This window comes from Aotus nancymaae, unplaced genomic scaffold, assembly GCF_030222135.1.
Source record: "Aotus nancymaae isolate 86718 unplaced genomic scaffold, 86718_ANA_hifiasm-v0.15.2.pri h1tg000032l_0, whole genome shotgun sequence".
Lineage (NCBI taxonomy): Eukaryota > Metazoa > Chordata > Mammalia > Primates > Aotidae > Aotus > Aotus nancymaae.
In genome coordinates this window covers 10,619,857-10,727,432 of record NW_026988445.1, presented here as the reverse complement: position 1 = coordinate 10,727,432, position 107,576 = coordinate 10,619,857, and the positions used below count along the sequence as shown (strand labels likewise).

Here is a 107,576-nt window from a genome sequence, read left to right as displayed (position 1 = left end):
TCCGTTCAGTCTATTATCACAATATGACATAAATTAGGTGGCTTAAAAACAGAAATTTATTTCTTTCAGTTCCAGAGACTAGAAGTCCAACATAAGGTGTGGCAGATTTGGTGTCTGTTGAGGACCTGCTTTCTGATTCATAGACTAGCACCTCCTGACTGTGCCATGATGAATGGGGCAAGGAAGTTCTCTTCGGCCTCTATTGTAGGAGCATTGATCCCATTCATGAGGGCTCTGCCCCAGTGACCTAATCACCTCCCCAAAAGCTCCACGTCCTGATATTATCACCTTGGGGGTTGGGATTTCAACAAACAAATTTATCAAGTGACACAAACATTCAGACCATAGCACTTTGTGTCATCATTTTCCTAATTGTAGTCATGAGATAATTAAAACTCAGAGAGGTTAAGTGACTTTCCTAAGGTCACACAGCTAATTAGTTTGACAGCCAAGATTCCAGCAGCCTTAATATCTTTTTCCAGCGTATCGATTTGTCAAAACCCTATCTACTTTTTAACGGTTCTGGGAACATTCTTACTGCCCCATTAAGCCTTTGCCAGTCCTTCCATGTGGAATAAAATTTTCCTTTTTCTGTTCACCAGTAGCACTGTGTCTGAACCATTTTTGGAGGTGTTACAACATCATCTTACTTAGGTAGCCTTTCTGTTTACTATATTTTTGTCTCCTTGATGGCAGGCATCATGCCTTCTTCATCTTCACACTCCCACCACTGGCACTGAGCAGAGTGCCTTGTTGTTATAGTACCCAATAAATGTTGATGGGCTTGAACATCTAGGGATTGATTACTTAGGTAGCTTTGCACTGTCAGGATTCATCTCTTTGGGAAATGGCTAATTGGTTACCCTGTGACCCAGTGTTTGACTCTTGGGGTTTTGTAGGCATCTGTATCAATACAGTCAGATACTCCTTTTCAGCGCTACAAACAGATGCTGTTCACAAAGCTCACTGGAGGATCTCACATCTGGAATAAGCTCCCTCAGCTGTGGGGCCACAGCCCAGGGTTTGGCTGCCTTGAAGTGGGAGGTGTAAGGCAAGTAATAGTGTTTAAGTCATTTGTTTTGTGTGGTTTCTGTTCATTGGGATTCACTTGACCAGCCAACGTGGAAGAGGCTGAGATACATTATAATTGTTGTTTATCTCCTCATGTGCAACTACAGAGCACTTTGAAGGGATGTGAAAAAAGTGCGTAGATACTGTTTCGAGGCCATCCAGGACAAGACCACGACTAAAATCAAACATCATGCTTTGGCCCTTGAATTTTTACCTTGGTGCATTCACATGAGAATCCCTTACGTGCACAAACTGGAACATGACATGACCCTGCTGGACTTAAAACCCTGCAGAGGTTTCCTTCCCATCACACTTAGAATAAAACCCAAACTCTTGTTTCCATGGGCATGGGTCTTGCATAATGTGGCCCCAATGTCCAAAATCACATTATGTGGATCCCAGTTTGCCCAAGGTAGCCTTCATTTACCCTCTAGAATAATTAATAATGCATATCTATATGATCACAAGTGTCCTGGCTTAAATGGTAGTAATTTATTATTACTGTTAATAATAAATAGTAATAAGGCACCCAGCTTGCTGCCTCTTAGCTCACCTATACTTGTCTTCTTCATGTCCTTCATTTTACCCCTCCGGGGGCTTTGCAATGCTGTTTCCTCTACCTGAAATGATCTTCCTCTGTCCACTTCTGTAGACAATAATCACAGGACTAACAGATTCCTTACAGTGTGTTCTCTTATCAGGTAACAGTTCTGGTCAAAATCCTTCAAAGGCTTCACATGACCTATGGGACCAAGCACCAGCACTTTAGACGGGCATTCAGCCAGACCAGTCAGCTTACTGCACTCTCTTCATCCCACTTTCTTCCAGCTCCAGTTTATTCTATATTTTTTGAGATGGAGTCTTGCTCTGTCACTCAAGCTGGAGTGCAATGGTACAATCTTGGCTCACTGCAACCTCCATCCCCTGGGTTCAAGTGATTCTCCTGCATCAGCCTCCTGAGCAGCTGGGACTATAGGCCCCCACCACCACATGGGGCTAATTTTTGTATTTTCAGTAGAGACAGGGTTTCACCATGTTGGTCAGGCTGGTCTTGAACTCCTGGCCTCAAATGATCTGCCTCCCAAAGTGCTGAGGTTACAGGCATGAGCCACTGTGCCTGGTCTAGCTCCAGGTAAGCTGTGTGATGCTCCTCCTGTCTCCCCGTGACCAGAGTCACTGTGTATGCTTATGCAGGTTGTGCCCTCTACAGGGACATCCAGATGAGGAAGGCAAGCAGAGCACACCCAGCCTCCACATACCAGGCCATGTGCCCACGGGTGGCATCCTTCCCATGGGGTGCCTTTTTCTCATTCACACAGTGGTACTGCAGGGTCTGGTGGAAGGGCCCTAACTGTGACCACTCCATCTGATAAAGTTTTGCCCCTAATTAACAATGGTTCCTAAAGTTCAGTCCATGGTCCACATGCATCAGAATCCCCTGAGTCACTTACATCAAGAGATCCCTGGACCTTCCTGATGAAAACCTCTGAGGGAGACCAGGAATTTGCATTTTTAGCAAGTCCCCTTGGGTGATTCTGATACAGTTAGACCTGTGGATGCAGTTGTGTTGGCTATCTCTTACCCATTTTTTGTACTACTATTTGGCCTTTTGTGCATTTTAGACTTGCCTCCCTATTGACAGCATAACTCCTGGAGAATAGATATTCCACTATATTGTACATAGCCACTGAGCACCTCACATGAAACAGGGTGTCAAGGAATGCATAAACTACGAGGGGCCCAATTCCTCAACAACAGGAGTTCACGTGCCATGTAGATGTCCATTTGATAAATACTGCTTGAGCACCTACTATGGGCTGTGCTGTGCCAGGGACTGAGGAGACATAGTTCTACCCACATGGTCTCTACCATCTGGGCTACAGACAAATAAATGGGAAATTACAATAGACTATGGCAGTGTAGAAAGGAGAAGGGATGGGTGATGGGAGCCAGGGGAGAAGCAGCTTAGGCTTGGGAGGCCAGAGGTGCTCAGAGGATGCGTCATGGAGGATCCTGGGAGCGAAAGGGTATAAGTCATCATCTGGGCACAAGAAACATGAGCTACAGCCTAGAGGTCAAAGAGAACTTCATTTGATAAGGGAGACTGGAGAGTAGGTTCTAAGGAGGGGAGGGAGATAAGGTTGGAGAGATAAACAGAAGCCGGCTGGTGAAGTGCCTTGTGTGCCATGGTAGGTAGGGTGGACTTGGCCTTGGCATTAAGTGCAAATGTCCCTCCAGCACAGTAGACCTTTCATGTAGGAGCAAGTTTGGAACAAACGTCCTACAGCTTGAAGATCCCTGGCTCATCTGCTCAGGGTTAAAGGAAGAACGTTGCTTTCCCCAGAAGGACTTCCAGACTGGCAATTGCCTCTCCCTGTTGTGTCAGTCATGTTCCTTCCATCCCTCAATGCTGGTGGGGGGTTAGGGGGTGAAATATTAACGTATAGGCCTGGGTAGGAAACAGTCCCCTGCATGGGGTAAGGAAGATATAGTGCAGATTTAAGGGAATTGTTCAGTCTAGGGATTGGAAGAGCTGAGGAATGCAGTCTTGGCACAGGACCAAGAATACCAGGTGCTGAAACAATAGGAAAATTTAGATTAGGCTCTGCATGAGAAGACATACTGAATCAATGTTAAATATTATTGTGATGTAGAAGAGTCCCTTTATTCTTAGGAAATAGTTGCTGAAGTATTTAGGGGAAAATTGTCATGATATCTGCAACTTACACACACACACAAACACACACATATATATACACACATATACACATATATCTATTAATATATCTATACACATGCATACATGTATATGAAAACAAATGTGACAAAATGTTAACAGTTGGTGCCCTGAAATAGAAGACACCTCTATAGATGTTTACTGTGCTATTCTTTTAACTTTTGTGTCGGTTTGACATTTTTGAAAATAAAAAATTGAGGGAAGAAGAGAAAAAAAGACTGTCAAGTATCTGGCACAATTCAGTTCTCAGACCTCAGGTTTCCTGTCCATTTCTTTGAGATGATGGCAGTGCAAGATCTTCAACCCAGTTTACTGACAGCAGGCTCACTTCAGCACTTTGGAGCTTCCAGGGTACATAAGATCTTGAAAATCTGTTTTGAAGTTGCAAAAATACTATTTCTTTCCTTCCTCAGAATCAAAACACGCCTGCTGAAAGACTAAGAAATTGTATTGCATGCTCTGAAGATTCTGTTGCTTTTTGTGTTGGCAAAGGATTTACACAAACAACCTAGTCAGTATTCATTTTTAAAATACCAGACACAAAATACAAAGAATGTATCATTGTTTACATTATACCTTTCTTGGGATTTTGGTTTTAAACTATCAATTGAATTCTCATTTTAGGCACTTATGATGTGCGCTGCCTTAAATAATTCAGGCACAACTGTATCATCTGTTCCCACTATATTCCTCACTCCAGCGATTTATAAAGTGTGTTTTTACGTGATTGCATACAGACTTAAGAAATATAGCAAGGGGTTCCTTGGAGAGAAGAAGAAAATGACTTATAACTAGTGAATGAAATAAATGACATGAGAATAGGTATAATTAGCTATATGCTTCAACAGTGAGCTTCAACAAGTGGCACATGATATGCAATCTTCAGAGAAGCGGTTTTTCAGGAAAACTCAATCTGATCAGAAATCTTTCAATCTACTTATCTTTTACCATCTATTTTTTCTGTGACCGTGTTTGGCAATATTCCTAAAGAAACAGAGCATGACCTCTTTTTCTAATAAGATGTTATGACACAAAATTCACTCCCCATATTTCCACTGGATGTAAACCATTGTACATTTCAGTGCAGTGAAATTTGCCAGTCAGTGCTCTTCAAACATTTTAATCTTTACCTAGAGAAAGAAATATATTTCCGCAGTATTCCACAGTACACACACATCCATAAAATCAAAACAAAAATTTCATAAAACTATTTTACTACCTGCTTTCTGATACTTTCTTTTTTATTCCACTTCATTTTTTAAAATTGCTGTTTGAGACTTACTTAATCAATTTCAGAATGTTTTGGTTCTGACCCTGAGGTTGAGGAACCCTGAAACAGACGACTACCTTTTCAGACGCATCTTTCTGATGGAGAAATAAAACATCAAAATGGAAAAGAATAGGACAATTGTAGGTTCTTCACTCCGCAGAGGTTTGGCCAAAGAGCTAATGTCTGATAATTCGACAAAGTTCTCAGCACTGTGCATTCTGCCTGGCACATGGTAGGCACTTAACAAATGCCACTCAGTGTCTGCAGTAATAGCATTTCCTACTTGATATTCAGAGCACAAATCCTGAGAGTCTGCTTTTCCTCAATATCTTGTTTCTTAGTCTCTCCTCTGCATTGTCAGTGTTGGATACTACCACAGGCAGTAGTTTTGTTCTAGTTCTATTTTTTCTCTTCACACAATCAGAGATCCTAGAACTGAGATTTAAAATGTGAAAAAGGATCTGTTGGCTTATCAGTCAAAAGACAAGTCTTTCTTTACTTTTCAGAAAGAGGAAGGAATATGATCCCCAAGTCCAGTTTAATTCTGCACAGATATGCTGGAAATTAGCCTCTAGCCAGTAACACTAAAATTCACTGCCTTGTCTCCATTCCTTCTGGAGACGTGGAGAATTGCTGCCCAAGAACAGCCTTCACTGGGTGTGGTATTTGGACACTGAAACCTCCTATTTCTGATACCCTGGGAAGACTGTCATGAGATCGCTAAGAAGGCAAAATGGCATCAAAGACTCATGCCCTATTCTCTCCTGATGCCAACACTGCGAGTACTTCAGCAACACAATTAGATGGGAAATTGCTAAACATATTCCAGCAGGAGTCCAGATTGCTTAGTCCTCCTCCACTAGTTTTCCAAGTCTTCACCATCTCTTCCCTACACCACCTAACCCCACCACTGAGGGCCCCAAGGAAAAGAAGAAACTCTGTGGCTAGAGACTCCTGTCCCATTTTGTTGTCACCAATCCCAGTTCCAGGGAACTGGAAACTCTTACTGCTCACCTAAGCCTCCCGAAGTCCTAGCATTAAAGGCACGAGCCACAGCACCCAGTCCCTGTGACAGATTTTGACTAAAAGTCTAGTTTGTCTAATATAAATATAGCTACCCCTGCTCTCTTTTGGTTTCCATTTGCATGGAGTATCTTTTCCATCCCTTCACTGTCAGTCTGTGTGCCCTTGATACTAAAATGAATCTCTTGTAGTCAGCATATTATTGGATCTTGCTTTTTAATCCATTCAGCCTCTTTGTGTCTTTTGATCAGCAAATGTAATCTATTTATATTTAGAGTAATGATTAATAGATAAGCACATACTGTTGCCATTTTGTTAATTGTTTACTGATTGTTTTGGATATGCCAACAAAAGCACAAGCAACAAAGGCAAAAACAAACATGTGAGACTATAACAAACTAAAAAGCTGCTGCACAGCCAGTGAAACAATCAACACAATGAAATCCATGAAATGGGAGAAAATATATGCAAACTATCTATCTGATAAGGGGTTAATATCAAAATGTACAACAAACTCCACAGCAAACAAAACCAAGTAGCCCAATTAAAAAATGGGCAAAAGACCTAACTAGGCATTTTTCCAAAGATGACATACCGATTGCCAACAGAAATATAAAGAGGGGCTCAAAATCACTAACCACCAGAGAATGATAATCAAAATGACATCACAATGAGTTATCACCTCACATCTGTTAGGATGGCTATTACTAAAAAGAAAAAAGATAACAAGTGTTGACAAGAGCATGAAGAAAAGGGAACCTTGTACATTGTTGGTGGAAATATAAATCGGTCCAACTATTATGGAAAACAGTTCCTCAAAAAATTAAAAATATAACTACCATATGATCAAGCAATCCCACTTTCAGGCATATACCCAAATGAAATGAAATCAGTATCTTGAAGAGATAGCTATATCCCCACATTCACTGCAGCATTATTCACAATGGCCAAGATATGGAAACAAACTAAGTGCCCATTGACAGATGAATGAGTAAATAAAATGTGTTATATACAGTGAAAGATTATTCAGCCCAAACAACAAAAAACCCAGATAAAACACACACAAAACAAATAGAACCCCAACCATATTAACAATTATATTATATGTAAATGTTCTATATTCCCCAGTTGAAAGGCAAACATTGTCAGACTCGTTGAAAAGTAAGACCCAGATATATGTTGTCCACAAGAAGCCCACTTTAAATTCAGCCATAAAAAAGAAAAAATCTTGTCATTTGTGACAACATTGAACAACTCAGAGGATATTATGCTAAATGCAATAAGCCAGACATAGAAAGACAAATACCGTACGATCTCACTTGTATGTGGAATCTCAAAAAGTTGAACGACAGAGCAGAAAGTAGAATGGTAGTTGCTAGGAGTTCAGAGTGGAGAAAGTGGGGAGATGATGGTCAAAGGGTACAAACTTTCAGTTTTAAGATGAAAAAGTTCTGGGGATCTAATGTATAGCATAGGTGATAATAGATGGGTTAATTTGATTGTTCATATCACAATGTATATGCATACACCTCATCACATTGTACACCTTGAGTATATACAATATTTGTCAGTTAAATATTTTAAAATAAAAATGAAAAATTATAATTCATTTTAGAACTATATCTCAGTATTTAAATTGGTATCCTCATATATATTTTTATCGTTCCTACTAACTAAAAAATCATGGCCTGGTGTGGTGGCTCACACCTGCAATCCCAGCAGTTTGGGAGGCTGAGGTAGGTGGATCACTTGAAGTCAGAAGTTCAAGACCAGCCTGGCCAACATGGTGTAACCCTGTCTCTACTAAAAATACAAAAAATTTCTGACCGTGGTGGCATGCACCTGTAGTCCCAGCTACTTGGGAGGCTGAGGCACAAGAATCGCTTGAACACAGGAGGAGGAGGAGGTTGCAGTGAGCCGAGATAGCACCACTACACTCTAGCCTGGGCGAAGGAGCGAGACTGTATTTTAAAAAAAGCAGCAATCATATGATTTTTAAAAACCCAAAATAATCAAAGAACAGGGAAATTATTTAGTCTCCTTTTGTTTGTTTCCTCTCACTCCTCTGCCAAAATTTACAATCTGTTATCTATTCTTTCTGCCTCATTCATATTCATACAGTCACATATAAACTATATATAATAAGCTTTTCTTCTCTAATTCATGTGTATTTTACAAAAACGGGATCATATTACACTTACTGTTTTGTGTCTAGATTTTTTAAACTTTTTTTTCACTTCATACATTATGGGATGTCCCTCAGTAGTATACATCCAACTCATTCTTTTCTTTTTTCTTGAGTCTGGTTTTGCCCTGTCACCCAGGCCGGAGTGCCGTGGTGCGATCACGGCTCACTGTAGCCTTGACCTCCTAGGATCAAGCAATCCTCCTATCTCAGCCTCCTGAGCCACCATACCTGGCTAATTTTTAAATTTTTTGTAGGCACACGATCTCCCTATGTTGTCCAGGCTGGTCTCAAACTTCTGGGCTTAAGCAATCCTACTGCCTGGGCCTCCCAAGCCGTAATCCAGCAATCCCTGTGCTGGGATTACAGGAGTGAGCCATCAAGCCCTGCTGCAACTCATTCTTTTCAATGATTAACTTATATTCCATGGCCTAATTGTATCACAGTTTCTTCCACCATCTTCAAAGGCATTTACTCAGTTTCTAAGTTTTTGCCACAACAAACAATGCTGTGGTAAACATCTTTGCATGTCTTTACACATTGGAATTTCACTTACAGCAGACAGATTTCCAGAAGGATTTCTGAGTCAGAGTATGTAAATTGTAAAATTTAAAATATATATCTGGATTGCTTTCCATAAAAGCTGTAACAATTCAAATTTCACTGGCAATATATGCAGAAAATAGTTTTTTTTTCACAGTTTCATCACTAGTAAGTTTTTATTGTCTGCCAATTAGGTAGATAAGTTGAGATATCTCATTGTTGCTTATTTTTTGCATTTCCTCCACATTAGAAAACAATTTTATTGATTTATTGGCCATTTGCATTTGTCTTCTATAAATTGACTTCATATTTATTTGTCTCTATTTCTGTATTCTGTTGATAATCAATTTGTAAGAGCCTTCTGACTGATATGCATATTCATTTTCTTATGTGTGAGTTTTTGTGGCACATACTTCTTATCAATCTTTTTTTCTTGTGATTTTGTATTTATTTTGCCATATAACATTTTGTATTTTATGTTATCAAATATACTTATTTTATATAGTATTGCCTCTAGGCTTCTGTCTTGATTAAAAAGGTCCCTCTCTCCAAACCCTAGCTTACACATATATTTTCTTAAAATTGTTCTATAGTTTCATGCTGCCATGTGTGTACCCATGCAACAATCTTGCATGTTCTTCACATGTACCCCAAAACCTAAAATGCAATGTTCTATAGTTTTTGTTTACATATAGAGTTTAAGTTTTTCTGGAAATTTATGTTTGTACATGGTTTGAAGCCGGGGCCCTAATTTTATTCTCCTCTAGGCCAGTTGTGTTATAACCAATTCAAAATAAAACATTGTTTTCCCATTAACTTGAAATAGCACTTTTGGCGTATAGCCATGAATTGCTTAACAATGGAAATAAGTTCTGAGAAATGCATCATCAGGTGATTTTGCCTTTGTGTAAACATCACAGAGTGCACTTTCATAAGCATAGATGATAGCGCCTACTACACATCTAGGCTATACCGTCCATTGCTCCTAGGCTACAAACCTGTACAACATGTTACTGTACTGCTATTGTAGGCAATCGCAACACTGTGGTATTTGTGTATCTAAACATAGGAAAGCTATGGTAAAAATACAGTATAATCTTATGGGACCACTGTCATATATGCAGTCTATTGTTGACCAGAATGTAGTTATATAGTGCCTATTTATTAAGTTATCATATATATACTGACATCTATTTCTGGAGATTTTCTTCTCTTCTTTTCTTTTTGCCTATTTCTATACCAACAGCATAAGGTAAATACGAAGGCCAAGGAGAAAATGGAAGTCTACTCTTTCTATTGTCCATGTCCTAGGTGTGCAGTAGGCTATACAATTTAGGTTTGTGTAAGTACACTGTGTGATGTTTGCACAATGACAAAATCACCTAATGATGCATTTCTTAGAACATATCCTCATTGTTAAGCAACATCTGACAGTACGCCAAAAGTGCTACTTCAAGTCAACGGGAAAACAATGGTTTATTTTATATTGGTTAGGACACAACCTGGGAGGTGGACGTTGCAGTGAGCCGAGATTGTGCCACTGCACTCCAGCTTAGGTGATAAGAGCAAGACTCTCTCTCCAAAAAACAAAAAAATAAACAAACAAAAAACACAAAACACGCACACACATAACTGGGTGCGGTGGCTCATGCCTGTAATCCCAGCACATTGGGATGCCAAGGCAGGCGAATCAGTTGAGGTCAGGAGTTTGAGACCAGACTGATCAATATGGTGAAACCGCTGTCTCTACTAAAAAAAAAAAAAAAAAAAATTACCCAGGTTTGGTGACGCGAGCCTGTAATCCCAGCTACTCAGGAGGTTGAGGTAGGAGAATCTCCTGAACCGGGGAGGCGGAGGTTGAAGTGAGCCGAGATGGCACCACTGCACTCCAGCCTGAGTGACAGAGCAAGACCCTGAACTAACAAAAAAATGAAGAAAGGAGAAGGAGAAGGAGAAGGGGAAGGGGAAGGGGAAGAAAGGGAGGAGGAGGAGGAGGAAGAGGAGGAAGGAGAGGAGGAGGAGAGGGAGGAGGGGGAGAGGGAGGAGGAGGAAGAGGAGGAGGAGGGGGAGGAGGACACATATACAGCTGGCAAGTTGTCAGTTCCCTGTCAATAAAGAAACCCTTTAACTTCCAGTCTCCTCAGCTATAGGTATGTGCTCTGCCAGCCTCAGGAGTAGGAAGGATCCAGCCTGCTTCTCCAGTTCCCTCCATGCTCCCCACTTAGGGGCCAAGGAAACCAAAGATCCCCCCAAGAACACTTACACAGGCTGTGGCTCCCCTTCCTCTAAGAAAACCCATAATTCACACACTCTAATCTCTGGCCCAGAGCTTTGCTGCAGATCCTTAACATCTGGTAGGATCCAGAGAGGAATAGAGTTCTTTCAAGGCCTTTATGCCCCTGCTGCGGCAGTGCCCCAGGCCTTGTCCATATCCTCCAGAATGCACCTGCCTGCTGCCCTCTCAGATGATCCATTCAGGAGAGCTGGTTGGTAGCTGGAGTGGAGCAGAAGGACGGTATCAGGGACTTACGTTCAGTCTCCTGTCCTCCTGTAAAAACTATTTAAATGCTTGTTTTCTTGGTTACTGTTTAAAGTTACATTATTTTTCAACAATATAATACATGTACTTTTTTTAATAGTAAGAGAACCAAAAAGACATAATTCACTCCTAGCTGTATACCCATATGGCAGCCACAAAGATGTGCAGATGTGCTGCTCGTAACTCTTTTTAAGAGAGATGTGCCTCAGGGAATGTAGCTAACTGACAGCCTTCAGCTGTGAGTGTCTCTAGGATCTGGCTCAGCTGTCTTTTTTTTTTTTTTTTTTTTTAGAAAGGCTTTCACTTTGCACCCCAGGCTGAAGTGCAGTGGTGCAATGTTGGCTCACTGCAACCTCCGCCTCCTGTGTTAAAGCAATTTTCCTGTCTCGGCCTCCCAAGTAGCTGGGACTTCAAGCACTGGCCACTATGCCTGCCACCATGTCCACCACCACAAAAACTGACTATTTATTTATTTTATTTTTTGAGACTGAGTCTTGCTCTGTTGTCCAGGCTGTAGTGTAGTGGTGTGATCTCAGCTCACTGCAATCTCCACCTCCCAGGTCGAAGGGATTCTCCTGCCTCAGCCTCCTGAGTAGCTGTGATTACAGGCACCTGCCACCACGCCTGGCTAATTTTTGTATTTTAAGTAGAGACGGGGTTTCACCATGTTGGTCAGACTAGTCTCGAACTCCTGACATCAGGCGATCCACCCACCTCAGCCTCCCAAAGCGCTAGGATTACAGGCGTGAGTTACCACGCCTGGCCATTTTTTGTGTGTTTTTAGTAGAGACGGGGTTTTGCCATGTTGCCCAGGCTGGTTGTGAACTCCTGACCTCAAGTCATCTGCCCACCTTGGCCTCCCAAAGTGCTGGAATTTTATAGGCGGAGCCATCGCACCTGGTCTGCCTCAGCTTTCAAGCCAAGGCTGTGTGCTTCCTGGGCAGTCCCCAGCCAAAAACTGGTCCAGAGAACTGTCACTTTTCATCAACAAGGGACTCCTCCGTGGGCAGTCTTTGATCTAGAGCTTCTCATTGGGCTAAGACTTTCTTAGAGCTTCACTGCAGGAATATCTAAGTCTCTTCCTACCCAACCTCTTTCCTACCCGCTCTCCTTTCACAGATGAGGCTAGAACCACGGTCTGAAGGTTCTCCCTGCCTCCCTGCTCCCTACGCCCCTTCTCTTTCACATATGTTACCCCCAAGAAATCTCTTGGATTTCTAACTCTGTGTTAGTGGTGACTTCCTAAGACCAACTGACACCATCCAAGAGAAATTCTTACATATGAACATCAAGGAATACGTACAAGAATGGTTTTGGCAATACTGTTCACAACGAAAAAACTGGAAGCCACACAACTTCTCCAACCTTCATAGAAACAAAGAAGTACCACGAGCCATGTATTTACTTAATTACAGACAAAGAATCTTAGAGTTGAAATGGGGCTTTAGTCCAAAGACTTCAAACTGGCAGCCTTTGGGGACAAACCCAGCCTACAGAAATGTTTTGCTTGGCAGGCACAGTGTTATTAAAAAATGTAATGCAAATGGCTCTAACCAGGCTTAGCGTCTCTAGTTTTCCATGGTCTCTCCCACATATTATTGTTACACTGGCCTAATTAACATATTTGTGTTTCAAACTTGGACCATGTAGACATTTGAACTAATACTCTGTTAGTCCTGGAAATTGAGGCCAAGAGGTGAAGTGACCCACCCAAGTTCACATTCTTTAGTCCCTGCATACCTTTCCTGATCTGCATATCATGAAATCCATGCCACTTGTACAGCTATCATTTTTTAAAAGCATATTCAACAGGAGTGATATTCCCTGCAAGGAAGCAAAAATAGGTTCAGGGTTGGTGGCAGGATTCTTGCTCTTTTTATGTGTAAAGTACATGTATACATACCGTCCACATATAAAGTGTATGTACGGTATTAAAATTCCATGGTGGGGGACAATTTAGAAAAGATGCCTGAAAAGATTCCTTAGGAGACAATGATGCATAAAGGTTGGGAAACACTGAACCACACACTCAATGAATGTTTATGAATGTTTTCTTTATGTAGGCATAGCAGACGCAGCATTGCACAAAGCAAAACTGCTCCCTCATCTCAGGTGAGAGAGAGACTGAATTCACATACCTGGGTTTGAATCTTAGATCTGCCACTTCCTGGCTCTATGACACTGGACAAGTTTAATTTTTATATTCCTTGGTTGTGTCATATGTAAAATGGTGGTAGGATACAAGTAGTACTTTTTAAAGATTTGTGTGGATTAAGCAATTGACATAGTTAGCATGATGCCTGGCACATGAAAAAATGATCAATGAACATTAGCTACTAAGTAATATATGAATATATAATTTCAAATTGTTGCAACCATGCTCATTATCAATTGCCTCTCATTTCCATATTCACCCTTTCTTGTCTGCTCTATGAAGATGGATCTGGACCCTTTTAAGTTTTTTCCCTTTTGTAAGTTGGCAGTAATCTTTGTCAGTAAAGGGAGCTAGAGAGACATTGAATAAGGAGGATGTTTTCCTTCCTGGTTCTGACATATCTCCAGGGGCTCCTGCAACATACACGTGGCTTCTCTACCACCTAGCTCCTGCAGCACAGGCAGCACCCAGCTGCACCTGATGTGCCCCCAGCAGCACCCAGCAGACAGGTCCCTGATGTGCCCCCAGCAGCACCCAGCAGACAGGTCCCTGATGTGCCCCCAGCAGCACCCAGCAGACAGTAGTGTCCCCAACATTCCTGCCCCCAGGTGGTTTTGTAACAGAATGCCTCCACTGAGACACCTTTCCATGAACAGCTTTTCCCAGCACCCTAAAGGGCAATTCTCCAGCAATTTCAGAGAGCAAGTTTCCAGCAAGTTCCACCAAGATTAGCCATAGTAATTTCTCTGCCATTCAGTGACCCAGGGCCTTGCCTTCTCCAATAACGTTTGGATCTAAGCCCTGAATTATGAGAGCTCTTTCTTTGTATACTCTACGTCAGTCCTAGGGAAATTAGTGGATGCTCCTTGTATCTGCTATTTTAATATTCTTTACAGTTCTCTGTGCTTCTTACTAGCCAATCCCATGATATAGTAATAATTCTTTATAGTAAACATTCCTTGTTCACATCACCATGTGGTTTCTCTCTTCTGTTTGGACCCAAACTGATGCAGCAGTCCTGAGACTAAAGTTCAAGAACCACTGCTTTAGAACACTAGTTGCATGGGATATGAATAGCCGTTAATTGGTGATCAAAGAAGTTCACGACACTGAGTTAAGCAAAGTGAAACAGGATTTTCTACTGCATGACATCTCAGAGGTAAAAAAGATATTGTAAAAATCTGCAAGGAGGGATTGCGATATGCAGCATTTCCCAATTTTATTTGACTATGGTGGGGTGTGTGTGTGTGTGTGTGTGTGTGTGTGTGTGTGTATGTTTTAATGGAGCATTTTGCGGGACTGGTATTCTAAGGATCACACTATAGGAAATGCTGAGTTAGTAGTTGTATCTACTAATTTGGGAACCAATTATTTGGCTCTTTCTTGGAAGTTGCTCACCTTTCCTTAAATCTACTTTTTTGTCCCTTTATACACTACCTTATTGTTTATTCTCGAATTTATGGCCCCCTAGTCTAAGTTTTTAAATCTTTGTTTCTACAGTGGCAAATGGAAGGCTTTTCTTTTCTTTTTCTTTTTCCCCCTACTTTAGGGCACATTTCCAGATGTTCACCACAGGAATCAGTCTATAGCAGCTTCCAGTGAAATGGAGTGTAATATTTTTGTAGGTTGAGTCCTAGGCAAAGACAAACATTATAACATACTTTTTAAGTGGACTGGGGAGAGCAGTAATGGTCTAACCATTGAAAATGACTTGCTCCATTAGGTTTCATATACAGATTAGTGCAATGCTTTTTCCTTTGGAGTAATATGGGAAATTTTAAGTTTCTCCCTACAGAAATATCAACTCAGAACAATGTTTTTCTTCAGCTGTGTTGGAAACTAAGAAAGACTATGAAAAACTGCCAACTTCACATAGTAATTAAAATCAGTTCACTAAATGTCACTACTGGATAACTTCTGAATTGTTATACCTTCAAAACTATGTGACATAGGAAAAAATAGCTACCGATGACAAAGAATTGACTTACGGTAGTACATTCAGAGCCATGGAGAAATGTCAAAAATTTAATTTGTTCTTTAGATTAGGTAAAAAAAATAGACCCCACCCACCTTTCACCTCTAATCTTGACCTTATCTTTTTAATTAAATTAATTGATGTGCCTTCCCTGTGCATAGGTCCTACGTTAGGTGTAATGGATACTGCAAATGTACAAAACAGAATGGCCTTCCAGAGCCCAAGTGGGAGGGAAAGGGGCAGAAAGCAGATTAGACATAGCCATATATGTATTATCTTCATATTTGCATTTTAAAGTGATAAAGCTGTCCGGAGATGTGAGAAGAGGGCAGGGGAAAGGAGAAATGAAAGGCAAGAAAGGGGGATTGAGAAAATCCTACTTCCATTTAGAAGCCAGGGAGTAGAAATAAACTGCCGAAAACCTGGAGCCTGGTTAACCACTTCCCACCCAAGTTCTCCTACCCTCTTTTCATCCGCAGCCTAGGAACTGTCATCTGGTATTAGAGCTTCTGAGATGAAAGATACGCCACAATATCATGGTGCTTTTAACCTCCTTCCACTTGCTGGGTATAAATGATGTGCCCAAGCTGCTATGATGGCCCTACTGGAAGAGGCTGTCACACCATCACCTAGATCATTTTGCTTACAAACTAAGGAGAGATCTCAGAGGGTACTCAACAATCCTGTTGTTGGAGGCTTTTTTTTTTTTTTTAAATTTTAAGCCCATTTGATAGAGAATTTCATTCCTCGTGGTAGGAGATCATATCAGGGATTCATATAAAACTTACTTACTAGGAATGCTTTTACAGACACAAATATCCAGGTTGCCATTCCAAGCCTCTTGAAATCAAGATCTCCAAGGATGTCTCTGTGATTTGTGAATTTTTAAAAACTCTTGGAGGAGATTTTTTTTTTAGACAAGTTCTTTATTCTCTTGCTCAGGTTGGAATGCTGAAGTGCAGTGGTGCAATCACAGCTCACTGCAGCCTCCACCTCCTGGGCTCAAGTGATCCTCCCACCTCAGCCCACCCCCACCTTCAAGTAGCTGGGACTACAGGCATGCACCACCATGCCCAGCTAATTAAATTTTTTTTTTTTTTTTTTTGGAGAGATGAGGTCTCACTATGTTGCCCAGGCTGGTTGCAAACTCCTGGGCTCAAGCAATCCTCCTGCCTCGTCCTCCCAAAGTGCTGGGATTACAGGCGTGAGCCACCATATTCAGCCAGAGATTCTTATATGCACCTATTATTAGGAACTGCTGCCGCACAGGATCCCAGGCACTCCATCTTACACTAGGACTTAGAAAGATGTACAATTTCTGGAAGAGAGCACCCAACAGGTGTAAGTTCCAGCAATTTGAGGCCATTGTGTTTCCACCCCCAAATTTTATTATGAAATACAGCCAAGTTGGAAGAATACGATAGTGAATACCCTTATATCCATAGAATCTTGATTCTACCATTAATATCTTACTGTCCCTTGAGATCACACCACTGCACTCCAGCCTGGGCAACAGAGCGAGACTGTCTCAAAAAAAAATTTTTTTTACTATACTTGCTTTATGATATATCTATCCATCTATTCATCCTCCTGTCCGTCCATGAATCCATCTTATTTTTGATGCATTTGAAAGTAAATTTCAGACATCAATATATTTCCTTCTAAATACTTCAGCATACAATTAACTGGAGTTTAATACCTCTTTAAAATTTCACTTGGGGTAAAATTTATATTAAACAAAATGCACAAATCTTAAGGACGTATTGTGTAACCCAATGCGTATATCTTTGTAACCTAAACTGCTAACAAGATAGACATTACCATGACCCCAGAGAGTTCCCTCATGCCACTACCCAATCAGTCCCCTCTCCTACTTCCCACAGGAAATCACTGTTTTAATTTTTTTTTATCATAAATTAGTTTTGCCTATCCTAGAACTTCATGTTAATGGAGTCATATAGTATGTACTTTTATTTAAGTCTTCTTTCACTCAGTATACTCAGTATAACATTTTTGAGATTTTGTCTTGTTAGTGTATACATATTCATAGCTGTATTCCATTTTATGAATACACCAGTTTGTTTTCCATTTTTTCTAATTATAACATCATGTACTCTTGAGTAAATAATCATTAGCATCAGACTGTATTTGTGAGAGATACTGCTACCCTATACTGGGATCTACCTTGAAAATATACAACACCCAGTTACTTTCCTCTAGGATTTTAAGTCTTGAGCTATTAATGAGGCCAGCTGTGGTGGCTCACACCCGTTATCCCAGCACTTTGATAGGGTGAGGTGGGGCAGATCACTTGAGTTCAGGAGTTCCAGACCAGCCTGGCCAACATGGTGAAACCCCATCAAGACTAAAATACACAAATTAGCAGGGCATGGTGGCACACACCTACAATCCCAGATACTTGGGAGGCTGAGGCAGAAGAATCACTGGAACCCAGGAAGCGGAGGTTACAGTGAGCTGAGATTGTACCACTGCATTCCAGCCTGGGTGGCAGAGTGAGACTCCACCTCAATAAATAAATAAATAGGGAGTGACTTGTTTTCAAACTCTAGAGACAATTGAAAGACTGAATGAAATAGAATATTTCCAATAGTGCTCTAAGTTTGTTTTTAAAGTAAACGTCTTCCTGCACCATGTGTCCTATTGTAATAATGTCCAATGATTCTAACATTGCTGTAACTATATTTTACTATAATTAACATTTTATATATTTGCCTGTCTAATTAACTGGAGGCTTCTTGATAGCAGAGACTGCCTCCTTGGTATCCCCAGCACACAGCACAGAACATTGCCTGTAGTAAGTATTTAGTAAATGTTTCATGAAGTATTGAATAATGAAAAAAAGCATTCATTCAATGGCTTCTTTACTCAGGCTTCTGCTTCAATGCTTCTCTACATAATTTAGGCAATATTTTTTTATACCCACTTATTTCTAGCTGTGAAATATCAAATGTTGTTTCAGTCACGTGTGCTTTGGTTTCTCAATAGACTAAAAGCTAAAGGCAGGGGCAGGGATGGGGATGTATCTTCTGTATTCCTCAACAGAGAAGTGTGGTGAAGTCAATATCATCTGAATGCTGGTTGTAAAAAAGTTTATGTATAGAATGATAGAACTCTAACTCCCAGAAGGTGCCAAGATCATAGAGTCCCACCTCCTGGTTCTTCAAAAAGACCAGGAACACCGAGAGGACAAAAAAATGTTCTATGTATTTGGGTCTCCAGGACCCAGTACATTGCCTAGCAGTAGTTGGCATTCAATAAATATTTAGCAGAAGAAGAGAAAGAAGGAGGAAAGGGAGGAAAGAGGGGAGAAGAAGCTGGGAACTGAAGCTTAGAGTCGTAAAATGATTTTTCCAAAACTTACATCAGAACCTAAACCTCTTCTTTCCTAGTCCAGCTCTGCTTCTGCTAGATTGTTTGAATTTTTAGCGTTACTAATGCAAAAATGGCATCTATTTTCCTTTTACTGATGGCAATTTAATCATGAACGCAGTTACTTGCTTCACTGCAGCTGTTGCCTCCACATACCTGAAATGCCAGTGCTCCAGCTGTCTTGATTGAGAGGCCTACTTTGCAAGAAAACAAGACAAAATACTTTGCTGCCTTAATTCCAGTGGGAATTTAATTTAATTAGCATCTGATTTACACAATGCACTTCTGACAGCTGTGTTTGTGGAGTCTCTGTGGAAGCAAGAAATTACCATCCATTGAAATCATCATCAAAGCTTATTTATCATCCTGCCACGTCTTTCCAGCCTTCAGCGTTGGGAACTTCTGTGTGTTTACTGCACATTCATGAAGGTTACAGTAAATAATACTCAACTAAGTACACCAGGATTTGTGGAGGGTTTAGTGCAGGCTTGTTCCAGAGCTTTAATAGGATGAATCTGAAAATGAGGCTTTGGAGGTTTGATCAAAGGACAGGTGTCTTTTAATGTTGAGTTTTTAAGAAACATTAAGGATCTCAAATGAGAGAACACTTACCACCTGGACAAAAAGAACACTCAGCAGTGGCATTTGGGGCTTGTGCAGTTACTGTGTGAACAGAGTAACTGTGAACTGTGAACTGGCTCAAGAAGGATGTGAGTGCCTTGGGATGGACTTGCAATGGGGCCTCTCCCACAGGAGATGACTAGGAACCAGACTAGGGCAACCAAGAGATGATGGTAAGGTCTTAACCACGTTCACGTTCCCCAGTGCCTAGCGCATAATAAATAGTTGCTGAATGACTGATTGAATGAATGAGAGCAGATGTGATTGAACTAGCTTCAGTTTTTGTGCCTAGTCAAATCATTCACTATACCCCTGTGTTCAATGAAATTATTATCTGAAGAATGATTAGCATGACTTTATAGATCATCATAATACCAGGAGGGGGCATATTAGATGAGAAAGCTACTAGCCAAGTACAGAGAAGGGAGAGCACACATCTAAAAAAGGGTGCAAGGGAAGGTTTCAAAGAAGAGGTTGACCGGGCACTGTGGCTCACGCTTGTTATCCCAGCACTTCGGGAGGCTGAGGGGTGCAGAACACCTGAGGTCAGGAGTTCAAGACCAGCCTGGCCAACATGATGAAACCTCGTCTCTACTAAAAAATAAAAAAATCAGCCAGGCATGGTAGTGGGCGTCTGTAATCCCAGCTACTCAGGAGGCTGAGGCAGGAGAATTGCTTGAACCCAGGAGATGGAGGTTGCAGTGAGCCAAGATTGCGCCACTGCACTCCAGCCTGGGCAACAGAGTGAGACTCCGTTTCAAAAAAGAAAAAAAAAAGAGTTTGCATTATAGCTGGGTCTTGAATGACACAAATAAAAGATAAGTGGGGGAGGAATCTCAAGGACGGAAAGTTATGTGAAAAGAGATGAAAGAGCATGAAATAACGTATCTTTAAGGAGCAGGGAGCTTGGCTTAGAGAGATAAGAAAGGAAAGTTAGGCCTAGACCATGAATGACTTTGAAGAATTTAAAATTTTGCTCTGTGACAATGTAGAATCTTTGAAAATGTTTGAGGAGTCACCTGACTCGATTCATGGTTTGGAAGAAAAACCTCTGGCATGAAGGTAAAGGATAGATGGGCAGAGAGAAGGACACTTTTCATGTCTTTGCAAGAGAAATTTTCAATGTTTCCACCAGCAAAAGCAACAATCAAAACACAGGTTCATCGGTAATGCCTGGAAACTGGATTAGTGACATAGAAATGAGTTTCAGAGACACCGTAAAGGATGAATTGTCAGGATTTAGCAATGGCTAGATCGATGGCCAAGAGTCAAAGTGGCCTCTAAAGTACTGAAGTTTCCAGCTTGGCTGACAGCAAGAATAGTGATGCCATTAAAAAGAGGAAAAAGTGGCCAGGCGCGGTGGCTCATGCCTGTAATCCCAGCACTTTGGGAGGCCAAGGTGGGCAGATCACAAGGTCAGGAGATCAAGACCATCCTGGCCAACATGGTAGAGACTAGAAATCTTGTCTCTACTAAAACTACAAAAATTAGCTGGGTATGGTGGCCCATGCCTGTAATCCCAGCTACTCAGGAGGCTGAGGCAGGAGAATCGCTTGAATCTGAGAGGTGGAGGTAGCAGTGAGCTGAGATTGTGCCACTGCGCTCTAGCCTGGTAACCGAGCAAGACTCCATCTCAAAAATAAAAAAATAAATAAATAAATAAAGAGGAGAAAGTTTAAAGGAGATGCTGGTAAAATAAAAACTATTTTCAACTCTACACATTCATACAACTGGGACATGTCCACTTTGGACATTTGGCACCATCCCAGCTTTATAGAATAAGAACGTTAGAATTAAAAGGCACTTTATAGATTTTTTAGGTTAATGTTTCTCAAAGTAAGTTCCTCAGACTGCTGCTTCTGGAAATACTCCATGCACAAGTGATTTTCTGACCAAATACATTGGGAAACATTGTATAGTATGTATTTTTGTTTTGTTTTGTTTTGTTTTTTGAGACAGGGCCTCGCTTTGTCACCCAGGCTGGAATGCAGTGGCAGGAACATGGCTCACTGAAGCCTGGACCTCCAGGGCTCAAGCGATCTTCCCACCTCAGCCTCCCAAGTAGCTGGGACTATCTGCCTTTTGGAGCTTAACAAGGCACATTAGTTTATTAATACCCTGGAAAAGCTCTGAGGCAATGATACTTTTTGTTTTGTTTTGCTCAACCAAGTTCCTCCCAAAAATAAAGTTTATCAGATCCTCATTTTTATATAAAACTTACTTGGCTGCTGCAATGGCTCACATCTGTAATCCAAGTACTCTGGGAGGCCAAGGCAGGTGGATCACTTGAGCCCAGGAGTTCAAGACCAGCCTGGGCAACATGGCAAAATCCCAACTCAAAAAAAAAAAAAAAAAATTAGAGGGGCATGGTGCACTTGCAGTTCCAGCTACTTGGGAAGCCAAGGTGGGAGGATGGCTTGAGCCTATGAGCTGGAGGCTGCAGTGAGCCATTTTTGTGCCACTGCACTCCAGCCTGGGTAACAAAGCAAGGCCCTGTCTCAAAAAAACAAAACAAAACAAAAAATGTATTAATATTCAGAAGAACCTACTTCAGGTAAAGCTAATTTAGTTCAAACCCCCTTCATTTCATAGATTAGAAAACCAAGTCCAGGGATAGTAAATTTTTCTAAAGTTGTATAACTTTTTAGTGGCAGAGTCAGGACTAGAATCTAATTTTCATGACTCATTATCCAGCATTCTTCCCACCTCTCTAATTTCCTAATTGCTATGAAGATGATGATAGGTGTCTCTTTCCTAAACTACTATCAGCCAAAGGGTTTAAGACTCCATTTGCCCCATCCTTCCCTCTTCCCTCACTTCTACCCAGGCCAGAAGCTCTCTCAAACCCCTAAGGTTGGTAAAGAGCTTATTATATGGTAAAGAGTATATTATTATTTTTGAGATGGAGTTTTACACTGTCACCCAGGCTGGAGCATAGTGACGCGATCTCGGCTCACTGCAACCTCCATCTCCCAGGTTCAAGCGATTCTCCTAGCCTCAGTCTCCTGAGTAGCTGGGATTACAGGTGCCTTCCACCATGCCTGGCTAATTTTTTTTTGTATTTTTAGTAGAGATGGGTTTCACTATGTTGGCCAGGTTGGTCTCGAACTCCTAACCTTGTGATCTGCCCGCCTTGGCCTCCCAAAGTGCTGGGATTACAGGCGTGAGCCACCGCCTGGCCTATGGTGAAGAGTATATTATTATACATGTTTCCCACACAATGACATGTCTCAGTAGATAGGGACTAGATTGAACCATTTATAACTGTGTATAAACATGGGGTAGAGGGGGTGAATATAACATATTTCATTTTCCATAAAATCACATCTCCTGTGGTAATTAAAGCAGAGAAGGGCATAGGAATAATCTTTAGCACATGTTCTCATTGTCCAGTTTTCTATTTCTAGATATTATTGATAGGGGTTGATGAGACCAAAAGAGATAAGGTAACACTGATGTCCCATTGGAATAGAGCTTTGATTAGTGCTTTCACACATAGGATCTCAATTAATTCTTACCTTTCTTAGGGACATTGGTTTTTTATTATCCTCATTTTGAGGACAAGCCTGATGCTTGGCCTGTGTATGGCTCTAATGACTAGAGCCCCTGGAGTTAAAATCTGGGTTTCTTGGCTCTTGAATGCTCCCTATGCTTTTCTTTTAATCTCCAAGTTCCCTTCTCAGATTCCAGGCATTCACGTTCCGCCTCTGGTGGGAACTGCTGGGCCTGTCTTTTATCCACTCGCTGTCCCACGGCCAGCTGGACGGAAAGGTTTTAGTTCTCAGTTACGCAGTTCTATGTGATTGCAGTTAATTTGTAAAAAGAGTGAACACAGACCCAGGTACCTCCTCGTAAATATTAGGATGTTAAACGTCATTTGAAAGGTTTTTGCGTAAGAATGTAAGAGTGTAAACATGTTTAAATCTGGACTGTGTGAACTAAGATGAAGCAGAGAAGACAGCTGCCCTGCACACTCCATGATGGCAATATATTGGCTACCAGCCCACGTAATAGTTAACTAAATAAGATAGTGGTAACTTCCTGAATGCGTGTTGGATACCAGCTTTATCAGAGTTCTCAAGAGAAACAGAATCAAAGAGATTTATTTCAAGGGATTGGCTTACGTACTTTAAGAGGGCTGCCAAGTCTGAAATCCATAGGGCAGGCCAGCAGGCTGGAAACTCATATAAGACTTGAAGATGTAGGGATTTTTTTGTTTGTTTATTTTTGTTTTTGTTGAGACAGTGTTTTGCTCTATCACCCTGGCTGTAGTGCAGTGGCACCATCATGGCTCACTGCAGCCTCAATCTCCTGGGCTCCAGGGATCCTCCCACCTCAGCCTCCTGAGTAGATGGGACTACTGGTTCATGCCACCACACGAGGCTAATTGCTGACTGTAGAGATGGGGTCTCGCTGTGTTGCCTAGGCTAATCTCGAACTCCTGGACTCAACCAATCCTCCCGCCTTGGCTTCCCAAAGCACTGAGATTACAGTTATGAGCCATCATGCCCAGCTGATGCTACAGTCTTGAGGCAGAATTTCTTTCTCTTCAGAAAACCTTGGTTTTGCTCTTAAAGGCCTTCAACTACCTGGATGGGGCCCCACCCACATTATCTAGCATCATCTCCTTTATTTAAAGTCAACTGATTGCAGATGTTAACTGTGAAATACCTCTACACCTAAATTAATGTTTCATTAAGTTACTGGGTACTGGAGCCTAGCCAAATTGACGTAGGAAACTAGCCGTCATATCAGCCAATGAGGAAAAGTTGATATTTTGATCAGTCCCTTAAAATTGGCATTAAGAATTTTATAAATAAGGTTTCAAGAACTACCTTCTTACAGTTTGAAGAGAAGTAGGCCCTCTCACTATCACCACATTCTTGGGAGCTGTCTTGCTCTTGGGGTCATCTTGCTCTGTCACTGAAACGAATTTTTTCCCCAAGACACCAAAGACCATCATAAAATGCTTATCTTAGGATACATTTTCTACAGAAGTTCATTCAATTCTGAAGATAATTTTGTTTCTGCCACTTTGTCTTGATTTATACAGCCTGAGGGCAGGCTTGAAGATGACAGATAAAGTAAATGTTCCAGGAAAATAATATCTAAGTCCTTTTGAGTAATTTGTTGGGGGCCCTTCATTTACTTTTTCCCAGTAAGAATACAACCCCTCAATTAAATGCAGATTGCTAGAACCATGCTGCTCCTCTCTTGTTCCCAGTTTAAATGAAAACTTACAGAAATCTTCCCTAAAGAGCTTTCACCACTTTTGCCTGAAAAGCTGACCACTGTGTTCCCCGGCTCTTGGCAAGCCTATATAAGGTACCTGAGAATGAAAATGGTTCAAGGTATACTTGGCTTCATTTTGTTGTAGGTAGAGAAAATAATTACATCTTGCAGTTGATGGTGGTGCAATTTGGCAGAGGATGGAAACATTTTAGGGATAATTGAAGGACCACCTCACCAACAAAGATGAAAAAGACCCAAACAATTCTTGGCAGGACTGCCCATTCAGGGAATGACATTTGAATAATGTATGTATGAAGATAAAAGGGTGGTTGCCCGTGTGCATTTGCTAAAGAGCTTCTCTAATCACTTGAGATTCCCTGAATTTCCACTCTGAAGGTTAAGGTTTATATGACTCCATCATTAGAAAGAGAAATAATAAAATTAACTTTCATTTACCCACATTACATACAATGAAGTATGGTCATAATAAATAATTAAAAACATCAAGAACCAGATAATCATTCAAATTTAGTTTATTAATTCAGATACTTTCTGCTACATAATTTGTTTAATCAGGGATATTTTTGGCTTGGCAGCAGTCTAGGGCTTATATGTTATTGGAAGGGTAAGAGAGTTACCCCTTTCCCAATATATCATTGAATCTTGGAAGCTGCCAGATAGAACAGGACAATATCTTTTCTAGACATATTGTTTGGCATTCATAAATTTACAAGTGGCAGAGATGCCTCCTGGGAGGAATAGGACTAGGACTGCAACTCCTTTCAGGTTCAAGGGGAGAAAAATGAGTTAAGATGGACTGAGATGACACTCATCCCATGAAAGGGATGAGTCTTTTCAAGACTAGGTGGCATGAAAAGATAAAAAAGGTTCAAGAGGAAACCTACTGTAAAACAGGGGGTGGTCTGGACCCCTGACAAGTACTGCACCAGTGTCCGGATTGTTGGTAAAGAACATTGGTTCTGATTATAGAGCATGGTCAATGGTGGAAACTCTTCTGATACAGTTGTCTCCACCCAAATCTCATGTTCCATTGTAATCCCCAGTGTTGACAATGGGGCCTGGTGGGAGGTGATTGGATCATTGGGGAGGCTTCTGATGGTTTAGCACCATCCCTTTAGTGTTATTATCATGATAGAGTTCTTACGGGATCTGCTCATTTAAAAGTGTGTAGCACCTTTCGCCTCTCTCTTCCTCCTGCTCTGGCCAGGTGAAGTGCCAGCTTCCCCTTTGCCTTCCACCATGATTGATGCCAAGCAGATGCTGCCATGCTTCCTGTACAGCCTGCAGAATGATGAGCCAATTAAACTTCTTTTCTTTATAAATTACTCAGTCTCAGGTATTTCTTAATAGCAGTGCAAGAATGAACTAATACATCTTCCTACTGAGTCAACTTGACATTGTGATTGCGCTTTGGGGAAAATGGTTGTGGACAGCTGAGTAAAAGAGTTTATTGCTAAAAAGCTGTACTTTCTGGGAGCCTAAACATTTTTGCTTTGGGGTGCTCATGACTAATATTCAGAGAAGTGCTTTCCCTGGGACATTGAAACCCCTTTGGGTGAATCAGCAGGTGGCAAATATCGGAACCGGCAGTGATGGCAAATGGAATAGCCAGATTCAACTTGCAGGTGATGATTGCCTAGTTAGGCCCCAGCACAGTAGAGCAGAAAGTATATCTGATACAGCTCAGTGAGTTCCATCTAGCCTTGAGGGAGTAAGGTAAAATTCCTGTACTTCTTCTGGGTGCATTATAGTTCTTGGATTAGTTTATCCTTAGGAATCCTTAGGAATATTTATGAATAAAAACTACAGTAGTTATCCATTGCACTATAACAAATTACCATGGAATTTAGTAGCTTAAAACAGTAAACATTTATTTCATATTCTCAATGAGTCAGGAATCCAGAAGTGGCTTAGCTGGGAGGTTCTGGCTCAGCGTCTCTCATGAGGTTGCAAGCAAGCTGTTGGCTGGAGCTGCAATCCTCTGCAGGCTGGAGGAAGGCGATCTTCTAAGCACACTCACGTGGTTGTAGGCAGGCCTCAAGTTCCTCTACGGTTGTTCACTGGAGACAAAAGTTCCTTAGCACAAGGAACTCTCCAAGTCTTAATCAGTTCAGGCTGCTGTAACAGAATACTGTAGACTAGGTGGTTTGTAAACAACAGAAATTTATTTCTCACAGCTCTGGAGACTGGAAGTCTGAGATACGGATGTCAGCATCATCAGGTTCTGGTGAGGGCACACTTCTGGGTTGCAGACTGCTGATTTCTCTTTGTATACTCATGCTGAAAGAGAGCTAGTTAGCTCTCTGGTCTTTCTTATGAGGGCAGTAATCTCATCCTGAGGGCTGCACTCTCATGACCTAATTACCTCCCAAAGGCCCCACCTCCAAAATCATCACACTGGGATTAGGGTTTCAACATATGAATTGGGGGGGAACATATTCAGTCTGCTGCACTGGCTGAGTGTCCTCATAACATGGCAGATGCCTTCCTTCAGAGTGAATGATCCAAGAGAAAAGTAGTGAGAAAGATCAAGACAGAAGCCATAGTATCTTTTATAACAATCATCTCTGGGCCGTGCATGGTGGCTTACACCTGTAATCCCAGCACTTGGGAGGCCGAGACAGGCAGATACAAGGTCAGGACTTCAAGACCAGCCTGGCCAATATGGTGATACCCCATCTCTACTAAAAATGCAAAAGTTAGCAGGATGCAGTGGCAGGCGCCTGTAGTCCCAGCTACTAGGACTTCTTTTAGGCTGAGGGAGGAGAATCGCTTGAGCCCAGGAGGTGGCAGTTGCAGCGAGCCAAGATCATGCCACTGAACTCCAGCCTGGTCAACAGAGTGAGACTCCGTCTCAAAAAAAAAAAAATCTCTGGAGTGGCATATCATTACTTCTGCCATATTCTATTGGTATATAAATCACCCTGGTGCAGCGTGAGAAAGAACTACTTAAGGTATGAATAGCAGGTGGTGGAGATCATTGAGGACCATCTAAGGGGCTGGCCATACGAAGACTGAATGTCCTAATAATTTAGCTATTGGGAATTCAAGGACAACAAGAAGAGATTTTTGCCTGTATGGTTGATAGTACCTAAATAAAAACTAAAACAAAACAAAAACTGGCACATAGTAGATGTCCAGCTGATGTTAAATAAATGAATTAATTTTAATATTAAAGGGCATTATTGTTATCCTGCAGGAACAGGATAAGATCTGGGTATTGGTTCCATTTGTCTTCTTTACTATATTTTGCTTAAGATTCGATTGATTTGCATATGGTCACTGACCATAAGAGAATCTTTTCTCTTAGTGGAAAATAAAATTGAGAGTATAATATTTGCTAGAAAAAAATCCACTTCTTCAATTCGAATATCACACTTTGTTTTGCCTAGTTCTTCTTCTTCTTTTTTTTTTTTTTGAGTTTAGGAGCAGAGGTTTATTTTTATTTTATTTTTTAATTTTTTAAGACAGAGTCTTGCTCTGTCACCAGGCTGGAGTGCAGTGGTGTGATCTTGGCTCACTGCAACCTCCACCTCCCAGGTTCAAGCAATTCTCCTGCCTCAGCTTCCTGAGTAGCTGGGACTACAGGCATGTGCCATCATGCCCAGCTAATTTTTGTATTTTTAGTAGAGATGGGATTTCACCATGTTGGCCAGGATGGTCTCGAGCTTCTGAACTCATGATCCACCTCGGCCTCCCAAAGTGCTGGGATTACAGTTGTGAGCCACAGGAGCAGAGGTTTAATAGGCAAAAGAAAGAGAAAGGAGAGCAGCCCTCTTTCTCTCATGAGAGAAAGGGGTGTCTGAAAGGGAAAAGCCCGTCTAGTTCCTCAGAATCATCAATAAGTGGGTATTCAAGAAGTGGACAATTTTTTGGAAAAGTGGAAAAGTCAAAAACAGTCCATTACTAGTGCTATTCTAAGCAAAATAGTAAATTAAGTACAGATTTTTAGTATGATTGGACACCTAAGACTGAAGTAACCAATGCTTAACTGCTAGACTTGGTCACCTCTTCTGCAAAATGATTAAACTTTCAGATTTACTTTACCCTAAAACTCGACTAACAGAATATGTCAGATGAAGAACTAAGACTGACTCTTCAGCGGGGGCAAGCCATTCAGAATCCATGGAACCAGGATTCTCATTCAATATTATACCGGTCAGCGTTCTCCAGTGAAACAGAACCAATAGGATAGATGTATAGAGACATAGGTAGACAGATAATTGGATAGATAGATACAATGAGACTTATTATGAGGAATTGAATGTATTATGATTATGGTGGTTGAGAAGTCCCACAGTCTGCCATTCGCCAACTGGAAAACCAGGAAAGCCAGTGATGTACATCAGTTTGAGTTCAAAGGCCTAAGAACCAGAGAAGCCAATGTAGTAAATCCCATCCATGGGCAGGAGAAGATGAGATGAGATATCCACGCTCAAGCAGTGAGACAGAAAAAAGGAGCAAATTCCGCCTCCTTTCTTGGCCTTTTGTTCTATTCAAGCCCTCAGTGGATTGAATGATGCTCATTCTCATTGGGAAGGCAATCCACCTACTGAACCCAACAATTCAAATGCTAAGGTCATCCAGAAACACCCCCACAGATACACCCAGAAGTAATGTTTAATCTGGGCATCCTGTGGTCCAGTCAAGTTGACACATAGAATTAACCATCATAAATAATCATAAATATTAATAATTGTAATTGATACGATGACTTAAGCACCTAATTAGAGCCACATGCTTTACATACTTTTCCTCAATTTTAACATGGAAGAGTCATGGGGTACCTACCTAGCTCACTTCAGTTTCCTTTTCCTGAGAACCATCCTTACCCAGAAATAGGTCCCATAACTGTGTTGCTACTAAGGGGCTCCATCTCCCTGGCCACAGCTGATTGAATTAGAGGGTGATACTTGACAAAAAGGAGCAAAACAGATTCTATTTCCACTATACTTTGAAATGGTGCCTAAAGACTAGTATATCAGTCACTTGAACAGAAGAGTTATGAAGAGCTATAAAGTGAGCATCTTCCTCAGGTGGAAGAAGGATGAGAGATGGACAGAGTACCCGTTGGGTGCTTGCTTGTCACATTGTTCAGATCCTGTTGAGACTAATCTACCTTTGGGGTCCATTTGATAACTCAGTGCACTTCCCCCAAAATTCTTTTTTTTGTTGCATAAAGCTGGTTCAAATTATACTTGCTTCCTATATCAAACCTGTTTTATAGATGAGAACAGTGAGAAGTTGAGTAACTTGCACAGGGTGGCACAGGGCAGCAGAGCTGAGATTAAATCGATATCATATTGACTCTTGAACTTATTATTTATCTCCTATGCCATTAGAAGAAACTGTTTCCTTTTCTCAGCTATCTTAGGTGGCTCAGACTCCCGTAAAATTAATTATAGCCATGTGACTTGCTTTGGAGAAAGAAACATACACAGAGGTGACATGATTCATTCTTAGTGGAGATATTGATTGCCAGTGCTTAACTCTCCATGCTGTTCCTTTTCCAGCAACCCCAAGAGCACGTCACAGTATGGAGGAAACATAAGATCAAAGAAGTATCCATCACCGAGCTATCACATGGAGAACACCCGTCCGGGAAGCCACCTAAACTGATGGTGGACTTCTCACAAGAAATAAAATTTGTTGTTTTAGGACACCAAGATTTTGGAGGTTTCTTTGTTTAGCATTATCTATCTTATCCTACTATTTTTAACTACCAACATCTTATGCTCCAGGCCTACTTCTGCCTTTGATTTCATATTAAATTAATTCCAACTTCCTTTTCCCTTAGAGCTATAATTTCAGTTATATATGGCTGCATAACAAACCACTCCAAAGCTTAAAACAACAATAAATTATTATTTCTCATAATTCTGTTTAACAATAACCCATGAGGAGCAAGTGAAGTTACCTATATTTTACAAAGGAGACTGGAGCTCAGAAATCTGGACACCTCAAATCACACAACTAGTAAATGGGAGAAGGGAAACTGCAGCTCAAGTCTGATTACTGCAAGGCCTGTGTTTTTTGTTTTTTACCATTAATATATCACAGTTACTCTGGCCAGCATACCCTGCGTTATCTAACAATGATTTCCATGTTCGATCTTTTCAAGTTTTGAAAATTGCTTGACAAATGAATAAGAAAATAATCCATTAAAATATTTTTTCTAGAGCTTAGATTATTTATCGATTATTTTAATTTGGAGGGACATACTTAATTCTTAAAGACCTTGATAATGATCTTATAATAGAGCTATTAGCAATGTTTACTTATTGTAAAACAATCCCCAACTAAGCCAGGATGGTTGTTTGGAAGTACACACCTATGCAAACCCTGAAAGGGGATTTATTTAGATTTTGCAGTGCCCAAATTTTCTTCTGAGGAATAGAGCTTCTTTACTGTACCCTAGTCCCATGACAGAGAATTTCAGCCCAAAACTCCCAGACCCACAGTTCCTTTAAGGCATTTATGCTACTGTGCAAATGTCAGTACTCATGAGACTTGTATCACTGGGGTGGAGTTGAGGTGGGTTGGCTTGCACATAAAAATTATACTGAGAAAGTGTCCAAAATTACACTCATTATTGCTTGTAATTCCTGGATGCTTGAGACTAAGTCACACGGAGATTAGGTTCAGATCTGGTTCAGAAGTGCTACCTGTGGTGCTGTTGCTATGGTAACCAATGGCCAAGGAATAGAGATCCAGGGAAACTATAGTCTTTGCTGCCATCATGAGCTGGGCTCTGCCACCAGACCCTCCCTGGATGACGTGCTTCACTGAGGAATGGCTTCTGCTGTATCCTGTTGTATGGTCCCATACTCTCGGTCCCCAGCCTCCAAATGACACTTTTCATTAGGAACCTCAGCTGCCTGGGCCTTTGATCCATTCCCTTCACTTTTGTTGTCACTTTTCTGATTTGGAGAGAAATAAGGAAATGTTTGACTGTACAAACAAAGACCTCTGAACTCCCCTTATTGTGCAGATGCCCATGTAAGAAGCTTCTACTTTAAGCAATCTCAGGCTTCACACCCAACTACCTTCTTCTACAACACAGCTCATGACATCCTAACTTCGCGGGAGTGAGGCAAATATGAAGAAGTGTCCCGGGGTGAGAAAAACTAGAAAAATAAGTCAGGCTGACTATGGGGGTTTGGTGAAATTGTAGTACATGATTACCAGGTGGAAAAAATAATTTTCTATACTGACCTAAAGTTGGAGCAACCAATATTCCTATCTCATGCCCCTTGTCCCCATCAGAGTGTCACATACCTTGTTTTGGATCCTGTAGTACTCATTTAACACATACTGATATTTGGGTTGAGTAAGACCGAAGAAGACAGCAAACCTTCCACCAAGGAATTCACATGCTAAAAGAAAGAAGGAGCACTTGGGTAAACCGAATTAATAACTAAAGCTTAACATCAGCTGAGGGCAGAGTTGAAACTACTCTGCAAGTGATCTCTTAATATACTCAACTTGAAACCTGATAAAAGATTTCAACTGCCTTGGCCTCTCAAAAATTCTAGGATTCAAAGGAAATTTGTCAAATCTTCTATCTTCATATGGGATTATATATGAACTATTTTTTCCAGATGTATATATCAGGAGAGATTTTCAATCTATTTTAACAACAGGTACAGCATGGGTCCAGAGCAACCAGAACAGGTACTGCTCATTAACCCCATGTGTACCGGCTTACATTTCAGATTAAACCCAAACTCAAACCAGTGTTACCAAGTCCCACATCAGGAATTCTTCCATGCATCCAGACAGACTCGTCAGAAGTCGTTCAAGACCTTCCTTGTCTGCCTTTGGTAGCAAGGTGGCCTGCAGGCTCAGCACTGAGATTGTTAGAGGCAGGGATAAAGGTGTAACATGAATAATGAGTGGTTCCTGAAGATGTCCCCTAGAAATGTTTTCCTTTAAAATTAGAGGATTTCTGACAGCCTTCTCTTATGCCCCAATTATAGGACTTTCTGATTCCTTTGATTCATTCTGCCTCTTGGGATATCGCTCACATAGGGCATCAAAATGATGCTATTTTTAATATGTCTTATCTTTTCAAAAATATGCTATCTCTTTGTTCTGTATATTTGTAGTAGATAAGTTTTTTTAAAAATATTAAAATAAATCTTAGGGAGCTTTCCTGTTTATGACCTACTAGAATTTTAAATTGAAAAAATTAATTACCAGTGTCATCTGGGTTTCAACTCCATTCAAACAAAATCTCTGTGTAGAGAGACCACAGTTCTGACTGCTAGCATCTTTATGCCTCCACTACAACCTTGAAGCTCTGGTCAGGAGCATTTTTTCACTGCAGCTCTGTTTGGAACTTACAAGAAAGCTAGTCTCGCCATGCATCCTAAATCTGCAATCTCAAATCAAAAAGCAACATGCAAATCACTCTTCTCCATACTCTCAATCCCATATTGAGTCTTGCTTCTTTTACATGACCTAATCTTCTCTGATTCCCTCCATCTGAAACATATCCCTTTTTTTGTTTCTGTTTTTGTTTTGTTTGTTTGTTTGTTTGAGACGGAGTCTCGCTCTGTCACCAGGCTGGAGTGCAGTGGCGTGACTTGGGCTCACTGCAACCCCTGCCTCCTGGGTTCAAGCGGTTCTCCTGCCTCAGCTTCCCAAGTAGCTGGGATTACAGGTACATGCCGCCAACCCAGCTAATTTTTATATTTTTAGTAGAGACGGGGTTTCACTGTGTTGGCCAAGATGGTCTCAAACTCTTGACCTCATGATCCGTCTGCCTTGGCCTCCCAAAGTGCTGGGATTACAGGCATGAGCCACCGCACCCGGCCCGAAATGTATCTTTTTAAACCCTTTTGCCTTAACTGAAGTGTAGAGCTTTCTGGAAGACAGCATTTTTTTCTGTTAACATATTGCAGTCAGGATAGGGTTAGTATTCACTGGGATTTTCAATGTAACTTCCGAATCACTAACCCTCTGTGCTTGTGTAAATGAGTTTATTTCTTGAAGTTTCATATCATCTGACTAAATCACCTCATCTTTACTTTTTACTGTAATTAAAGACTCCCTGGTCACTTTCATAGTCCTCAAGCTAGCCTTAGCCAGCCACATTGTCACAGCTCTCTGAAGGTGTCTCCTCCATATGTCAGCATGCCCGAGTCTTCCAGGTCATAGTCCCTGTGCACTCCTACCCTGGCAATTGTGAAAACAACTTATAATTATGAGCATGTTTGCTGATCTACATGATTCACTGAATATTGAGCCCCTTGAAAGCAGACACTGTCATTCATCTTTGTGTCCCAGGGTCCAGCACAGTGCTGAGCATATAGTAGACAGTAAATGTTTTTTAAATGAATGAATGAAGATCACTTTCTAAGAGCTATGAATACATTTTATATTTTCTCAGATTCTTAAAGTAGTTTGCCTTTCTATCGTATTCACAAGATGTGCAAGTTAGAAGGAAATGAGTAATTAGATGTTGTCAACTATGTCTTAAAGAAAATCGGTGAAAGTAAAGTAAGATTTAGTATTTTGTTATAAATATTCACTTAGCCCAGTCATTATGTCTCTAGGAGGGATCAATAAAGTTCATGTTTATAATAAAGCAATTATGATGAGGGAAATAGAAACTTAGAACTGTGTCACACAATATATATATATTTTTGAGATGGAGTCTTGCTCTGTCACCAGGCTGGAGTGCAGTGGCACGATCTTGGCTCACTGCAACTTCCGCTTCCACGGTTCAAGCGATTATTCTGCCTCAGCCTCCTGAGTAGCTGGGACTACAGGTGTGAGACACTACACCCAGCTAATTTTTGTATTTTTAGTAGAGATGGGGTTTCACCATGTTGGCCAGGATGGTCTCGATCTCTTGACCTCGTGATCCGCCTGCCTTGGCCTCCCAAAGTGTTGGGATTACAGGCATGAGCCACCACACCCAGCCAATAATTATGTTTTAAACTTGGAAGTTTTTTCAGATGAAGAGTCAACTAAGGGAGGACTGATTATTGTCCTCCAATATTTGAAACTCTGGGCCTATGTAAGAGGCATCTAGCCTACTTTGGTATGGTTCTAAGAAAGAAAAGTAGGAACTTTAGAAGTAGATAAAATTTGGGCCGAGATAAGAAAGAATTTCCTGATGAGAGTTGGTAAAAGATGAAGGGTCCGCCTCAGGATGTGAGGTTCTGTGCCTTCGGAAATTGAAGCCTAGCCCAGATCTCACTTCTTCAGGATGCGGTGGAGTGACTTACATAATTGGAAGTCCCACAAAACTCTGAGGGCCTATCAATATTTATGTCTATTTAGGACAGAAGAGTTGGTAAAAGATGAAGGGTCTGCCTCAGGATGTGAGGTTCTGTGCCTTCGGAAATTAAAGCCTAGCCCAGATCTCACTTCTTCAGGATGCGGTAGAGTGGCTTACACAATTGGAAGTCCCACAAAACTCTGAGGGCCTATCAATATTTATGTCTATTTAGGACAGAAAAAAAATAACCTTAGCAGTACTTACTAGAAAATGAGGTGCTTGCTATTCGTCCTGCCCAAAATCGTAGGTAGGGCCCCCAGGAAAGTTTAGACTGAAAAAAGGAGAAATCAACATAGAGTCATTAATAAGAAGAATGGTGACTGCAGATTTGTTTTAATGTAGAGATTCCAAAATGCTCTCTATATAGTATGTTCCATTTTCTCTCTCACAGATGAAGAGACTAAGATGATTAAAATTATAAGTTGCCTACACATGGATCTAGAAAGCAAAAGAGGAGACCAAGGACTTAGTTTAAAGCTATTTTTTCTATAAACCTTGTCTGCTCCATCTCTCGTTCATTTACCACCTCCCCCACCATGTTCCCTAATATTGACATACTAAGCTTACAGGGTCAAGTGTTGAATTTATGCTCTGTTCCTCTTGTTCCTCTTTTTCCTCTTCCTCTGTGCTGTATTCTTCCATGATGTCTCCGTCAACAAAACGGATAATCCTTCTAGGAGTAGTCTTTTTGGAAGGTACACTCTTCTCTAGGTCTAACTGCTGAAAACCGTCTATCTCCATAATGAAACAAAACAACTAGAAAATTAAAAACAGGGTAACTTAGGGCAAGTTACCCACAGCTGAGAGTTATCTAGTTGTCTTCAATGGCTAGTAAAGACAGATTTCAGAGGTAATCACACTTGTGACCTCTTCAATTCTTCAAATCCAAGAAAGGACTGTGCTGTTCTCTACCAAAATGGAGGTGATTTGATAAGTAGTGAAAATATGAACTTTCAGTCTTCAAACAAAAGTGTCAACAGGGTTTTCTTACCTTTTGTTAACTTTAAAACCCACAATTGCTAGTAGGAAGGAGTCACTGCCCTGCAGAAGTTTCTCAATTATTTCAATAAATATTGAGAAGCAATGTAGGAAATGGTTAAGAGTATAGACTTCACAGACAGGAGAAAACACGTGCAAAGTATATATTTGGTAAAAGACTTATTTTCAGAGCATGTAAAGAATGATTACAGTTCACTAGGTAAAAGGTAAACAATTCGATTAAAATACGGTCAAAATATTTGAGTAGAGATTTTACCAAAGATTTACAGATGACTAATCTCATTAGTCATTAGGGAAATGTAAATTAAAATCATGAGATATTATAACATACCCATTGTAATGGATAAAAAAATTTTTTTTTTGAAATGGAGTTTAGTTCTTGTTGCCTGGGCTGGAGTGCAATGGTGTGATCTTAGCTCACTGCAACCTCTGCCTCCTGGGTTCAAGTGATTCTCCTGCCTTAGCCTCCTGAGTAGCTGGGATTACAGGCGCCCGCCACTATGCCTGGCTAATTTTTTGTTGTTTTAGTATAGATGGGGTTTCACCATGTTGGCCAGGCTGTTCTCAAGTAATCCACCCACCTCGGCCTCCCAAAGTGTTGGGATTACAGGTATGAGCCACCGTGCCCGGCCTATTTTTCTGTTTTTGTTTTTGTTTGTTTGTTTTTTGAGACGGAGTCTTACTCTGTTGCTCAGGCTGGAGTGCAGTGGTGCAATCTCGGCTAACCACAACCTCCACCTCCTGAGTTCAAGTGATTCTCCTGCCTCAGGCTCTCGAGAGGCTAGGACTACAGGCATGCCCCACCATGCCTGGCTAATTTTTCTATTTTTAGTAGAGATGTGGTTTCACTATGTTGGCCAGGCTGGTCTTGAACTCCTGACCTTGTGATCCGCCCACCTTGGCCTCCCAAAGTGCTAAGATTATAGGCATGACCTACTGCACCTGGTCAAATTTTCATTTTTTATTTTTTGGGACAGAGTCTTGCTCTGTTGCCCAGGTTAGAGTGCAGTGGCGTGATCATGGCTCACTGCAGCCTTGACCTCCCAGACTCAATTGATCTTCCTGCCTCAACCTCCTGAGTATCTGGGACCACAGGCACATGCCACCATGCCTGGCTAATTAAAAAACTACAAAAAAATTAGCCAGGCTTGGTGGCATGTGCCTGCACTCTCAGCTACTTAGGAGGCTGAGGTGGGAGGATCACTTGAACGCAGGAGGTGGAGGTTGCAGTGAGTTGAGATTGTGCCACTGCGCTTCAGCCTGGGTGACAGAGCAAGACTCTGTCTCAAAAGAAAAAAAAAAAGAAAAAAAGATGCAATAAATATATGTTAAAAAATTGGTAAATAGGATGACAAATGTCAGGAAGTATTGATTTTTAAAGACACTACTTTGGTGGGGACAGTATAAAGACAAAACAGAGTATTAAGTATTAGATAATAAAAAAATATGAGTTGACTTCAAGTATTGTTTTGGGATAGGCTGGATAAGATAGGTTGCTAAGTATGCATGTTAACGATTGAAAGGTAACTAGACAAATAACGGAATTAGAATGTGTAGCTTCAAAACTAGTGGAAGGAAATAAAAAAGAAAAACACTCTGATGGAAGGCAAGAAAGAAGCAACAGTAAAGAAAAATCATGATCAAAAGAAACACTGAATAAAATATTAGCAATAATTCCAAGTAAGTCAATAATCATAATAAATGCAAATGGATTGTCAGCTATCCATTAAAACGAAGAGTAGCAGATCGAATTTAAAAAATATTTTATGGGCAATGCAAACATGAATGAATATATATATATATACACACACACACAAATAAATCACCAAATCTCACTGCTACAATGCTGAGCTTAATGCCTTTGTCAAAGGTCAGAGTTGCAAAAGACTTGCCAAAGGTTACATTCGTCATCCACAGCAAGGTGATGTGATATCTGCCCTGCTCCGGGGACCTCTGAATATTACACATGGTTTCCCCCGACTTAGTTATGGTATATCATAGAAAAGCCTCAGTAAGAAGTAGGAATAGGTATTACCATTTAGTTTCCGATGCTAAAGAGCAGCAAAAAAATGCCCATTTTAATTTGGCATGTAAGACCAACAATATGTTAAGCATAATACTATTACACAAATAAATATTATCAGTGCCATAAGAAACAAAACACATTCTACAACAAGCAAGAGAAAATTAAAACATTTTCAAAAAGTAACTTACATAATTCCTCTGTGTTTTTCTTTCATTAGTTAACGTTTGGTGTTGAAAGTATACAAATCTTGATGTTAGGGATTGTTCAATAGATGATAAAGTTAAGAGTATGGCTGAGGCCATACGGAGGCTTGGATATGCTGACGTGGATGTGTTCTCTTGCTGTCTTACAGGGTGGAACATGTTTGAGTTGTGGGAAGGTCTATATTTACACATCCAACATTAGCTCAGCCCAGTGGCTCTCAAAATTATTTTGTTATGAGAATCATCTGGGGGTCTTTTAAATCATTTCAAAGACAGGCCACACCTCAGACCACTTATACTTAAATCACAATCTCTGTGGGTGGAACTCAGGCACTAGTATTTTTTGAAGCTGCCCAGGTCATCCCAGTGTTCAGGTAAGTTTGGGGACCAATGCCCTAAAGAGAGTGGGACAAAAAGAAACTTTGAAACTGAAACAGAAAGAGACTTGTGATTTAGTGATTGGGTTTATTGCAGAAAGCTTAAACATCAGGCTAGCTGCAAGACACCTTGCCTTTTTTTTCCCAAGGGGCTTTCTTGCTTTCTACTTTCTGAACACTTCTTCACCCTGCCCCAAGCTAAAAAGCTTAAATATCAAAAGTTTAAAAATAAGGCGTAATAGTGTCATTATAGTCAATTTACTCCTCTTAAGACTGTCCAAATTCACACATTTCCAGACCTAATGAAACATAAGCACACCCTCATCCCCTGTACACCTGGCTCACCTCCTGTATTATCTTACAGACTGATGATATCTGTTGGCTCTCTGAAGAAAATACCAGTCTCTGTTCTTGATTATGGTGTTGTACATTAACAGACATACACATCTTTAAGTTCAGAGGGCTCTCTGAGAGGCTGGAGGGGAGTGGAGAAAGCGTGAACCAGCGCAAGAGCGAGCACTAGCTAGCTCACAGTTGGTTTACTGAATGTTTTTCTGCCACCTAATGGGCATTTTAGAATATGCTATGCAAACTTCATGTTTATAATCAGCGCATGTCTCACAGAGGGGTCTTGATAGTGAACAGGTTGGAATCAACTTATTTATAAAAACCTTGGGAGCACTGCCAGCTTCACACGTAGATGTGGATATTTTGTAAGTGATATTTTAGCTTCAGTTTCTTTTTTTCTTTTTTTTAGACACGATCTTGCTTTTGCCCAGGATGGGGTGCAGTGGTGTGATCTCTGTTGACTTCAACCTCGACCTCCCATAGGCGCGTGCCACTACACCGAGCTTTTTTTTTTTTTTGTAGTTTTTGTAGAGGTGGGGTCTCCCTATTTTTGTCCAGGCTGTTCTTGAACTTCTGGGGTCAAGCAATCCTCCTGCTTCAGCCTCCCAAAGCGCTGGGACTACAGGCATGAGCCACCATGCCCGGCTCAGTTTCTTAACCACAAATATAAAAGATAGCACCCAAGTATATATAATGTAATTAACAGAACATATAATCTCTCTGACCTTTCGAATACTGTATTAGCCCAGGGCTCAGTGATTGGACCTCTTCTCTTTTCTATCTGCTTTCTTGATGACCTCCTTTGGCCCTATGGCTTTAAATACTATGCACACACAGGTGATTGCAACATTTATATTGTCCAGGTCAGACTTTTTCCCTGAATCTCACAGATCAACTACCTGCTTGACATTCTTCTTAGTTGTCTAATAGACATCTCAATCCTAATTTGTCTGTATCTTTGCTCATGCTTTCAGTGCAACTGTCACTCCACCCCCGCAACACACACATACTCACATTTACCTCTACTCTTCTGGCAGCCTTCTCATCTCAATAAATGGCAACTCTATTCTTCCAGTTGCTCAGGTCAACAACATTAAAGTCATTCTTGGTTCTTCTTTAATCACTCCTCACATCAAATCTGCCAGGAAATTCTCTTGGATATTTCTGGAATCATACTTTCATTACTCCACTGCCACCACCCTGGTCTATCATCTCTCACTGTTGCCATCGTCTCTCACCTAGATCATTGCAGCGGCCTCCTAATAGGCCCCCTCCAGTCTACACTCAAAAAGGAGCCAGAATTGTTAAATCCTAAGTCAGATCATGTTATTTCTCTGCTTAAAACTCGCCAGTGGGTTCTCGTCTCACCTAGAATAAAAGCCAAAGTCCTCACAATGGCCTACAAGGCTGCATATTTAACCCCTGTGAGCTTTATGATGCCATCTTGTACTACTCTCCCCCGACTGACATCACTCTAACTACACTGGCCTTCTTACTGCAATTCCTTGACCACACAGGTCCTCCCTCTCTCTCTGCAGAGAGCTCTGTGCTGGCTGCTCTATTAGTCTTTCTTTTCAGACTGTTGATTGCTCATTTCCAGTCTTTAACTCAAATGGAGACTATGCTGAGCTCCTCTTTCAAGGCAACCTCCCATTGCCTTCACCACTGCCCTTTGCATCTTACCTCCTGTTTCATTTTTTCTCCTTAGCACTTACCAACATTGAACACTCCATATTCCACGTGTCTCTGTCTTCCCTTTCCTTCCTGTCCCACCCCTTGGCAGAGTGGGAGGGTTTTTACCTCTATGTTCACTGCTGTGTCTTCTGCCCATACAATGCATTACACATAGCTGGAACTTAGTATTTGTTTAACAAATGAATCATACATTTAATGTTAATGGGTGGGAGGAGGTATATAACAGATTGGAAAAAAAACAGACTTGAATTATCTTTATTTCCTGCTTTAGAAATGACTATCCTTCATTTAATATTTTTCTGATTACATCTATATGCTAATCATTTCATTTTGATTAACTACTTCACTGAAGAGAGTTAAAGCATTGAAATCTGTACCAAGGAAATAACACATTAGTTCTTATCTTGGCATTTAACTTCAATAAGTAAATATACTATTTTAAGTATATAACACTTAAAATTTTCTAGAATTCTTTCCATTTTCATTTATCTAGAAATGTTTTCAAATGGACTATGTTAAAATTCAGCTAAGAACTGATGTTGGGTCATTACACAGGAGCTAATTAGCGTTGCTTGCCCGGAGCTGCTGGTTCCCCTTCCAGCTTCCACCTTTCCTTCTTCCTGAGGAGGGTGAAAGGTCAAACCCCTGGTGAGAGCAGAGAGACCCAAGGCCCCACTGTGCACCTCAGAGGCAGAGCTTCATAGCATGGTATTCACTGACATTTCTCTAGGCCCCTTCACCTGAGGGAACTGGCCTGCTCCAATCAGTGACCTGCCGTGTGTGTCAGAAGAGAAGGGAAGAGCGAGGAAAAATGTGAAATAACAAATTGCTGCTCCTTGAGAATTAAAGAGCATCATCACCTGGCAGGACTGCACTACCTTTATTTGCAGTATTAAACCATATACATGCACCCAACTGCCTGCATGTCTGTCCATGCCTGTTGGTGTTTCCCAACCTTTTTTACATCATGGAAGATGACAGAGAAAATTTTTTGTTTGGAATTCTGGAGGTGACCAGCCTGGGAGCTCCAGCCACCTTAAGTCCTGCCCAGCTAGCCACCCAGATGGCTTCAATCAATAGCTTGAGACAAACTACTTGAGAAGCTCTGCATTAGAGAAGCAAATTCAAGTTTGACATTTTCTGAGTGACTGTATAAGCTTCTACTGACTTCAAGCAAATCATAGGCATTAGATACATTAAATGCTGAAGTGAGAGCTCTGGCTTTTTGGGTAAGCACAATCAAATATAGTTTTCTGTTTTATAATTTGTCAACTTCTCTTCCAGATTAACTATTTTGATCCCTTTATTACTAAAACATTCTTAAATAAAAATTTAAACTTTAAGCAAATTGTTCAAATGTCAAACAAAAAAAATCTTTAGATACAAAGTTATGGTAACCCAAAGTGACATTCCAAGTTTATTTTACACAGAAAAATGCAGTATTTTCTAAAGCATGATTACTCTAATTCTAAAAGAATTCTGAATATGGTTTGATTTCTGCATGCATTTATACAACATTAAAAGTGTCACCTCAAGTTTGTAAGGTATAGTTTTCTACAGATTATTGTACAGCGATAATAAGTCTCTAGCTTAGCATACCATAGTACAAGTACTGCATCATGTTGGGTATTACTAAGCACGAGACATAAACAGGCCAATCAAAATCCTTTGAGATTAAGAAGTGATAGGTACTAATAAACATAAGTAGACACTGAACAAGTCAAGGGGCACTGAAGATTTAATGAGTCCATGAAGCATAAAATAATTGATGCAAATGTATCTGTCATCTTATTTTTTTTTGTGACAGTGCCTCATTCTGTCGCCCAGGCTAAAGTGCAGTGGCATGATTGTGGTTCACCGCACATGCTACCACACCCACCTAATTTTTTAATTTTTGCACACACAGGGTTTCCCCATGTTTTCTAGGCTAGTTTCAACTCTAGGGCTCTAGCAATCCTCCCACCTCAGCCTCCTGAAGTGCTGGGATTATAGGCATGAGCCACCATGCCTGGTTATCTGTCATTTTAAAACATTACCATGAAGAATGATTTTGCACTGTCTTAACTGTTACTGGCTTAGTAAGTACAAAAATATTTATCAAAAAAGAGATCTCAATGAAATTGTAAGTAAAATTACTTTTATTTTCATAAATAGATAACCCATTATACACTTTGAGTAGAAGTAACATGTTAGTTGTCATTGCCCAGTATGAAATGCATGTAATAGTAAACACAAATAGTTACATCTCTCTATAACCTTCATGTAATTTCTATTCATTTGATAATTTCCAACAACATTTCAAAAAACATTATATATAACGGGATACTTTAGTCAACAAAATATTTATCTGCTCATGTCAAAGATGCCTACTGATTTAAAGTAATACCAGTACTGCTTCATTTTACAGAAGCACTGAACATACTACATTTTCCATTTCATATATGATAGTATCATCCCCAAAAATGTCAATGTGAAAATTTAGTAAGTAGATTAAGAAGCACAAGTATCTAAGAGAAGTAGGTCCCACAAGCCAGAGAGTAAAGAGCTGGCATCAAGTACTGTTTAATGTTTTGTCAGTAAGTGGCACACAACAAACAGACAAGTGATTCTGTAAAAAAGACAACAGAAAATGCAGTGAGATTTAACAAAGTATTTTTTCCATAGATATTAAAACAAAATTAAATGTCTGTTTAGTTATTACTCCACTTATTCCGGAAACTGCAGTTTCAAATATTAATATTATACTGCAAGCAGTATTTAGTATTTCATATGTTAAGAAAAAACCTCATTGAATTTATCTACCTTTTTTTTAAGGAATGTAAACTATGATATATGACTTAAGTAATCACTTATTTGAATGCAATATTGATTCAGATAGGCATAATCTACTCATTTTTCATAACGAAATGTATATTCCTATTTCAACACTTAATGCAGATTTTACTTATTTCTCACAGGGCTGCTGTGGATTCAATGGCTTATCTACGTAAGTGTCCAGCACAGTATCTGGCACACAGTAAGCTTTTAGTGTATGCTACTTATATTATTTATATTAAGTGAATCAATCTGTCACTTATAATAGAAAAATTATCTAATGCCCCAAGAGAATAATCAAAAGTTAAGCCTACAGATGTATGACTTCTGTTTAAGTATTATGCATCCACTATTTCCCAAATTTGCATACACACTAAACTAATTGTTTCAACTGTTTACAATCTATTTTTCAGATCATATTGTATCTAGATCTGTTCTCTATGTTTTTGTTATGGCCTTTGGCCTAAAGAAATATAATTCTGACAGAACATAATCAGAAAACCACATAAAAACAAATGTACACTGAAATCAGGTAACCAAGGCATTTTACTATAACTTCTTTAATAAAGAAGTAGAGAGTTACCAGTGTAATTCAGGACAACCTATCTCATTTTATTTTCTTTACATCATGCAATATTTGACTTCAAAAAACATTTTCCATTCTGTCTTCTCTTATATATAAACATTAAGAGCTATTACAAAGTTCTGTCCTCTAAGTAAAAAACCCACTAGAAAAGATATTTGTAAAAATCAGTGCAGGGTTACTGACACTGAATGAAGCACAGGGCTACTGGAATAGGGATAAGTTCTTAAAAGTCCCAACATACCTATAAACACTGATTTTTGAGTAAATTATTGATACTAATATATGTAAAGGACTTGGTATGATGGTTTTCTGATGTTCAACTGTAAGTGACAATTTTTCCACCCACAAGAAAAGATAAATGACTGAGAACACAAGTCTGTGCTCTGATTAACACAATGGAAAAGTGGAAAAACTATCTCTGTTAAAAACTGATTCCTGTCATTCTTCTGATATCAAGCAAGAGGAAGGAAAATAAATTTTTTGTGTGTAAACAGAAAAACATACCTGAGGCTGGGGCGGTGGCTCACACCTGTAATCCCAGCACTTTCGAAAGCGGGTGGATCAGCTGAGGTCAGAATACTGAAATTAGGCCAAATCTTTAAGACCAGCCTGGCCAACATGGTGAAACCCGTCTCTACTAAAAATACAAAAATTAGCTGGGCATGGTGGCGTGTATCTGTAATCCCAGCTACTCAGGAGGCTGAGGCAGGAGAATCACTTGAATCCAGGAGGTGGAAGTTGCAGTGAGCCAAGATCATGCCACTGTACTCCAGCCTAGGCAACAGAGGGAGACTCTGTCTCAAAAAAAACAAAAAAAAAAGGAAAGAAAAGAAAAAAGAAAAAACATACCTGAAACCATAATTTGGGCTTATATTGACCTGAAACTTATTACTATCCAGAGTTTAACAAAAAGACGCAACCCCCAAATATACCCTTTAGAGGCACAATAAAATCTTCCAAATGTCCTGATTAAAAAGGAGAATCTGAAAACAAAGCAAGAAACACCTCCTGTATTAAAAATCAAGAACAAGTAAGATGAAGGCAGATACCCTCTGAATGCAATAGTTATTCTACAAGCTTCAGAGAAATCATTTTGAGAAATAAGAGCTGCAATTCTGTGGTTTATCTTATCTACGGCTAGAGAAATTCTAAGTGCAAATTGTATTTTAGGAGATGTAGCACCCAGTGTCCTTTTGAGGTTTGATATCTGGTTCTTTCACGGGTTTCACTTCTTCTTCTGGTTTGGGTTTAGTCTAGGGAGAAAAAAAAGAAAACACAGTTTAAGTATATAAATGAAGATTGAGAAAACAAACACTAAATCTTTTCCACTTCAGACTTTTAAAAGATGCTATATTAAATTATATGACACAGATACTGACAAAGTTATTCCAGAAACTACAGACCAATTCATTTTAAGATATAATCGGAAAGCAACATTTCAGTAAAGATCAAAACCTAGTTTGATAGGCAAAAATCAAGCTAATGGTACTCCTACTGCATATTCTTTTCTAAGTGATCTATCTATACATGTAGAACCCTAAAGATTAGACATGACTTATGACAGTAATAGGCTATCTCTTAGGGCATTATTTCATAGTTGATCAGAATATAAAGACAGTTATTTTAAGGAACAAATTTTAATATGGGAAGGAAATTATATAAACAAAACCCAATTTCAAGGAAGGAGCAACGGCTATAAAATAATATTCATTCATCCGTCACAGATCCCTAGTCTTTTGGTAGTTAGACCTCAAAATTTCCACTTAATTTATCATTTGATTTAGAACACCAAGATGTACTTAGATAGCAATAAATAAAAGTATTCTTATTTTATCCCTGGATTCATAGAATACTGTAATTAGGCCAAATCCTCAAACGCTCTGCAATTTGCTAAAACAAAAATAGAGTATTGCTATAGCAATATAAACATGGATGATCTTTTCTCCCACACTCTTTTAAAGGCGGCACTGACAAGTTGTAAAGAGGCAAGATAATGTGTTGAAAAGAATGTCATTATTCAGAAGACATAAGGCCTAGAGGTCTTATCTCTGAGAGTGTTCTACCACAGATTATACTAAGCACTATAACTATCTAACTTAGCATTTAGACAAAGATATCTATCTATTTAAATAAAGAAAAATATCAAAATGCTAACTCTGAATTTTCTTTTAAACTTTTGGTAATGAAAGCAAAAAACAAAGCAAAACAAAAACCAATCTCATACACTGTCATCCTTGGGTCTTTTGGTGAGATCAAATGCAGCCAATGTTTCTGGTGTCCACTGAGCACTTGTAGGAGGAAATTCGAAAGGTACAGGCTCTACGAGACCATAATTTGCTTTGAGTTCCAGCTGTGGGGCTTCTGTTGGAATTTTTTGAAAGTAACTGCAAAAAGTAATTTAAATAGCAATTCATTCATTTGTTCATTATTTGAGAGCCTACTATGTTGGAGGTCCTGTTTGGGACAATGACATTTTAATCATGAATAAGAGGTTTTTCTGCCTCATATAGATAAGTAAGTGACAAAATCAAGAAACTTTGTCAATTACAATGCAATGTATTAGAGCTATCATGGATGTAGAGTGCTATAAGAATGCAGACAAGGCGAATTAACCCAGAATTAAGTTCAGTGACTCTTTCCAAAGGAAATGATTAAAGGTGAACTAGGCATGTTTAAGGAATTGAAAAGCTCAGTATGTATAGATGAAGAATACAAAGGGGAGAATGTAAGAAGATAAAAGCAGGAATAAGATTGAGTCTATCCACCTTCACAGATAGTAATCTACAGTTTGAAAAACACTGATTTAATAATGGAAAACCTCTTGAAAAACAAAACAAGAAAAACTGAGAGCTGAAACCAGAGTGAGATAAATATGCAAAGGAGGCTGAGAAGATACATTAAAACATGGAGAAACAATGGCAGGGATAGTTAAGAGAAAATCAGGACACTATGTGAGTGTCCTAATGAAATGAACTCTACATTAATAACTAATGTTTTGGCCGGGCGCAGTGGCTCAAGCCTGTAATCCCAGCACTTTGGGAGGCCGAGGCGGGTGGATCACAAGTTCAAGAGATCGAGACCATCCTGGTCAACATGGTGAAACCCCGTCTCTATTAATACAAAAAATTAGCTGGACAAGGTGGCACGTGCCTGTAATCCCAGCTACTCAGGAGGCTGAGGCAGGAGAATTGCCTGAACCCCGGAGGCAGAGGTTGCAGTGAGCCGAGATCGCGCCATTGCACTCCAGCCTGGGTAATGAGCGAAACTCCGTCTCAAAAAAAAAAATAAATAAATAACTAATGTTTTAATTTTAAAGTCTGCTTTTATATATTATCATCCGAAGTAGAATAAAAGGCCCTACACAATTGAACTTTATCACTAATGTAAAGAGAAAACTAATGTGAAATGTAAATACTATATATATTTGAGACAGTGTCTCATTCTTGCCCAGGGTGGAGTGCAGTGGCTCAGTCACGGCTCACTGCAGCCTTGACATCCCAGGCTCAAATGATTCTCCCACCTCACCCTTCTGAGTAGCTTGGACTACAGGCGTGTGCCACGGCCAGCTAATTTCTTTGTATTTTTTGTATAGACAGGTTTTGCCATGTTGCCCAGGCTGGTCTCAAACTCCTGGGCTCAAGGGACTCGCCTGCCTTGGCCTCCCAGAGTGCTGGGATTACAGTTGTGAGCCACCACACCTAGCCCATAAGTGCTATTTAACATAAAACTTTTGAGACTAGAGACTAACAGAAATGATATTACTAAAATGTTAGTATTTTAATATAATTATAAATCAATATAATATTATTACTAAAATAATATTAAGCTGTACTCACATAAATCCATTTTCTCTCTGACATTTTTCTAGGGTGTTCTTCACAAGGTTTCCAAGCTTCCTAAAGAACAGATGTCCTGAAGGTTTGACTGTTGGTCCAGGTCCTTTGGTTTCTCCATATTCTTTACACAGTGCTTCTGCCTTTGCATATACTACATGTGAAAGACATATAAAGTCTTTGATTATAATTAACACTGCCTATTTATACCTACAAGGCTTTAAGTTGGAGGTAGTAAGACATTTACTGCTCTTAATATAATAGCAATACCAATAATAATTCTGTAAGTAGAAGGTGAGTATTTTCTACAGGTTCTAGGTTTTTGAAACATTTTTTTCTTTTCTCATCCATTCCCATTTCCCTTTCATAAACACAGCCAAAATCTCTTTAAGCACATATTCCCTTTTATGATAAAGTCATTTGTTTTTTAAAAGAGAGTTAGTATTTTGGCAGGAATACTTACATTTTTCTGCTTCTTGAAGAGACCTGATTGCTTCACCGCATTTATCACTAGCCAATAAAGTCTGACCATGATAACAGTAAGCCTGATGAAATAAACACATTTTTATTCATTCTTTCCCTTCAAGATGCTTTCCCCTATTATTGTTCTTGTGTTGATCAGATAAATTAATAACTTTATACAATGAAGTATCAATGCAATCCCTTACATTTCTTTACTTGATTAAGCTCTTCCCCAACCTTTGTTCATAGAAAAAATGGAAATATATCAGGTCTTGAGCCAAAATAGCCTTCTAACCATATACTGAGCAAAACTCATTTGCTGAAATCTGTATTTAAAATTTAGGAAATAGTAGATAAAGGAGGAAATCATTGTGCTAATGCAGAGGAAGAGGAGATATAAGAAATATATCTACTTAGACCTGAAAAAGGTTTTTGATGATCTCTCATATGATATTCTAATTAATAAAACAATTAAGTTTGGTAGGTATAATAGACTGATACTTAACTTCCAAAATGATGTTCATTGATGATTCTTCACCAAGCTAGGTGATATACTGTGTGGTATGCCTTAATATTAGAATTAATAAATATGTTTCTCAATGCACAGGATGAAACAATTTAAAGAATCTCATTAAGCATGCTAAAAGTGGGTTTTGAATCAAACAATAATTCTATTGCTATAAACCACTTCTACAATGCTACATCATCTCTTTCCACCCACTTTAGTCCACAATGGTTGCACTGACTCTCAGTAAACATTTACTGAGAGTTAGCTGTCCATTATTTGTAAAATGCTAATGAAGACTCTGGTGAGATGAGAGACCTGGCACTCCAAGGGCTGGACAGACAATCATTTACATTGTTTTTTAGCATTATGAATACTTACATAAGCTGTGTAGAAACACATCTTCAAGTGAAGATATTTTCGCCATTTAGCAGAATATGCAGGCTCCAAACTGGATAAAGTATGATCTAAAGTTACATTTTAAAAAGCAAAATATAATTTCACCCTGATTCACTAGAAGACTTTTAGTTCACGTGTTGTGATGCTAAAAGCAGAAAGAATGTCATTTGAGTCTAAGACTCAAGAAATTAACTTTTTTTTAAAAAACACCATTACTTGAAGTGATTTTCCCAAATCTATACTTTAAGTTACACAAGACTGGTTAAATACTATGGCAGCTCTTTGATTTGATGGTTAATACAACTTTAAGTTAAAGATAATGGTAAAAATAGATTGTGACCAAGAACTTCAAAGTGAATACTGTTTATACTGCTATATTATCTAATTTTAAAAACATATAATATAGCAAAGCAAACAGTGGTTTAGTCACTCAAGTCAGAAATAGAATACTCTCCTCTCCTCTCCATATCCTTCTACCAAACATCTCTCCTTTTTACCTCTCCTCTCCATATCCTCTATCAAACATCTCTCAAATCTATTTTTTCCTCTCTATTTGCTACTTTGCTGTATTTGTCAAAGCTTTCATCATTTCCTTCATAAACTATAAGAATTTCTTAAATGCCAAGTTAAGTTAGCTAGCCTATTACTCCTTTATGTAGCAAGCCCATCTCTAATACTGCAACTATAGGGACCTGTCTTAAATTCAAATCCTATCAAGTCAGCCTTCTAATCTTTTAACAGGTCCCAAATATCTACAGAATGAAAGGTCAAAGGCTTACAAACCAATGTTTGATTCCAAGCATGCATACTTTATCAGCCTTTTCTCCTGCTACTCATCCTGTGTTTCAGGTAAGAGCAACTGTCTGAAGTTTCCAGAATGCACTAAGTTATTTCTTATCTTTGTACTTACTAAAGAATTCTACACCCAACTCGAAAGCTTCCTAGGGAACATAAGACTTTTATTTATACTTCACAGTAAGACTAAAGCATCTTCTTCTAGAGTCCTTTTCTAGGACACCCAGCTTGCTAAGATTTCCAATTCACTGCTGTGATATCTTACTTCAGGATATAATAATGGGGTTACATGTTTGTCTCCTTCCCTAAACTGCAAATCCTTTCTACTTGCCTCTCCTTTGCAACAAAAATAGTAACCATCCCATAAAAAAAAAAAAAAATTTGCGTATTTCCTAAATAAGTGAATGAAGAGTTAACAGGTTTATCACAGTAGTATGTTCTAGTCCCAATCTCCCACTTTCTAGCAGTTACATTATGGGTTAGTCATGTTAACTCTCTGGATTTCAGATTTTTGTCTAAATAAGAAGAGTAACTATAAGGTTGTTATAAAGACCAAAAGAAAATTTTAAGCCAAACACTGTATAATTTTATTAGACATCACTGGTTTTCTCTTCCATTAGAAGTTATGCAGCATATTAAATATGAACAGTTCTATTTTAAATTCGGTAAATAATATATATTACTCCAGTTTGGCAAATAATGATAGAATCTGAGAAATCTTTTGTTTCGTCCCCATTAATTAAAGATCAAATAAATCTGAAAATCTGAAGACTAAAAATGTAACAACAGAATTAGCAGCTTACCAGCTTTTTGATAGAAATTGGCTGTTTCATATGCCAGCGCAGCAATTAGTCCAGGAGCATGTTTTAGTTCAATTGCTCGAGCAATTGTTACTGTAACCAAACATAATAAAGAGAATCTATAATTAAATTCACTCCATTCATCCTCAATTCAATTATAATAGCAAAAGACAGTCTGACAATCTCTCTGGGATTTTAATACAGTTTCTTAAATGTTTTAACATGCAGTTATAGAAAATGCAAACATTAACAAACAGAAAACACTGAGCCTGTTGGTTCTGACACCACTTCTTTAAATAAATCATCAGTGAATCACTATTACAAAACAGCATGATGTAACAGGAAATTCTTTTTTTTCTTTTGAGACAGGGTCTTGCTGTCACCCAGGTTGGAGTGCAGTGGCGTGATCATGGCTTACTGAAGCCTCAAACTCCCGGGCTGAAGTGATCCTTCTGCCTCCATTTCCTGAGTGACTGGGACTACAGGTGCATGCCATGACACCTGGCTAATTTTTTAAATAATTTTTTGTAGAGATGGAGGTCTTGCTATACTAACCAGACTGGTCTCAAACTCCTGGGCTCAAGCAATTCTCCTGCCTCGGCCTCCCAAAGTGCTGAGATTTGAGATTACAGGCATGAGCCACCATCCCAGCCGTTTTCAGAGGAACACTAGAGTTTGAAATAAAGAAAAACGAAAGCCTACAAAGTTTCTGTATTGTTTCACGTTGGTAACATTATTACTTGCCATTGAAAGGTGAAGACTTTAGGTAAGCCAAAGGATAAAAGAGAAAAAAGAATGAGCACACTAGAGAAAGATGAATTAAAGAATTAATGTTGTACTGTCAGAAATGATGTGAAATCAAAATCCTCTTAAAAAGAGCCATTAAACTATAAGACCTTTTCCTGCTAACTAAGAATGAATGCAAATGCTAATGGTAAACTTATTCCTCATTCTAAAATTTCTCAAAATCTAAAAACCTGATTCCGGATAATTCTGATTTTTATTTAAATTGATTGATTAATTAATTATTTTGAGACACGGTCTCACACTATTGCCCAGGGTGAAGTGCAGTGGTGTGGTCTTGCAGCTTTGACCTCCCAGGTTCAAGCCATCACTCCCACCTCAGCCTCGTGAGAAGCTGGGACTACAGGCATGTGCCACCATGCCCGGCTAATTTTTGAATTTTCTGTAGAGATGAGGTTTGCCACCTTGCCCAGGCTGGTCTTGAACCCCTGGCCTTTAGTCATCTGCCCACCTTGGCCTCTCAAAGTGCTGGGACTACATGTGTGAGCCATAGTGCCCAACCTATGATTTTTAAAGAGGAATTAAATGCCAACATAGACTTTCATTTAAAACAATCTTACAATATTTAGGATACCTTCTTGAGCTTCAGCCTGACATTGAATAACATATGCTTCTATGAGTCGTGACTCTAAATCGCTTCCTTTTTCTGCAGGTGTAATGAGTTTTGGGATATGACTTTCCTGAGAACAACGACAAAAGACAAAAAGCAGCCAAATTTTATTATAATCCAGTTGTTAGAGATGAAGAAAATAGAAGTTATGAGACATTCAATTTGGAGACTTAGCAGAAATTTAGGGTACAAACAAAAACTATAAAAACTAACAATGGTAAGCTTATAAAGAATAAAAGTTCCTTTATACTAAAACTCAGCTTTTGTAAGAACAAGAAATTCAAGAACAAAATTTAAGTCATGATAGATTGCTGAGATATGCAAGTCACACTATCATTTTGAAAAATGTCAACTGAAATAGTAACCAAAATTCTTTTTGCAGGATAGCCTGAATTGTTCATTCACATTAATAATTAAAGATATAAAGAAGGCAGACGCAATGGCTCATGCCTGTAATCCCAGCACTTTGGGAGGCTGAGGAGGGCAAATCACAAGGTCAGGAGCTCAAGACCAGCCTGGCCAACATGGTGAAACCCCGTCTCTACTAAAAATACAAAAAATTAGCTGGGCGTGGTGGCAGGCGCCCGTAATCCCAGCTACTTGGGAAGCTGAGGCAGGAGAATCACTTGAAACCGGGAGGCGGAGGCTGCAGTGAGCCAAGATGGCACCACTGTACTCCAGCCCAGGAAACAGTGTGAGACTCCATCTCAAAAAAAAAAAAAAAAAAAGATATAAAGGGAAAAAAACCCACTATAATTCTACACCTAATTCAGGATCACAGCTTTTTAATTACTATAAAAGCATCTTACTGTAACATGAAAAAACTCAACACTGGCCTCTAAGAGGCCATCAATAAAGTGATTTAATTAGAATGAAGTGGGGGAAATTGTTTAAAAGACGTAATATTCTTTCTCCTAATTCCCATCACATCTCCAGGCAATTTAAAACAATTAGAGTGCACTCATTGTCCCTCTAATGTTTTCAGTGAGATACAGAGACTACAATTAGAAGTTCAGTTTTGCAGAATCAGAACTGCTTCTGGTAACTTCTGTAGAGAAGTAGGTAAGAACCATCAATGCTTCTGCTTTCTTTTCTCCTATCTTTTCAAAGACAGAAAAATAAGCAGAGCACTACAGCTTAATTTTTCTAATTGTAAAAGTCACTGGTTTTTAAAACAAAAATGGAGACATTTAATATTTAGTAACTGGCTGCACTCATCAATAACATACGTAACACAAGGAAGACAGAACACATATTAACTTTTTTAATATAATGAAACAATTCTTCCTCCATATGCCCCCAAAAGAAAAATTATTCAAGAATTAAAGCATTAAGAACAAATAATGTTTTTTTGCCTGTTTTACCTTTAAATGTTTAAAAATCCCAGCTGCAATCTTTAGGCTTCGATGAACTTCTTTTGCTTCATCTTCTGTTATACTTAAAGATAGGGGTTACATTAGTTGGAGGATGAATTCCATTTCCAGTATTAAAACACAACAACCAATACATTATTATACATCCAAAGTAGTCATTTATGTTTCTCACGGCTAGTTTTCTTCCTTTAAAAAAAATCTGATTTTGAGGCCGGGCACAGTGGCTCATGCCTGCAATCCTAGGACTTTGGGAGGCCAAGGTGGGCAGATGGCTCGAGGCCAGAAGTTCGAGATAAGCCTGGCCAATATAGCAAAACCCTGTCTCTACTAAAAATACCAAAATTAGCTGGGCATGGTGGTAGGCACCTGTAATCCCATCTACTCAGGAGGCTGAGGCACGAGAATCACTTAAACTTGGGAGGCAGCAGTTTCAATGAGCTATGATCACACCAGTGCACTCCAGCCTGGGTGACAGAGTGAGAATCTCAAAAAAGAAAAAAATTTAATTTTGACACCTAGAAAAGGAACAAATGCACATGAACCGTACATTTGCAGAAAACTTATACAAACTATTTTGAATGCCAAGCCAATGAGTATTCCATAAAAAGGTCTTGAAAACAAGTATATGACATAAAGATAACATTAAGATGGCAAAATCATAAAGATACGTCTCCAAAAGATACTACAAATGAAAAAAGAGAGACCCTGACTGGGGGTAAAATCTGCAGCCAGGCATGGTGGATCATGCTTGTAATCCCAGTACTTTGGAAAGCCAAGGCAGGAGAATCACCTGAGGCCAGGAGTTCGAGACCAGCCTTGGAGACATAGTGAGACCTTGCCTCTACAAAAAACACAAAACAAAACAAAATCCGGACAAAGCCTTCTTATTTTTCCTTACAGACATTTGTGCATGTAAGACAAGACAAAATATTACACACTTAAGGCATACACATGCTTAAGAAACACACAGATACACAATGGTAGCTATTATCATTACTCTGCTCTTTTTTTAATCACCTAATTTACTTTAGAGGTAATTTTACATCAGCACATACAATTTGACCTCATTTTCAAATTACATATTATTCCCATATATGGATGAACCATAATTTGACAGGTTCCTATTGCTGTATCTACTATAGCTATTAAAAAATTGTATTGCCTTTGTATTACCTTTAAGGTAAGCCAAAGGATGAAAGAGAAAAAAGAATGAGCACACTAGGGAAAGTTCTTTAATTCTTCAAAACATCTTTTCACATAATATAAGCCTTCTGTATTTGTCTTCTGTGAATTGCCTGTTTATGTCCTTCACTTTTCAGTTGATTTGATAGTGTTTTCTCTCCTGATTTATAAGAGTATATGTTACAAAGGCAAACAATTTATCAAATAAATTGCAATGTTTTTGACCAATATTGCCATTTGTTTTTTAACTCTGTTTATGATCCTTTTATGTAGTTAATACCCATGCTTTTACATTATGGTTTTTCAATTTGGGGTCTTACTTAGCAAGACCTTCCACATGACAAGACTGTTAAAATTTCTTTTACCTTTTAACAATAAGTGCCATAATTCTGATACTCAAAATACTAACATTATAAGGTAATCCTTCACTTGTCCAAAGTGGTACTTTTTACAACATATTTTTAAAATAATGAAGCTCTATATACTTGAAAAATAATGCAGATGCACATAATCTTCTCCTTTTAACTTACTTTTCTTTTCCAGCCAGTCTTGAAGCATATTTGGTATACCATAAAGCTACATTAAATCCCATGGAAATTAATTCAAAAACAGCATCCTGCTGGGCACTGGAATTATAAACATGATCATTAAGTCCTGTCAATTATCGAGACATCACAGCATAAAGCCTATTGGACATCCAATTCAAAATTACAAAGACGTAAATGCTAACTGGTATGTATGAGGAAAATGGTTGTGTTTAATATAGATGGAGAGATAAGACATACAGGTATTTAACTACAAATGGCTAAGTATAATGGTCCAGAAGTTACTATGTACTTCATAATAAGCATGGGAATAGGAGTTCCCAAAGTTTACTGTACATAGAGTAGCTTTTAAAATACAGATTTCTGGGCCTTAATCCCAGAGTCAGAAAGCCTGGAATGGGGCTTAGAATCTATATTTTTAAGAAGTACTCAGTAGATTCTCAAAGGTGTGGCTCTTATACAACATTTTAGAAAAACGAAATTCAGAGGAGAGACTGTTTCAGGCTAGAATAATTAAGAAGGTTTAACGGTACATAAACATTTGAACTGTCTCTGGAGAGATGACTACAAGGGAAGCAAAAGGACATCCTAGGTGAGGAAACAATGCTATCCAAGCATAAGAAGAGTATAAAAAATTTTCTGATAGAAGTGACCCAATGAGCTTGACTGGAGCAGATGGTATATAAAAAAGAAATCAAGGAAAAGAAGGGCAAAAAGCGAGCTGAAGACAAACTGTACAAAATTTTGAATGCCTAGCCAATCAGTATTCCAGAAAAATGTCCTGAACAAGTATATTTTACACCTTGTTTCCTTCAGATTCTAAGTATGAAATAAAGATGGCAAAAGCATATCAGGCAAATAAGATATTCATACCAATGTATATTCACCATCGTTCTTAAAAGAATCTGAAAATGTTTTATACATGATCTCATTTATCCAAACTAATGAAGAAAGCAGAATGTTCTTATTCTACACATGTAATACTAAGATACAGAAAAGCTACCCAAAGAGAAGAAACAAGAATTATCACTCTACTTTGTATTTTTTAGTTACTTGTTGATCCCAGGAGGTGGCAGTTGCAATGAGCCATGATCACACCACTGCACTCCAGCTTGGGTGAGAGTGAGAATGTCTCAAAAAAAATTTTTTTTTTTTTAAATTCTGACACCTGGAAAAGGAACAAATGCCCATGTAATGTACATTTGTAGAAAACCTGTACAAACGAAAAGATTTTGAATTGCCAAACCAATCAGTATTTCACAAAAAGGTGGATATGCTACTAAATATACTTACTACAAAATAATTGTTTAGTTGGATGTTGCCCATGTCTTAAGAGAAATGGAGGTATGGTAACTTTTTAAATGAAAAAAAAAAAAAAGTATTATAAAATATGTAGTAATTAAAAAGTAATTTCTAAACTGTCTTGTTTAGTATAATCATAATATCAAAAAATGAGTCATGAACAAACTTCTCAAAATAGTTTTATCCTCCTGAAAAAAATTTGATACATAGTTTAATAGCTTATTCTTTCCTGCACTGAAGCTATCAAATGAATTACATCTGGAGATCTAGTGAACATGTCTAATTTATAACTTTACCTTTAAATAATAGGACAGATTGGCTAATTTATGTGAAGTCTCATGAATACTCTTTTCCTTTATAATCCTTCATTTATGTCAATATCCCTTGTTTCCAAACACTCCATTTCTATGACACCACATATAAGTAGTAGTCATAGTATCTATAATGGAAAAAATATTTTTCAGAATAGATATACTCACACTATTTCTACTGACTAAGTAACAATCAAGAATAAAGTAACGTAGAAGTCTCATTTGTGCTGAATATTTTGTATGACTTAAGGGCTTCACCACATAATTCTTCACTATCTCATAAAATTGCTGAAAAAATGTTAAATAGTAGCTCACTATTTTTTTTCTTTGTTTTTTGTTTTTGTTTTTGGTTTTTTTTAGATAGATTCTTGCTGTGTCACCCAGGCTGGAGTGTAATGGTGCAATCTCAGCTCACTGCAACCTTGGCTTCCCAGGTTCAAGTGATTCTCCTGTCAGCCTCCCAAGTAGCTAGGATTACAGGCACTCTCCACCAAGCATGGCTAATTTTTGTATTTTTCAGTAGAGATGGGGTTTTACCACGTTGGCCAGGCTGGTCTCAAACTCCTGAACTCACGTGATCCGCCTGCCTTGGCATCCTAAAGTGCTGGGATTACAAGTGTGAGCCACCACACCCGGCCTTAGCTCACTATTACACAGAATCAAAATGTGGCACGGTGGGAAAAGTGCTCAATTTATGTAACACACACATTATAGAATCTGTCAAAATAATGACAGAGGTTTGATTCTTTAAAAAAGTCTTTTTAATTAAAAAAAATCATTAATTTTGGATTAAAAACAAATGGGTCACATTAAAAAATAGAAAACAAGGTCTTAGAAAATCTGAGTATCCCAGAATATTAAAATTTGGAAAAAAATCCCTAGTACCTACTTCCCACCCAACTCTCAAGTAAAGAAAGAAGGAAATGAACATTTAATGAATATCTTACAAGCCTAGAGTTGTTATCAGTCACTTAACAAAAATTTTCTTGTTTTGCTTCTCACAGAGTACTTTATCTATAGCCCCAACATACAGTTGAAGAAGCAATCTTCATGCAGTAGAAAACCTGAAACTGCATCTAAATATCTACAAACCCAATGTCCATACTCTTTCTACTATAATGTACAGCCTGCTCTGGTCTTTCAGCAACCTCCACTCCTTCCTTTCTGTTTTCATAAAATAGTAATTCTAAAGCAAATTGAGATTAAAATATATGGACATTTAAACAACAAAATGGTGTTGAAAAACAGTAGGTAAGTAAAAAATCAGCACCATTATGATCTGTTTCCTGCTATAATTAGATTTATTATAAATAGTTTCAAGTAAGTGATAAGAAAAGCTCTGAAGGGAAGTTTTTAAAAAGAGTAGAAAGAGGGAAGAGACATGAAGAAAACATATACTATGAATCAAGAGTATGAAATTGGAGAGAAAGAAGGAGACAGAGAAAGACTTATGGAAGACATGAAGTATCCATCAGCAAAAGACAAGTAAGGGAAAAACTTAAATTCTGCTCAGCTTCAATGTAGGCACATGTGGAATGTCAGTTTGGGTTCTTAATCCTCAAACCATCCTTTGCGTGTTAGTAAAGGTCAAGGCTGTTCAACTGTAGTTAACATTTGTATTGATTACCTCGAAAATAGATTTGGTTGGGAGAAACAAATTACATGATTATTTACTATGTACTAGGATTGAGGTCAAATGCTTTTAATTAATTCCCTGGTAGAGAAAATGCTGAGCAGACCTGTAGTTTTCTTCTTCAAACACAGAGGCTATGAGTTAACCACTGGCTAAACAGTTACGAAAACTGGCTCCAATTTAGTACTACCTTAGTGTTGCTTACCTTGGAACCTGTCCTTGTAAGGTATCAGTCCACTTGAAATTTTGAATATATCGTAACTTGCTTTCTTGGGTAGATTCATCCAAAGAATTTATAAAACCTATAGAAAAATACAAGATATTTAAGTTTTAGAAGAAATATTGAGTGTTCTGTTTGGAAAATTTTTCAGATTACTTTTCCAGGTGTCTGAATAAAACTTCTTGCCCTTTTCCAAAGAATACAGTCTGGAAGAGTAAACTAATAAAATCTGAAAAGTCAAAGAATTAAATGTAAACTTCTAGACCTTTTTGTTAAAAAAACCTCAAGTTCATATAAATAACTAACCTTGTAAAAGTGAAAAATATGAATCTGCTGCATTCTTCATCATTTCTGGATTACAGCTCAAATCAGTGAACAGTTCAAGGAGTCGTACCCTGGATGATCTCAAGTCACTTACAAGAGATAGAAAAAGACAGTAAAGTTAGCTGTATTGCAATCAATCTACATAAAAGTGGCTTCCAGGTTTCAACGTAAAAGCTTTAAAACACGCGCGCGCGCGCACACACACACACCCCCCCACACCCCTACCTCATCTAAAGGATTACCAAACACACAGAAATGAATTTAATTAGGACTAAATCTAGAGATAAAATTTCTAATAACAACTGCTTTAAAAGTTGTACTAAAATAAACTCAGACCAATTAAAGGGGCAAATAACAAATACAATTACATAGTTAAAATATACAGCAAGTTTTAATTAAAAAACAATCAAACAAATGCATGCATTTAAGACGCAGGAAAAGAATTAAGAATGAGTAAAAAACTAAGCAGTTCACAATAAGTTTCTTGAAAAATGAAAATTTAACACATCTGTGTATCATTTTAATATCACCTTAAAATTTCTAAATCTGACGTAAAACACAAAAATGTGAAAATATACTGCATAAAAATATGTTAAAAATGAAACTGCATTCTATAATACATACATCAAGAATATGTAAAACATGTGGCCGTTAGTTGTTTTAAAACTGCTCCCTAATCTACATTCTCCTCTACTTCTCTACAGCAATAAATGTTGTAGATCCACCTTTTCCTTCTTGAAATTATTTTCTCCTTTGATTCCAATAATACTAAATTGTCTACGTGCTTCCCTTATCTCTAAAGTTCTTTTCATATATTTTTCTGTGTCTCTTTTTCATCCCCAACTCTAGAAATGTTCAGTCTTTAGCTTTCTGGTTCTCTCTCTTTTGAGATTTCATCTATTAGTATAGCTTCAACTATATCCATTCCTAGATCTCCATCATTAGCTTTCCCTTGGTTTTGTTCCAGTTCCAAATCTAATCCAGAAGGCAATTAGCTTAGTAAGGCTTCCGAAATTATATTACATGGATATGACCAAAGACCCTTGAAATGTGTAAACCATTAAAGAAAGACTAAATTTAAATGTTAAGTACCAAGAGAGTAGAGGCTATATATCCAGAATTTGGTAGGTGCCTAGAATCAAGCACATATTCAAATTACTTGCTGAGTGGAAGAATACAAAGTTTTCAATTTTAAGATTTGGACTATAATGTAGCAGTGATGTTTAGAAGAGTGCACAGACTAAGTCCTAAATAGTCTAGATGTAGTACTTACTCATTGGTACTAACTCTAAGGAGGCATATTCCAAGAAAGTATGCATGTATCACCAATTACAAATAGCTGACTAAAAATGTGACTGGCTATCTTAAGAATTAATCATTGTTTGAGGTATTTATCTAGAAGCTGGAAATATGTGATTCAACTTCTAAACTAGAAAGAAATTTGAATCCTTAAAGCCTATTCTGCTAGCTATTTCCATATACTCAAATAATCTGCTAGCTATTTCCATACAGATGCTTGATCATCACCTACAGCTCAGCTTATATAAAGTTATATTCATCTTACAGATTTGAGAAAAATGTACCGCAGATATATTTAATTTAGGCTGTTCATTTTATAGATTAGAAATTAGGCCCAAAGAAGTTAAGGGACTTGCCCAATGGTACAGATAAAACAGCTAAGCTGGGACTAGCCTCCAGGAGTCTAGATCAAGGGTTGCCAAACTACAAACCGTAACTGTTTTTTGTATACCCCACTGCTTATTTTTTGTTCAGCCCTCAAACTAAGAATGGTTTTCACATTTTTAAAGGGTTATAAAAATGAGCAAAGAATATGCAATAGTGACCTATGTGGCCCACAAAGCCTAAAATCAATATGATGTAGCTTAAAAAAAAGTTTGCTGACCATCGGTTTAGATTAATAAGCCAATTATCCTATCTTTTGTTCTAATCACTTCTTCCCATAAAAGCAGCAACTCTTCAGATTTTTCTTTATCAGTACCACCAATGTCTTAATCATCTAGGTTCTGTATCTCACATAGACTGAATCCTTTTCAACCTCCCAAGGCAAATTAGTCAGTCAGGTCCATTGACTCCTCCTTCAAAACATCTTTTGCATTTATCTCTTTTGTTTCAGCCAAATTGCTCTACTTACTATCACTAGCACAAAGGTTTTCCTGACAGAAATGACCTTCTCCCTTCCCCTCTGACAATCTAAATCAAGAATATCCAAATATTTTCTTGGAAAGCACCAAATAGTAAACATTTCAGGCTTTTCTGGTAATGAGGTATCCATTGAGACTATTTAATTCTGCTGTTGTAGAGGAAAGCAGCCAGAGGAAGGCATAGACAATATGTCAATAAATGTGGGGCTGGCTGTGTTCCAAAAAAACTTTATTTATAAAAACAAGCAGTGGCCCAAATCCATAGGACACAGTTTGCCAATCCCTAGTCTAAGCTATACAATTCATTCAAGGCCTATTCCTATATGAATACTCTAAAGGTCATTTCAGGTCATAGGGATCTCTCTCCCTGCTCTGAACTCCACAAGTTAACTATGTGGCCAATTTAAAATGTCCCTATACAGCTGGGTGTAGTGGCTCATGCCTGTAATCCCAGCACTTTGGGAGGCTGAGGCAGGAGAATCGCTTGAACCCGGGAGGCAAAGGTTGCATTGAGCCGAGATGGAGCCATTGCACTCCAGCCTGAGTGACAAGAGTAAATCTCCATCTCAAAAAAAATAAAAATGCCCATATACTACTTTGTGGAGTCTCTTGTACTGTTGTAATACATAGATTAACTGTTTTACTCTGATTGCTTTGGCCTCTCTGGGACTCATTTACTGATCTAAAATTAAGGATTCAAGCCTAGAAGACTTCACAAAGTTTAAATAATCTGATTTAACTCTTCACATGTCATTTATAAATGTATAAAGAACTTAAAGTTAGAAACAGTGTGTTACATATTTCTGTATTGACCATGGAACCAAAAAAAGTACCTTGCATCTAAGAGTGGTTCAATCAATGAACTTACTTGCATATTTTTGAAGCAGAAGGGCCAGTGACTACACCATAGTAATTAAAAGACACAGGAGCTGTGGCTTTTAATGGGTTCCTATGAAACCAATGGGTCATTTTCTCCAGATGTTTTCTATAGACAAAAAAGTAAAAAATGTACAAAAATTAAAAATATTTAATAAACAAGGTAGATAGTATAAAGTTATTTCTAAAAGTTTACAGTACATGCACATTTTATATATAACTATCATGCATAAAGTATATATGCAATATGCAAATAAAATGCTTCATTGTCACAATCAATCTTGTTTTTTTTTTTTGAGATAGAATCACCCTCTGTCGCCCAGGCTGGAGTGCAGTGGCTTGATCTCAGCTCACTGCAACCTCCACCTCCCGGGTTCAAGCAATTCTCCTGCCTCAGCCTTCTAAGTAGTGGACTACAGGCATGTGCCACCATGCCTGGCCAATCTTTTTATTTTTAGTAGATATGGGGTTTCACCATGCTGGCCAGGCTGGTCTCAAACTCTTGACCTCAAGTGATCCACCTGCCAGGGACTCCGAAGTGCTGGGATTACAGGCATGAACCACCATGCCCGGCCTCAATCTTGGTTTAACTGTCTATTTATGGCGGTCTATGTTCAGATCAGGCCTATTAAAAAAAGGAGAACAGTATTTGAAAATCTGCCCACAATGACTTCAATCTTAACACATCTATTTAGGAGTAGTAATGTTTAAACTCTAATACACATAAAAATCGTCTGGGGGTGGGTGGTTTTGTCAAATGCAGGCTCTAATTCAATAGACTGGGATAGGACCTGAGATGCAGATGATGCTGGTCCCCAGACTACACTTTTGAATCGCAAAGTACTAGGTTTTGGTTGGACAACTGCAAGTAAAAGGGCACAGGACCAGATGAATGTAATTTCCAAAAGGAGTTCAAATGGTAACCCTGACTATACTGCTAAGGCTACTTGTACTAAGTTTTTTTTTTTTTTTTTTTTTTTTTTTTGAGGCGGAGTTTCGCTCTTGATACCCAGGCTGGAGTGCAATGGCGCGATCTCGGCTCACCGCAACCTCCGCCTCCTGGGTTCAGGCAATTCTCCTGCCTCAGCCTCCTGAGTAGCTGGGATTACAGGCACGCGCCACCGTGCCCAGCTAATTTTTTGTATTAGTAGAGACGGGGTTTCACCATGTTGACCAGGATGGTCTCGATCTCTTGACCTCGTGATCCACCCGCCTCGGCCTCCCAAAGTGTGTACTAAGTTTTAAGTGAATTGCTGTATTTCTAAAATATTGCTGACAACAGTGGACTGGTTATAGCATGTGTTCTATAATAAAACGTACTTTCCAAAAAATAGCTAAAGAATATTCTTAAAATAAAAATGTAATATAATACTTGACAAATACATTCTATTATAAAAATGAAAACACTGGGCCAGGCGCGGTAGCTCACGCCTGTAATCTCAGCACTTTGGAAGGCCGAGGTGGTTGGATCGCTTGAGCTTAGAAGTTTGAGACCAGCCTGGGCAACATGGTAAGACTTCGTCTCCACAAAAATTAGCCGGGTATGGTAGCCATGCCTGTGGTTCCAGCTACTGGGGAGGTTGAAGGGGAAGGCTCCCTTGAGCCCGGGAGATAGAGGCTACAGTGAGCCCTGATCTCCCCACGGCACTCTAGTCTGGGCAACAGGGTAAGATCCTGTCTCAAAAAAGGAAAAAAAAAAAAAAACTTGAAAAACTACCTAAGTGAGATGTCAACTAAAAAAAAAAAAGTTAGACGCCTTCTACGTTTAAAAAAAAAAAGCAGTATATGTCTTGACTAAATGTCCTTGGGTAGGTAGTGCAGCAAATAATATGGAGAAAGCCAAGGCGAAGACTTAAACATGGCAATTAGATTCCAGGAAGTAACCAGAGAAGAAATTCTGGTAAGGTTTACTTAATTTGAAGGCACTGTACAAGCCGGACAATCGACTTTTTCTATTATTAAAAAATAATGTGGGCTGTGCAGTACATGAAGTTCCTACATTAAGTACTTCCTTTATGCAATTTATTTATTCATGACAAAACCGGTTTTGAGGAGCACCACATTTAATGAATACAGAGTGCAACGAAAAACTGAGCAGGTTTATTTAGGACTCAAAACATTTAACGAGTTCTTTCAGAAAATATCATCTACATATCTTCCACATAAATCTCGATAAGCTAATACAACATCTATGTGCCTATAAATAAAATCTTAGCGTTAATGTCACACTGAACACTAGATGCTGCGAAAGCAAATCTTCTACAGAAATATATCTTTTAAACCGCCTTCCCACTTCCTGGATGAAAATGTCTTAAGTTTTCCATGTCTTTACTTCAGGGAAGTTTCTGCCCCTGCCCAATCTCCCCTCCTGCGACTCGGTGCTCTTCAGTTTGCGGGGGTGGGACAGAAAAACGACACACCCACCCACAGGGACAAGGGTGCCTTTAGAGCCACCAATACATCATTCGGATCGAAGCTGTTAGCTAACACACTTCCACAAAAGGACTCCAGTTTCTGACAAGGTGCCCCCACTCCGGAGGCCCCGAGTCCCCGGAGGAACCTACCTGAGCGCCGCCCCCGAGCTCTGAGGACCCACTTCCTGTTTACCACCCAGCCTCTTCCTCCCGTGCCCTGTCCCTTTCTAGGCGGCGGCGGCGACTGTGCGCAAGCGCCAACACTTGAGTGCCCCTTTCTAAACAGGCATTTTGGTGGAAAGCCGGTACTGTCAACCCGGGAGAGGTGGGCAGACGACTGCCGAATGAACCCGTTTAGCTTACATTATAAGCTCTCCCATGACCAATGGAGATGCGGGGCAAGAGGGCTCGGCGGGCTAGCTGTTAATGCCACTCATTTGTGGGGCCCAATATAGTTTCCTTTCTGTCGTTTGTTTCAAGGCACTAGGAGGAGACTTTTGGTCGACTGTCCAGGGGTCTATGGAAACTAACGTAAAAGGGGGTGATCCTATTGCTTGGGACTCCGGGGAAACCCCGGGGGGTATTACTGGGAAACACCCATCCTCTGACATACTTACCAAATTTCTCAGAGTCGGTACAGCAGTTCTTCTAAGGAAGAAAGGCAATATCGGAGTCCACAAGCGAGGAAAGGACGGAGTCGGAGAACCGAGACTACAGAACCAGAGTGATGGGAAACCAGGCCGGCGCCAAGCCGGAGTCACGTGGCCCGGCGGCCATGACAGCTACCAAGGCGGTAGTGAGCTCAGCTCAGAGGCGGGGACTGCCGCGGCGTCGCAGTCTCCTCAGAACGCTCCGTTCATCAGCCCTTTCTGACCTCTCCTCCCTCCGCCTTCCTTTTCAGCTATGGTCTTTTTCCCACACAGGAAGAGAAAACTTGGCTCTGCCTCCGGAGCCGAGGAAGGATGCCGCAATAGCGATGGCGGCCACCGGCTGAGTGGGGCGGCCTCAACCTAACACGGGGCGGGGCCTCGGGGGCGGGGTCTCGGCGGGGCGGTCGCTTTGGAGCCGCAAAGTTTGGCTGTGGCGGCAAATGGGCTTGGGCGGCTCCTAGGCGGGTGGCGGTGGTGGCCGTAGCGGTTCCTCCTGGCCCTGTTAATGTCGGGGCCAGGCCCGGGGAGGATGGCGCCCTAGAACCCGGCCTTGCTGGGGTAGGGGCGGGAGGGGACGGGGTGGGGACCGGCCATGTCGGAGGTGACCCGGAGTCTGCTGCAGCGCTGGGGCGCCAGTTTTAGGAGAGGCGCCGACTTCGACTCTTGGGGCCAGCTGGTGGAGGCGATAGACGAGTATCAGATGTGAGTGACTAACCGCGGGAGCGGGCCAGACCTGCTCCAGTCGTGCGCCTCTCCCTTGTTTCTGTCGGTGTCTCTCATCACTGTGTCTGCAGCCAAGGCTTCTCAGGGTGGGGCCCCGCAGGCACTGGGGCTGAGATCCCTCGCCACCAGCTCCGGCGAGGCTGTTCTGGGGACAACGGCTCCGCTCTCTGGGGTGACTCGCCCTCTTCCCCCTCCGCCTCCGCAGGGCCAGTTCCATTCAACAGGTAGCCCTTCTTTACTGGGGCGCCGGCCCTAGCTGGCTATCTACTTAGTTCCTTTCGACCGTCCCCAGCTCGGCAGTCAGTTTCCTTTCCTCCTTTCCTCCTCTTCTTCCAGGTTGCCCTTCCTCGATTTCCCTTTGAAATTCTCCGAGGAATACTTGTGTGTTCTCCGCCCACGTTCCAAGGATGAGTGGCCTTGCTCTGTGTGTGCCTTCCTCCTTCCATGTGTGGGAGAGGAGGGAACTGGTTGCGATTGAGGGGAGGTGGGCCCCCAGGAAGCAGCGAGGGCCAGGGATACCTCTTCAGCCAAAAGAAGGGTCTCCTCTCGCGCTCCTTCTCCACCCCTCTTTCTGGGTGAACTGTGTTTTCAGAATTCCACCTCGATTTTGTTTCGATTTCTGGGACTGTTATTTGGTAGGCTGTGAGTCCCACCCACCCCCTCGCTCGGTTGCCTTGGGTGGAGTCCTTGCAGGATGTGAATAGAAGAGAGCAAAATGTGAATTAGTGGACCACGCTCGGGAGCACCACTCCCTCCTTGGGTCCCTCCTCCTTTTCCTGTATATAATGTATAGCCGCAGGGTACAAGTGAGTACCAGTTTCTTTGAGCCACCTAAGACCGATTTCTTGCCCTTTTTGGTTTCCCCAGAAAACTTCAGGGATGTCTTAAAAAATAAAAGACAAGATTTGTATACAGAGAAAACCTTGCTTAGTTTTTTGCACATTTTACTGGACTTAAGAACTGTCTGCTAAAATGCTATTGTTTGCAAACTCGCCATTAATTATTCTTTGTTTAAAGCAAGTTATTGTTTGAGATTTCACTGAGTATGAAACCATGTATGAGTAGAATACCCCCGGCCTCCCCCACCCCCACCACACAATGATTTCTAGAAAGAATACACACTTGGTACTTGGAAGAGCTAAACTCTTATCCTCCCCTACAATAGTTTTTTTTTTTTTAATATGACTATTAAGATCATTTAAATGGGTAGATACTGACTTTGAATTGCTTGTAGTTTCAAAAAGCTCTGAAAACAACCATGCTCTGGGCCATTTTGCCATGTGTAACAACTACTAGCATTTGTTTTACACTTTCACATGATTTCATTTGCTCTTGCAATTACCCAGTGAGAATATAATTCTCATTTTACAAAATGAGGAAAACTGAAGCTCAGGTTAAACAGATTACTCAGGTCACAAGCCGATACCACTGAAATCTGCGATTTGAGAAAGAAAATCCAAATCCTGTCTCTACTACATAGTGCTTAAGATGCACTGATTAGAGTAATTTTGTAAGTGAATTAGACAAATTAGAAGATTTCTTCATTACCGGAGAGCACACCCTTACTTACTGTAGCCAATTAGACAGTAAGAGCCTGTGTATACTCATTCTGTATATTAACTAAAATTGCATAGCTTGAAATAGGAAGCCATCTCTTACTTGTGATGTGGTGAGACCTAGCAGCTGTTGACACTGGGCTGCCGACTTCACAATGGAAAGTGAAGAATACCATGTCCAATTGAAATTACAAAGGAAAATTGAATATGCAAGCTGTTTAGATTGAATTTCTAGGAACATGAAGGTGAGGGTGATAGGCACATGCAAATCCATTGTTGGACCTCAGTATTAACCATTGAACTTCCTGATTGTGGTAGTCCTCAAAAATTATTATAAAAACTGCCAGGGTCACATTTCAACAAAAACATGTAATGATTGGCTTAAATTTTGTAAACATGTAGGCTACATATAAAATGAGACCAAGAGTTTAAAATTACTTAATATATCCAGAAATGAATGCAAATTGTCTTTTTCATTTGAAATATCTGTTTGGGATGAAAGGCTGCAGCAAAAGAGACCAACTGGGGGGCCACTATAATGATGTAAACAAGAATTGACAGGATTTAGTTACTGACTGGAAATCAAGGGTGTAGAAGGAGGAAGAATCTAGGATAATTGAGATTTCTAATTGGGTAGGCAGCAATCTTTTTATAGCCATACAACATATAGGAGCTGGTTTATGGGAGGGATGTAGGGGGAGAGAGAGTACATATCTGTATTATCATAATGTCATAATACTGTAGCTTAAACAATTTCATTACTCAACAAGTAAGGATTGGGGATACAAAGATGAATAAAATTTGATTTCTGCCCTCAAAGCACTGAAAATCCAATGGAAGATTTTAGAGTAACCAGGTGTTGCAATTACAGAAGTATGAAAAGAGTAAGTTCTCCCACATTCCTTGCTATTTCCTGAACCATAGTTCTGCCTTAGGACTCTTGTATTTTTTTCTGGAACACTCTTCTCCCCGTTATCTGCTTGGATCACTTCGTCACCTCCTTCAGGTCTTTGTTCAAATATACTTAATGAGGCTTTCTCTGGCGACCCCATTTAAAATTACAAAGTCCCTTGTCCACCCCCACTGCCTCTACCTCAGTTTCACACATCCTACCCCCACCCTACTTCATTTTTTCATCTTTTTCCATGGTACTTATCACAATCGAAAATATATTTTCTGTATTTCTTTTGTTAACTGTCTCTCTCCCCACTGGAATGTAAGCTCTTTGAGGGTAGGGTATTGATGTATGTTGCAAGGTGGTGGGGAGGGGAGATGGGGCAGTGTCTATTTTGTTCTCTACTGTATATGTAGTGTACAGAGTAGTACTAGGCTATTCAAATGTCATTGATTATTTAGATATTATGTAATTATTCTATTGAATGGTTGAATTTAGGAGTATGCTATGGGAGCATTAAGGAGTTGATGCCAAAATACTATTGGAAGATTTAAATGAATTCTGTCCAAACTAAAATAGTCATCCAAAGTATTAGATGGTCAATGAAAAGTAACTGCATTTAGCTATCTGGGGATATGTGGCCACTAACTTATGGTGGAGTGGTACAGAAACTGTTGCTCAGAATCAGACATTTCACAGGATCAGTCCTGAGGTATTTATCTAGCACATGGATACTCAATAAATATCTGCTAACTGATTACAGGCTGAGGTGGGCAGATCACTTGAGGTCAGGAGTTTGAGACCATCTTGGCCAACATGGTGAAACCTCCTCTCTACTAAAATTACAAAAAATTAGCTGGGCATGGTGGTGTTTTCCTGTAGTCCCAGCTGCTCAGGAGGCTGAGGCACCAGACTCCCTCGCACCTGGTAGGTGGAGGTTGCAATGAGTGGAGATCGCGCCACTGCATTCCAGCCTGGGTGATGAAGCAAGACTCGTTTTTTAAAAAACAAACAACAAACAAATAAATATCTGCAAAGTAAATAAAAAAATCTGAAGACTAGATAATGGCCACTTGTCTTTTTTTGTTGTTGAGATGGAGTCTCTTGCCCAGGCTGGAGTGCAGTGGCACAATCTCAGCTCACTGCAACCTCCACCTCCTGGGTTCAAGCGATTCTCCTGCCTCAGCCTCCCAAGTAGCTGGGACTACAGGCTCGTGCCGCCACACCCAGCTTATTTTATTTAAAATTTTTAGTAGAGACGGGTTTTCACCATATTGGCAAGGCTGGTCTCAAACTCCTGACCTCAGGTGATCCACCTGCCTCGGCCTCCCAAAGTGCTGGGATTACAGGAGTGAGCCACCGTGCCTGGCCCCATTTGTCATTTTAGTTGTGCTTTATGTCTCTGCTACTTAAAGTATGGTCCACAGGTTGGTGATAGTCTATAAACTGTTACTGCTCTGCAGTAAGATGAGGAAAGAAATTGAGAGTAAGCATGTGGAAACTTTCTAGCAATTTTACATCTTCATGATATTTTTGAAATTGTATTGGCCTAGAACAAATTTTGGGGAAAAGTGATCCTTCGCTACAGATGGTTTGAGAAGTGCTAGTTTCTGTGTCACGGAATGCTGTGGGGTTTCCAGCAGTTACTTGTATATGTGCTTAAAGTTTGTTTAAAACTCTCCCTTGAGAATAGTCCCATTTTACTTGTAGGTACCTTTGTAGGGTGAGATGACTATCTAGAGAAGAATATTTGACAGGTTTATTTCACTTTTACTAATAGAATGTCAACTTTTATTTGCTCATTTAACATTGAGAACGTGTGGATTTCCCTCAGTGGACAAAATCAAGTGTCACTTTGTTTTAAAATGGTATACTTATTTGTGGATATAGAAAATTAATTTTTCATGTTGGCGTAAAACGTTCTTTTTAAGTCAGGGGGTGGTGGCTCAGGCCTGTAATCCCAGCACTTTGGGAGGCTGAGATGGGTGGAATGCTTTAGCTCAGGAGTTCAAGACCAGCCTCGACAACATGGTGAAACCCAGTCTCTACAAAACATACAAAAATTAGCCTGGGGTGGTGGTGCATGCCTGTGGTCCCAGCTACTGAGGAGGCTGAGGTGGGAGGATTGCTTGAGTCCTAGAGACAGAGGTTGCAGTGAGCCAAGATCATGCCACTGCACTCCAGCCTGGGCAAGTTTTTGTTGTTTTTTTCTGTCTCAAAAAAAAAGTTCTTTTATAAACAACTTTATTATATATAATTTATATACATGAAATTCATCTATTTTACATGTACAATTTAATGATTTTTTTAAGTGAAATCTATCAAGATGTGCAACCATCATTACAGATTTTAGAAAATTTCCATCATCCCCCACAAGAACCCTAGTGTTCATTTGTAGTCACTCCATATTCCCACTCCAGCCCCAGACAACTACTAATCTATATTTTGTCTCTATAGATTTGTCTTTTCCAGACATTTCATGTAATTTGAATCATGCAGTATGTGATCTTTTGTTTTTCCTTTTTTTTTTTTTTGGAGACGCAGTCTTCCTCTGTTGCGCAGGGTGGAGTGGAGTGGGATGATCTTGCTCACTGCAACCTCCGTGATTTTCGTGCCTCAGTCCCCAAGTAGATGGGATTACAGGTGCGCGCTACCATGCCTGGTTAATTTTTTTATTTTTTATAGAGACAGGGTTTCATCATGTTGGCCAGGCTGGCCTCAAACTCCTAACCTCAAGTGATCCTCCCACCTCAGCCTCCTGAAGTACTGAGATTACAGGCATGAGCCACCATGTGCTGGGTCACATATGTGATCTTTTGCATCTGGCTTCTTTCATTTAGCTTAATGTTTTTAGGTTTCATCCATGTAATAGCATGTGTCATTGGTTTTTTTTTATGGGTGTATAATACTACATTTTATGGACATACCTTATTTGGTGTATCCTTTCACTAGTTGGTAGACATTTGAATTGTTTCCACTTTTGGACTATTATTAATAATACTGCCCTGAACATTCAAATGCAAGTCTTTGCATGGACATATATTTTTATTTCTCTTGGGTAGATACCTAGGAGTGGAATTGCTGGGTCATATGATAAATTTATGTGTAACTTTTTAAGAAACTGCCAAATCATTCTCCAAACTGAGTGCATCATTTTATATTTATGCCAGCAGTGTACAAGGGTTCCAGTTTCTCGATATCACCAGCATTTATTATTGTCTTTTGGATTATAGCCATTCTAGTAGGTATATAGTATACACCTCACTGTGGTTTTAATCTGCATTTCTTTAGCGACTAATGAGGTTGAGTGTCTTTTTGTGTGCTTCCTTTCCTTCTGTAATTTATTTCAACTGTCTTTTACCCATTTTTAAATTGAGTTTCTTGTCTTTTATCTATTGAATTGTAAGTGTTCTGTATATATTCTGGATACAGTCTTTTATCAGATATATGATTTGCAAATATTTCCTCCTTTTGCGTGATTTTTTTTTTTAATTTGAGACAGAGTTTTCCTCTTGTTGCTCACACTGGAGTGCAGTGGTGCAATCTCAGCTCACTGCACCCTTTGCCTCCAGGTTCAAGCAATTCTCCTGCCTCAGCCTCCCCAGTAGCTGCGATTACAGGTGCCTGCCACCACACCTGGCTGATTTTCATGTTTTTAGTAGAGATGGGTTTCACCATGTTGGCAAGGCTGGTCTCGAACTCCTGACCTCAGGTGATCCACCTACCTTGGCTTCCCCAAGTACTGGGATTACAGACATGAGCCACTGTGCCTAGCCTTGTGTAATTTTTAATAGCAGGATTCTGTTTGAATTCAGCATCCTTCCTTTCCCTATTGCTGATTAGCATTTGAACAGGGGTTTAGAGTTACATCCTTTATTCTGACAGTGACTCTGCTTAGGTTGATGGCCACCACTGGCAAATTATATGCAGAATTACTCCAAGAAAGAAACTCATTCCACACTGTAACTTCCCTGAGTTTAGGAATGTATAGTTGCTAAGGATACAGACTATGGATTCCTCGGGAGTATACCATGTAGGTGGTGGTAGGCCAGTAAGAGTTAGAAAAGAAACCAAGTACAGAACAAAGACAATGGCTATTTACACCTTCTCCTATACAGAATCCCCAAAAAGTGGGTCTATGAATGACGTTTTAGGAAAAATACTATGAGGGTTCCAGCTTTGAGAGAAAAGAAATAAATGGATTGAAACAGTTCAACTAAGTAACACAGTGGAGCTATCTTGCAAATATTAAGTTTCTTTGTAGCTAATTCTTGCTTTACATTAAGGGGGATGCAAAACCTTTCAAAAATTGGATAGAGGCCATCAAGAATAAGGTACTTTATGCCTTATCTTTAAAGATATGATTGTGTAGAACTCCTATCAAGTACTTCTTATTTGGAAACATGAACTATCTTCTGCAGTTGGCTTGGTAGAAGATCTAGCACTTGCTACCCTTTGTATTCCTGTTCCTATTGCCAGAATAGTACAAAGTATGCTTAGGAATTTTATTTTCAAATTCTTTTGCCAGTTTTTTCCCCTGCAGCTTTTTAAAATTGAGATAAATATCACATCACATGAAATGTACCAGTTTAAAGTGTACAGTTCCATGGTTTTTAGTGTATTCACAGTGTTGTGCAACCATTCCCACTGTCTAATTCCTGAATGTTTCCATCACTCCCAAAAGAAACCCCATACCTGGTATCAGTCACTCCCAGTTCCCTCATCTCCTGGAAACCACTAATCTGCCTTTTGTCTCTGTGGACTGATCTATTCTGGACATTTCATATAAATGGAATCATAGAATGTAGCCTTTTGCATCTGGCTTTTTTCATTTAGCATGTTTTTGAGGTTCATCTGTGTTACAGCAGGTTAGTAGTACTTCACTCCTCTTTTTGACTGAATAACTTTCCATTGAATGGATATACTACATTTTGTTTATCCATTCATCAGTTGATAGACATTTTGGTTGTTTTCACTTTTGTCTGTACATTTGTGTACAGTTTTTTTGTGTAAACATACGTTTTCAGTTCTCTTGGGTATATACCTAGGATTTTGAAATTGCTGGGTTGTACAGTAACTCTATATTTAACTTTTGAGGAATGGCCACATTGTTCTCCACAGTGGCTGGTACCATTTTAAGCTCCCACCAGCATTATATGAGGGTTCCAATTTTTCACATCCTGTCAGTGCCTGTTATCTTCTGTATCTCTCCCCCGACCCCCGCCATAAGATGCAGTTCCATTTTTTAAAAAATTATACTCATTCTAGTAGGTATGAAGTGATATCTCATTGTGATTTTGATATGTGTTTTGATCATCTTTTCATGTGCTTATTGACCATTTTATGTCTTCTTTGGAGAAATATCTATTCAAATCCTTTACCCAAAATTGGTCTTTTTATAGTTGAAACCATAGTTTTATAGTTTAGTTTGTAAGAGGATTGACTTTTACAAACTAAACTATACAAGTTTTTGCTGTCTCAGAAATAGCTTTGGGTCCTCATTGTTGAGCTTGGACTAATAATATAGATCCATCCATAAAAACTCATGCAAGGCTTAGCTGCTAATTATTATTATTATTATTATTATTATTATTATTATTATTATTTGAGACGGAGTTTCACTCTTGTTGCCCAGGCTAAGTTCAATGGCATGATCTCGGCTCACCACAACCGCCGCCTCCCGGGTTCAAGCGATTCTCCTGCCTCATCCTCCCAAGTAGCTGGGATTACAGGCATGCGCCATCACACCCGGCTAATTTTTTGTATTTTTAGTAGAAACAGGATTTCTCCATGTTGGTCAGGCTGGTCTCGAACTCCTGACCTCAGTTGATCCACTCACCTTGGCCTCCCAAAGTGCTGGGATTACAGGTGTGAGCCACCATGCCTTGTCACCTAGCTGCTATTTTTAAGTATAATGATAATTGGACAGACAATGATTTCTGTTGCTGATTGGTGGATAATTTTCTTTATTTTCCATGGAAACATGTTTTCAAAAGTATATTTTGATAATAGGATGGATTATTATCACTTTCTCATTGCTGTAATTTGAATTGGGATTAATTTTACTAGCAAATTAATGATAGACTGATAAAGTATCTCTGGTTGGTATTATCATTGCTGCTCCCTAGAAGTGTTTAAGCAGAATCTGGACAACTACTTACTGGCTTATTATAGAAGAAAGTCATGCATACTAAAGAAAGTTGGATTAGATACCCTTTGAGATTCTTTCCAGCTCTGTTTTTACTGCCTAGAACTGAAGTTTGTCCCAGTGAAATGCTTTGGAAAATATTCTATCTTATTTTCATCATCATTGTATAAAGAGTTTGGTGTTTTTTTTGAGAAGCATTTGAATCTTAATGTAGATTTATATTTTTAAAACTGGACAAAATATAATTGTACTTCACATTGTTAAAAAGCTTTAAATTGTTGCAACTTGTTGCAGTAGTTTGCTTTCCTTCCATTCTAAAGAATGTGTGTATTCTTCTTACAGTTTAGCAAGACATCTACAAAAGGAGGCCCAAGCGCAACACAATAATTCTGAATTCACAGAAGAACAAAAGGTACCTTAAAATAATCTCTAGATACACCAGATTCCAAATGAAAAGTGTTGTGTCTTTTGAGTTCATTAAGCAAAACAAAAAATAACAAAACAAAAAGAAAAAACTGTTATACTTAAGTAAAAAGAATGATATTGATTATGCTTTGCCTAACATTAAATGATTAGAGATACCATGGTTTTGCTTAGCCATTTAGGCATTGTTTAACTTTAGTGGAGACCATCCATGCTTTCGCTGAAGATGGTGAGAACCCAATCCACACTTTGGTGAAGATTGAGGAAACCCAGAGACTGGAGTGTGTCTAGGGTCACTTGGGAAAATAGAAAGATTGTGGGTAATTGTATTTCACCTCAACATTTATTTGACTCTGAGCTTTCATAACTCCTTATCTACCTCCTCTCAGAACAAACAAATACTCTCAAAAAAGAAAAGACCAAGACAAACAAAAACACCTCTCCACTGAAAAAAATTAGTTCAAGTCAAGAATTTGGCATAAAAATCCATCTGCAAAATAAATGCATAAGGTTGCAAAATGTTTCCATGGTGCCTTTTCTCCTTGAATTAAATTTTTTGTGTGTCAAGTTGATTCTCTAGACTGTTAGTGATTATGAAAAACGGGCTACTGAAGTTTTAAAAGAGTGAGAAGAAATGGGAGGAAACAACTCCCATTTTCTCTTGGCTCAGAGTATCTAGTATTAAGTCAATGTTTAATCTTGCAGATAATGAAAAAAAATGTGTCAGTCTATCCCCATCTCTCAAGAAAAGACAGTGTGAACACTGTGGTGACTTAATTTGCTCTTGCTTATTCTTTCTGTACAGAGGGAGTGGTAATGATTTTTTGCACACTTTTACAGTAAGCCTAACAACATTCATTTTAGTCTATTCTTCCATGTTCATTTGACTCTTATTTATAGGAATTTGGGAAGAAAAAGCCCCCAAAGATTAGGGTTAGCCATATTTCTTGCACAAATTAGTATATTTGCATTTTTAAAATATTTAGGATCTACTTTATCTAATGTACTTTTTAATTTTATATTTAAAAAAAAATCACATTACTACAATTTAAAAGAATATACATATATACTTTTTCTGGCTGGGTGCGGTGGCTCATGCCTGTAATCCCAGCACTTTGGGAGGCTGAAGCAGGCAGATCACTTGAGGTCAGATGTTCGAGGCCAGCCTGGCCAACGTGGTGAAACCCTATCTGTATTAAAAATACAAAAATTAGCTGGGCATAGTAGTGCATGCCTGTAATCCCAGCTTCTAGGGAGGCTGAAGCAGGAGAATCACTTGAACCCGGAAGGTGGAAGTCGCAATGAGCTGAGATAGGACCACTGCACTCTACCCTGAGTGACAAAGCAAGACTCTATTTAGAAAATAAATAAATTTAAAAGAATAAAAGAATATATATATTTTTCTTAATAGTTCCTAATAGGCATAATAGATATGAGGAGTCTTAGGATTTTAACCCTGGAAAATAATGACCACTGCGGAAATGACTAATTTGCTTAAGGAAAGGAGCCTCTGTAAAATGTGTGAAATTTCTCTAGGAATTGATTAGGAAATGATCAGCTGGCATCACAGAATTGAAAGTTACAGTACCTAAATTTTGATAAACAGAATCTCAGATATCCACATATATGAATTAATAGCTAACAGAATGTGTTATGAATATGGAAACAATGAAAACGTAGGGAATTTAAAAATGTTTAATGTTTAATCACCTGTTTGAGTTACTTACATCCTGTTTTCAACATATATTGCTGAAGTATAGGACTTCTGAGCCACATGACCTCAAATATAAAGTGATTTGACCTAAAACATGCTAAAAATTATATTTAAAAAAATACTGCTGGGCACAGTGGCACATGCCTGTAATCTCAGCACTTTAGGAGGTTGTGTCGGGAGGATTGCTTTAGCCCAGGAGTTCAAGACCAGCCTGGGCAACATGGTGAAACCCCATCTCTACTAAAAGTACAAACATTAGCCATGCATGGTGGTGTAAGCCTGGAGTCCCGGCTACTTGGGAGGCTGAGGTGGGAGGATCACCTGAACTCGGGTGGAGCTGAGATCATGCCACTGCACTCCAGCCTGGGTGACACAGCGAGACCCTGTCTCAAGAAAAAGAAAAAATCAAGACATGGAGCCTTATCATATGATGATTACACTGAGAAAAAAAATTAAGTTTTTCTTAATTTTCTTTAACTTTCTAAGGCTGAAGCTGGTGTTTGATAATGCTATTTAGTTTTAAATTTGTAGCTATTCCTTAGCAGCCACATGGCTACTGTCTTTTTTCAGCTTATCTTTGGTTGCAAAGACCCACAGATCTCATATCCCAAAAAGACCAGGAGGCTGCATGACCTAGAGGAGAGAGCTGAGATCTGGAGTCAGAAGATTGGAAGTCTTGCATTCTTTGTCTGGCTGTGGCCTTAATTTTCTTATGTATGAAATGAACGATTAGAGAACGCTAAGTGATTTTGAGAGTATCCCTGAATCTTCTCGTATCCTCTACTGTGAAGTGTTCTGTACCTCCTCCTTTCCTGGAGGCCTGATTTTTGAGGCATCTATTATTTATGATACCTGCCTAGGAGGCATTTTGTGGCTGCCAGTTGTGACTACAGAGAGAGCTTGTGTTTGCCTGCCTATTCTTTGGGCTTGGAGAAGGAACCCCAAATCACTCTTTACTACATTGTGAATATAAGGCAAGTTGTATGCCTTTAAAAGTTTAATTTTCTTTAAAACTGCAAGTAAAACATTCATAGCAGGCCAAAAAAAGTCATACTGACATGTCTGCCTTATTTCAGTGTTACATGAGGAGGAAGTTTTCAGAGGCTTTAAGTTAATAAATGATTAGAAAACAAAGATGTTCCGGGTGTATTCTAGGGAACATTGGTTCTGAAAAATTAATAGGTGTTATTTGAGCAGATAGAGTTTGTGACTTCTTGGAGTCTTTAGTATGTGCATGTGTATGTTGAATATTTTAAAGAGTTTGGACAGGTAGTATTTTAAAATTTATTTGCTTTTGGAAGTCTCCCTATCCCTTCAAAGAACATTTCATTGAGTCTAGTGTTCTGAAACATATTATGGGAAATTTTGATATAAACTGGTGGATCTGCAAAATTAATTAAATGGCAGACCTAGCATGCAGGCCAAAGGAGAAAAAACTCGATTGTGTTTTCTTCAAGAGGAAAATGGAGAATGTTCTTTACATTATGCTAAGCAAAATTGTTCTTTATGATTTTTATTTTGAATTGTAATTTTTATGCTTTTACTATTTTTAATGTTTTTGTAGCAGTGACAAATTTTAGAATTATGCCAACCATTTAATAGTTTGTAGAACTTTGAAAGAATATATTTTTTTTAAAGCCAACCATATTTATGAAACTTGTTACTGCCTAGTGCACAGTGAGCTCTTAAAAATATTCGATGGGCTGGGCGTGGTGGCTCACACCTGTAATCCCAGCACTTTGGGAGGCTGAGGCAGATGAATCACCTGAGGTTGAGAGTTGTAGACCAGCCTGATCAACATGGAGAAACCCTGTCTCTACTAAAAATGCAAAATTAGCCAGGCATGATGGTGCACACCTGTAATCCTAGCTACTCGGGAGGCGGAGGCAGGAGAATCGCTTGAATCCGGGAGGTGGAGGTTGCGGTGACCCAAGATCATGCCATTGCACTCCAGCCTGGGCAACAAGAGCAAAACTCCATCTCAAAAAAAAAATTTTTTTTTGATGAATAAATGATATTCGGTGTCTTAGGTTATTGATATTTATTTGCATATTATTGTTATGTAGGACAAGATTCTGATTTTTTAGATAAATTCTCATTTTTGAGAGAATAACTTACATTCATTTTCACAATATTTATTTTAAGTCTAATGAGCTCTAAAGCAGAACTACTGATCTCTAAACTTTATTAATTGATGATAAATAGTATGAAAACTTCATTTTTTTTTATTCTTAATATTCTCAGAGATTTCTGGTGTAAAATAAAATTCATGATACTTATTTGATTCTCTTTTATGATTAGTTCGTTTTATTATTTCATATGATTAGCTTTTATTTCATTTCCTGATAGTTTTGTCATTATAACAACAGGGCTTAGTAGCCAATGAATAGCTGCCAAAAGCCTTCATTCCACTGAATTCCTTACTTTGGTGTAGTAGATTTTCTCAAGTAAGTTTCTGGACAGAATAGAATATCCTGTCTCATGATGCTTAGAAAGTGTTTCCCTGTTTTGAGTCAATTTGTTGGTAATGAGAATTCCAGCACTATATGCTTGCTTTATATTTTATAAGGCTCCCCTTTCCACCTTTACCACCCTTTCTTCTCCCCAGTTCTACCCCCATCACCTCCAGCTCCCAGCTAGACAGTAGATTACTGGCTGTTTGAATCTAAAAAAATAAGTCTGGATTGAGTGAGAGTATACTACTTTATTTGTATTTTTAAACCTATTTTTTTATTATATAGAGTGAATACATTTTAGCAAAATTAACTTAGCTTTTTAATTGTCCATTTTTTTCCGTCTTTTCCTTTGATTTTTTGAGCTGTCAATTTTCCTAGCAATGACAAGATTAAACAGCCAGTATTTTGAGAATGAATGTTTTCCATTTTTATACCATATTGGATATGAGCAGTTAATTTGAGTGAAGTGCTAATAATTCAAGTCTTAATTGTCAATACATATTGTCTGACACATGTGAACTTGTGCCTAATCATTTTTCTGAGTCATCTATTTCTAAGAAAAGTGAAACAATTAGAGTAGCAAGCACTTGATTTTGATATCAATACATTCTACATGTTTTAAAAGTTAATGCAATAGCTGAAATGATAGTGTTCCACTCCCTTTTTAATACTGAGGTTGGGTGTGGTCCCTTAAAATAGTTATGAATAATGCCAATTGAGGTATTTTGCCATAGTTCAGTAGATTTCTGTATATAAAGCTGTTGCTTCTGCTTCAAGAAATATTTAAATTTAACATAGATTATTAGTGGACTCATAGTTGTTAAACTATAACAATTTACCTTAAATGTTAAAAGCATGAAATCACATGGATTTTATAGTAAAGAAAGGAAAAGAAGTTAATTAATGTTTTAAAAGACTTAGTAATTGATTTATCTCAATACAGACAAAATTCTTTTTAAAAATCAGTTTTTAAAGAACATAAAAGTATAGCTAAATGGTATTGATATAAATGTATTGTTTTCTTGTATATATAACTGTCTTGCATAGACGGCTTTGCTGGTCTACTGCCATAGCACCCTGAGTGCGCCCCATCTCTTATGCTCTCGGAAGCTAAGCAGGGTCAGCCCTGATTAGTACTTGGATAGCAGAAAGCATTGATGCCTAGGGAAGTTACTTAACCTCTCTAGGCTTCAGTTTTCACACCTTTAAAATGATCGTATCTAACTCACAGAGTTATAGTGAGGATTAAATGAATTAATGTTTGTAAATCACTTGGGAGGGCCTGTCACTTAGTAAGTGCTCAGTAGTTGTTAGCCATTACTATTACTATTATACTTGTGTTTAGAATTATTTACTAGTTTTCTTAGAATTGAGTGGCATATTTGAACAACAATAATTTGAGGATATTGGATTTTATGTAGAAAAGGCTTTTGCTGGTTACTATGCAACAGTTGTTTGACAGAATGAGTAAATCTATGAATACACAAAATCTTTTGCAGTTATAATATAAATGCAATTTTCAAATATAATCTTTAAATTTTCAGAATAAAGTTAGGCATCTTCTAAACTCTTAAATTGGGATTAAAAAGAATTTTTAAAGATTGTGGAGATGGTTAAATATTGTCACTTGTTCTTCGGCTTTGAGTAATATCTTGATCAGTAGTGGTTTATTTTGTGAGTTGTAGCAGCTGTTTATTGTAGATGCAGTAGTTGTATAGTGCCCACTTGCGTAAGTGCTAGGGGCCAGCACAGCACTTGTTACTCCTCTTTGCTCCTTATTTATCTTCCAAAGAAAATTGACAAAAGAGAAAGTCCAATTTACTAAACTTTTGCAAGTTATCAATACATTTAGAAAAACATGCTTTTTTTCCTTCCCAGAATATTTCATCGTGCAGGCATTACAGACATTGTGCATAAATACTTTTATGATCTGGATTTATTCCTAATAAAAACTTAAGAAATACTGCTTTTGGAAGGACTTAAAAGGCTTGATGGGCATAATTCAGCTGCCTGCCCTGATATATGTTTCTTATATGAATCTCTTCCCTTTAATTTCCACCCTAGTTATTTGCATTTTTGTTCTGATTACTATTTACCTGGACAATTGAAATAAGCTGATTGATTTTGCCTTTAGTCTTTGCCCTTTTCTACTTCAACCTATGTATAGTTTTATCACAATAGTGTTCTTTTTTTTGAGATAGAGTCTCACTCTGTTACCCAAGCTGTAATGCAGTGGTGTGATTTCGGCTGACTGCAACCTCCGCTTCCCAGGTTCAAGTGATTCTCCTGCCTTAGCCTCCCCAGTAGCTGGACTACAGACATGTGCAACCATGCCTGCAGGCCTGGCTAATTTTTCTATTTTTAGTAGGGGCAGGGTTTCACCATGTCGGCCAGGCTGATCTCGAACTCCAGACCTCAAGTGATCTGCCTGCCTTGTCCTCCCAAAGTGCTGGAATTACAAGCGGAAGCCACTGTACCTGGCCATGATAGTCTTCTTAAAGGGCAGATCTGAAAGAGATGTTTATGTTATTAAAACAAAACAAAACGCCTTCTGTGTAACTTACTGCTAAAGTAATCACACATTCCTCAGCTAGTTATTGAAGGTCCACTTCAGAATGACAGCCCCCTTCTCCCAACTTTACTTTTCCCTCTGCTTTCAGTTTGAGACTTTAGATGTTTGAACGATGACAATTTTCTAAACTCTTTAATTTTAGAAATTCTCCTGGTCTTTGGGGCTTGATTCCTAATACTGACCTTGTTCTGTTTCATTAGGTCCTATAATGGCTTACTTTGCTAAGGCTCATACAATCAAATGTCTGCTTTATTTTACAGTGATTCTGAAGGTGTCTTATCTCTCCTAATACAACATGAGCTTATTAAAGGCAAAGAATATCTATGCCCTATCATTAATATCCATTTTATAGCTCATATTATATAAAACAGATCCGACTATAAAATTTACCACCATTTATCACAAATATCAATTTTGCTTAGTGTTGCCTATGTATTTAATTAAACAAGTTGGTGTTGGACTTAAGTCAAAATTATACCATTGTGTTAACTTTCAGATATTTTTAAGTCTTTTAAAAGATTAATTTTAGGCTTTATGGAGAAGAAAAGGTGAAGCTTAGGGTAGCAGATATCAGGCAGCCGTTTAAATAATATCTACAGCTGTCATCAAAGCAAAGTTGATTTAGAATTAGTTGTGGCACATTAGGTCGGGAGAATATATGCTCACCTTCTTTCCCTCATCCCAACCCTTTAATTTCTTTTCTCTAATGTCTAAAAGATGCTAGAAAAAAATAAAATGTAACTTATTTAAGAGAATTATGGATCTTGTATTAATAAAAATTAACTTGATTTGAACTAACAGTTATGATAATTTTGGTATTTATAGCTTTTTTTTCCCTTCTATAGAAAACCATAGGCAAAATTGCAACATGCTTGGAATTGCGAAGTGCAGCTTTACAGGTAAGGATTTTTTTCCCCTCTCTAATACAAGGAAAATAAATTATTCTGCATTATTATGGTAAAACATTAGACATTCATGCCAAAAGTAGTATTGTCTCAGAAGTGTTTTATAACAATATTTATTAAATTCATACTTTTTTAGTTCATACTTTGTCAACTGTAAAATAAAAGATATGACTCAACTTTTTCTCTTATTTTTGGCCTGAGTGTTCCAAAAATAAACAAAAACCAGTTTGAGACTTTTTATTTTCTACCTTGAAAGCAAGGAATAGATTACTTTAGAATATTTGGTTCTTGCTGCTTTAAAAGGTGCAGTGAAATCTTTGTAGTGAAAAGATGTAATATGCTTATTTTAAATTTAGTCCACACAGTCTCAAGAAGAATTTAAACTGGAGGACCTGAAGAAGCTAGAACCAAGTAAGTTTATGTTTATATTTTTTTGTGATACTCCTTTGGAAAAATAATCTATCATAGATGTTAAGCCTATTTAACAAAGATGCTGATTTAATTTATTTCTGTTAATATCTAGTCCTATGTGATTTTTTGTGGGTGCTTTTGTTACTTCTATAATATTTATAGTAATTTTTTATTTTTGGAGTTCACCTTCGTTATAGAATATATGAGGTTGTACCTCATCTAAATATGTATTAGCCTTTATTTTGTCTTATTCACTTTAATAAAAGCAAAATTACTTTGGTAAACATTTGCAATAGCATCTAGTAGAGAATATAAAGCTTTAGTCATTGATGCCACTTACACACTACATGTCACTGAAAACTACAGGACTGGAGGATGGACTCCTGTCCTCCAGTGATCCATCTACCTCAGCCTCCCAAAGTACCGGGACTACAGGCATGTGCCACCGTGCTGGCCACAAAAATATTTTTTCTTTACGTCCTTATTCTATCAATGTTTTCTATTTTTAAAAGTTTTAATTTTTTTTTTTTGGTTTTACTTTTTAAACTTTTTTGTTAAGAACTAAGAAACATATACATTAGCCTAGGACTACACAGGGTCAGGATCATCAATATCACTGTCTTCCACCTCCACATCTTGTCCTACTGGAAGATCTTCTGGGACAGTAACACACATGGAGCTGTCATTTCCTATGAAACAGTGCCTTCTGGATACCTCCTGAAAGACCTGCCTGAGGCTGTTTTATAATCAACTTTTTTGGAGGGAGGCTGAGGTGGGCAGATCACCTGAGGTCAGGAGTTCGAGACCAGCCTGGCCAACATGGCGAAATCCTGTCTCTACTCAAAATAAAAAATTAGCCAAGTGTGGCAGCTCATGCCTGTAATCCTAGCTACTCAGGAGGCTGAGGCAGGAGAATTGCTTGAACCTGGGAGGTGGATGTTGCAGTGAGGTGAAATCATAGTATTGCACTCTAGCCTGGGTGACAGAGTGAGGCTAAAGTACACTCTAAAATAATGACAAAAAGTATAGTAAGTATAGTAAGTTCTATGTAAACAATATACTATAAAAAGTATAGTATAGTATATACTAGGCAGTTGGAATTTTTCAGCTCCATTATAATCTTATGGAACCACTGTCATATGTGGTCTATCGCTGACTGAAACATTATTATGTGGTACATGGCTGATTATAATAATTTTTTAAGACTCAGAATGCTAGGACTCAGTATAATAAATTTTATCATAAAAGAAATATGAGAATTATAACCTTGCTACTACAAACTATCAGTTTGATGGGATTGAGAGGAAATCTCAGGACAGAGAATAAAATGTACTTAAGTATCTCTAACTGGGCATCTTATATACAACTTTTTTTTTTTTTTTTTGAAACAGAGTATCATTCTTGCCCAGGCTGCATTGCAGTGGCATGATCATGGTTCACTGCAGCTTGACCTCCCGGGCTCGAGTGATCCTCCTACCTCAGCCTCTTGAGTAGCTAGGACCACAGGCTTGAGCCACCATGCCTGGCTAACTTTTAAATTTTTTTTGTAGAGACGAGAGTCTCCCTGTGTTGCCCAGGCTCAGATCTTTTAATTAAACTACTATAGGGAGGAGGCATTCTCTTTTTCTGTTACCCCGTGTCTCACTTAGGACCTCGTAGATAGGATTCATTTCCCATGAAGGCTCTGAGACTCTGGAATTTACTCTTCTTAGAGATCTGACATTACTGTAAAGATACTGGTACCTGGAGTATACCATAGATGTTTTGATTTTGCTAAGACCTTCAGTGGACAAATGCACTATGTAGCTCTCAAATGGTGGTAAGGCTGGGAATTTAAAAATATATATTACTATGCATAATAATATTGATCAGAAATTAGTCATTGAAGATATAATTTTTTATTTTGTTTCATGGAAGAATTCATGTTTCTTTATCTTCTTATTCTAGTCCTAAAGAATATTCTTACATATAATAAAGAATTCCCATTTGATGTTCAGCCTGTCCCATTAAGGTAAAATAAACATTTATATTTGTTTTCTTATTTTATACTTCATTTTTAGATATTTCTGGGTTTTCCTAAATATCAACTTTGGTATTATTGATATCATTGACATCAGCAGTGAGAACAGTATATCAGCATTTTTTTATATCAGCATCTTACCTGGGAAACGAGTAGCTGTGAGGCATCACTAGTATATTTAGTTTTGCAGCTCGCTGTTTTTTCTACCCTTTTTCATGTAGAAGAATTTTGGCACCTGGTGAAGAAGAGAATTTGGAATTTGAAGAAGATGAAGAAGAGGGTGGTGCTGGAGCCGGGTCTCCTGATTCTTTTCCTGCTAGAGTTCCTGGTAGGTATCACTTATTAAAAATACACATTACTTAACTGCATCAAAAGTCAGGGTGTTTGAAGCTTACTTTGGTATTTGCTAGTGGGGCAATAAAACCACCCTAAGCCCATGCAAATCTTAGGTAAATTTTGTTGGGAGTAGCTATTTCATAAATACAATGTGAAGGTATCTTACTATCTGTGTCAGGGGTCCTCAGGACCATCCCCATGTTCAGTGATTCACTAGGATCACTCACAAGGCTCACTGTGTAGTTGTATTCACAGCTCAGATTCATTACAGGAGAACACAAGAACAAAATCAGCAAACAGAAAAGGCACAAGGGCAAAGTCTGGAGGAAACCAGATGCAAGCTTTCAAGAATCCCCTTTCAGTAGAGTCACGTAAGATTTGCTTAATTTCCCCTGCAACCAACTTGTTGACAACAGTTGAAATGCACAATATTGTTTATAAGAGAAGCTCTTTAGAGTCAGTGCCCAAAGCTTTTACTGGGGACTACTTATGTGGGTACCTCTTGCCTGGCACAGACCAAAATTGCAGACTACAGAAGGAAAGAAGGTGTTTAGCACAAACCATATTGTTTACACAGTTTAGGCACAGTGACCATTCTTATCAGGGAATGGTGGGAACCCTCCCCAAATCCAAGATCCCAGATGCCAGCCATGGGCTGACCTTGCAAGGAGGTTTTCTGATAATAGGCCTGCTATCTTAATTCTTTTCTGTATACTGTCATAAGTGCTTCTTACTTTCTTTTTTTTTTTTTTTTTGAGACAGAGTCTTGTTCTGTCACCCAGTCTGTAGTACAGTGGCACGGTCTCAGCTCACTGCAAACTCCGCTTCCCAGGTTTCAAGCAATTCTCATATCTCAGCCTTCTGAGTAGCTAGGATTACAGGTGCGTGTCATTTGCCTGGCTAATTTTTGTATTTTTAGTAGAGATGGGGTTTTGCCATTTTGGCCAGGCTGGTCTGGAACTCCTGACCTCAGGTGATCTGCCTGCCTCAGCATCCCATAGTGCTGGGATTACAGGCATGAGCCATTGCACCCAGCCCCATAAGTACTTCTTTAATTAATCAAATTGTGGTGGTTAAAACTGGACCCATGGGGAGTGGATACTGAACAATTGCCCTTTCTTCCCCATCTTGTTTTAGGGAAGTAAAGAATTTACGGCAAACCTTTTTTATTTATGGAAGCTCTCCATGAGTATCTTCCCTCCCTGTAAATAACCTCAGCAAGCACCCTGGATAAATTTCTTGCCTCTCCCAATTACTGCTTTACTCTGTTCTGTTCTTAAAAAGTATAGTTTTTATTTCAGATAATCTAGTTCACTTTAGGAAGTATAGCAATCTGCTATAATATTGTGGTACATTTTAGAATAGATTCTAGAAGCTTTCCATGTAGTTAAATACAATTTACATGCTGTTCAGAGAGCTTTCTTCATAATTAATATTCCAGTATTTTGAATACTTCTTGAGGAGGAGTCATTTGGAGTAGGAACAATATAGGCTTGGACCAATAGATAACTAACTGGGCTTTTGAATCTGGACTCTGACAATCACTTGTTGAGTGACTTTGCACCTGTGTCTTATACCAATCTGAACTTCTGTTTCTTTATAGAATGGGATAATGATAGTGCCTAAAGGTTACTGTGAAGATTAACAAGACACTAAGTATAAAGCATTTAGCATTGTACTGTTCATATGCTATTAGTGGCTGTTATTATCATCACCTCTACCTGGGGATAACAGTACCTACATTGCAGGGTTATTGGAAACATTGCAGGCACTATCGATGGTAGCTCTTATTGTTAATAATGTTTCTTTGGAACAAGGGCATTATTTCTAATCTACTTTGCTTTATGAAGAGAGAGCTGTATTTTTCTTGCTTTTGTAGGGCATTTCAAGATTGCCAAGATGGTGAGGTAAATTATTTTGCCGTTTCACTGACTCGATAATTTTTATTGCCTTTTCAAACCATGTACTGTAATTGGTGTGGCTTCCAGTTCTATAAATTCCTATCTGATTTGGTTGTTTGCCTGCTTACTGTACTTCTGTAGCAAACAAGAAGCAGATGATGTAAATCATGAAATGGGCAGATTAAGGTCTTTATGGGGTTCAGGTTGCTAAGTTGAAAAGGAACTTCTACCATAAATTAAATCCATTTGCTATGTAAGATTAAGCCCAAACTGAATTTGTATTCTGATACAACATTGTGATATTTCATTTTAGAGATACAGATGCCTTACTAAACCCTTCTAGTCCCTGAATTATTTTCCCCTAAAAGAAAGAGAGAGTATGTATAGTTTAATTAGCTATATTTGGTTTGGGATCTTATTATTCAGGGCTTGTGTTATTGAAAAATAACTTGTGAAATTATATTCATTGAAAGTGTCATTGAAATAGCAAGATGGCCTTTAGCTTTTAATGATAGAACAGGAAAAAATTTCTTGTTGCACAAAGGGAACCCAAGATTTAAAGGCAGATTTACTGGGATATTTATATATATGAAATTCACTTGACTGGGCGCACAGTGGCTCATGCCTGTAATACCCACCACTTTGGGAGACACAGGTGGGTGGATCACCTGAGATCAGGAGTTCGAGACTAGCCTGGCCAACATGGTGAAACCCTGTCTCTACTAAAAATACAAAAATTAGTCAGGCATGGTGGTGGGTGCCTGTAATCTCAGCTACTCAGGAGGCTGAGGCAGGAGAATTGCTGGAACCTGAGAGGAAGAGGTTGCAGTGAGCTGAGATCGTGCCGTTGCACTCCAGCCCAGGTTGACAACAGCAAGACTCCATCTCAAAAAAAAAAAAGAAAAGAAATTCACTCTTAATATGTACCTTTAATGAATTTTGACCAACTCCTATACTAACCACTACCACTGTTAAGCTAATGAGGTGTGAGGTATGAGGTATGGTATGTAGATATGGTATGACCAAGAATAGTTTTTTCTGATTTAAAATTTAAAATGGCTTTTTAGCCAGCCTTTCAGGAAAAGAAAAAACAAGTAGTCAAGTTTACTTACCTTTCTTGATATTAATCTCCTTCCTTTCTTTTCAAAATGTTAAAATTTTGTAAAGTAAACATATTTATGTTATATAATTGGCTTAGCCAAAATAGTAGGTAATTTTTCTAAAGATAATCTTGGTAGATTTCATTTAAATAGGAAGTATAAACTTATAACCTATTATTTTATAACCTAAAACTTTATTGCTGGTCTTGAATAGTAAAGCTACTAAAATGATAAACCAAAGCAATATAAATTTAAAAACAGCCAAGACACAACTTTATACAGACTTTTAAAAACACTTTCTTACTAACATGATCCAAGCTCAAATAGTCCTAGCAGTTTCAGAATTATTGTACATATGTGCTTGTTCTTCATCTCTTACATAGGCTTATGTATGCATAAAATATTATTTTTGAAACTCAAAGAATGAAATTTACCTATCTAACGTCAAACCTGTATTGGTTTTTTGCCATATAACTACCCAATTCTGAGTTGAACCTGAAAGATGAAAAAACATGGATTTTATTTTCAGCTGAAATCAAGTAATTTTTTTTCTTGCTCACACACATGTGAGAAAGTCAAAAACTGCAGCAAATGTTTATTGCTTTCCTGTGAATATCGGGCATTCTTTTTTTATGGAAATCCGGAACATGTTTAGGGGCCAAGCAGTTAATACCATCTAAAGTGTATGGTTATGTTTACAAACAACTTTAATCAGGTAAAGTTTTAATTCAGTCAGCAGACCTATGTATAATATTATTTTGATGATAATGGCCCCTAAGATTTTTCAAACTTTTAAAATAATTTGAAATTTTTCTCTTTTTTGAGATGGAGTCTCGCACTGTCACCCAGGCTGTAGTGCAGTGGCGTGATCAAAGCTCACTGCAACCTTCACCTCCTGGTTTCAAGCAATTGTCCTGCCTCAGCCTCCCAAGTAGCTGGGACTATAGGCATGCACCACCTCGCCCAGCTAATTTTTTTGTATTTTTAGTAGCGACGGGGTTTCACCATATTGGCCAGAATGGTCTCGATCTCCTGACCTCATGATCCTCCCACCTCAGCCTCCCAAAGTGCTGGGATTACAGGCGTGAGCCACCTCGCCTGGCCAAACTTAGAATTTCAAAGTCTTTCTTTTAAAAGCTTGGAGGAACCCATTAATCCTCAACTGCTAATCAATTGATAGCTAAAATAAATTGTATATGTATTTTAATATTTTACAATAATTTCTACCTCTAAATGTAATTCAATTCAAGCAAATAAATGGTATCACCATGACATGTTATCTACGTGCAATGCAAACTGCAAAGATTTTCTATTGCCAGATTTTCAAGACACATTTCATTTGTTATCTACCATCTACCAAATATTGTAGCCAGTTTGAGCAGTATCGTTATCTTAAATTGTGTTAAAAATTATCCCAAAATAATGCAAAGCATTATCAAGTATATCTTTTTTATTATATTTTGGCAGCACAAAGAAATATGTGCTCAAAAAATATTTGGATGACAGAGAAAATCAGATATGTACCAGATATGCAAATTTAATTATAAGTATGATAAATTAAAAACAGAACTAGCAATGCCTGTATTATCATAGGTGTATATTTTATCATATGTATATATTATCTGTTGAGTTTGCATTTTAGACACCTGATTGAACTCTGTCATAAAAGTGTGGATAAAAAAGTATGTACTCCTTGTTCATGACATTTAATTTTCAAAGCACCTAGTCAACATAAGAACTGAACTCTCAATGAAGTACCAATGCCTGTTACAAGCATCTATAAAATATCATATAAAAAGTCAACCAAAACAGAGATATAGACCAATGGAACAGAACAGAGGCCATGGAGGCAACGCCACACATCTACAACCATCTGATCTTTGACAAACCTGACAAAAACAAGCAATGGGGAAAGGATTCCCTGTTTAATAAATGGTGTTGGGAAACCTGGTTAGCCATATGCAGAAAGCAGAAAGTGGACCCCTTCCTGACACCTTACACTAAAATTAACTCCAGATGGATTAAACACTTAAACATAAGACCTAACACCATAAAAACCTTAGAAGAAAACCTAGGCGAAACCATTCAGGACATAGGCATAGGCAAGGACTTCATGACTAAAACACCAAAAGCATTGGCAACAAAAGCAAAAATAGACAAATGGGATCTAATTAAACTCCAGAGCTTCTGTATGGCAAAAGAAACAATCATTAGAGTAAACCGGCAGCCAACAGAATGGGAAAAAAATTTTGCAGTCTACCCATCTGACAAAGGGCTAATATCCAGAATCTACAAAGAACTAAAGCAGATATACAAACAAGCAAACAAACCCATCCAAAAGTGGGTGAAGGATATGAACAGACACTTTTCAAAAGAAGACATATATGAGGCCAACAAACATATGAAAAAATGCTTATCATCACTGATTGTTAGAGAAATGCAAATCAAAACCACATTGAGATACCAGTGCATGCCAGTTAGAATGGCATTCATTAAAAAATCTGGAGACAACAGTTGCTAGAGAGGATGTGGAGAAATAGGAACACTTTTACACTGTTGGTGGGAGTGTAAACTAGTTCCCCAACTATCGTGGAAGACAATATGGTGCTTTCTCAAGGACCGAGAAATAGAAATTCCATTTGACCCAGTAATCCCATTACTGGGTATATACCCAAAGGATTATAAATCATTCTATTACAAAGACACATGCACAGGTATGTTCATAGTGGCACTGTTTACAATGGCAAAGACCTGGAACCAACCCAAATGCCCATTGACGATAGACTGGATAAAGAAAATGTGGCACATATACACCATGGAATACCATGCAGCCATAAAAAATAATGAGTTCGTGTCCTTTGTAGGGACGTGGATGAACCTGGAAACCATCATTCTCAGCAAACTGACACAAGAACAGAAAATCAAACACTGCATGTTCTCACTCAAAGGCGAGTGTTGAACAATGAGAACACAGGGACACAGGAAGGGGAGCATCACACACAGGGGTCTGTTGGTGGGGGCCAAGGGAGGGACAGCGGTGGGTAGGGAGGTCGGGGAGGGATAACATGGGGAGAAATGCCAGATGTAGGTGACGGGGGGATGGAGGCAGCAAACCACATTGCTACGTGTGTACCTATGCAGCAATCCTGCATGATCTGCACATGTACCCCAGAACCTAAAATACAATAAAAAAAAGAAAAAAGAAATGAAAAAAATAAATAAATAAAATAAAAAGCAAATAGATAAAGCTATAGGTATAAGAATGCTTGGTTATAACTTTGGTTATAACCAAAAACTGCAAATAATCTAAATACATATCAATAAGGTAGTCATTAAGTAAGTTATGAACATTCAGGAATATACTACATGAAAATGATTATATATAAATACATTTATATTGTATTATTGTTAAAAATAAAGATTGACAAACAGATTAAAAAGTCAAACTTAATAGTCAAATTTAAATCACAATGTTTTCAGAAGATACAATCCTTAGTAATTTTCTAAGAAGGCATTGCCTCTTTAACGTTCTGGTCTGGGCGATGATATCCTCCTATTTTAGAACAAAGATCATCATGCCATTTGCCCTTTTGGACCAAAAGAAGAATTTTCCTTTTCTTGTGGTGTGTGATGTAAACAATAGCAATTTTTTTTTTTAAACAGAAATAAGAAGACAAAAAAGGAAATGACAGCCTTCCTTTTCTCAATGTGAAGACAGGGTCTTAGAAGATTTCACTGACTTCAAGTTCCTTCCATGTAACCCCAGACTCCTGATCCATTCATAGTCTGATTCTCTGTGATCTCCATTGTCCAGAGAGTCTTTAGCCACACACAGAGAACTAGTCAGTGTGAGAAGATCCTATTCCTTGCTAGGATCTCCATTTTTATCAGCTTTCTCTTGGAACAGAGAAGTTGTAAGTGAGGGCCCACAGATGCTCCTCAACTTTTCTCTGTACCAGCTGTAGGAGGGAGAGTGGTATCGATTGCTGGGCACGTTGGTGATTATCTGGGGATTCACATGGCCAGCATGGACAGAGAGGAATTACTTACACAGTCACCTTCTCCTCCCCACAGTGGCAGTGGCTATAACACACTCTTCTGAGAGCCTGCCCTGTTGCTAGATTAGACACTTGTACAGTTTTCAAAACATTCTCTTTTTTATTTTCTTTTTTTTGAGATGGAGTCTCGCCCTGATGCCCAGGCTGGAGTGCGGTAGTACAATTTCAGCTCACTGCAACCTCTGCCTCCCGGGTTTAAGCAATTCTCCTGCCTCAGCCTCCCGAGTAGCTTTGATTACAGGCATGCACCACCATGCTGGCTAATTTTCATATTTTTAGTAAAGACAGAGTTTCACCATGTTGGCCAGGCTGATCTCAAATACCTTTCCAGTTCACTCAAGAATGGTGGCTTAACAGAGCCACCATGTCCAGCCAATTTTCAAAACATTCTTGAGTGAACTCGTCTTTGTTGAACAAACGTAGCCATTTCTGTGATGCCTAGAACCTCTTTTTATTTTATTGGTGAGAATTTTGACAGCAGCACCTCAGTGAAGAAAGCCATGAGTTTGACAGTGCCAGAGTTTTCTGTTGTTGGACCCCACAGTGCCCATGGCAGGGCATTTTTTCAGAGGTGCACATGAGGACAGGGCGTTCAATCCAGCTTGGCCTTTGCTTGTTTGGGGCCTTCACAGCAGAAAAAGTATTCTTGATTTCACCACTATTTATAACCTACAAATGCTATAGCATGTCATTTATTGGTAAAATTTGTAGACTCAGTGAGAAGCTATTTTTTTTTTTTTTGGCAATTTGTCACAAAACCTATAGGATATGAAAAGTCATCTCTGTCCACTTATTGTGCTGTTTGGGCATGGAGCCTTTTAAATTTCTTATACTATATCTTGTCCAAAAAAATGTAATTTCACATGCAGGCATTATGAGATCCTTACCCACCGTGTGACTTTTCTTTCCCCCGGCATTAAGTTCTGCTACTAAGTAGTTTGCTTTTTGAGCATTTTTTTAACTGAACATGACTTAAAAAAAAAAAAGCTTTACTCTATTTTAAGTGGCCATTAGGATCTCAAAATAATCAGTTTCTTTACTTATCAATGGCTGCGACTTGTAGTTAAGTGATTTTTTCAGTTTTGTTGGATCCATCTCTGCATTGATAAATTGTTTTTCACTGATGATGCAACTTGGAAATTATTCATCCAGGTACAACCTTATTAATAAGTAGTTCTCATCATTAAATGGACTTTGTTGTGTTCCCCAGTGCATTAGTGCAGTGAAATGATTCAGAAGCTTGAAATTCATTGCTTTTACCTAGAGAGAATTGTCTCTATGCCTAGGATTAGAATCTTCTTCTCCTAGCTTGTACCACTTTAGAAATCACATTAAATTGAAAAATTTCTTCCAGTTTTCTTTGATACAAGTAGAGCATGTTTGCTCCAGCTGGTGGTGCATAAGGGAAGTTTGGGGCAGGTAAATCTGAAGAGGCTGACATTAGACTGCTGTATAGAGCTCATCAGCTACCAGTGGCTTCCCTTGTCTCCTATAAAAAAAAAAAGGACCAAACCAAGTGAACATAATCTTACTGCTTACTGCCATATGAGGCTTAAAGACCTATAATAAAATTGCTGTAGGGGCTGCATTGCTCAGTGTACAAAGCCCATTGCAGGAGCTACAAATGGTATAGTATTGTCCTAGTATTTTATTGTCTTTAGTGCATATTTTAAGGCAGTACATTGATAGAAATCACTCTCTTGCATGGAGCTCCTAGTGACAGCTCAAGGACATCTTGGGATTCCACAGAACCAGAACTCAGGTTGAGAAATTTTGATTTAGACAGTTGTAGCCATACAGAGCTTTTCATATTTAGAAGTGTGAGGTAGAAATAATGCATCCCCTCTCAAAGATGTCCACATCCTAACCCTCAGAATCTGTGCATATGTTTGTTACGTTACTTGGCAACAGAGACTTTGCAGATGTGATTATGTTAAGGACCTTGAGATGGGGAGGTTATCCTGCAGCTCCTATGGACAATTTAAAAATGACCAAATGGGGTGTGGTGTTTAAAAGCATGGACTCTGGTGCCAAACTGATGTATGATTGTAGGCAGATTACTTAACTTTTCTGTGTCTTAGTTTTCACTTCTGAAAAAATGGGACTAATATTAGCAGCTATGTTATGGGGTTGTTGGGAGGATTAAATGAGTTAGTACATGTAAAGGATTAGAACAGTGCCTGGCACATCCTAACATGTTCTATAAAAGTTAGCTGTTTATTATTTATGCAGCTTTTGCATATGGAAGAACATTTATTATTTCTGATCCTTGCTTTAGATAGAACAGCAAATGATCTAGCTGGAAACACAGCTTTTTGTGGATCATATATGATTTCTTTTCTTACTCCAGTTACAGTCTTCAAGTTTTATAAATGTAGTTACTTATTCTCATATTACTCTGTACAGTTGAATGCATTCATTCTTCTTTTAGAAATCTTGCTTTTAATGCATTGCCTTGATTTCTAATTACTGTGTGTTTTATCTTTGATACACAAATATGTTAACTTTCTCCTTTAACCCAGGAATGGTATAGTATTTTATCCTAGTATTTTATCTTCTTTCATGCATATTATATAAGGCAGTGCATTGATAGATGTTTTCAGGCCACATGTTTTCTAGAGCATGATAACCTCTAGAGCTGTAAAATTCATTTATTCATTCAACAAAATATTTCTGCAACAAAGATCTCTATTATTAGTGCAAACAATACAAAAATGAACAGTTACTCATACCCATTTTTCAGGATCTCACCATGTAAGACAAAGCCAAAAAAAGTACACCATGATGTTTAGAGGTGGACACTACATTATGAGTGAACAAAAAAAGGGCTGAGGGAGTTTAGCAAAGGTAATCTAGCTAGAACTGAGACTCAAAAGGAGTGCAGAAGTTGACGAGGCAGAGATATTAGCACATTAGAAAGTACTGAAAAATATACTTTTCTATATTATCTGTCATCTTAATTATATAACTTCAGCTGTTCGTTAGTAAGGATCAAACTGAACCTGCATAATTGAGTGAAATGTTTTATGTTCTACCCTGAATTAGGGAAGAACTGAGTATTTTTTCGGCTTGGAATCACTGCCTCCATATTACATTATTAGAAATATATTTAGTAGTTAGATTAAACCTTATTATAGTCTCAGGCAAAAAAAAAAAGTTGTTTGTTGGTAAGAAAGAAAGAAATGTCAGCCTCATCATTTCAACTAAATATCTAGACAATTTCAGGTTATGAAACTGATTCACCTAAAGGTAGAAGAATTTTTAATGTTTCCTTGGGAGAAAATAGTCTATCATAAAAACAACAACTCTCTTGTCTGTCAGAAACCACCATAATCAAAGTCAAAATGACAAAGAACTAGTATCTTTAATATGTAAGAAAATTTAAAGTTATGACAACAAAGACTCCAAACACATTAGAAAATTGGGCAAAAAACATGAACAGATAGTACACACACACATACACACACCTCAAGATATACAAACAGCCCTTAAACATATTAAAAGATACTCAACTTCACATATGATGAAAGATACGCAAATTAAAACTACCGTTGCTGAGGCAATAGGGAAATGGACTCATTCATCACTGGTGGGAATAGAAAATGGTAATAGTCCCTTTAAAGGAGGGTTCAGCAATAGCTCAACAGCAACAAAAATAGACAATTTTTCTTAGTTTAGCAATCCTGTTCCTAGGAATTTACTCTGAAAGTTCACCTCCAATAATGTGGAAACAATTTTTAAAAAATACTTGCATATATACAGGGTTCTCTATTGAGGTATTTTTGGTGATAATAATATATTAGAAACAACCTAAGTACCATACGAAGATTGGCTGAATAAGTAGCCAGTATATGGAATATTACAGAAAATAATTAGGAAAATCTCCACGAACTATTGAGTGATTTTTTTTTTTTCAGAATATATTGTTAAACCAACAAGATACATATATCAGGATAATTAACATTAGTGGATTAAGGAGAAAAATCTCATCTTCTCAATAGATGCAGAAAATGTTTTCAATTACATTCTAATTTCATTCATGATTTTAAACATTTCTTAGCAGACCAAGAATAGAACATCTTTAATCTGATAAAAGGTAACTATAATGACATTTAGAGCCTCAGTCATATTTAGTGATAAAATGGAAAACTTACCTTTTCTGATCAGGAACAAAACAAGGGTGCCTACTGTTACCTCCTTTCCTCAACAGTGCTTTAGAAGTTCTGGCCAGTGTACTAGTATAAGAAAAAGAAAGAAAATCTAAAAGTTAGGGGGGGAAACCTGTCTCTTTATTTGCAGATGTTATGAATATGTATTTAGAACATGCAAGAAAACTTGTAGATAAGTCATTATTATTAATAAGAGAGTAGGGTTCCTGAGTATAAAATCTGTACATAAAAATCACTTCTTCCCCCAGCAGAGATATTATTAAAAAATTAATCCTATCTCTCTAAGCAATAAGTGCTCAATGAAATATTATAATGTCTATGATAGTATCAGAAAATATCAAGTACCTTATAATAAACCCAACAAAATAAGTATAAGACTTTTGTGAAGAAAAGAATAAAATCTATTGAGAAAATTAAGAAATCTTTAAAAAGTTGGTGGATCGGAAGAAGCGATCTCTAAAGATGTGATTCTTTCTGAAATTGATCTGAACTTCACTGCAATTCCAACAGGTGATTTTTTTTTGTTTTTCTTTTTTTGCCTCAATGTTGATAAGGAAAAGAATGGGAAATTAGACTGTACAATTATTCAATTAAATACACAATTATTGAGTTGTGAATTATTTTCTCCATCAATAGTAACTAGTGGCAAATGCTTGTAGTCTCAGCTAATCTGGAAGCTGAGGTGGGAGGATTGCTTGAACCTGGGAGGTCGAGGCCGCAGTGAGCTGTGATTATGCCACTGCACCCCAGCTTTGGTGACAGAGTGAGACCCTGTGTCAAAAAACAAAGTAACTAAAGGATTTGTTGATCAGCTCTGGTGTTATATTTCTCACACGTTATGATAATATAACAAATATTTTAGAAGTGTTTTTCTTTGTTCTACCACTTCATATTGAGATGCAAAGTATATAAATGAGTATATACAAAGTATATGCATATGTATATGAGTTATTAATTATGTGGTAAGTTATAATTGGGCTTCCTAGAGTGACTGGAATTTCTGACAAGCTTGAATAACTTCTGGTTTAATGGTGACTGTGAGACATGAAGTGCAGATTTCTCTTGTGTGTTAGTAAATATTTGAAAAGAGTAATGCCAAGTGTTTGGGAGTTCAGGAACCAAGATAATGCCTGCTGGTTACTAAGTCAGTTACGAGCAACACTGTATCTTCTCTGTGTTTGTTAAAATGTTTACTCTGAAATGACATGGAACTTTTATTGCTTTTTCTCTGTTGCCAGGTACTTTATTACCAAGGTTGCCATCGGAACCAGGAATGACATTACTCACTATCAGAATTGAGAAAATTGGTTTGAAAGATGCTGGGCAGTGCATCGATCCCTATATTACAGTTAGTGTAAAAGGTAAGTAACTCTGTTTACTTTTTTTTTCCTCTGGTGAATTTTATAATGCTCATTTGGGACCGTTTTTTTGGGGGTGGGGCAGGGAGTCTTATGTGTGTGACAACTCATTTTAGTTCATTCTATGATGAGGCAAAGTCCCTGGAAGAGATGATCACTTCTTCACTGAATACTTCTGAGAGATTTACTTGTTTTCGTATTTATAACTTATATTCAGTTTTGCTTTTGAGTTTTTCTTTGTGTATATCTTTTTATTCTTAAGATTCTGTCTAGGGTTTTGGCTGGACATACACATCGTCTTCAACAGCAGACTCATCCTTTAGGATACTGGTTAACAGAATGTTTCTCACCTTCCAAAGGTGTGTAGGTTTGTTTGCAAAGCCCAGTGTTCTGTTACCCCCTTCCTCCTGCATTAGGCCCTCTCCTTCCTGTTCAAGAGAGAGTTCTACATCGGAGAGTCCTACAGAGGTGGATGAGAATCAGCCTTAAGTAACTCATCAGTGAAGACAGGGAGCTAGAACAGATCCGTAGCATTCATGCTCTGAGTGTCATCCTGTGGAGCGTTCAACAAGTGAAGTGCTTCGTATCATTCACCGTGTCACTATGGTTAGGAAGCATGATTATTCTTAGGATTTGTCGTCGTTTTTTTCCTATCCAGTGTGGCAGTTCATTATTTCTTAAAAACAACCTTTTCACTCTTTCAGAGGGAAACCACATTGGTTGAATTCTTTCATTGTTGCCATTGATACTTTATTTATAAAGTACTTTACAGTCATTTAAAAGTAATTACTGGATAATTGAGAATGAAGTTGTCATACTTCTATACAGAAATATCTGCACAGCTAATCCAAGTGGTTTACTTTAATCTGTAATTTGAGGCCAGTAAAGAAACAGATAGGAGCTGAAATCAAATGAAGAGAACGTTTGTCAGTCATAGAAATAAATTCAGATTCAAAACTTCATTAGTACCAATTAAAATAAAAAGGAACTGAGCCACAGAGAGGGATTATTTTCACTAGTGCTGTGAAAGTTTTACTTCTGATGTTATCAGTTATCAAATATATGGCCTACTGGAAAGTATATATATTCTGCATTATAGTTTGATAGGTCGTTTACAGAACTGCTTATCTCATTTAGGAACGTACACTGTAAAACAAAGATATTTAATGATAGTGTAGTAGCTGTTAAGTTACCTTTGCATACATGTTGAACTAAAATATGTTTTTGTAAATATCTTTTAAGAACTGAAATAATCAAATGTACTATATTGTTTTAAGGTCTCTAAGACAGATCTGTTGAATAACACATAAACACTTGAGTAGTCATTAAATGAGTCCATGTTGAATTTGATTAAACTGGAAGATTCCTGGATCCAGGAAATTAAGACCATACACAATAACTTAGTGTTTTATCTAGTTGGTATAAAACAGGTTATGTTATAACAAATATAATGAGAATTTAGATAATATGTAAAAATGTATTCATTAATGGAAGGGTTTCATTGGCAATTCTCATGTCCGTTTTTGGTCCTTTGACTTGAATACAGCAGGGGGATTCTGATAATGTTAGATATAAAGGCCTTTCCAAACCATGCACTTGATCAAGTTGGGAAATTAGGGGTAGAGGTCCCATTGAGGCATATTATTTACATTTTAAGTTTTTATTGCAGACAAAAATATAGTGGCCTATTTCCTAAGGAAAACAAAAAGTTATCATCCCTATAAAGTTCTTCCCTATAAAGATCAAATTTTATGATCTACAAGCTTTCTTTTGTACCTGACTGAGACAGGCTTCCTCCTTCCCACTGCAAAGTCACCCATCCCTCACTCAGCCCCTCCAATGCCTCTGTGGTCACCAGCAACTCTTCAGGTACCTGCTCATGCCAAATGGGAATTTCTGTTAGCCCAAGAATTTCCTCTCCACTTTCTCCAGGCATCCTTATGAAATGTACCCTCTGTAGTTCGCAGGTTTTTTTTTTTTTTGAGACGGAGTTTTGCTCTTGGTGCCCAGGCTGGAGTGCAATGGCAAGATCTTGGCTCACTGCAACCTCTGCCTCCCAGATTCAAGTGATTCTCCTGCCTCAGCCTCCCAAGTACCTGGAATTACAGGCGTGTGTGCCACTATGCCTGGCTAATTTTTTTGTATTTTTAGTAGAGACAGGGTTTCACTACATTGGTCAGGCTGGTCTTGAACTCCTGACCTCAAGTGATCCACCCGCCTTGGCCTCCCAAAGTGCTGTGATTACAGGCATGAGCCACCGCGCCCTACCTAGTTTGCAGTTTCTAAGTCTGTATATTTGAATGTTCCTAAAGAGAAACTTATTTTCTCTTTAGATCTGAATGGCATAGACTTAACTCCTGTGCAAGATACTCCTGTGGCTTCAAGAAAAGAAGATACATATGTTCATTTTAATGTGGACATTGAGCTCCAGAAGCATGTTGAAAAATTAACCAAAGGTTTGTAATCTTAAATAATAATTGGCTTCTTTATGGACAGAATTCTCATCTTATTTGTGTTTGTACATATGGTGGACCTAGCATAGTTTGTATCTGGCAAAAGCAAACGTCACATAGTGTTTATTGATTTCAATAAAATATACATATTTTTAAAATGTGGGAATTAGGAATTGTGTTATCTACTTGTCTAGTAACACTGTTATGTAGTAAAACAATCTATAATAATAGAATTTTATTGTCTTTACCAAGAAGACAAAGTTTTTCACACACTAAAGGTCTGGGAGAAGCAGGAGCTCCCTAAGGCTCTCTGATGATTAAGTGTTGAGTATTTCTAGTATTTGGTAGAACGATAACTTGACTTGCAGTTAATTGTTAGGAAATAGGAAAGGACACAAATTTCTGAAATAGTGAGATTACATTTCCAAGTGCAGTTCTTAGGATTAAATACCTATGCTTTTCGCCCAATGAGAATTTCAGTGTTCTCCAAAGAGGTGGCTTCAGAATCCCTCTATCACCTGAGGGTTCAGTTGCAGTTTCTGAAATTTTCAAGCTCTGTAGGATATAGAAGTGCCTTTTGAAGTGACTGCCTCAGCTTCTGAAATATTTGATATTTCACTTCTCAAGTCTGGTTCTGCTGCCTCCTCTGTTCCTCCACTAAAAGACCTTTCAGTGCTTCTGTTGCAACAGTGGTCCTCAGAATATGACCCTTGGGAGAACAGCAGCAGCACCTGGAACCTTGTTAGGTGCCAACCCCAGACCGCCTGAATCCAAAACTCTGGGGACCGGCCTAGCACTCTGTTTTAGAAAGCCTTGTAGGTGATTCTGACATACACTAAAATTCCAGAGTGGCTGTGTTAGCAGACTGTGTATGTAGGAGTGCTTATTAAATATTGTTGAAGAAATTTCAGTTATGAGTATGTCTTCTGAACAAAACTATTGATTTGTTTCATTTCTTTAACTCCATTGCCTTAAGAAATGTTTGTGATGTGGAGGGGAGAAGGTGAAGTGTTTCATGGGCTAACTTTTCTGTTTTATTACACTGCATTCTTTCCTAATGGCTTGACTCACCAGATAATAAAAGTAGAACTAGATTCAGAGTTTGACTCTATTCAATTTTCTCTAGCTTCAAACTTACTGTTTATTACTGTAATTTTAACCGATAATAGTGTTAATGAACATACTTTCATGTTTACAAACAGTTTAACTTAATCTTCCCAGGATATTCTTATTTCATCTTTTGCTTTTTCTTATAAATAGCATGATGAGGGACACAGGAAATATATTATTTACAGGTGATGCAGATTAATAATTTAACTTCCTCAAAATGATGGTAACGTATTTGAACTTTAGCATTGTTTTCAAACGTGGCTTTATCTTCACATTTATTCAGACCTCAAGACACAACCATGAGGAGGAGATGGATTTCCTAGCTGAAAAGACTCTGCTATCTTAAAAATCTCTGAGGTTTTCTAATGACAGAATGCCTCTGTGATTCTTGTGGGAGGGAGAAGAGAAGCCACCATTTGTAGAAATGACAAGGTCACATACCTAGGGAAGAGATGTTATCAGTAACCTAACTATTGTAATCCTTTTGAGCGTGTTGGGAGTGGATGGCTGAATATGCCCATCTCTTCCTCACCCACATCCCAGTGTCTCCTGAGCGATTGGTTTTGCTTTCCCTCCTTGTCATGTGACATGCTCCGTTTGGACCCAAGTGCCAGTGCTGTACATACATTTCTGAACATTGCTAAACTTCTAGTGACTTGTGAGTTTTGTCATCAGTGAAAGTATTGAATGTATGTTGTCTTTGAAAGCCAAGCTCCTGCACTCCTCTGGTTAAGGCAGTATTTAGAAGTAGTCAGTAAAGAGTGAGACTGATTTCCTTCCTTCACTTTCCATGCCTTCTTTAGAAATTCATTTTTCTTGACCACATTGATGAGGTAACTTATTTCTGTCTTTTTAACTTTTTTCTGCAGGATTGGGGGAAGAGTTTATCTGTTGGGACTTTGGGGACATAGAACTGTCTAAATTTCTTTTCTTTTTTTTTTTTTTTGAGACAGTATCTCACTCTGTCACACAGGCTGGGGCACAGTGGCACGATCATGGCTTACTGCAGCCTTAATCTCTCCAGGCTCAGGTAATCCTCCCGAGTAGCTGGGACTACAGACACACACCACCAAGCCTGGCTATTTTAAAACATTTTTTGTAGAGGTTGGGGTCTACCATGTTGCCCAGGCTGGTTTCAAACTCCTGGGCTCAAGTGATCTGCCCACCTTGGCGTCCCAAAGTGCTGGGATTACAGGTGTGAGCCACCACGCCCGGCCAGAACTGTCTGAATTCTCATTATCACTTGCTCATCGGAGGAGAGGGGCAGAATAAATAGACTTGCTCTTTGAACCTTTGTCTTCCACAGCACTGTCTTAACACAAACGTGCAATTCCAGGAAAAACATCAGAAGAGTGCTTTGAATACTGAAAAAATTATTAAGGAAAGAGATAATATTTTACAGCTGGACCAGCATGTGATTTATGTTGTTTGAATTCCAAAATACCCCCAATATTGAAGTTTTGAGTTTTTGCTTTGGAGTAAGGGAACTGATTCAAGCTTAATTTTTTTTTAGGAACTCTTTTAAATGCATTTTCTACCTAAGGAGTTTCTATGGGTATTGAAGTATCTTTGTTCTTCTATGGTATTTCATGTTTTATAGCAGCTTGTGATTCTATGTGTGTACATAACTGTTATACATGCTTGAGGCAGTCTAGATAAAGAAGTTTTGCTTATAGTTTGTAGAATTGGATGATAAGGAGACATGTCACTCTACTCAGATACAGAAGAGTTTGGGTGACAACCATATTAAGTTATTGTCAAATCATTGAGACTGGCACAAGTTGCTTTGTTAAATTATGCCAGCCGTAGCTGTTCATATGCTTCTGGTGATCAAAGAAAATGAATTGACACACCAGTGGTTTATGTGGCTTGTTTTAATTCCTTAGGTGCAGCTATCTTCTTTGAATTCAAACACTACAAGCCTAAAAAACGGTTTACCAGCACCAAGTGTTTTGCTTTCATGGAGATGGATGAAATTAAACCTGGGCCAATTGTAATAGAACTGTAAGTGATGTGCATATAGAATTAGTACTAACTTGATGGTGACTAGTTTATCTTTCTTCTTAATCCCCCATATCCAGTATTTAACCGTGGAATAATTTAGTATTTTAAACAATGGTCTTTCTGTTGTAATTACAGATACAAGAAACCCACTGACTTTAAAAGAAAGAAATTGCAATTATTGACCAAGAAACCACTTTATCTCCATCTACATCAAACTTTGCACAAGGAATGATCCTGACATGAAGAACCTGGAACTTCTGTGAATTTTACCACTCAGTAGAAACCATCATAGCTCTGTGTAGCATATTCACCCTTCAACAGGCAGGAAGCAAGCCGTACCCAGACCAGTAGGCCGGAGGGAGTCCTTTGCAAACCTGTACCACAGAATCAAAGTCCAGCACATCACTGATGTATAAGACTCCTTTGGATACAGGTCTATTGTAGATTTTGAAACATGTTTTTACTTTTCTATTAATTGTGCAATTAATAGTCTATTTTCTAATTTACCACTACTCCTACCCTGCTTCCTGGAACAATACTGTTGTGGGATGTGCTCATCTTCAGACTTAATACAGCAATAAGAATGTGCTAGAGTTTACACATCTGTTCACTTTTGCTCCAATATGCTCTTTTGATTTAACTTCAAGCTTTGGGTTGATGTGGGTAAGATAGTGTCATACTGCTTTGAGAGGAATTGGACCAGTTCTGCTGCCTAAGAAGGTCTGTCTGGATATTTATAGGCTGCTCCTCCGAAGTGGCCTAAATTCACCCTGATCTGATAGTTTTTCCTGCTTAGAAAGTGTGCCTTGGCCAGATCAGTATCCCATAAGGGAGTGTTCCCTAGGTTGTAGCTGTGATTGTTTCCAGATGACCAGATTGTTTTTCTGAAAGTGAGCATATTTTTAGTCATGTTGATTAGCCGTTCTTCTACATCACATTATTACTCTTTCTGATGATGATTCTAGGGTTAACATTGGAACCATCTCAAAAGAATTACAAATTTTTAGATGGGTTTACAACATCATCTAAATAACGTAATCTAAAAATAATTAAGTCAGATGCTAACGAGATACTGCAGGCGTAACTGCTGTTTTTCTGACAACTGATTGTGAAACCTTAAAACCTGCATACCTGTTCTTATAGTGAGGAGTATGCAAAATCTGGAAAGATATTCTATTTTTTTTATATAGGTAGATAGGATCGCCATTTATTTCCTATTTAGATATACTGACATTCATCCATATGAAAATATGCAGGTCATTAGCTTACTATAATTTGACTATTTACTTTTGACTTAATGGGGCATAAAGAAAACTTTCATAGTACACATGAGGTGGATATTTGATACACAGAACATTAAGATTTGTGGTGGGCTTTCTGTGGGTTAGATGTAAAGCCCACATATTTTAATATTCACTATTTTAAATGAGCAATGCATGAGGGGAATGCAGTGTCAGTACGTGGCCTATTTTTAAACTAGTGTAATCACCCTAGTCATACCGTTCAGTATGTTTGCTTTTTAAAATAAGTAACCACAATTAAGTTGTTTTAGCCCTTGCACTTCAAGAGATCTAGTCTTTACTTTCAGTTGTCTGTTAGGTCCATTCTGTTTACTAGATGGATGTTAATAAAAACTATGTGAGCCTGAAAGAATTCTCGGCCAAATTTCGTCTTGTCTCTCATCTTGGTTAGATTAATTCCAAATCCTAAAATAATTCAGTCCACAATAGCTCTAGGGGATGAAGAATTTGCCTTACTTTGTTCACTCAGTTCTTAAGACTGTGAGTTGTCAAATCCCTAGACTGTAAGCTCTTCAAGGAGCAAGAAGCGTATTTTCTCCATGTCATGTAATTTTTCTAAGGTGCTTGGCAGCACTCTGTACCCTGTGGAGTACTCAGTACCTTTTGCTTGATGTTGCTGACAAGACCTAAAAAACAGTCCCTTAAAAAAAAACCATTAAAATGTAGCAAAAACAATGTATTATTTTTTTCTCTTTTCTCATAAACCATAAGATATGTATATCAAAGTGATAATTTATATGAAGCATCTGCTATCCTTCACATAAGTATGGTTTATATGAACTACAAATACCTTTCATTAACATTAAAGAAGCTTAAATTTAACACTGTGTGATTAGCTTAACTTTAATTCAGCCCTGAATGTAACAAAAAAATGAGGGATTGTCTTGAAGTTGATACAGAATATACCACATCCCACAAATTATTTAAATTTACTTTCCAGTGAAAAAAATCAGCCACTGATGATATAAAACTACAACTATAGTAGAAATGTTTTTAGGCTGAATATTGCTGCTTTATAAATAAGACAATTTTAGCAACTAAATCCAGACACAATTAGTTGGCGATGACTTCTGAAAGAGATGAAACTTTAGAGATGGAGAAGTTATTTGACTGAGGGATGATACTCCCTGTACCATCTGCATATTGGCACCCTGCTTGGGCTTTGCTGTAGAAATGGTGCAATCAGATGGATGTGAGAGGAAGCAATTATGGACTGGTTCACAATTTCTCAGATAAGCTACACTGGAATCTTTACAGTTTACCAATTCCTCAATGATATCAGATATAGAAAAATCACCAAAAAAGGCTTTAGAGGGGAAAAATACTCTTAATTTTGAATTTTAAAAATGGATTTAATTTACCTTTCCTACTTACCTTCCTAGATGGCATAATCTACATTTAAATGACATTTAAAATTAGAAACTGGCCGGGCTCAATGGCTCACGCCTGTAATCCCAGCACTTTGGGAGGCTGAGGTGGGCAGATCACCTGAGGCTGGGAGTTCGAGACTGGCCTGACCAACATGGAGAAACCCCATCTCTACTAAAAATACAAAAAAAATTAGCCAGGCATGGTGGTGTATGCCTGTAATCCCAGCGACTCAGGGGGCTGAGGCAGGGGAATCACTTGAACCTGGGATGCGGAGGTTGAGGTGAGCGAGATCGTGCCATTGCACTCCAGCCTGAGCAACAAGAGCAAAACTTTGTCTAAAAAAAAAGTAATAATAATAATTAGAAACCATTAACTTCATTGTGTCGTGTTCTAAAGAGATTGACAGGTAAACTCAAAAGCTGTATTTGTGACTTAATCTTATTTTACATGGTTAAAAGTGGCCTACGCCCTCTATGGAGTTTTCCTCTTAATTTCTATTCTTGATATTAAATGAGAAGAAATACAGACTGAATTCTCTTTTCCTGAAGAATTCATATATTCCTTATGAACTGTGAAAGAATTGCCTTCTTTCAAAGGTCCTTATCTTTCTAAACTATCTTTAGTCGTTTAGTATAAAGAGAAAATTTTGTTTCATGTCAAAGCTTTTGCTCCTTTATACAAGGTATTAATCGATTAAATACCAAAACAGTGACAAGTCATACACTAAGTAAGTTTCAAAAATATTACATCATAGGGCTTTAAAGAATGGAAGAACATAGCCTAGCAATTAAGGAAAGTATCAGCCTTTTATGATTTTAATCTAAATCTTAAACTCCTTAAAAGGAGTGCTATTATTATTGTAATTAAAATGTCTGAAGAGTTCTTAGAAACACAGTTTTTAAAGAAACATTGTTTTAAAGACACAGTGTAGTAGTGGATAAGACTTAAATATGGTGCAATTCCAGATAGTTAATGATTTTTAAATGAAAGCACCAATGTTGAAATATTAATTTTGGAATCTGTTGCCCCCCCCGCCCCAAAAAAAGAATTAATTTCAACCCTTGGTTGCCTCACAGCCCTACATCATTCTTTCTCATGGCGTTATACTCTTCCAATCTTTTTATTATATTCCTTGAAAATCAATGGCAAGGTATGGGAAAGAGACCATACATTTTAAAATTTACAAAAGATTTCAGTACTTTTATGACACATCGTTTTCACTTTTCTGTTGTGCACCCTTTCTACAGGAATGGTAAGAGCAATAGAACATCAGGCCAAACAACTCTTGCTA

The 107,576-nt window shown here is 38.5% G+C and overlaps 3 protein-coding genes across 8 annotated transcripts; 1 reads left to right on the top strand and 2 right to left on the bottom strand.

Moving 5' to 3' along the window:
• Positions 1-1,767: 1,767 nt before the first annotated feature.
• On the bottom strand, positions 1,768-41,179 carry FAM177B (family with sequence similarity 177 member B). 6 transcript variants are annotated; one of them, XM_064383533.1, is made up of 6 exons: positions 40,722-41,179; positions 38,267-40,144; positions 35,621-35,809; positions 35,258-35,324; positions 32,041-32,138; positions 25,259-31,682 (listed from the first exon to the last, which is right to left on the bottom strand). In XM_064383533.1, exons 2-6 carry the CDS (start codon positions 38,471-38,473, stop codon positions 31,545-31,547), a joined length of 699 nt encoding a protein of 232 aa, XP_064239603.1. In that variant the 5' UTR covers positions 38,474-40,144; positions 40,722-41,179; the 3' UTR covers positions 25,259-31,544. The 6 variants fall into 6 exon arrangements, with proteins under 6 accessions (XP_012315152.2, XP_064239603.1, XP_012315154.2 ...); XM_012459731.3 differs by having other exon boundaries at positions 40,027-40,144; XM_012459729.3 differs by lacking the exon at positions 25,259-31,682 and adding an exon at positions 1,768-1,813 and having other exon boundaries at positions 38,267-41,179.
• Positions 41,180-42,816: 1,637 nt separating this feature from the next.
• BROX (BRO1 domain and CAAX motif containing) lies at positions 42,817-65,637 on the bottom strand. The gene is made up of 13 exons (XM_064383535.1): positions 65,269-65,637; positions 62,230-62,346; positions 59,182-59,288; positions 58,861-58,957; positions 55,395-55,490; positions 53,674-53,746; positions 52,274-52,379; positions 50,899-50,988; positions 49,283-49,368; positions 48,398-48,479; positions 47,938-48,088; positions 46,326-46,485; positions 42,817-45,354 (listed from the first exon to the last, which is right to left on the bottom strand). Exons 2-13 carry the CDS (start codon positions 62,328-62,330, stop codon positions 45,268-45,270), a joined length of 1,236 nt encoding a protein of 411 aa, XP_064239605.1. The 5' UTR covers positions 62,331-62,346; positions 65,269-65,637; the 3' UTR covers positions 42,817-45,267.
• An 82-nt stretch (positions 65,638-65,719) lies between these two features.
• Positions 65,720-105,593, top strand: AIDA (axin interactor, dorsalization associated). Its single transcript, XM_012459726.2, has 10 exons — positions 65,720-66,003; positions 74,966-75,035; positions 82,634-82,687; positions 83,050-83,104; positions 85,052-85,115; positions 85,346-85,452; positions 97,927-98,049; positions 100,380-100,502; positions 103,496-103,613; positions 103,749-105,593. The coding sequence occupies exons 1-10, from the start codon at positions 65,894-65,896 to the stop codon at positions 103,843-103,845; spliced, it is 921 nt and encodes a 306-aa protein (XP_012315149.1). The 5' UTR covers positions 65,720-65,893; the 3' UTR covers positions 103,846-105,593.
• Positions 105,594-107,576: the final 1,983 nt, after the last annotated feature.

Coding starts and splice junctions, on each gene's coding strand:
- FAM177B (XM_064383533.1), bottom strand. CDS start 38,473: ATGTGTAAATATAGACCTTCCCACAACTCAAACATGTTCCACCCTGTA. Junction 35,810..38,266: donor GAAAAACACAGAGGAATTAT/GTAAGTTACTTT, acceptor TTAATTTTCTAG/TTGTTTTGTTTCATTATGGA. Junction 32,139..35,257: donor AGCAAGCACCTCATTTTCTA/GTAAGTACTGCT, acceptor TCTTTCTTTTAG/CATGTGAATTCCTTGGTGGA.
- BROX (XM_064383535.1), bottom strand. CDS start 62,330: ATGACCCATTGGTTTCATAGGAACCCATTAAAAGCCACAGCTCCTGTG. Junction 55,491..58,860: donor TTACAAGGACAGGTTCCAAG/GTAAGCAACACT, acceptor TTATAATTCCAG/TGCCCAGCAGGATGCTGTTT. Junction 48,089..48,397: donor TCTTCAAGAAGCAGAAAAAT/GTAAGTATTCCT, acceptor TTTCACATGTAG/TATATGCAAAGGCAGAAGCA.
- AIDA (XM_012459726.2), top strand. CDS start 65,894: ATGTCGGAGGTGACCCGGAGTCTGCTGCAGCGCTGGGGCGCCAGTTTT. Junction 98,050..100,379: donor TATTACAGTTAGTGTAAAAG/GTAAGTAACTCT, acceptor TTTTCTCTTTAG/ATCTGAATGGCATAGACTTA. Junction 103,614..103,748: donor GGGCCAATTGTAATAGAACT/GTAAGTGATGTG, acceptor TTGTAATTACAG/ATACAAGAAACCCACTGACT.